The sequence below is a fragment of the Mirounga angustirostris genome, unplaced genomic scaffold, assembly GCF_029215605.1.
Source record: "Mirounga angustirostris isolate CCGP_5_RB_7025 unplaced genomic scaffold, mMirAng1.0.hap1 SCAF_12, whole genome shotgun sequence".
Classification (NCBI taxonomy): Eukaryota; Metazoa; Chordata; class Mammalia; order Carnivora; family Phocidae; genus Mirounga; species Mirounga angustirostris.
This window is the reverse complement of record NW_026991720.1, coordinates 14,547,958-14,673,914: the sequence shown is the minus strand read 5'-3', so window position 1 is coordinate 14,673,914 and position 125,957 is coordinate 14,547,958. Positions and strand designations below refer to the sequence as shown.

At 41.7% G+C, this 125,957-nt stretch overlaps 3 protein-coding genes, 1 long non-coding RNA gene and 1 other non-coding gene across 17 annotated transcripts; 3 read left to right on the top strand and 2 right to left on the bottom strand.

Annotated features, from left to right (window-relative positions):
* The first annotated feature begins 15,715 nt into the window (after positions 1-15,715).
* On the top strand, positions 15,716-20,950 carry FMC1 (formation of mitochondrial complex V assembly factor 1 homolog). Of its 3 annotated transcripts, none has more exons than XM_045864201.3 (3): positions 15,716-15,903; positions 16,418-16,911; positions 20,658-20,950. In XM_045864201.3, the coding sequence occupies exons 2-3, from the start codon at positions 16,657-16,659 to the stop codon at positions 20,859-20,861; spliced, it is 459 nt and encodes a 152-aa protein (XP_045720157.1). In that variant the 5' UTR covers positions 15,716-15,903; positions 16,418-16,656; the 3' UTR covers positions 20,862-20,950. The 3 variants fall into 3 exon arrangements, with proteins under 3 accessions (XP_045720157.1, XP_054361158.1, XP_064430975.1); XM_054505183.2 differs by having other exon boundaries at positions 15,716-15,979; XM_064574905.1 differs by lacking the exon at positions 15,716-15,903 and having other exon boundaries at positions 16,714-16,911.
* On the top strand, positions 16,088-16,160 carry TRNAR-CCU (transfer RNA arginine (anticodon CCU)). Its single transcript has one exon. It is a non-coding gene; the product is annotated as a tRNA-Arg (tRNA).
* LOC135362054 (uncharacterized) lies at positions 19,424-28,191 on the bottom strand. Its single transcript, XR_010406347.1, has 2 exons — positions 27,935-28,191; positions 19,424-24,420 (listed from the first exon to the last, which is right to left on the bottom strand). It is a non-coding gene; the product is annotated as an uncharacterized LOC135362054 (long non-coding RNA).
* Positions 28,192-28,286: 95 nt separating this feature from the next.
* On the top strand, positions 28,287-111,556 carry LUC7L2 (LUC7 like 2, pre-mRNA splicing factor). Of its 11 annotated transcripts, none has more exons than XR_010406346.1 (13): positions 28,291-28,701; positions 39,286-39,362; positions 42,116-42,186; positions 43,225-43,298; positions 43,800-43,894; positions 63,125-63,223; positions 66,734-66,844; positions 71,537-71,680; positions 76,435-76,611; positions 78,392-78,483; positions 80,848-80,877; positions 84,958-85,250; positions 88,617-88,752. XR_010406346.1 is itself a non-coding variant. In XM_054505180.2 (13 exons), the coding sequence occupies exons 1-13, from the start codon at positions 28,641-28,643 to the stop codon at positions 88,792-88,794; spliced, it is 1,401 nt and encodes a 466-aa protein (XP_054361155.1). In that variant the 5' UTR covers positions 28,291-28,640; the 3' UTR covers positions 88,795-92,237. The 11 variants fall into 11 exon arrangements, 10 of the variants coding, with proteins under 10 accessions (XP_045720151.1, XP_054361155.1, XP_064430970.1 ...); XM_054505180.2 differs by having other exon boundaries at positions 84,958-85,149; positions 88,617-92,237; XM_064574899.1 differs by lacking the exons at positions 39,286-39,362; positions 43,225-43,298; positions 88,617-88,752 and adding exons at positions 31,640-31,723; positions 111,297-111,556 and having other exon boundaries at positions 28,293-28,701; positions 84,958-85,149.
* KLRG2 (killer cell lectin like receptor G2) lies at positions 107,458-123,784 on the bottom strand. The gene is made up of 5 exons (XM_045864192.3): positions 122,163-123,784; positions 116,732-116,833; positions 115,927-116,072; positions 108,790-108,893; positions 107,458-108,283 (listed from the first exon to the last, which is right to left on the bottom strand). Exons 1-5 carry the CDS (start codon positions 122,920-122,922, stop codon positions 108,163-108,165), a joined length of 1,233 nt encoding a protein of 410 aa, XP_045720148.1. The 5' UTR covers positions 122,923-123,784; the 3' UTR covers positions 107,458-108,162.
* Positions 123,785-125,957: the final 2,173 nt, after the last annotated feature.

Sequence of the window (125,957 nt, the reverse complement as noted above, 5' to 3'; positions counted from 1 at the left end):
ACTAGGCTGGTGTGTGGTGTATACTGGGATTAGTAGAAGCCAGACTGGGAGTCCTGGAACACAGGCTCACTAGGTTCTTCCTTTGGGTTATAGGGCGTGTGTGTGTGTGTGTGCACGCGCGCTACCAGGCTCAAGGCTTGAACTGTAGATGGGGGAATTATTTGCAGAAGTGATCATCCTTGGGGCGCCTGGGTGGCTCAGTCGTTAAGCGTCTGCCTTCGGCTCAGGTCATGATCCCAGGGTCCTGGGATCGAGCCCCGCATCGGGCTCCCTGCTCAGCAGGAAGCCTGCTTCTCCCTCTCCCACTCCCCCTGCTTGTGTTCCTTCTCTCTCGCTGTGTCTCTGTCAAATAAATAAATAAAATCTTTAAAAAAATAAAAATAAATTTACATCTTAAAAAAAAAAATAAAAGACGTGATCATCCTTGGGGGAGGCTGGCTGGTTCAGTCAGTAGAACATGTGACTTGATCTCAGAGGAGTGGGTTCAAGTCCCACACTGGGTAGATTACTTCAAAATTTTTAAAAAATAAATGACAAAAAAAAAAAGAAGTGGTCATTTAAATCCTTCCTCGTAGAAGACTTCGGTAGAGAGGCACCTGGGTTAGTTAAGCAACTGCCTTCGGCTCGGGTCATGATCCTGGAGTTCCGGGATCGAGTCCCACATCGGGCTCCCTGCTCGGCAGGGAATCTGCTTCTCCCTCTGACACTCCTCACTCTCATGCTCGCTCTCTCAAATAAAATCTTAAAAAAAAAAAAGATAAAGGGTAGAAAAAGAAGTCAACCTTAGAACTCTGGGGAAGGAGTGGGGAAAGGATAAAGAGATAGAAAGCAACTTGTTGGAAAATTGTACAGTTTATCATTTGTAAGTGTGTTTGTATATATGCATAGAAAATACGAGAAAGGACTTACACTCCAAAATATAAAAAGTGGTTGTATGAGTGCTTTTTCTTTTTTCTTTTACTTACATGTATTTTTACTGCTTTATCATTAACAGGAAGAACCGTTAAAAGGGATGGTCCTCATGCATGGGGGAGGAGGATAGGCTGCAATTGTTTTTACTACAAAACAACCTTTAAGGACAGATTTGCCAAAGCCAGTTCTTGGGAAGTAATAACCCCTAAAGATAATTGTTTTTATTTGACTACACTCAACTATGTTGTCACCATCTTGTAAATGTGTATTAACATATTAAAGGTGTTATTGTAAGCAAGATTTTTTTTTTTTTTAATGTAGGCTCCATGCCCAGTGTAGAGCCCAATGTGGGGCTTGAACTCGTGACTCTGAGATCAAGACCTGAGCTGAGGTCAAACAACTGAGCCACCCAGGTGCCCCTGTAAGCAAGATACTTTTAAATCTATAATTTCCCCAAGCTTATTTGACCATGGAATTTTTTTCATGTGACTCCAATTAACAAATTATATAAGGCATGTAAAGCACTTAGCACGGTGACACGTAGGAATCTGCACTAGTAAGCCTTAGCTCTTATCATTCAAACTAGTTCTCTTTTATTATTTATTATATTCTGTAGTTTAGAAAAGTTTCTAAGAAGATACTTAGCTCGAGGAGTTAAGGATTTCAGAATAAACTTTAGAGAGCCAACAAGTAATCAGGTAGAAAAATGCAACCAATCTTCTAGGGTTGAATGAGGGTCAGGGGTCCAGAGGGTGGGGTTTTTCAAGAGTATAGAAAAATATATGGAGCAGGAAGTATGTTTTACACTGTCCGCGTAGGCAGGAAATTGTATCAGACCTGAGGTTTGGGACGGGAGAGTGGTTGGCTAGGACACGATTGCATGGAACAGCAACTACAGATGGAGCTCTAAGGCAAAGGTAACAAATTGGCGATGGAGTTACTTTGCTTTTATAAGTTGATTCTAAGGGGAAAATGGATTGTACAAAGATTTCTGTGCAATGATGTAAAAGTTTGAAACAGTCTAATGCCATGTTAGGATTGGTTAAGTAAATAAAAATAATGATATTAAATAAAAAATTTTAAAAATAAGAAATGGCCAAGATGTCCAGGCATTAAGAAAGAGCAGTTATAAGTGTAAATTCACATAGGCACAGAAAAATATATAGGAAGACTTAACTCTCCAAAATCTAAAGAGAGGTGGTATGAGCGCTTTTTCTCTATCCTTTTACCGAAAAGTATTTTCAACAAACGTGGATGACATGAGAAAGGGGGTTTTTTGTTTTTAAGAAACAAACAGGTGGGCTTGGTTGAAGAAAGGGAGAAAGAAATGGGAAAGATTCCTTGTCTCATCACTCGGAGAAGGGAAAAGAAAAGACCTTATTTCTTCTGCTCAGATCCTGCTAGATCCCAAAATTGGATCTGCTTTGGAGGGAAGACACAGTGAACTACCTTGATAAAAAATAAAAGAGTTCTGGGGGCAGTGGCTGGCTCAGTCGGTAGAGCATGCAACTCTTGATCTCAGGGTCATGAGTTCAAGCCCCACGATGGGCATGGAGCCTACTAAATTTAAAAAATAAAGATGCTTTGGTGGGGAGCAGATTATCCTTGCACTTGGGGGAAAAAGAAAGTACCAAGTACATGGGCATACATTGAGTGCAAAGCCTGTCTTTCCTAGCCGTGATTCCTCTTTCCTTTTCTCAGAGCAACCACTGCTACTGATTCCTTCAGTTCCCTGACTCTTAAACATAAATTTAGCAAACATACCCTGCTGTACGGTACTGGTATTTTTTTTTTCTTTTTCAGTTATCTTGGAGATTATTCCCCATAAGCACATGGGGGTCTGTTCTTTTTGACAGCTCACAGTTTTCCATACTTGTGGTGTCAGCACTATTTATTGTATCTGTTTTTAATTGAGCATTTAGATGACTATCACAAGGCCAACTGTAATATCCTGTGGATGCACATCACGCAGACAGAAGTTCATTCTGTCACAGGTAATAATGACCTGACATACTAGATGTGAAAGTCAGTGTCTGGAATCTTTGACATTGCTTCTTATCCAAGTCAAGCTTTGAGAAATCCTTGAGAAATCTTTTGCTTAAAAGGGTTTTGAAAAATTGGAAATCAAAGCAGAAGAGCTGATTCTGGGCACACTGCGGGTTGAATTACATGGCAAGTGAGATCATGAGCTTTTTTGAAGGATGGCCCTCTCTGATGCCAGTATCCTCTGGTATGTCATGAGGGTCCTTACCTCAAAAACGATGCTCTCCCCTATCAGTGTGTGCCTTGACATGGCTTAGTTTTTCTGTCTGTATATTTACCTCTTCTGTGTCCCTATGTCTGTCCCTCTCCCATTTCCCCACTCTCTTTTTTCCTAGTAGGTGGTATAGCATGAAAGAGAACAGGCTGACATCAGACAGATGGGTTCCCAAGTCCCTACTATGAAGCTGTGGCACTAATTTAGACAAGATGCTTAGCTCCTTTTAGCCTGTTTCCTTATTTCTACAGTGGTGATACCCAGTGGTGGGGGGTGCGGCTGAATTAGAGACTAGATACGGAAAGCACCTAGCACAGTGCCTAGCACATAAGAGCTCATTAGTGGTGGCTATGTTATTCTCTCTCTCTTCTGCCTTTTTTCTTAAATTCATTTCTTAAATTCATGCTTCCTCTTGCTCTCCTAACTTCCCAAACTACAGAGGTGAAGCCATAGTGTTTTTAAAAAAAACTTTCCTTTTTTTAATACTTGAAGTACAGAAGTGGATAAACATCAGAATTCTTTGATCGCAGATGTCAAACCCCTGGCTTAAAAAGTAAAGAGAAACTTCTCTAAAAACTAAAGTCTGTTAAACAAAACAGTAAAGGGAATCTTTTGGTTCATATAACTGAGTAGTCTAGAGGTAAGCCTGGTATACATGAAGCTTTATCCAGTAATTCAATGTCATCAGGATCTAGGCCTGTCTCTGCGCTGGCATTCAAAGTGTCAGATTTCACAGATAGCCCTCTGACAACCTCAGGCTCTCCCGTCATAGCCAGATGGACACTCCAGCTCCAAACTATATGTATGTGTTGTATGTAGTTTATTTTTGCTTTATCATACCTCAAATGCAAAGCAATGCATTAATCAGGGGCCTCAATTCATAGCACGTGGTCATCATCACTTAGTACAAGAACTCATTCCCTCACTTTATTATAAATTCAGTTTCTCCTTCCTTCCTTAGTCCCCAGTCTCCTGTGTTTAATAGGTGCCCACTTGATATGTGCCCTTTGCCATCCATGTATACTTCTAAAACAGTGTTATTTCGTGTGTGTACATATTTAATTCATACAAATGGTCTGGGGCTATAAACCGTGCTGTTTCCTACTTTTCTAACTTTTCTTAGATTTGTCTGTGTTGCTATGTGGACATCCTGTGTGTTGCTTATCGCTGCATAGTATTCCACACTATATATCGACCACAGTTTACATATCTCTTTCTCTGGAGGTAGACACCTAGATTGCCTCCAATTTCTTATTACCGCAAGAAAGGTTATGGGTAGTCTTCTGCGAGTTGCCTATTCATCTCTGCTCATTATTCAATTGCATTTAATCTTTTTGTTGTAGATAATAATCTCTTATCAGTTTTGGATGTTTTTGATATTTTTGTCTGTAACCTCTTTTAACTTTGTCGATGACATCCTATATTGAACAGAAAATCTTAATTTTTAATAGTCAAATTGATCCATTTGTCTATATGTATGTGTTGAGGGGTTTGTTAGGAGATATTTCCCTCCCCCTAGGTCACAAAGATATCCCCCTACACTTCTGTTACCTTTATAGTTTTACATTTTATCTATAAAGGATTTCTGGGTACTTTACAATTGTTGCTTTTATGAATGGTATGCTATTATCCATTATATACTCTAATGGTGTTTACTGGTATCAAGGAATGCTACTGATTTCTGAAAGTTGAGTTTGTGTTCAACAACTTTGCTAAACTCTCTTATTCAAATAACTCATTTGATTATTTTATTAGCTTTTCAATGGAGATGATCATATAATCTACAAAAAATGACAGGGGTGCCTGGCTGGCTCAGTCAGAAGAGTGTACGACTCTTGATCTCGGGGTTGTGAGTTCAAGCCCCATATTGGGTGTAGAGATTGCTCAAATAAGTAAATAAATAAACTAAAAAAAAAAAATGACAGTATAATCTCCCATCCCAATTCTTTTACTTTTGTCTTATCTTAGAGCATTAAAATGGTCCTTTAATACAGTATTAAACAGTAGTGGTGAAAGCAACATCTTTGTTCCTTTGCTCCTTATCTCAATTTTCTCCATTAAGTGTGGTGTTTATTCTAGATTTTTGGTATATAGTTTTTATGAAGTTAAAAAGTTCTATTCCTAATTTTCTGGGACTGTTGATCGTAAGTATGAGTTGGATTATATCAGGTGCTTTCCCTATAACACCAACAACATGATCCACACCTCCAGAAAATTTCTTAGAAATGTATTCATAATTCTTATAATCTTTGATGTATCTTTGTTTTCCTCTTTCATTCTTGGTTTTGTTTATATGCATCACTCCCTTTTTCTTCTTCAGTCTTGCCAGTCTTATTCAACCTTCAGTCTTACTAATTTTTCAAGGAGCCATGAATTTTATTGGGTACGTAAATGTTCATTATGGTTATATCTTTTTGATCTAGTTTTTTCCACCAATATTTAATGCCCCTCATTTTTCTTTATGATGTGTTTTGCCCTAATGTAGTTTGCTATCCCAGGTATCTATATTCTGAATAATATTCCACTGTATGAATATATCATTTTTTATTTATCCATTTATCAGGCCGTTTGCACATTTTGGATAGTATGAATAATGCTGCTATGAACACTTTTGTACCATAGTCCCCCCTTATCCAAGTGGTATATGTTCCAAGACCCCCAGGGGACGCCTGAAACCATGGAGAGTACTGAACCCTATATATGTTTTTTCCTACCCATACATACCGATGATAAAGGTTAATTTATAAATTAGGCACAATAAGAGATTATCAATAATAACTAATAATAAAATAGAACAATTATAACAATATACTGTAATAGAAGTTATGTGAATGTGGTCTCTTTCTCTCAAAAATAGTATATTGTACTGACCCTTCTTGTGATGATATGAAACAATAAAATGCCTACATGATGAGATGAAGTGAGGTGAATGACACAGGCGTTAGAATGTAGTGTTAGGCTACTACCCACCTTCTGACCACGCCAAAAGGGAGATCATCTGCTTCCAGACCATGGCTGACCATGGGTAACCGACATTGCAGCTCAGGGGGACTACTGTACAAGTTTTTGTGGGGATGTATGTTTTCACTTCTCTTAGGTATGTACCTAGGTGTGGAACTGCTGGGTCATATGGAAACTCTCTGTTCAACTTTTTGAGGAACCACAAAACTGTTTCCCACAGTAGCTGAAACATTTTGTCTTTCTGCTAACAATATGGAAGAGCTCAAATTTCTGCGTCCTTGCGAACACTTGTTATTTTCCATTTTTTGATGAGAGCTATTGCAGTAGGTTTATAAAGTGATACTCATTCTTTTAATTTGCATTTCCCTAATGACTCATGGTGTTGAGTATCTTTTCATGTGCTTACTAAGTACTTAGTAGATACTAAGTATACTAAGTGTAAAAGTACTTCTTCAAGGAGAGTTTCCAAAGAGACTTTGTGCTGTAACCTTTCGAAGGCCTTGCAAGTCTGAACTTATCATTTTTACATCCTCACATTTATAGAATAGTTTAGCTGGATATAATATTCTAAGTTATTTTCCTGCATCACTTAGAAGATATGGCTTGATTGCTTTTTTGTCTCCAGTGTTTGTTAGAAAAACTAATGTCAATCAAATTCTTACTCTTTTGTGGACTAACTGCTCCTTCTCTCTAGCTTTTAGAATTTTGTTTTTCCCTTTGATGTTCTTAAATTTCACTGTAATGTGTCAAAGTTTTGTTTTGCCATATTTATTCTGTTTGGTGCTCCATGAGACCTATGTATTGGAATCTTTTTTATCTTTAATTTTTTAAGTTCTTATGATTTCTGTAAATATTCTCTTTCCTAAATCCATTTTCTCTCTTTCTGGGACACATATTATACAGATATTTACATTATCATCATCATCATCATCATCATCATCATCATTATCATCTCTTAAATGTTCTTTCATATTCTCCATCTCTTTCCAGTACCTTCTGGGAAAATTCCTTGAGCTGATCTGGATCATTATTCATTTTTCAGCTATGTAGCCATTCTTGCTTTTATCTAATCTATTGGGTTTATTCACTATTACATATATAGTACCCAGTATTTCCATTTGGTTCTTTATAGCTGCTTATTTGTTAAAATTGTCCTCCTATCTTGGGAAAGATCTTTATTATGCTTATTTTAAGTTCCTGATTTGCCTTGTTCCATTCTGGTTTATCTAGTACAGTTTGTTCCAGTTACTGTCTCTTTTGGTGTGACTCCACTCCTCAAATATCTGATTATTTTCACTTGTGAGCTTGTTTTTTCCAGGGTTTATAAACAGCTTTCTTAGCTGGGGATGTCTACTAAGGGGAGAGGCCAAGGTGGGGCCCTAGAATGTGCGTTTAAGAACCAGGCTGGGAGCCTCAGAGGGCATTTCCCAGAGCCAAGTCCCAGGCACCAGAGTCAGATCTTGACCCAAACTGTGGGTCCAGTCTTGTGGTTATTGTTTTCTGCTAACTTGCTCAGAGTGGCTTATTTCTGTATGTTTGGTGATTTTTTTTATTATATATCTCTGCACTTTGTAACTTCAGTTATGGGCATTCTTTGAGGCCTAGATTTAAAGTATGTCCCTCTAAAGAGTATTTGAGTTCGCTTTTTCCAGGCTCCTTAGGAACATTATCAACCCACGACCACGTCAAACTAAATGTTAGCTTAAGGATTTCAGGGCCTCAGAGACAGAATGAATTTCAACCACAAATGCATGTGACCGGTTACTGCTGGTGGTTAGGAACTCTCACAGAAGGTTCTTCACCATGCTATCCCACCCTAAGCTGAGATTAAAACAGAAAGGTCTTGGGGCGCCTGGCTGGCTCAGTCGGTAGAGCATGTGACTCTCAATCTCAGGGTTGTGAGTTTGAGCCCCATGTTGGGTGGGTGGAGAGATTTTTTAAAAGATAAAATCTTAAAAAGAAAAAAAAAAAAAAAACGGAAAATTCTCTTCTTAGGTTCAGGGATATTTTTTTCATTCCCACCAATGAGGTCAATTTTGGGGGTTCCATCATTTTGTAAGAGTTTTTTAATAATTTTTTTAAAAGATTTTATTTATTTATTTGAGAGAGAGAGCAGGAGCAGGGGGAGGGGCTAGGGGAGGGGCAGGCTCCCCACTGAGCAGGGAGCCCAATGAGGGACTCCATCCCAGGACCCTGGGATCATGACCTGAGCCAAATGCTTAACCGACTGAGCCACCCAGGTGCCCCAATTTTGTAAGAGTTTTTGATCTGTCCTTCCCCCATGCAGGTCTGAGGCTTTCTTTCCTTCTGACGGCCTACGGCAAATTGAAATCCAGACTCTAGGCCACCAGGGATCGACATATCTCTTCAGGGCGAATGTTGCTGTCAGTGCTCACTTTCCTATTCCTCCTCCTTTGTCACCTCTGGCTATTCTGGCTCTTTTACTGTCAGCTCTGTCATGCTTTGAAAAAGTGGTTTTTTGTGTGTTTGTTAAAATCCCACCCAGCGCTTACGGTGTTTTATATTGAGAGACATCTCTGCACATCTCATCTTTCATAATGTCAAAAACAAAAGTCCTATATATATTTTGTATAAAATAGTTTATATGTAAATACATAATATGTACATATTAATATTTAATATAAAATTATAATACATATGCTATTTAGTATTCAATTCTATATTAACTGTACATCCACAGTCCGGGTCATAAGTCAGACGACTGATTGTCATCTGCAGTGCACCAGGGTGTCCTGATGAAAGGACAGGCGTTCCATGAGGAGGAGGGGTTGACAGTGGTAACTTCATTTACTAAAATAGGACTCTTTCTATGTCAGTTTCACCAGAAACCCCAAAGGCTGAGAACCAAACAATAGGCACCAAGTCTGTCCTCGTTCTAAAGGGAGGAGGAGCTGGTCGCCTCTGAGGTGCAGGCTGAGAGATTCTGAAATGGATCCTGGGGCGCACTAGCTCGATACTAGGAAGGATGAGCTTGGCATCCGGCCCCGGCGAGGTCACAGAATGTGAGAGGATTTCTGTGGACGTAGTTGGCAGGATGCTGGATGTTTCCCCGTCTCCCCAAGCAGGAGAGGGTGGGGGCGCTTCCTCTCTGCCTCATGCCAAAGGAGGGGGCACTTCAAGAGGACCATTGGAAGAGCCTGACACATCCTGTGGAGTTTGAGGGACACGGGGACCGGTGTCTGACTCCCTCCTAAAAACCTACAGACACACTGTCGGGCAGCTAGCTCCTTGAGAAGACAGAAGAGGAGAGAAGGCTGCGTTCGGAATGGCTTGCATGCCCAAAGCTCCTGAGTTCTGTGGGCCTCATGTGGTTCTCAAGAAAGGGAGCCAGGTTTGGTCATTTTAAGAAGGAATCCAGCTGAAGGAAATCTCTGGAGGGTTGAGATGACCTCAGGGGCAGGGAGGCTGGGGTAGGAATCCTAAGGAACTAGAGAAGGCACGACCTACAGGGGAACTTCGGGTGAGAGATCCCCAGGATGGACAGAGTCTTGAGAACCCATGAGAAAGCAACCCTGGAATCTGCCCCTCCCAGAGGACACCAGCACCAGATTACCCCTCTGCCCGAGTAAGGACAGCAGGCCCAGAACTGCAGCCGCTGGGGAGAGGTAGTGTGTGAGAATTCCGAATGACGCTGACCATGACCCCCATTCTCCCTCCGATCGCCAGGCTGGGGAAGGGGAGAAGTGTGAAATTAACTGGCATTTGAAGTTGTAATAGATGACTGGAGGGGACTTGTCAGCGCCCAGGAAAAGAGACTATTTCTGAAATGAGGAGGAGGAGGAGGAGGAGAACTCTTCAACCTGCTTGTTACTTCACAGAGACTGGAAAAGCCAGAGATTTCATCCGGGCAGAAGGAAAAACAAAGCATCCCCAGCGGGTTTGTAGGGGCACTCGCGAGAACATAAAGCCGCTTGCTAGTTACCCCTGCAAGTCTAGCTCGTTCCACAAACCGGTTGCATTTGAGGAGCGAAGAGCAGATCAGGGAGACGGAGAGGTTGCCCATGTCCTCCACCCCTCACTGCTCATTTTTCAGCCCACGGCTGTCTCAGCCGACAACGCGGCGAAGTTCTATTGGGTGAAGTTTGGAGTTTTAATGTTACACGGATTGGACTTTTTTAAAAACCAAAGATAAAAGGCTAATCCTCCTGCTCTCTCTTGGATTAGCTGTGTGAACCACCCACAATTTCATGCTGGTGAGGAAGAATTCAGCCAGGAGGTTCTCCAGCCAAGCCGAGAGGAATAAATTGTTGCTCTCTGCCTGCATCTAGCAAGTCAGCTTGCTTGTTACTAGTCACATTTCCTTCCGAGTATTATAATGTACTGTAGTTTATATGCTACAGGAGGTTGTCAGTTACATTAATTTGATTAAAAGTAATACCTTTATAGATGGAACTACTGTGTAATGCAAAGTAGCCATGAAAATCCTGTAAACAACCAAGAGAGGGAGCGATTATCTTGTTGCAAAGTATTTACAAGAGTTGTCAAACTTAAAAATTAATGGCTATTTTTCTTTTACAAAAGAGGCAAGTGTTTCTTAATTGCTCTCCTTTTCTGTGATGACGAGAGGCTATCAGGAGGTTAGGATGCTGCTGTGGGGTCCACAGTCTGGTCTTTGTCAGCCAGCGTTCATTCCCACAAGCGTCTGAGCTACTCTATCTCTCCGTGGTACAGGGACTGGAATTCTGGAAACGACATCTCCCAAACTCCTTTGCCTTCAAGGTTCTGGGTGCGCTTTCTTTCTGCCAGTGTATGCATGTGAGATTTTGTAGGTGGGAGGGAAAAGGGGTATTGTTTGTTTCTCTGGCAGCACCTACCAAAATGGGTAGGTCACAGTAGACTTCAAGTTCTGCCCTAGGCTCTAGGTGATCTGTGAGCCCCCACCTCGGTCCTCGGCGCAGCTCTGATCAGCAGTGGGGGTTCCCTGCATTTTTCTGACCTGGGTGACAGCCCCAACCTCCTAGTAACTGCTTAGAGCTGCTGAAACTTGGTGGCAACTTCCCCAAACTCCTCCAGTCCTTCTAAACGTGCCCTGAGCATCTCAATGCCCTGTTTGCTTGGAAGGCATGCAGTGGGTTCTCTTTTGCTGACTGACCCCTGAGGGTCACAGCACCTACCTAGCTGGTATTGTGAAAGAAATGAACATGCTTAATGGGTCCCTTTTAAGTTAAGAGTAATTTTTTAAAGCTACAAATGAAACATTAACTGCCCTTTTTAAAAGAAACTCGTGCTATGAAGAGAGAAATTTGAAAATCGGTCTTTAGAAATATTTATCACTATGTGATTCTGTTGCCCAAAATAATGTGTTAAACCAACATTTTCAAAATACTGAAACGTACTGAATTACATTGTTTTCAATAAAATAAACAACAACCTTTCTTTACTGAGAGAAATTAGGACTTTTTTTTTTACCGTTAGTGAATAAAATAAAGATATTTTCCAAATATTGTATGTTTTGTTTTTAAAAACAGCCTTTTAATTCTATTTTGTGCATATTTTTAACGTATGTACTACATTGATTCAGTAGTACATGAATATAGTTTAAAAATAAATGCAGGGACGCCTGGGTGCTCAGTCGTTGGGCGTCTGCCTTCGGCTCGGGTCATGATCCCAGGGTCCTGGGATCGAGTCCCACGTCGGGCTCCTTGCTTGGTGGGGAGCCTGCTTCTCCCTCTCCCTCTGCTGCTCCCCCTGCTGTGTGCTCTCTCTCTCTGACAAATAAAGTCTTAAAAAAAAATGCAAACACTTATGGGGGAGGCATAAGATTTTTACCGCTATGGACACACAATCAAAAAAGTTTAGAGGGGCACCTGGCTGGCTCAGTCAGTGAGCTCAAGCCCCATGTTGGGTGTAGAGTTTAAATAAGTAAATAATAAAATTACCCTCATTAAAAAATGAGAAATCACCGCTTTCGGACACACATCTATAGTATCACAACTGATGGAAACCAGTGCCCATGCATGTATATTCTCCCAGATACATCCTCTTTCATTAGTCCTGGCTCTTTCCCACCAAAAACTCCCCCAGATTTCCAGGGGACTGGCCAGGTAGCCAAGTCACTGCTGTAGTTGCAGAGTTAAGATTGAACCCTCTGGGTCTGTTCCTGCAGTTTCACTGGGCATAGAAAACTTGTCCCAGAACTCCTCCTCGTTCCTCACAGAGCCTGAAGGACAGAAAGGTGGCCTCATGATGGTTGGAGAATGGAGGTTGGGTCTCTCTACTTAAAAGTACGGGCACTGTCCCACCCGACACGTGCACACACACACACAAGCTCAAGATGCTGGATCCCTCACATCAGTTGGATCTCTGCTCAAAATGTCACCAAATCATTAAGGACATCGCTGAACATCTATTAAACAGCAGGTTGCAATCCGCTGCCCCCAGCTTTACTTTTCTCCATAGCACTCACCACTGGTTGATAAATTTGATGTTTGATTTGATTACTGTCTGTCTTTCTAGAAACTACGTATTCTGCTTGCTTTTGCTTCCCTAGCATCTAGAAGAGTGCTTGACTCATGGCAGATGCTCAATAAAAATTCACTGAGTGATCAAATAGTTGCTTTCCTACCCACCCCTGACCAAAAACATAGGAACACGGCCCAGCCTGTAAAGTGCTCTGGGACATCATCGTTCACACACTTGCAATCCTAGGTTAATATAAGGCCAACAGAAGGGGTTTGTTTGAGAAACTGCTTTTAACTTGATTGCTAACATTTTTTTTTTTTAAAGATTTTATTTATTTGACAGAGAGAGACACAGTGAGAGAGGGAACACAAGCAGGGCGAGTGGGAGAGGGAGAAGCAGGCTTCCCGCGGAGCAGGGAGCCCGATGCGATGCGGGGCTCGATTCCAGGACCCTGGGACCATGACCTGAGCCGAAGGCAGGCGCTTAACAACTGAGCTACCCAGGCGCCCCTTGATTGCTAACATTTAAAAGTTAGGGCATTTCTTAAAAATGCTGCATTTACAATTACTGAAAAGTCAGCGGCTCGGGCAACACTGGCAACACATTCTTACTTTGCAACATTGAGATTGAGCTGAAAAGCAGCTAGCTCCTTTGCAGCAGGTAGGAACCCACCTGGCCTGTTTACTCTTATATTACCTGCCTGGTCTCTGCTGTAGGGTTTTGAGTTTGTAGCCTTGCAACTAGGAACCTAAAGATTTCCTAAAGCTGCAAAATTGAGAAATTTGGCTAAATTGTCACCCACGAACTTCTTCAGACTGATTTGCTGTTTTGTTGTTGCAGAGTAATTCCAGAATTTAGTGGAATTATTCCCAAACAATAGCCATCTTATCATCTTTAATGATTCTTTGAGTGAACTGGGTTTAGCTGAGCAGTTCTCTGCTCCGTCTGACGTTGGCAGAGACTGTGGTCTTCTGGAAGTGCCGCTGGATTAGGACATTCAAGATGGTTTACTCACAAGGTTGGCAATTGGTGCTGTCGGCGGAGAGCTCACTTGGGGGCTATCTCAGTACTCCTCTCTAGGCCTCGGGGATTTCACAGCATGGTAGCTGGACAGGACGCAGGAAGTGAAAGTTGCCAGTTTTCAGGCCTGGTCTTCTACAGATGGCCTAGAATGTCACTTCTGCTATATTCTATTGGTCAAAGCTAGTCACAAGGCCAGCTCAGATTCAAGAGGGGGAGGGATGGGTGGGATGGGAAATGAGCCTCAGCTCTTGATGTAAGTAGCAACGCCCGTATAAAAAGAGAAGACTGTTGGAAGGCCATCTTTGGAGGCTAGTGGCTACATATAGCTAACATTTCATGATTATTTACTCTTTCTTAGTGTGAGAATGGCTTAGAGCAGAAGAAGAGAGTCTCTTGGCCATTCGGTAAAAAGGAATTCAGAATTACTTATTACTCCATACCACAACATACCAAGTTATCGAAGACCTATTTCCAATAAATTCTCCCACTTCCTCAGAGCTGGCTTAAATTTGCTACATCTTAGAAAGCTGGTTAAACAAATTTGTATTGTTAAACAACAAAAATTCAGCTAAATTTGAAAGATCTAATGGGCTTTATTAATCAAGGCATGAATCAGGTAGCATCCCATCCGGCAAGTATAGGGGAGCTCCAAAGGGCTACCGAAAAGGAAAGGCTTTTTAAAGGTAGAAATCGTTGAAAAAAGGAAATTATTAGCTAAGAATCCATTGTTTTAAGCAATGCCGCCTTCCTGAGGGGACCGGAAGGAAAAACGGAAGGAGTCTATCAATTTCCTAGTGCTGACCAGGAAATTTCCCTAGTGACTGGTTATAGGTTCCACTTCTAGGGGGTTCTAAGTGCAGTCAGGTTAGGTGTTAATTCTTGGTTTACTGACTTGGGGTCTTAACCTAAATGAGGCCATTTTCAGCCTGTGGTTTTCTCGTTAACAATATTAAGAAGAGAATAACTTATAACATTCTCCCCAACCACTACTGTAGATGTGTCTTTTAAAATCAGATACTTGTGAATTAGAGGTTGATCAGTATTTTATGAATGTCACAGGGAGAGATTAATTCATTCACATTAAGTCATTCTAGTCTGGTTTCCTCTAATGTCGATTCTGGAAGTGTCAGGATTCCAGCCAGACTATGAACCATTACCCTGAAGTTGGCCACAGCTAGAGCTGGGGGACCCTGACAGGGACCCAGGAGGAAGGAGCTGCTAAAAGTGGGAATTCAGGGGCGCCTGGCTGGCTCAGTCGGTTGAGTATCTGCCTTAGGCTCGGGTCACGACCTCAGGGTCCTGGGATTGAGTCCCCCATGGGGCTCCCCGCTGAGCGGGGAGCCTGCTTCTCCCTCTTCCTCTGCCCCTTCCCTCCACGATCTCTCTCAAATGAATGAATAAAATCTTTGAAAAGGAAAAAAAAGTGGGACTTCAGGAGTCTGAGCAGTTGCATCCTGGCTCATGGGGAAGATGGTGGAGTGGAGACACGGGTAACCTACTTGTAAAAGGTAAGATTAACATGTAATCTAGAGAACCTCGAGGAGCTCAGAGGTGAAAATGAATCATTTTAACTTTACCATATTGCCCACAAAGGCCTAGAGCAGTGTCTGACCTAGACTTCCCGAGGAAACTGGAAGCCCGAAGGGTAAATAGGAATATTAACACAAGGTTAAACCTCAGGCGGAGGGAATTAACAGAGTGGAGAAGACAGTGAGAGAAGCTGGGACACCTGGAGCAGAGGGTGTGCGGAAACGAGGAGATAAAGGCAAGGGTCCAGTAGTCTCAGGGGCAAGGGGGAGCCACTGCGAGATTTTAAACGAGGAGCTGAGGTCGCTGATACTCAGAAGGGACTTATCCAAGTTGCACAATTAGGAAGAGAACCAGAAAAAGAGCTTCTAATTATTTCTAATTAACTAATTTCTAGTGAATTTATAAATTCCCGCTGTCCCACGTTTATCTCCGACCCGGCAATTCAGAACATAACGTACACGCCCCTAACCCGCCAATGGCTCTGCGGAAATGGTCTCAGCGCTCCAACCGGAAACAGAAAATGACCGATGAGGACGCCACCTAACGGCGGGCAGGAGGCAAGCTAAATCCGGAAAGCCGCTACACCGGAAGGGACCGGCTGTTTCCGGTAAAAATCCGACACCTCAGAAGCTCAGAGGGCGAGTCTCCGAGATTCGGCCAGTGTACCCAACGCCCTCCGCTCGGCGACATCGCATGCCCACTTTTGCGCAGGCGCGGGGGCTACCCGGCAGGCAAACGCGTACGCAAAACCGTGCGCGCGCCCGTTCTCCGCCCGGCGCATCGGTGCTGTTTCGAGGGTAAAGGCTTTGGAGCAGGAACGCGGACTCTTGTTCTCTGAACTACAACTCCCAGCATGCCTCACCCCTCACATTGGTACTAGATGTGGTTTCTCAGGATAGGTTAAAAGGGGATCTAAATGACGATGACGTACCAAAGAGGAAAAAAAATTGAATACGTTGCTGGAGCGCCTCGTTCGCAGAAGCCCCAGTGGCCTAATGGATAAGGCATTGGCCTCCTAAGCCAGGGATTGTGGGTTCGAGTCCCATCTGGGGTGATTAGGTTTTTGCATTGAAAAGGACTTTGCCGTTCTTAAAGAACTACACCGAAATATGCTAACAATTTTACTTTTTCTTAAAAAGTGGGAAGGATATGTGTGGTTTTCCTAGGTGATGGGCTACAGTTTGAGAGAATAAGAATACACCATTTCCTTCTTCCGAGTCGTACACTGCCGTCAGATTTCTGGGAAGTCAGTACTTTGAATTCTGCTATCCCCTCTAGATACCAAAACATATCTTTAGTGTTCTGTTTCAGATCAACACCTACTCCCACCAGGCGCACTTATTCTCGAGACTCAGCGGCCAGCTAATGACGCAGTCAGCAAAGAACCTCTCCCTTAGCCCAGCCTTTCTCAGACTTTCTTAAGGACCTGGTGAGTCAGTTACACTCGGCTTTCGTTTGCTTCTCTCTTAACTCCTTAGGGTGCCTCTCGGTGTTTGATTAGTAAGGCTCCGCAGAGACGGGAAGTGAGATATTCCACTGTTCTGCGTTCGATGGGGGGACGTAGCAGTCTGGGTCCGGTCGTACCATTTAGCGGCTGGCTCGGGGGGAGGGGAGGGAGTTGGAGGGCTGTAGGGCGCCATTGGGCACCACGCTCCGAGGACGGGAAAATGGCGGCCCTAGGGTCCCCGGCGCGCACTTTACGAGGCCTTCTACGGGAATTGCGCTACATGAACGAGGCCATGGGCCGATCCTATCGTGACACCGCGGCCTATCGGTACCTCGTGAAGGCTTTCCGTGCACATCGGGTACGGAAGCCCGAGTCCGGTGCTGCAGCGTGCCTTCCACGGGGAGAGGCAGGGGGTGGGACCTGGGCAGGGGTAGGGAGCGTTGGGCCTCAGCGCCTGCATTTCTGTAACCGACCCTCCCCCCAGCCCTGGTTCTGGCCAAACAAATCCAGGCCCTAGGCCCTGGTCTGTGGCTCGAGCCCAGGAACTAAGGAGCAGGACAGCAAAGTTGCCCTGGGATGGAGTCGTCCCTTGGATTTCATTGGCTGGTCTTTTGCAGGTGCGGAGGAGAAAGATCAGAGTGCAATCGAGGAGATGGGGGAAAAGAAGAGATATACTTGATGGAGAGTGTAGAGTTGCTATCTACAGCATCTATCCACCATTCTCTTCGCCCTTCCTCTAGTAGTTACTCTGAAAACCAATATTTGAGGCAGAAAAGAGAACTGTAATGAGGAATATTAAGAACTTGGCAGGACTGTGTTTTACTTTTACTTGTGTTGTATCTCATACCCCACTTAAGGAAACGGTGCCTTGTAGAGCTGAACTAGAAACCTGTCACATTAACGTGATATCTGACCAGATACATTTTTTCCTTATGTAGCAGATAAATTTGAACATATGGGAGGCCATCCTTGGGAAATTCCTTTACGAAATCCACACTGCATATTCCCCTTAGGCAAGAGCAGGTGTAAGCGGTTTTATTTTTCAAGTGGGGCAACTGAGGCTCAGGGACACTGACCTGTGCAAGGACTTGTATAGGAACAACTGGAATCTCAGTTCCCAGATAGGGGTCTTCCATTTAATTGTTGCCTTTGGAGTTACGGGTCGGGCTTCGAAGGAATTCGAAAGCAATCTCTGAAATACACGTTGGAGAGTCACTTTGGGCTGTAGGGTAGGAAGCTCACCGTCTTTTGAGCAATGTAGGAAAAAGGAGAACCAGCATCTTGTTGAATCTTTGAGCCATGGAAGTTAGAGTACAATATTTTAGAACTAAAATTCAAAAATTTTAAATTTATGTATTTTGTTGAGTAAACTCTATGCCCAACATGGGGCTGAAATTCGAAAAATTTTTTTTCTTAAGATTTATTTATTAGAGAATGGGCAAGGGGCAGAGGAAGAGGGAGAGGGCAAGAATCTCATTGGACTCCATGCTAAATGTGGAGCCGCCACCAGGCTTGATCCTAGGACCCCGAGATCATGACCTGAGGTGAAAAACCAAGAGTCTAATGCCTAACGGACTGAGCCACCCAGTCACCTCCAAAATTCAAAAAATTTTAAAAGGCCAAAATGTTAGGGACTTTTAGGAACTTGGCTAAAATATGGATAAGATGCACCTGAGTCCTGTCTTTTAAGAAGCTTGCAGTCCAACTGAGGAGCCATACAGCAAAGCACTTAGAATAAGTGCTAAGAGAATAAACAATAGGTGATCCTCGTATAAAGTAGTGGGATTTCAGGAGGAAAGTCAAAGGTTGGGCGTGGGGCGGAGAGAGAGGGAGAGCAGGCAGCCCAATGCAGGACTTGATCCCAGGATCCTGGGATTATGACCTGAGCTGAAGCAGATGCTTAACTGACTGAGCCACCCAGGCACCTTCATTCTAAGATTTTTAAGGTGACAGGATTATAGTTGTACCTTATGGAGGCAACATTATTGCCCTTGAGAGAGGCTTGGTAATGGCTCTGAAATTCCTTGGAAATATATTTGAAATTCATGCTACAAATTCCAGAAACACCATTCTGTGGAATGCATATGAGGCTATGGGGAAGGCTTTCTGTTTCTGCTGGCTCAGAGCTAACTCCGTAACCATCTATGCCCATTTTATCTTTTCAAGATTTTATTTTTTGACAGAGACAGTGAGAGAGGGAACACAAGCAGGGGGAGTGGGAGAAGCAGGCTTCCCGCTGAGCGGGGAGCCCGATGCAGGGCTCGATCCCAGGACCCTGGAATCATGACCTGAGCCGAAGGCAGACGCTCAACGACTGAGCCACCCAGGTGCCCCTCTTTATCTTTTCTTAAACTGAAGGGGTTCATTTAGGGAGGAACCTCTGCTTTCTCCTTAGAGAAAATACAGTTTTCTTTTACCCTTTTTTTTAAAGATTTATTTATTTGAGAGAAAGAGACACGGCACAAGCAGGAGGGGCAGAGGGAGAGGAAGAGATCTCAAGCCGACTCCGCACAGAGCGGCACTCTATCCCAGGACCCTGAGATCATGACCTGAGCTGAAACCAAGAGTCGGATACTTAACCGACTGAGCCACCTAGGCGCCCTGAGTTTTCTTTTTCATTTGATCTCTTTTGGTCTCTAGTTATTCATTTACTGTGTATATTGTTGACCCTTCTCTCCTGACTCATGATTCAGGCTCAGCTGAATCAAGATCCATATTCTCCTGTCCTACACTAACGTAGAATTCCTGTTTCAAATCCTATCAATTGGGCTTATATAATAGACATGGATATTACCATTTGTTGTTTGACATTGGTGTTGGTTGCTCATAAATTTTTAATTATAAAAAGTTAAATGATTAAAGCAGATGAATTCTTTTTTTTTTTTTTTTAAGATTTTATTTATTTGACAGAGAGAGACACAGTGAAAGAGGGAACACAAGCAGGGGGAGTGGGAGAGGGAGAAGCAGGCTTCCCGCCGAGCAGGGAGCCCGATGCGGGGCTTGATCCCAGGACTCTGGGATCGTGACCTGAGCTGAAGGCAGACGCTTAACGACTGAGCCACCCAGGCGCCCCAAGCAGATGAATTCTTTTTTTGAGCAGTTTGAGTGCCATTTTTACTATGTGATCTGCACATCTTTGGGTGTGTGTGATCTTCAGATCTTAAACCACACTTTCTAGTTTTCAGATTCTAACCCTACATATTCAAATAAAGAAAGGTGAAAGAAAGGGGTTTGCATAGGCACTGGTGCCCAGAGATTAATCTGCAGTTAGATATACACAGGGCTCCTTAAGTCACTTGAAGCATGCACACATCTCTGTTTCACCTTTTCTGCCCTCTGCTCACAACCTCAGAACACAAAACTAGTCAAGTAAAGGACAGTGTACTAAATCTGGAAATTATGAAGAGAAAACAAGGTTTGGAGTCATTGGGGACTTCGGAATGGATATAGTTTCCAGCTACTTATAGTCATCAGACTCTGGATTTTTCAGATGGATAAGTACATTGAAAGCAAGTATAATTAAGTAATATTAATATATGCATATTACTTTTATATATAAAACCTTCATTTTGTTACTGTTGAGGACAAAGCTATTATTTTTCAGACAAAATGGTTTTACTTTTCATTGAAAGACATATACAACATTAACCAAAGTCAGAAATATAAAAAGCAGACTTTCATTTGTTTGAAGGGGAGAAGTTCTAGATATTATTCCTTAGGCGACATTAATGATTATAGTTCCTCATCTCTGTCAGTAACCAACCACTAAAGCCTCTCTGGGCTTTGGTTTCCTCATTTGTAGAACATCTGCAAGACAAGGGAGTTGAAATGACTTTTTTTTTTTTGGTATTAAAATCTGAGGACACTCATTGAAACTCTTCAGGGATACTCCTTGTGAAATTCCTCTTCAATTAATTGGAGGTCAGCTTTCCCAATCACCACCAACTTACAGGGTGCCTCTACGTATGTAATTAGCATATACATATACATATTTGTATTTCCTCTGTACAGTTTACTTTCATTCTAGAGAATGCTTATGAAATCTGTGTGGCCCTGTAGCTTAGCTGGGCTGCTAATAAAGTATGTGCCCTTGCTGTTTTCTAGGTTACCAGTGAGAAGCTGTGCAGAGCCCAACATGAGCTTCATTTCCAAGCTGCCACCTATCTCTGCCTCCTACGCAGCATTCGAGAACATGTGGCCCTTCATCAGGAATTTCATGGCAAGGGTGAGCGCTCAGTGGAGGAGTCTGCTGGCTTAGTGGGTCTCAAGTTACCCCAGCAGCCTGGAGGGAAGGGCTGGGAGCCATGAGAATGGAGAGAGTCCTTGGATGCTGCCGTCATACAAGAATTTCATCATCTTTCAATATGCATTGATCATTAAATTTTTATTTAAGTTGAGTGTTTTTCTCTGTAATTTTGTTGACTGAGTGTTTCTTAGGGAGGTTTCATCCTTTCAATGAGTTTACTGAACTTCTTGTATTAGGCTGATTGATGCTCTTGATCTACTTTTAAAACTCTATTACTTTAAAAGTATACAAACTTACTGTTTTAAGTAACTCAAATGATACAGAATATAAAATAAAGGTGTCTTTTTTCTTTTCCTTTGTCCCTCCCCTAGTGCATCCCCATTACCAGGTGGTAACTGTTGCTAACAGTTTGGTGTGTCTTTGCAGCTGTTTCCTATATACAGGCATATAATTATATATATATATATATATATATATATATATATATATATATACACATACACATACATACACACACTCAATATGCACACTTTACTTAAAAATACACATATACAACGTGTTTAAGGTCCTGACAGAAAGGAGTACCAAACAGGGTTACTGAGGAGAGTTAATGAAGGGTTATAGGAAGATGTGGACTGAATTACAGTCAACAAGTTGTAAAGCTCCTAGGGGCTAGCACCATTTGGATGCTATTAACCTCCATAGGCTGACAGAATTGACCCTTAGGCATAGGAATATGGCCACCACTCAACTACAGGCCACAGGGAGGAAGTCTAGGGAGAGGGCGATGGAATGAGCGTGCTGACTTCTGCCTTCTAATCTGTCAAATTGCTCTTCCTCTTGAATTGTCTTATCAGCGTGAAAGGCTCCACCATGCACTTGGCTGACCAAGTAAACTCTGACTTCGTTCTGTATTTGTCTCCTCACTCTCCGTATCTAATCAGCAATTTCTGCTTCTGCAATGGCTCTACTATCCTTTTCTCCCTCTCCGTCCTCCTTGCCTCTCTTCTAGTTCCAGCACTGATAATCTTTTGGCTGAACTATTAAACTAGTCTCCTCAATGGTCTGTCTACTTCTAACATCCTCAAATAGAAATTACTGTTTCTGAGAACCATCAGCAGTTCTTTGTGCCCACTTTATTATAGTCTATGTCAGTTTCTTGTAGGCATGTCTTATGACTTATTTTTCCCTGGACTGCAAGCTCCTGAAGAGTAAGGACCATGTCTCATTCATCTTTGTAGTCTTCAAAGCACCTTCCACAGTGACTTTACATGTAGCATTATTAAGTTTTTTTTTTTAAGATTTTATTTATTTAATTGACAGAGAGAGAGAGAGACAGTGAGAGAGGGAACACAAGTAGGGGGAGTGGGAGAGGGAGAAGCAGGCTTACTGCCGAGCAGGGAGCCCGATGCGGGGCTCAATCCCAGGACGCTGGGATCATGACCTGAGTCGAAGGCAGACGCCCCTCTGGAATAAATCTTTTAAATAAAAAAATAGGGGCGTCTGGGTGGCTCAGTCGGTTAAGCGTCTGACTCTTGGTTTCAGCTCAGGTCACAATCTCATGAATCATGAGATGGAGTCCCACACTGGGCTCTGTGCTCAGCAGGGAGTCTGCTTAAGGATTCTGTCCTTCTGCCCCCACCCAACTCTCCAAATAAATAAATCTTAAAAATAAATAAAAACACTCAACCTCTTACACAAATGCCTTTACAGCTTCTAGCTCTTCACAAATTGAGTTATTTAATGAATTGATGAATTATACTCATTCTCTACATTTTTAAATTTTTTAAAAGTTTTTTTACTTAAGTAATCTCTTCACTCAACATGGGGCTCAAACTCACAACCCCGAGACCAAGAGTCACATGCTTCTCTGACTGAGCCAGCCAGGTGCCCCTCATTTTCTACATTTTCTTTTTTTATTTTTGAAGATTTTATTTATTTATTAGACAGAGACAGCAAGAGAGGGAACACAAGCAGGGGGAGTGGGAGAGGTAGAAGCAGGCTTCCCGTGGAACAGGGAGCCCGACACGGGGCTCGATCCCAGGACCCTGGGATCATGACCTGAGCCGAAGGCAGTCGCTTAACCAACTGAGCCACCCAGGCGCCCCCATTTTCTACATTTTAAAACATGAAATAGGCTGTAGTGAGGTATAATTTATGTATAATAAATATACCCATTTTAAGTGTGCAGGTCAACGAATAACGACAAGTGCATACATCTGTGTAGTAACAAGCCCATTAAAGCTATAGATCATTGCCATCAGTCCCAAAAGTTGCCCTGTGCCCCCTGCAGTCAATCCCCTTCCCCACCCGTGGCCCTAGGCAACCACTGACCTGCTTGCTGTTACAATAAATTAGTTTGGCCTGCTCAGGGATTTCATCCAAATGGAGTCCTATAGTATGCATTCTTGAGTAGGCTTCTTTTGCTCAACATACTGATTTTGAGATTAATAATCCATGTTGTTGCATAATTTTCTGCATTTTTCACTGCCCAATCATCCTCAATCCACTGCAGTCTGGTTTCTGCCCCTCCACTCTACCAGAACTGCTTTGCAAGGTTACAAATGAGGTCACTAAACTCAGTGGATCATTCCTTACCTTGCTTGATCTCCAGGGAGCATTTTTTGTTTTGTTTTGTTTTTTAGTAAACCCTCCCCTCAATGTGGGTCTTGAACTCATGATCCCGACGAGCTCAAGCGTCCAATGCTCTACTTAGTGAGCCAGTCAGGTGCCCTCTAGGAAGCATTTGACACTGCTGACCATTCTTTTCTCTTGGCTTTGATGACATCACATTCTTGTTTTCTTCTCTTGCTCTAGCCATTCGTCTTCGTTTACTCTCCTGCATGTCCCTAATATGTTGACATTCTTCAGGTTCAAATCTAGGTCGTTACCTCACACTTGATACTCTTTCCCTGGGTGAGATCATCTCTACTTCCCAGGCTTCCATTATCATCAAGAGGCTAACTCCAGTCCAAGCCCTCCTGTAGCCCTCTATGTCCAGCTGCTTCAAAGACAACACCGCTTAGATGATTCAAAGGCATCTCAAGTTCAAAGCATCCAAAATGGAACCTCATCATCTTCCCCTGTAAATCTCCTCTGTTACTGACACTTGTACTCAGTAGCTCAAACTAGAAAACAGTCATTCTTGACTGCTTCCTCCTTCATACCCTGTTAAATAATCACTGAATTAATTAGATTCTACCTCCTAAGAATCCCCTGAATCTCTCTAATACTCTAGTCCAGACCTCTTATCTCTTGTATCTCTTCCCTGAACCACTTGCTTGTCCCTTGTAAATGTAGCACATAAAGGCACATATTTGGCTTCAGGGTACTTGCTAATTGTGTAGTTAATAGCTTTGTATTGAAACTGAGCTACACTTTTGGTAGGTTTGTAGGGTTAGGGATGCAAAACGCAAAGTCTAGGGCCCACCAAGGTAGGCACTCTAAGAAATCCACATCCACTTGAATCTAGAACCCTGAAGTTCACCCTCAAGGAAGAGCTGTAAGTAAAAAGTCCTTGCCAAGTTTTCAGCTCAGATTTTTGTCATTTTGGTGGTCAAGAGGAATTGAGGCCTTGAACCTGTATTACGGTGGTCCTTGACTAGTAAGGTCTTCAGTTACCTATCAGAGAAAAATAAAGATCTCTGAAGGAAGATAGCATTATATCCTACTTAGACTTATATTATGCCTATATGTCTCTTTTCAAATACATGGTTCAACATATAAAGATAACCAAACACACAAGAAAACAAGACTCCCTAAGTGAAAACCAGCAGAAACAACAACAGAAACAAACTACAAAAAACTTCAGATAATTGGATTTAGCAAACTCGGATTACAAAACAATTATGTTCACTAGGGTCAAAGAATAGACAGCCTTGGAAATTTTATCAGGGAACCAAAAACTATTAAAAAAATGACACAGTAGACATGAAAAAGAACCCAATAAAAATTCTACAACTGAGGGGCACCTGGGTGGCTCAGTTGGTTAAGCCACTGCCTTCAGCTCAGGTCATGATCCTGGAGTCCCAGGATCGAGTCCCGCATCAGGCTCCCTGCTCGGCGGGGAGTCTGCTTCTCCCTCTGACCCTCCTTCCTCTCATGCTCTCTGTCTCTCATTGTCTCTCTCGCAAATAAATAAAAATAAAATCTTTAAAAAAAAAAATTAAAAAAAAAAATTCTACAACTGAAAAAATAATTCAATTGATGGATTTAACAGCAGACTAAATACAGCTGAAAGGAGACAAATGAACTATAAAATTTGTCAAAAAAATATCAAGAAGGCAGCTTGGCAAGACAACGTAAAAAATGCAGAGAGTAAAGAGATATACAGGATATAGTGAAAACTGTCTAAATAAACATTTATTTGGAGTTTCAGAAGTGGATGAATGAGAAACAATATTTAAGAATAGCTAAACATGGGGCGTCTGGGTGGCTCAGTCAGTTGACTGGCCGACACTTGATTTCAGCTCAGATCATGATCTTGGGGTCCTGGGATCAAGCCCCACATCAGGCTCTTCACTCAGTGAGGAGTCTGCTTGGGATTCTCCTCCTCTCCCTCTGCTCCCCTCCCCACCATGTGCATACATGCTCTCTCTCTCTCAAAATAAATAAATAAATCTTTAAAAGCTGAATGAATCCTAAAAGCAGAAAAAAATAAATCCACACCCAGATACATCATAGTAAAATTGCAGGAAACCCAGAGCAAAAAGAACAAAATTTTAAAGCAGCCAACTATCTGCAAAGGAGTGACAGACTTGGCAGGAGCAATGGAAGGTAAAAGGCAGCAGAAAGATGGAATGAATATGCTGAAAGAAAGTAACTTCAAACCTAGAATTCTATGCCCAATAAAAATACCCACCTAGAATAAAGAAAGGCAAAAGAAAGACTGTCTCAGATCAACAGGAACGGGACAGTTGCCCACTAACAGGCCAACACAAAAGCAAACTCTGAAGCAGATTAGGCAAACTTCTGTAAAAAGCCAGATAGTAAATATTTCAGTCTTGCTGGCCATACAGTATTTGTCACAACCACTCAACAATGCTGTGCTAGTGCAAAAGCAACCAGAGACAATAGTAAATGAATGAGCCTGGCGGTATTCCAACAAAACTATTCAGAAAAACGGGCAGTGGGCTGGATTTGGCCTGTGGACTGTAGATTGCTGACTCCTGTCCTAAAGTTTAAACTTCAGACAAAAGGGAAATGATCCCAGATGGAAAGGCAGAGATTCCAGAAGGAATGAAGGAAAAAAAAAAAGTGGCAAATAAATGAACAGTATATGAAGTTTGATTTAAAAAAAACACAGAACTAAAACATGATAAAAACAGTATATAACTTCAGGAGAGGTTCTAGATTTTCTAGGTTCTTTGTTTTATCTGGGGGAAGTGAAAAGGTATTAAGAATGCCTGTTATAACTTTTAGGGTAACTACTATAAGAATAAAAATAAAACTTCCAAACTACTAGAAGGGGAAAACATGGAATGATTAGAAAGCAGGCAGGAAAGGAGAGAAAATTGAATAGATGACACAAATAGACAAAATAAGAACTTTAAGCCCAAACATGAGTAATTACATGAATATAAATGAATAAATGCTTCAATTAAAGGACAGTAAATATCAGATTATTAAATAAAAACAGCTATATGCTGTTTTTAAGAGACCCATTTAAAATGTAAGCAACCAGAAAAGTAGGAAGGAAAAAACTAAATTCTCTTCATTAACACATTAATTACTCAACATGTTGGTCTACTTCCCTCCTAAGGATATTGTTCTTCAGAAGATCATACTGTATATATGTATATATAATATGCCTCCCTCTAGGACAGAATAATTTGTACACTTTTATTGTAAATTGTTTTCAAGATTTTATGTATTTATTTGAGAGAGAAAGAGACAATGCGAGTAGAGGAGAGGGGCAGAGGGAGAGGGAGAGGGTGAAGCAGCCCCCTGAACAGGGAGCCTCACATAGGGCTCGATCCCAGGACCCTGGGATCATGAACTGAGCCCAAGGTAGACGCTTAACTGACTGAACCACCCATGTAAATTGTTTTCAATGATATTCATAGTATTGAAGTTGTTGGATTTTGAGTTCTTTGAATAATTGGAGGGAACCTATTTTGTCAGCTACAAAAGACAATGTAATTTAAAAAATTTTATTGGCTCAATATGCATTTTAGTTTTTTTTTTTTTTTTCCAGTAATCTCTACACCTAATGTGGGGCTTGAACTCACAACCCCTAGATCAAGAATCACATACTCTACTGACTGAGCTTGCCAGGTGCCCCTTGGCCCAATTTGCATTTAAAGGGATCTCAGGACTATTACTATTATGTTTTTTACTAATCTTGCTAATAGATTTTAAGTTCCAGGGTGATGCACATAAATTTTTAATGAAAACCTTTTACCATTACTTCTTTTCCAAGTATGTAGGAAGTACCTATATCTCATTTTAAGGAATTAATATTTTACAAAAGAAGTCAAAATATCAAGCTCGGCATTTTGTTATTTAGTCCTCACAACTATGCTATAAGGTATGTGTGTTTAGACCCATAAACATGAGATTAAGACATAAATTACTGAAGGTCCCAGTTAGCAATCAGTCGACTAAGATTTTGAACCCAAGGTGATGGCAAGCTATGAACACACAGGCTTTCTTTCCCACTGTCAATGCTGCTGATACACTGAAAAGGCCTTATTCTTCAAACTCATCTTTTAAACAGGAAAAAAGAAACTTTCTACAAGATCACCTTTCCTTTCTGAGAATACTACTTAATTTTTATAGTTCCAAATTTAGACTAACAGCTTCCCGTTAAAAATAATGATAATCATTCCGAATCGGTTAGGTCATCGTTTCTTAGTGTATTAATTTCGGGTGGTATTTCCTGAACTTGATTTATCCTAATTCGTGGGGGGGCGGGGGGGTTAGCCTCTATGCATAAAGGGAAATGACCCAGATGTCAGATCTCCAGGGCTCCTTTTGTAGAAGGTCAAGACAGCAGTGGGGAAAGGCTGAGCGTACAATATTCTGGGTGGGCCCCTGAAAACGAGTTAATCGGCCAATGAATAATCCAATACGCCTGTATTAGCTACTAAGACTGCTAATCTCAGTCGAACCGAGGGGTAAGGTCTCCACTTACTTTCAACTCGGGGTAACCCTCTGGCACATTTGCTAATTTGGGTCTGGTTCGCCAGCACAGCGTGCCGCCCAACCCCAGCCCCCTCGCAGCTGGTAGCATGAGGTTTGGCGCCTCGGGCAGATCCGGCTCGAGGGTCGTTTAATAACCCGAGTCTCGCGAGTCGTTTAATAACCCGAGTCTCGCGAGATCTGGGGGAAGGGGGCGGGAGAAGCTCGCGTGCACGCGCCCGAGAGCCGTTAGGGTGGAACCTCTCCCGGGCGGGGCGGGTGGAGCAAATACAGTTGGACGCCAGTTGGTGGAGCCCCCGCGGGAAACAACTAAGCGCGAGGAGCGTGCGCGCTCACGTCGCGGCGACGGTGGCGGCGAGCGGCGTCAGAGCTAGAAGGGGGGGCTGACGGCTTCTGGCGGGTGGCGGTGTTGGAGGCGAGAGCTTGCTTAGCCCGTAACGCTTCTGTCCCAAGACCCGACGGAGAGCGAGGGAACGAGGGTTGCTTTCGGGGGCTGCTGCCTTCTACTTACGCATCGTCGTGAGGAGCGCAGCCCGGACTCTCCTACAAGCCCTCCGGCTCCCTTTCCACACGCCTTGAGGCGGCGGCGGCGGCGGCAACTGAGACAGCGTCTCACCTTCCCCCACCCCTTCCCCGTCCCCCCCGCCCGAAAGGGCCCGGTCTGCGCCCCACCCCCGCCCGCTCGCTACGCCGCCGCCATGTCGGCGCAGGCCCAGATGCGCGCAATGCTGGACCAGTTGATGGGCACCTCCCGGGACGGTAAGTGTCTGCCAGTGCCCTGGGGGTGGGGGAGGGGAAGGGGAAAGCGAGGGGAAGGGGCTCCGCGGGCGTACCTGGGCTTGCGTGTGTGGCTGAGTAAGGGGCTCCCAGATTGGTAACACGAGGTCCCGGCTCCCGTCCCATCCAATCAGGGCTGGGCAGGCGGGCTTGGGGGGCGGTGACCGAGCGGATTGGCGGGAACTGCTGCCAATGGGGTCAGGCGGGGCCTGGAGGTAGAAAGGAGAGTTTGAGATTCAATGTTGACTTGTCTGGGACGGGAGAGCCCACGTCTCTCTTGGCGTAGTCGGTCATCCCGTTTTGTGGCTGATGAGGTACCGGTGGACCGCTAAAGCCTCCGTCCCCTGAACTAATTCCTTAACCCAGAGCTTTGGGATCATCCCTCGCCGCCGCCCTCCAGAGCATCCAGAGAGAACTGCCCCACCCCCGCCCCCCGCCCCTTACCTGGGTCTGGAGAAAACCTTCACTATGAACCCAGTCCCAGAAGTGCACACTCGATCCCACAGAAACAATCCTTCTTATGGAAAAATCTGACCCAAACCATGGTTTCTTGAAGTGGGTGTGTTTGGCCCCATTTTGTGAAAAGAAAAATGTTATGGCCTGTTTTTTCCGAGAGACCTCCATTTTGTTAGAGAATTTAATAGAAGCTTTGTTCAGTAAATATTGACAAGTCTTGCATGTGCCCCAAATAGAACCATTTTGAAAATGTGGTGCCCAGTGAAGTAGAATTGAGAGAAACAACGATCCTTTAGGCGCTGAGGATAGAGTTTGTGTAGAAAATTACTAATTGCGGATCTTTTTTGTCGTAAAGAGAATTCCTAAATGCAAAGATGAAATGCTGTTGGCTTTTTTGGTGATGATGATAATGTTATTATCAAATTGAGCTCAAATCCATGCTAATATGGAGGAAAGGTCTAGTTCAGTACTTTCTCTCTTAAAAGCAAAAACACTTGCTTATTTTTATATGTTGCTTGTTTAGGCAGATCGTTTCTTAGCCATTAAAGAAATGCTTTTTTCTTGAAAAGTTACTTAAATTGCTTGACGTAAGAGAAAAGGCACACTTATATTTTTAACAGTTGCTCTTGTAATTTTCTTGAATACTTTGCAGCAAAATATGTTAGTAGGTTAAAAAATGTATATTGAATTCAGATATTTTTCTCAGTGCATACAGAGAATGGCTTTTCAGGGCTCACAGTTTAGTTTTAATAAAAACCCGTATTGGGAACTTGTCTTCCTAGGACACATAGACAAATAGGTGGAGGTGGCAAACCTACTTGTGCTTGTGTAGAGAGGAGGGGAAGATTGGGAAGGAAATGAATTTTGTGTAGTAAACCCTTGCAAGTTAACATTAATTAAAAATGCCGCTGCAGAAACTTCTACCTGTTCATTTTTCACTGTTAGATAAGAATGGTTATTTTATAACTGCAGCATGTCTTAACATTGCTCCTTTTCCATGATGAAGACGGTATTGGGAAGGGACCTAATTCAGGATTTTAGCTGACAGAATAACTAATTTTTGTAGTAAAAGTATGGAAATCATTTAAGATTTTACATGAACTTTTTAATCCTAGATGGATACCATTTTTGGTACCTTCTACATGGATTGAATTTTCTGATTTTACTGGGAGGGTAGTTGGATCAAAGTAACTGCTATCTCCTGATATCACCTGATAAATTTCCAAACGAGGTAGCCAATCTAGTATTGTAAACCTACATTAAATATATATATATATATAAATATATATTCCTGTGTGTGTAGTCAGCAGAAACATGGATTTCTTAAAATCCATTCTGCTTTGTATACAAATAAATTTACATTTTTTATGTGTATGTTACCAGATTTTTTTTGCCTCCAGACTAAGAGGATTTACCAATGAACTCATGTTAACGAGTCCACGATATTATTTAGCTGAAATGACTGGATTTTCACTGCTGTGTTGGGCCAGAAGTAAGAAACATACTACTTTCAAGGAAAAGAAAAGATACCCATATTAGTTCTTTTATGTATGCAAGATAAGAATCAGAACATTATTTTCCTTACCAGATAATGAGTTTACATATTTCATCTTATGATTCAGGACCTTTAAATAATTAGGATTGTTCTTTTTTAGCATACAGTCAACTTCAAGTTATCCAGGGGTAGGGGAATATGGATACGTTCCTGAATAACACCATATACTTTAAAACCATATAATGGAAAGCTTTGTATTGGACAAAGGAACAGCTTACAGGGAATGCTGTTGGGTGTCTTTGGCACTAAGAGGTGGAAATGGGGATCCAAGAGGTGGGAGAGAGATGGAAAAGGTAGGTAGGGGAGGGTGTGTTTAAGGCAGCTCCCCCCCCCCTTTTTTTTTAATCATCCAAGACTGACTATAAAACAACTATTGTCCTCTGGGATAGTGGGATTCAAGGTTGCCATAACCCCTCCTCAACCCTTAGTGTCCTGTCTCTGAGGGAATCTGAAGTGGCATAAGAAGCCTAGGGCACTGGGAAAACTTTGTTTCCCTTTCACCTCCCCCTCTCCTCCACCAGTAAAAATATTTATTCCTTCTTCCTCTGTCCCAACTCAGTTTTTAATTAGTTCCTTTTTAAACTCCTTGGAGATGTAAGTCTATTAAAAGTACCTTATTTTGAGTTACTTAATTCAGTCTAATCATATAGATTACCTAAGCTTTATTGAAATTCTCAGAAATGGGAATTTTAGTGTCAAGGAAGTGGAGAGGTAATTTTGGGATCACTGGGCACTCCCAGAAAGGACAGTCTTGGGTGAGTGGTGGAAGTGGGGGGCTTTGGACAACCAGAGGGCAGCATGATGGTGCTGGGAGGCTGGGCAGGGGGATGACCAGGAGGTGGGAGAGGAATGCATCAGGGTGGTGGGAGGGCCAAAGACAAACTTTGCCTTCTTTGCAATTTTGCCTAGGGCCCTGGTGGTGGCAACCGCCTGTGTGCCACTGAAAATCGTGCCGATGCCTGGCATACTGCATAAATGGAAGCAGGGTACCGCGTGAGTTGAAACATTGGTCACACTATATAAAGTTTGTATATGTGAATCAGTGTAACTCATACCCATGTAACTGGGGGTCTGACTGTATTTGGATTTTTCTGATAAGGCATCATGGGCTAAGGAAAAGAGCTCTGGGCTGAGACTCAGGAGACCTGGTTTCTAGCCCCAGCTGTACCTCTAATTGTAACCTTGGGTAAGTCACTTAACCTTTTTTGCCTCAAGTTAAATCAATAATCTGTTAAGTGGGAAACCAAATAATTTCCTATGTTACACTCAAAAACTGTTAAAAAATAAGTATATTTTAAGTTTTTTTTAGGAGAGGAAACCATAAGTAGATATAAATTAGTATGTTATTTTATCTGAAGTTTGAGGTAAATTAAACTTTATAAATACCTTTCTCTTGTAGTTGTTAGCATTAATAGAAGGAAGAGGGATAAATTTTTCCCCGAACATAGTCCATTTGAAAGGGAGGAGCAGTAAAGTAAAATTGAGGCAGCAATTTGAGAATTGTCTATGTGACAGTTGGAGGAACTCAGTGTCCTTGCACAGACTGTAGTTATTTTTTCTGAGTTGGGTTAATTGCAAAGATGTCCCTTAGCTAAAGCTCTTTTGCCAGCAAATAGAATTTGGTTATAAGCCTCTGGTCCTGACCCCTAAAAGGCCTGGCAAGGTGCAAGGGATAGGAATTAAAATGGAGGGTATGAATTTAGATTATATCCTAAGTTTAGAAACCAGGGAATTGACAGAAGTAGTTTTAAGGACTCCATATTTTTTAATTACTTATAACCTTTAAATGGCAGACATCATCTCTGGAAGGTTAAAACAGGCCAGGAATGGCAGTCACCTCCTACACACCCCCTCCCCCTACTTCGTGCCCCAAATGACCAGTGGACTAATAGAATGTAGACTATAGAATAGAATTTTATTGCATCATTAGTTGCCCGTTATGATTAGGGAATGTCTAGGGCAAGTTAAAGCTTTCAGATAATTGTGCCTCTTTTTGAGGGTAATCTTTCTGAACATACAGTGATGTACTTTCTTAGATAATAGAGTACATTTAGTCCTAATTTACTATTTTTGGTGATCAGTTACACTGTGGGGTAGTTTTATAGAATGTAAAATTAAAAAGGGTACTACTCATGCTAGGAGGTAACCAGGAAAATAGAGTTCAGAAAATCATTTACTTGTTCCTGATATAAGGTTAGTAATACATAATTGTTGAACCTGTAGGATAGTGTGACATTGCTGCCTTTCTGCAAAATAAACCATTGAATCAAAGATAGAAGTAGTTTTTTCTTCAGTGGATTTTCTTCATAAAGTCATCTTTAATCTGTGTTCCTTGACTTGTCATCAACATTGAGAGCATTTTTTTAAAAATTTTTCTCATTAGCATAATGAGCCATATTTATTTCTTGGTCAGTTGTAAGCCATTCTATTCCACTTGGATTGTTCATTTTAAGTGAAGGAGGCATAGCCTTTAATGTACAAGCACACATTTTTAAAAATGGTAACGGGTATATCTTACCCCAGAGCTTGTAAATTCTTTTAACATAAGAAATTTTGGTGAAAATAAGGTTAAACGGTAGTTAAACATCAGGCTAAATAAGAGTTGTAGTGAATATTTGACTTCATCAGAGGTTCAGGCATATCAAAACACTGAAAGCTCTGTTAACTTCCATATGGTGAATCTGTTTTAAACAAACTTTAACTCATTTTGCATTTTGAACTCTGAATATTTCAGTCTGCAAAACAGCCCAGAAAACAGTAATAGTATCATTTCATATAATCTTGTTTTGTCCTTGGATTCTCTGCAGTTGTTTAGCTTTCCTCAGGGAAGCCTATGCTTGTGAGATATTCTTTTACTTTCGGTAAAGAAATAAATTGAAACCAAAGAAAAATCATTTTGTCTGTCACTGCATAGGCTCTGTAAGCAGCAAAAAAGTGCTTTGATTTGGATAAGATGTCACATAAGGAAAAATGGTGGTGAGCTGCATGTTCAAGATAGGTAGCCGGAAAGGTGTCCTGGATCATGGTCTTTTAATGAGTCAGATAGTGGTGTTCAGTATCAGGTGGTTCGTACAGACATTAAAGCTTGAAGTTTAGGCAAGTGGTGGGATTCAGGCAAGTGGTGGGGTTGCAAAGATAGGTAGATGGCTTAAAACTGAAGGTCACTTAAGTGTGGGCAAAACTAGATAAATGAGGCATATTCTCCTCAAGGATGAAATTCTAGAAAGGTACATGAAATGGGTTGAATCCTAAAAGCTCAGGGCTATTAGTATAATCTGTGAGGAAATATAAATGATTGTTCTAACCAGCTGAGTCTACTAAGAAGTTGTAGACGAAGAAGATGAAGAAAGTTGGAACATTTTGCTGGAGAAAGAATGAGGGAGCGAGAGAGAGGGTATATTTCTAACAGGAATCTTGTGAATTCAGCACCTGCAGAGAAGTCATTCTGTTCCTTTTTGGTTTAAATTCTCATGCACTTATAGCTGCTAGGGTAGAAATTGAAAGGCAAGGCCAAAATACATCAGTTAATCAATTTTTATAAGGTGATTGAGGTTATAGAAAAGCGTAGTTTTGTAAAAACTGAATAAATGTCATTTTGCTGTTTAACATGGGCTAGAGAAAGGAGTCTTTTTAAATTTTTTTCTAACAAAAAAAGCTCACTAGGTATTGATCCATATGTTCTAATTTAGTTGTGAACCATGTGCAGTGATGTTTCACCTGTGTGATTCAACATGAAAAGAATTTAACCAGCTGCCCTTGCTGAGTCTTTTGTCATGTCTCCTGAATGCATGGTAAATTGTTTTGTTTTTATCTTCTTGAGACTTCAGTTTTCTCTTTCAGAGTTAGAACTTTCCAAAGTTTTACTTTTCAATAAAATAAGTTGGATATTTTTTGGATAGGATCTATAGTATACTTAGCTGTTCACTGCCTCTTCATTTTGTCCTACTATTAGATTACACAGTATACCCTTTTTTAGTTATTTGAAGGTATATTTTAGATCAGGATTGGCATTATGGCTGCCCTGCATTTTGTAAATAAAGTTTTATATGAATACAGCCATGCCCATTTGTGTACCTACTGTTTATTGCTGCTTTGCCTTAAAACAGCAGAGTTGAGTAGTTGCAAGAGACATATATGGCTGGCGAGTTTGAAATATTTGCTGTTTGGCCCTTTAGGGAAAAGCTTGTTGACCAGTGTTTTGATGAGTGATTCTCAAAGTGTGGTCCCCAGACTTTAGCAATACCTGGGAACTTGTTAGAAATGCAAATTCTTGGGCTGACTCCAGAAATTCTGGGGATTGGAACCAATAATCTGTGATTTAAGAAGGCTTCTACATGACTCTGATGCACATTAAAAGTTTGAGAAACTCTGTTCTAGATAAATGTTTCCCAAATGTTAGTCACACATACCACCTTGACTGTTTTTTACTGTTTTCTGTTTAATATTTTCTTCATGTCAACTCACTTTCTAAAAATTAAAGTTAATTTTAAAATGAAAATTTATGTCACCAGAAAAATACAGTGAGAACAGCATGGTATTTTAAGAGAGAACTTAAAAAAAAGATAGCTTAGACTCTATTGTCACACGTGCTAAACATTAGAACTTGTTAGATGTTAAGCACCAGGTGGACTTCATCATGTACTTTAAAGTTAATCATGATAAATAATCACTAAAAGATTCAGTGGTGTTTAAAATGTTGGTGAAATCCTGTTGGTGCAATTGGATAACACCTAAAATCATCTTTTGTATAAATCTCATACTTCGGAAAATACTGTTCTGGTTATTCATGTGAAAGAAAAAGCTGTTTGAACTGTACATACCCAAGCCCTGAAGTAGAAATGAATGACCAGAAGAGATACATACCTATGAGATAGAGCCATCTAGGAGTCCCTAGAGAGGTTCATCTAGCCCACAGGGTGAAATTACCTCACTTAGCTTGAATTCTCACCTCTCCAATAGTGTTTTGGCCCATGGTAGCCAGCAGTTCTGTGGGATTTCACCAACCTGTTTCACAATGGGAATGTGGAAAGGTGCCTGGCCCTGGGAAAGGCTACTTAAAAAAGATAGACTAGAAACTGGGGGGGAAGTGGCTGTGGTTTTATGTTGTGGATAGGGGAACAACAGGATATGCTTGCTAGGAAAATAGTTGATCCATCTCAGATTCTAGAAACCATGCTTTTGTATTTTGAGAAATTCCCATGTTACTTAACTTCCCTAGACATGTTGTTCTGTGTATTTACTGGCTGATGTGCTTTAGGGTATAGTAATTGTTGATAGGAATCAAATCTTTCCTTTCCTTTCCCGAATATCCCCAGGTTGCTGAGTTGCTTTAGTTACTTCTTCCTTTCCTTAGAGATTATGGATACATTTGTTTCTATTGTCTTTTGTCTCTGCAATAAAGTAGTGATACAGGACTCTAATCTTAGAGGGACTGAAAGTCTAGTGGGGAATGAAGGTTTACACATGAACAGTTATGTTTATTTATTTATTTATTTTTAATTTTTTTATTTTTTATTAGAGAGGGAGCACAAGCAGGGGGAACGGGAGGGAGAGGGAGAAGCAGGCTCCCAGCTGAGCAGGGAGCCTGATGTGGGGCTCGATCCCAGGACCCTGGGATCATGACCTGAGCCGAAGGCAGACGCTTAACGACTGAGCCACCCAGGCGCCCCCAGTTATGTTTATTTTTAAGTGATGAATTCTGTGATGCTGGTTATAGGGGTCTAATTTAGCAAAAACTGTTAAAAAATACAAAAGACTATCAAACACCTATAGGAGTGAACAAATGTTATTTTGTGTATTTTCTTCAAATTAAAAACAAAACAAAACATTACAAATGAAGTCCCTCTGTCCCCTTCACAGTCACAGTCCTTTCTCCAGAGGCAATCCTTGTGAATTTGGTGTGTATTCAACGTGACACAGTATTTCTGCTGTGTCATTTCAGTAGTTGTAAGGCTCCGTCTCCTTCATGGTAATCTCTGTTTTTCATTTTAACTTCCTTTATCATTGAGTTGTTTGTCACTTTTGTCCTTTGATATTCTCATTTCTTTTCCTTTCTTGTTTCTTTCCTTCACTGTTTTTTGATTTGGGGAGACTCTGCTTAGCTTTTATAGCTATAGCCAACCGATGAAAATTTGTCTTTTTGGTAAATCAGCCAATCACTTTCTCTCTGGTTCTTTTCAGCTATATCTTCATAGCCAGAGATAGCTTTCATTACTTCTGATTTTGTGTATAGAACGTTCTGGTGATAGAAGGCACCAGATAGCCCCAGTACAAGTGTTACTGTATCAGCATTGCAGCTCTGCAAGTAAGTATCAAAATAGAAAATTTAGCAGGCTGCAACTTTTTAATGACTGACTTTCCTTTAGGACATATATCATAAAACACATTCTATATAATCTGCTTCTAGGATTTAATTTTTAGGTAACAGTTTTTTCAGGCTTTTCTAATGTATTTCTTTCTTTTTTTTTTTTTTTTTTAAAGATTTTATTTGAGAGAAAGAGAGAATGAGAGACAGAGAGCATTAGAGGGAGGAGGGTCAGAGGGAGAAGCAGACTCCCTGCCGAGCAGGGAGCCTGATGTGGGACTCGATCCCAGGACTCCAGGATCATGACCTGAGCCGAAGGCAGTCACTTAACCAACTGAGCCACCCAGGCGCCCCTCTAATGTATTTCTTAAATCTAAAAGGAGAAACATGTTGATAGATTTCCTAAAGCATAGATTCTACCACCACCCCTGCCAGTGGCCAAGATTCTATGCTTGTGTAATGAGAGAAGATACAGTTGTGGCGAGGGGTGGAATAGAGCCCTTGGAATGTAGCTACTTTAGTATTCCTGTTCTCACATTTCCATCACCATTCTGTTAGCTCTTAAATATCCTGTAAGCTTTTTCACCTAATAGCAAGGCTGTTCCCCTGTCTCGTTCCTTATAATTTTGTTACATGGATGTTCATAGACAAGTAGGCTGGTAGATTTAAAACGTTATTTTAGCATTATTAATCTTTGATCATATTCAGTAAGAATGAACTTGTTCTAGCAATTTCTACAATGGGCATTGCAGTTTTTAAGTATTTTAAGTTCTTAAGTATTGGGCTTGTCTTGGGGGTTCTGATGGAATAATAGTAGTACCTATTTGTAATTATAAACCCTATGGAATGATTAGGAGGGATAGCCTTTCTGGACCATGTAGTACCCTTACTTTTGCATTTTTTCTGGAGGAAAAGAAATTTGCTACTACTTACTTGGTATGACTTTATAAGTTCTGTTAGATAGAAGTGACTATATTTGGAAGGGACAATGCCATAATTGGTTTTTCCCACTGCCACCTTTGTCTGAGTACTCTTTCTTTCCTTATGTAATAAATACATTCCTGAAAAGTTTGACATGTATCATGTCGTGTTAACTGTTTCAAAGCACCTATAGTCATAATATGTTAAGACGTGGTAGTGAGTCCTTTTACAAAACAAATTCTATACTTTGAACTGTATAGTGAATTAAACTAAGTGTATTAACATTTACATGGAGTAAAAGATTTCTTTTTAAAAGGATAATTACAAATGAGTTCTATAGATGAGCTTTAGGCTGAGTTCTAAAGGAACAGCAAAGGTAGGTGGGACAAGTTAGTGGAGTTGATATGAAAGTTTGCGAAGAATGTAAAAGTAATCACACTGTGCTGCAGGAATCACCTGCTTTTACCTCTGAAGACAAGGGTTTCCTGGGACAGGGCAAGTGTCTTCCTGCCCTGTACTAGACTAGAGATTGGCCTTTATGTAGTTTTTTTAATATAGTTTCTGTGTTACTACGTGGACCCAGTAGCTGATATATTATTATTATTATTTTTAAAGGTTTTATTTATTTATTAGAGAGAATGAGACAGAGAAAGAGAGCATGAGGGGGGAGGGTCAGAGGGAGAAGTAGACTCCCTGCCGAGCAGGGAGCCCGATGCGGATTCGATCCCAGGACTCCAGGATCATGACCTGAGCCGAAGGCAGTCGCTTAACCAACTGAGCCACCCAGGCGCCCCCCAGTAGCTGATATATTATAAGAAGTGGTAATAAGAGTGAAACATTTCTCTGCATTTGATGATTCCGAGGCACAGGGAAATGAGAAACTTTAAGCTATCAGTTATACACCTCTTTTTCTTGCTCTGCTTTCCTTTCACTGAAGGGATATGGATTTTATTTCAGAGGGAATGTGCCTATCCTGTCCTAAGGCAGTGGTGACACTTGTTCCCTAACAAGTGTACCTGTGGGGAGGGCTTTGGTTGTCACATTGGAGAATATGGGAGGGCTTTCCCTCTTCTGGCCCCATTTATAAGCTAGGGGTTGCTTCCATTTGTTTTGTGTGCTGTTGAGTTTTCTTCTCTGTTTTCCCTAAGCTAAGCTCTAAACTAATTCTATACAAAAGAAATACTAATTAGTTGTTTTTATAAATTGTTTGCCATTAATGCCTGATAATATGCAGTAAAATAAGGATTCTGCATACCATTATATATGTCAAATATTACAAACTTTAAGGTTCTTTTAATTACAATACTAAACTCAGTTCACTTTTGCTTAGCCTTCACAGTTGTTGATCACATAGCATGGTCATCCACTCACAGCTTAAAAAAATACAGGGAGCATCGGAGAGAATGGGTAAAGTAAAATTTTGATGTTTTTAAAATAGCACCTAAATCTGTGAAAATTTATTTGATTTATTGTTTGTATGGGAGGGAGAGGGTGGGTGGCACTGGAGGGGGGAGGGGGTGGGCATTGGGAAAATAGCATGCACCATGTAAATTGTCAGATACCATCTAGGCTGAAGTTTTAAGTGTTACTACTACAGTTTAAGTTAGTTTCAGAAGAGGCAGGACCATAAAATAGCGGTGTTGGGATTTACAGTGGGCTTATTTTTCCCTCCCAACAGATTGAAGGGGATTTTGAGCATAGCAGTATTTGAGTACAGTCTGGGCAGGAGCTGCCTTTTTAGAGTGGCCTGTGTTCCCCAAGGGAAACTGCCTCAGTACCACATTAGGCCCTGTTAACTTCCTCAGAAGCCTTAAGAGGAATAATAGGCATTCCAGTTTTTATTGTACACTTGTAACTCAGGTGTTCCCAAGTACAAATTACAATTCATGAAACTCATGGAGGGGTTGAACCAAAGAGAGAATTAAAGTTTTTACTCTGAAGTTAGTTGCTTGGTAATAAATATTAACAGAAATTTTGATGCTTCCATTCAAATGAAGAACACTTTGCCTACCAAAGTTATAAATCAAGTTGCTAATGCTAAAAACTTAGATTGTAGTTACGTACAAAGCCTAATTAATTATTGTAGAGGTTACAGGGCAGAGAAACCTCCATGTTTTTATGGGTAGGACACTGTATTGCTGTTAATTCAGATAACTTGGTTTAATCTCTGTTCGTTAATTTTAAACTTTTTAAACTTTGTTTACACTAAAAATCTGGATTGAAGAAGAAAATGAAAAAATTAAGAAATCAAATTTTACCCAAGAAATACTGTTCTGGCCTCAGCTTTGCTATTCCCCTACATGTAGCCATTTTCCAAAGCCGAATTTGACTTGGAGTATTTACAATTCCCTAAACCTTTCTGCCTTTATAAGCTTTGTCAAAGATAATACTCCAGTTTGAAATGTTCTTCTTCTTTCCTGTGGTCTGAGTCCTATCTTTTCTTTAAATTTTGGCTTCTACTTTTTGTATGAAGCCTTTTCTAACCTCTCCATCCTTGGTGGCCATTCTAGTCTTAGAATTCCCGAAGTACTACTGCTAGAGACATCCATTTGGCATTCGGGTCATGCTCCTTTATTACTTGTTATTTCAATTAGGTGTCCTATTTCTCTGTCACTATCATGGACTCCTTGAAGGTAGAGAGCTTGTAATTATATGCCTATTTGTAACCCCATTGACTAGCACAAAGGATATGTGCACTAATAGGTTTGATTCTATGATTTGGATCCAATGTTAGTGTAAGAGGGTAATTGTTTTTTTTTAACTCAGGTTATTTTTATATGACTATATGCCCAGAAAACCCAAAGATACAGTATTTGAATTCATGAAGTAATTCTTTTTATTAAAAGATCTGGTTCATAATTGTTTTCTATTAATTGTAGTCTGCCCCCCCCCCTTTTTTTTTTCAAATGGGCGCTGTTTTACCTTGTTTCTTTTGAAAAACATGGTTTGGGCCAGATACCTTGATAGAAACCAAAATTACCAGTATTTTTATTTTAAAATTCTTTGTTGGTTTAGCTAAATTATACGTTTCATGGCATAAGCCCAAATAAATTTATTAAACACTGCATGGTAATATAGCCAAATTATTTTAAGATATTAACCTTAAAGTCTCTTAAGTAAAACTTTAAAAATACCAATGAACAGATACTTAGTTGCTAGTCCATCTCGGGATATTTCTGTATCTGAAATTATTAGGGGTTTTATTATTTCATGGTCTTAAAGGTTTTTCTAATGTGTAAGCTGATATTTGATAGCTGTATTTATTGTGTTTGCAGTTATCAAATGTCTATAGAGCAACCATTCTTATGCAGTGAGAAGTTACTTTAAAATGCTTTTTTGCATTTATAGAAATATGCTTTTTGTAAGAGTTCATTGGGGATAATGTTTGCTAAATTCGTATTTGGCATTCTTATATTTTGCCTGACAGCTGTGTCTTCAGGGCACATGTATCTTAATATTTGACTTAATGTTGTGATTTCTGAAGCAAAAACAGTCGCCCTACTTTACAAAATGTTTGATTAGTAAAACTTCTAAGAATCTTGATTTTATTTTAAGGCCTGGTTTATAATATTATTGAGCCATTAGTTTGACATAGCATTGAAACAATACTGTTGTTGCATGCTAAAAAGCTTAGATACTGTAGTAGGGAGAGTCCTAGATATGTAAGGATTTTTTGTGGGTTTTTTTTTGTATTTAAAACTACATCATCTTTAAATTTCTTAGCATAATTTGGGTACAGATTGAAAATAAGACATTTTTTCTTACATGCCAGTAAGCAAAAAACTTGAATATATAGCATTGCCCTTCTGGTGCTAGCTTATCATAGTACCATTCTAATGTGAACTTAGGCCCTCACCAAAGTCTTAATGAGATAAAGTCTTTAAAAAAGCATTTTTTTTAAAACCCCAGTTGGCCCAGAGACCATTTCCCAGAGTTCTAGCGTTGGACTTTTTCCTATCTATGGTCAGTCTTATTCTTCTTAGGGTTACACTTGTTAAGTCAATATTTTGCAAAATAAAACACCCTGATTTTGTTCACTTTTGTTTTCATATACAAGAATCTTTACAGTCAACATGTACTTCTAGATGCTGTATTGAAATTGCTGGCAGAGTCTATTCTATACAAACTGAACAATCTGGCCCCTTGTTTTATTTGTAAAGGTTCAATGTATCTATGCCTGCCTACTTCAATCTGCAAGGGAGTGTCAGAAAGGCCCCGCATTCGCCGAGCCGTGAGTTATCACTAACTTTTCAGATGTGTTAATGAATGTGGAACAAAAGCAGTTGTGTTTAAAAGGAAAAAAGGACCATCAAAATAACCTTTATTATAGTAGCAGGCGTGAACACTAAATGATTTATTCCAAATTGTGGTGTCAAAGTAACCTACTTGAACTAGAGACTAGCCTCTAGAAAACCTATTGTTGAACTGCTCTGAAGCTATCATTTTAGCTATAAATTACTTTTCTTAAATTTTATATACCCTGATTGCAAATGAGAATGTTCTTTAAGTCTTTTTAATGGAGTTAAAACAATTTGAACAAAATCTTACCCCACCTAAAAATGACATATTTAGTTGACTTTGCATTAAGCTCTTCAAAATAAGACCATGTGAAAGGGGTAAAGGCTTAACCTTTTTGTTATTCACATGAGAATAATAGAAATTAATTTAAATAATTGAATCACTTCCTAGATGAGTTTTTGGAGTGCCCCAGACATCATGTGAAGTACAGAGGTATTTACAATCTCTTTTGGTACCAACAGTTCTCGCTTCAGTAATTCATCAGTAGGTTTTCGTTCATCAATGATGATATCAATTTAAGGCTAGAATAAAACACCTACATTTCTTAGGGCTTATCATTCTACGTAGAAAAAATGTCCTTAAGAGTTTTTTTTTCTTTTTTTTCCCCAAAGAGATTCTAAGCAAAAAAAATTGTAACTAACATCTGTATTTTGTTACTAGAGTTAGTTACCTTTCTTTTTCTTAGACTCTTTAAAGTTTGAGTTGGATAGGCATATTTGATTAGGAGGTTGGATGCTTCTGTTGCTTAGGAGGGTGTACTGTGTTATATGAAGACAGAATAAATTTAAATATACCCGGTTTGGCCATATGTAGCACAGATCACCTAAAATTTGAAGGTATGGTACCTTTGGAGGCATTAAAGTTAACGTTTCATTTAGGCAATGTGCCTTTGTCTGACTGGTGTGTAAGTCCTTCTTCCAGGTTTGTACACTCTTAAACACGCTATTCTACCCTCTCTAACTCATCCCAGCAGCAAAAGGGAGACACTTCAGCTGGAACAAAATAGTGGAAGAAATGGCGTCTGGGGTTCAGTGGGGATTCGCAGTGTGTATGCAATGTTTGCAAGATTACTTTTTATGTTTTTCAATTAATGTAAATAATTACAAAATAAATCTATGCTTAGCATCAAGTAGGGAACATTGTATACCAGTAGAAACTCTCCTAGTGGGTCTGCTGCAAGTCACTTAACCTCTTGGGGCATCAGTTTCATCATCTGCAGTGCGAAGGAGTTGGACTCGATAATCTTTAAAGTCCATTCCTGCTCTATATCCTATGCTTTTCTGAAGTACTCTGTTTAACGGAATGCATTGCTTTCCCACTTTGACTATTTGAATTACATTTGCAGTACACATACTGCAACTGCATGTCTAAAATAGTTTTTCTATAGGATGTTATATAAAAAACTAATCCCTCTTGAGCTGATTTATAAATAAATGTGTGTGTGTTTGTAGCCACACAGCAAAAGCTAGAGATGATAGGGCTCTCAGAAAATAAGTATTTTCCAGTTGTCTAACCTTGAATGTTATTAACTTTTCTATATTGCAGGAGATACTACTCGTCAACGAATCAAATTCAGTGATGACAGAGTATGCAAGAGTCACCTTCTCAACTGTTGCCCCCATGATGTCCTCTCTGGAACTGTACGTATTTATTAAATTTATTATTTGATTATTGGTATCCTACAGAAAGGAACTACTTGATAAAGACTTAATTCTTTGTCAAATTATTATGCAATTTTTTTTTCTATTAACATATAATGTATTATTTGTTTCAGGGGTATTATGCAATGATTTCTTTTAAAACAGTGTTAGAGGAGGGATTTGCATCCCTTATATTGTTTATTCAGGTAGATGATTTAAAGCTGCAAAATGGAATTCCTCTGAAAAGTCATTGCTGTCCTTTGCTTTATAATTTTTTCCATTCTTCAGAGAAATTTCTGAAAAAGCATTTCTTATTTGGAATATAAAGGCAGTTATACTGTAGTTGCACTTTTAGTTCTGAAATTATAGAAATGATTTTTAAAATAGTTTTCTTTACTGTTGAGCAGAGTAGACTTTTATCCAAAGCATTATATGTTTACATTTGTACACATTATATTATGGAAATCATAGTGAGGAAAACCTAATAGTAAATACTTAAATTCACACAACTTAATTTGCTAGTAGTGTTGTCACTTAAAATGCATTTATATTTCTGACTCCTAATGATGTAAAGCTCACTTAATTTAGATTTTATATCTAGTGATATTGGTTGACCTTGGAGTATCATCATTTTAATTTGAAAAGATAAACCACATGATGATGGACCTATTTAAATGGAACAAAGGATCTGATTTTCTGACTTTGGGGTTTGGTTGGAATGATTACTCACTGCAAGAGCTTCCCTTGGCATGTGATGGCAGAGGAGGACTAGTAGGAGCTAAACATTTAGCTGGCTTTATTTCTCATTTGCCAGAAATGACTGAAATGAAGAAAAGATTTCTGACTTCCATTTTCAGACATGATGAGTTCCTGTAGTTAAAGTAGTCTAAATTGAGTGTTTTTTTCTGGGTAGGAAAAGTTAAATAACTCTAACAGAAATCAAGGCACATACAAGAGGAAACACTGCTGTCTTTTTCCAGTAGGAAAGACTGTTGAAACTGTATTATGTTAAAAGAGGGGGGAAAAAAGCCTACATTTAAAAATTTATGTGATACCTAAATTTTTTTTTAAGTGTAATAACGTAATCCAGATTCTGAGCACTTGAATTAGAACTATGACAGATAATTAATCCTCATTCCTACTCTTTAGAATGTCCATAAAATTTTTTTTTTTTTTTTTTAAGATTTTATTTATTTGACAGAGACACAGTGAGAGAGGGAACACAAGCAGGGGGAGTGGGAGAGGGAGAAGCAGGCTTCCCACCGAGCAGGGAGCCCGATGTGGGGCTCGATCCCAGGACTCTGGGATCGTGACCTGAGCCGAAGGCAGATGCTCAACGACTGAGCCACCCAGGCGCCCCCATGAAATATTTTTAATGTGCTTATAAAACATTTGAAATCTGTAAAATAGGTAATTATCTGTAGTATACTTTGATTCTCCGCATTTACTATTAAATTTAATGGTCATTTTATTTAATGTCTAAATTATAACTTCAAATAATTTTTGAGGACAGGCTTAATTAGCAAAGTGACAAAGTTAGTTTTTTTATTTTTTAAAACTATAAAACCAGCCATAGTAAGACATGGACATAGTGTTATATTAGTCAGGTATGCCATTAATAAAAATCTGACATCACAGTTGTGCTTTATGTTTTATAATGTACATAAGCAGTTATGCTCATTTATTTCTTTTTTAAAGATTTTTATTTATTACAAAGAGAGTGCGAGCCAGGGGAGGAGCAGAGAGGGAGAGAGAAGGACAAGCAGACTCTGTACTGAGCGCTGAGCCCAGTGTGGTGCTCCATCCCAGGACCCTGAAATCATGACCTGAGCCAAAACCAAGAGTCAGATGTTTAGGGGCAAACTGAGTGACTCAGTTGGTTAAGTATCCGACATTCTCTTTCTCTAAATAAAACAAAATCTTAAAGCTGTTTTGTGATCCACAGTTAGCCGTAATGATAGTAGATGAGTATTCAAAATCACATAGTTCTATTGATTTAAAGTATAACTGGGGCCAAACCCAAGTTTTACTCAGCATGTTTTCTACTCTGTAGGGAATACTTAATTTTTTATTCTGTTAAATAAAAAAGGATGAGTGGTTGGTCTTGGACTTTCCTTCTTGTAAAGTTCTTGCCTGGTGGATTTATAAGATGCACATTTTCTCAAATTCTAACATCTCTGAAACACATATTTTGAAATGATGATAGAAAAATATTATCTTAATTGGTAACATTTTCTTATCGTACAGAATTGAATGGTGTGGCTTAAAATTGACAGTGCTTGGGTGGATTAAAAACAGTTAATGAAAACCCTTCTACAGGCACTCGCCAGGGAAACTCTGGATGAAAATACCTCCTTTTTGTCAATGTAATAGACCTGAGATTGCCTTTTGTAAGGATGATACTAAGTAGTTGTGAACCTCTGTGAGAATTTAAGCAGAGCTTGTACAGATGGCTATGGGACTTTGTGAGACTCCAGGGTTGTCATATAGAATGGTCTCCTTGATAACTCAAAACCATCCATGGTGTGACTTTCTCATGACCCTTATTAGCAAAAAGAGCTATTTATAATAGTTCATCCTGTGTACAAATGGTTTATAATTACAGAGTTATGACTTATTTAGCAACCAGTCTCTCTAGAACAACTTTTTTGGCACAGTCTAATAGTTCATACCTCTTTATGTTGAAATGCCTGTTTCTCTTTTTCTTTTTTAACACGTTAGATGAAAATAACTGAATTGTAACTTGATTTTATAATGCTTTTTCTTTGTTGTATAACTAAAGTTTACCCTTTTCCTCAGATCTGTCACTTCCAGCAGAATATGACTCACTAGTACTCTAGATTATTTAGCGGAAGAATATACAGAAATGTATTTTCTGGCATTTTTGGAGATGGAGAGTCTGATTTCTAAAAATGCACTCACGACTGACTATTAGTATGAAATATTTGAATAGAGAGTCAAAATAATTGTGTGTGTATATATATATATTTGGGTTACGATTTTTATAAGAAGCATGACTTTCTTGTAACTGAGGAAGCTGCTTTATTTGAAAGGCTTGTGTTACTCTTCTAGTCATCAAGAATATTGTCTTGTTTTAGTCTCATTCTTTTCCTCCTTTGGCACACTTTCTTCCTGTTCTAGTCACTGTGCAAATAGTAGGCATCATCCCCTTTCAGATTTAGGCAAAACAAATCTAAGCAAAGTTGTCCTTTTTCCCCCTGAACACATTATTTCTGGTACATATCTTCCCTGAAGATAAGTACATTGAAGTGCTTAAAAAATCTTTCCATCTAGCTTCTTATGATCTTGGAAAAAGATGTGTAGTAGTAATAATTTAGAGACATTAAATCTAAAGCAGAGATGGTAACAGAAGCTTGAAATTAAGATCTGCAAAGATGAAAATGTATACTCTCATGATGTGCCTGTCCTAAAATCAGAAATGGCCACTACTAATTTTATCACAGCCTTCATCGTAGTACGATTTTAGGGTTGACAGACCATCATGTATTGTAGTGTAAGGTCATCATTTCATAGGTGGGAAAAATTAAGGCTCAGAGAAATTGTGCTTGTCAGATGTCTCACAGAGAATTACAGTATATTATACAACACAAGAATCTTGGAGTTATTTAAATCTAAATACTTTAAAAAATATTTTTATGGTTTTTGTTAGTTTTTTAGATAGCACATTTACTTAGGACAGTGACTTTCAAATGTTTCTGAAGTATCTTTGGAGGCATTTCATGCACTAAGGTCATGGGGACTGGCGGACTGGCCAGTCTTTCCTATTTCAATGGGAATTTTACACATTTCAAGTTTAGGTATTTTCCATGAAATTTTGTTTAAAAAAGAGATTCTGCTCAGAAATAGAATTTAAAGTTTAAAATTGAGAAATACAAGGATAAAGTAAAAATTTTTTCTGCCTTTTTGAAGAGTAGGAATATTAGTTGTCAAAAATTCTGACTGAGTTGATTTTACATTGCCCAATAAGTTCTGGTTTTTATCTGAAGTGAAGTTTTTACTAATTGAAAGTCCTTTATTGCTTTTTTAAACTATTCTGTTTAAGGGCTGGTCTCAAATCAGTTACTTGGGTACATATAAGCCTGAACTTTAAAACTGTTGAAGTCTATTTGATAGTACATATGTAAAAGAGCCATGAAAGTATGGTGAAGCAGAATAAGTGATAAGAAAGAAAGAAACCACAGAATTTTCTCAACCAGCCACTAGAATGTAAGTTTCATAATAAGGGCAGGGATGTTTTGTTCTGTGCTATGTCCTCAGCATCTAGAACAGTGTCCCTCCATTGTGTTGAATGAGTAATCAGTCCACCCATAAGTCTGTTAAAAAACTAACTTGAGTTTGAAAAATTAACGATTGTTAGTGGGAAATGTGTTATCTTTTAACACGTAAGGAGCTGGAGAGTATCTTGGGTTTGTTGAGTTGCTTATCTAAATAATGACAGCAGTAGTTCCACATGCAGATGGGAAAAAATTAGTCCTTAGGTACTCTAAACTCAGTTTCTCAAATTTGTTTGTTTAGGGCTATTTTGATATTTTTTAACAGTTGTTCTTAGCATTAGTCCAGATAACTGGCTTCATTTTTTTTCCTTTTTAATTTACATAACAAGAGCTGCCCAATTTGTAAAAATGCCAGATTTTGCAAACTAAGTTTTACCAGTTTTGGCCTTTTTTTTTTTTTTAAGATTTTATTTGTCAGAGAGCGCAGGGGAATGGCAGGCAGAGGGAGAAGCAGGGTCTCTGCTAAGCAGGGAGCCCAATGTGGGACTCAATCCCAGGACCCTGAGATCGTGACTCGAGCCAAAGGCAGACGCCCAACCCTCTGAGCCACCCAGGCGCCCCCAGTTTTGGCTTTCGAAGTATATTTTATGTCCTTGTATTAAGCAGATTTTGGTATTTGCATTTTATTCAATTAAAAAATGTGCATTCCTTTAACAAGCATTTATAGAGATTGCCTAAACCAAAACACCTTTGGTGCCTAGGAAGTCAGAGGCACATTAAAAGCTTCCCAGTGAGGGGCGCCTGGGTGGCTCAGTCGGTTGAGCGTCTGCCTTCGGCTCAGGTCGTGGTCTCAGGGTCCTGGGATCGAGCCCCGCATGGGGCTCCCTGCTTGGCAGGAAGCCTGCTTCTCCCTCTCCCACTCCCCCTGCTTGTGTTCCCTCTCTTGCTGTGTCTCTCTCTGTCAAATAAATTTAAAAATCTTTAAAAAAATAAAAAAAAATAAAAGCTTCCCAGTGGGGGCGCCTGGGTGGCTCAGTTGGTTAAGTGACTGCTTTCAGCTCAGGTCATGATCCTGGAGTCCTGGGATCAAGTCCCACATCAGGCTCCCTGCTCATCAGGGAGTCTGCTTCTCCCTCTGACCCTCCTCCCTCTCATGCTCTCTGTCTCATTCTCTCTCTCGCAAATAAATAGAATCTTAAAAAAAAAAAAAAAAAATTAAAAAAAAAAGCTTCCCAGTGAATAATTAAAACTTTACTATTAAACTTTAAAAACTAAGTCTTCAATATTGTTTATAGCATTGTTGATTGGCACACGAATACCCTGAACTATTCAACTTGGGGTACATATGCCCTTGGGAAATAACTTTTTTCTGTCGTACTAAGTAATCTTGTAGTCATTAATTTTATATACTTAATATACTTTAGGCTTATGGAAGTAATTAAAAAAAAATTTTTTTTTTTTAAGATTTTATTTATTTGTCGGCATGCGCACGCTCAGGCGCACACAAGCAGGGAGAGTGGCAGAGGGAGAAGCAGGCTCCATGCTGAGCAAGGGAGCCCAACACAGGGCTCCATCCCAGGACCCTGAGATCATGACCTGAGTGGAAGGCAGACGGCAGATGCTTAACCCCCTGAGCCACCTAGGTGCCCCTGAAGTGATTTTTTTTTTTTTTTAAGGTGACCCAGAGACCATGTATTCTAGCATCTTGTTCTAGTTTAGTGTGTCTTTAGTTGAGGTTGCTCAGCAAATTTATTCATTAATTGGATTAATGATTAAATAAAAATACACAGTTGGTCCCTGAACAATACAGGGCTAGGGGCACCAAGCCCTGTGCAGGTATAAATCCCTGTTACAACTTTTGACTCATCAAAAGCTTAACTACTGATAGCCTATTGTTGACTGGAAACCTTACTGATAACATAAACAGGCGATTGACAATGTTTTGTTTATATTATGTGTGTATATGTATATTTATAAACTGTATTCTTACAATAAAGGAAGCTGGAGAAAATATTAATAAAATCATAATGAAAGTACATTTATAGTACTGTACTATGAAAAATGCGCATATAAGTGGACCTGCGTGGTTGTTTAAGGGTCGACTGTACATGCATGTAGTTGAGATGAACTATAGTGTTGATGGTCAATTTTTATAAGTTAAATTACAACTTAATTGTACTTTTAACTTTTATTCTATAATGAATCATTCTGAGGGAAGAATCTTTAACTTCTGTAATAGAAAATTTTAACTATAAATAGAAGTAGAATTGTATAATGAACTTCATGTACCCATATATCAGCTTCAATAAATCTTTACCACATAGCTACCTTATTTATAATCACTTAATGTCCTTTTGTTTGTTATTTTGAAGCAGATTTTAAATCTTGGACCTATCTGATAGGATGAATCTTGAAAAAATATAAAAGAGTAAAGACCAGTTACTCCCAGGCAAAGTAGAATGAGATTTGGAGGTCATTGTTAAAGCATATTGTTTTTCATAGTTCGATACTTTTTTTTTTTTTTTAAGATTTTATTTATTTATTTATTTGACAGAGAAAGACACAATGAGAGAGGGAACACAAACGGGGAGTGGGAGAGGGAGAAGCAGACTCCCTGCTGAGCAGGGAGCCCGATGCGGGACTCGATCCCGGGACTCCAGGATCATGACCTGAGCCGAAGGCAGTTGCTTAACCCACTGAGCCACTCAGGCGCCCCTCGATACTTTAATATATTTCGGTGTCATATTTCTGTATAGTGATTCTCAATAAATGCTTATTACCTGAGAACCTCAAATCATCCTCTCAGTATTCCCTGAACTCTTCAGATCTGTTTTAGAGATGTGTACAGTTTTATAAACTGTTTTAACAAGTCTGAAGAAACTAGTGTGTCTCTGAGGCTATTCAGTGAAAAAGAGAAGATGGAGTCATAAACACATCATTTGGATGTAGACCATAAACACAGAATAGAGCAAGCACATGATAATATATGAAACTTGAAACAAATACTTTTGTTGTACTAGGAGCTTAACAACAAACATCAAGCAAAGTCACAGATTCTCTGTCACTAGAAATATTTTTTAAACTGATGAATTTTACCTTGATATACAGGTGGCAAGTCAGATGACTTACTGAAATCCTTTTTAGTTTGATGATTCTCACTCATTAAGGGAACTTGTAAAAGCATTTGGTATTTTATTTTGACCCACATACAGTAAAACATTGTGAATGTATTTTGTCCCATAGGCATTACAGGTCTATAGGATAAAAAAATACAGGCATATATATTAATGTATTTGGATAATATAATTTACAAAATTTCCACGTTTCAGTTCTTATGTTTTTTCCCTTTTATGGTATTTATTATAGTGTTTGGAGTAATGAAATTTAATGTTGAAATTAAGAAGAGTAAGAAATAGAAAAAGGTGAGGAAGGGAAGGTGGGCTGAATGGAGAAACTAAAGAGAATTCTCGGTAAAAGTTAACAAAAAATTTCTCTTAAAAAAATGATTTATTGGGACACCTGGGTGGCTCAGTCAGGCGGATGCCTAAAGCTCAGGTCATGATCCTAGGACCCTGGGATCAAGTCCGGCATCAGTCTCCTTACTCAGTGGGGGGCCTGCTTCCCTCTGCCTGCCACTCCCCCTGCTTGTGCGCTCCCTCTGTCTCTTTCTCTCTCTCTCTGGGAAATAAATAAAATCTTTTTATTTTTTTTTTTAACTTTTTTTTTTTTTTAAGATTTATTTATTTATTTGAGAGAGCGAGAATGAGAGAGAGTACATGAGAGGGGGGAGGGTCAGAGGGAGAAGCAGGCTCCTCGCTGAGCAGGGAGCCCGATGCGGGACTTGATCCCGGGACTCCAGGATCATGACCCGAGCCGAAGGCAGTCGCTTAACCAACTGAGCCACCCAGGCGCCCAATAAATAAAATCTTTTTAAAAAAGTGACTTACTTTTTCATCTCTTTGGGAGTGGTACTGATTGCTGAGATCAGCATTCATTCACTCATTCACTTAAGTACTTACTGAGGACCTACTATGTGCTATGTTGGGGATACAGAAGTGAACACCACAGGTTTCACCTTTAAGTGGTGGGAGCTAGCATTCTGATGTGGGAGACACAACTAAGTGAAAAGAAATAATGTGATTTCAGGTAGTGATTTAAGTTGCTAGGACAAAAAAAGCATGGTTAAGTAACTTAGACTGTCTGAGATAGTGGTCCAGGGACTACTCAGGGTGGATAGAGAAAACTGTTCTGTTGATAAAGTGACATTTGAAGAGATCTAAATGTTAAGAAATTTAAGCCAACCATTTCTGAGCAGGAATGAACTTAGCACATGTTGCTTCCTCAGAAAACTTTTGGTGTTTTCCTATTGTACCTATGGCCAAAAATCTAAAATCCTTAGACCACTCTACCTCTTCCTTGAATGAATAAATTGGTTTGGTCCTTTTTACCAGACTGATTTATTCATTGTTGTCTCACTATTTTCTTTCCCTAACATGATTCTCATTTTAGCTTACCTCGTTTTCTCTTGCTGGAATAACGTTTCTTTACACATTTATTTTTATTTTTTTAAAAGATTTTATTTATTTGACAGAGAGAGAGACAGAGAGAGCAGGAACACAAGCAGGGGGAGTGGGAGAGGGAGAAGCAGGCTTCCCGCCGAGCAGGGAGGCCGATGTGGGACTCGATCCCAGGACCCTGGGATCATGACCTGAGCCGAAGGCAGACGCTTAACAACTGAGCCACCCAGGCGCCCCTCTTTACACATTTAAATCCTGCCTGGCTTGCTGTATGTGATTGCCTGAGCCTATGGCCTTTTAGCCTCTGAACCCCAGTGTAACGCCTGCTCTCTATGCTACTGAATAGGCATTTGTTAGTTTTTCTTGTTTATATATATGTTCTCTCTCTTGTCTCAATTAGTATCATCTTTCTAGGGCAAGGACTTTTTTTTTTCTCCAAGATTTTTTATTTTTTATTCGAGAGTACAAGCAGGGGGAGCGGCAGGGAGAGGGAGAAGCAGGCTCCCCGCCGAGCAAGGAGCCCGATGTGGGACTCGATACCGGGACACCGGATCATGACCTGAGCCGAAGGCAGATGCCCAACCGTCTGAGCCACCCAGGCACCCCAAGGACTTTTTATTTTTTTTTTTTTAAGATTTTACTTATTTGAGAGCATGCAATGGAGAGCACGAGCTGGGAGGGAGCCCAATGCAGGACTTGATCCCAGGACCCTGGGATCATGACCTGGGCTGAAGGCAGACGCTTAACCAACTGAGCCACCCAGGCACCCCAGGGACTTTTGTTTCAGTGTTATCTAGATATCTTTGCATATCTTGGTTTGGGATGGATAAGAAAATATTTCATGCTATGTTCTTCATAAATATTAAAAGGTAGAAGAAGAGCTCTGTTTTTCTTTATCCACTCAGGGATAAATGGACTTGGAAATGGAATGTACAAGTGGGAATGAGCAGTTAGTAAATGGGAAGTGGTAAAAAGCAGGACCTAATCTCTGCATGCACAGTGTGCCCCTTTCCTCTTCTCCCATCATTCATGTTGGACTGATTGATTTGAATACCAGGATTGGAATTAGGAAAGAAATATCATAATTTTTATTTTAAGACAATATGGCATAACTTGAATGCATACTCAGGTTTTATTATTTCAAGGCTTTTTCCATATTATACTGGGCTTTCTCTTGTTATTGAGATGGGGCTTGAATCAAACATGGATGGAAGAGAGATTTTACAAATATGAGGAAGGAAGAAAGTTAAAGGTGTAAGAAGTGAGAATCAAAGTGTAGGTGACTTGTGTTTTAGAAAATAGCACTGACATTGGAGGGCATATATAAGGGTTCACGTAGTCAGCCAGGACTTTGTATTTCCCATGCTCTGTCCTGCTCTCATGTCATCATTTCACTTTTTCTCCAGCTGGTGTGTGTGCTTTTTAGTACTTAACCAATATCACTATATTCTTTGATTCCTTGCTATTTTTGTACTATATCTAAATTATTGTTATATTTTGATGTCTTCTACCCTCGTCTTGAGACTCTTAAAACAGTGTAAGAAAACATAATAAAAAGACACATGGGAAGAATTATTATTTTAAACAAACTAAGCAGTGTAAATAAATAAAAGAATTAAAGCCAGGTTGGAAAACAATAAAACTATTGCTCTCATGAAGGTGGTTTTTACAAAGTTAAAATTACCAAGCAGTGGGGTTTGTTTTTAAATCGTAAGTATGATAATAGGAATTTATACTGTTATTCTCAAGCATTCGTCCTCATCTTCTCCCTCATTAAATTTTCTTGTGGCAATATACTTTGGTCTTTAGAAATATACACTGTTCTTTAGAAATACTTTTCAAGGGGCTCCTGGGTGGCTCAGTTGGTTAAGCATCTGCCTTTGGTTTGGGTTACGATCTCAGGGTCCTGGGATGGAGCCCCGCATCGGGCTCCCTGCTCAGCAGGGAGTCTGCTTCTCCCTCTCCCTCTGCCTGCTGCTCTGCCTACTTGTGCTCTCTCTCTGTCAAATAAATAAAATCTTAAAAAAAAATACTTTTCAATATTTCTGTTGTTAATAAATTGACTTAGGGAAGTCGGATTTGGGGTTCCTTTATAATTCGTTAATGAGGGTCTCCTAGTAGAATACTTCTAACTTTAGAGGAAGAATATGTAAAACTGTCTGCTTGGTAAACTTAATTGGGTAAAGCAGGCATTTAGTGAATGTAGTATTATATATGTACCATACTGGATACTGCTACTTAGAGTTCCTGTTGTTCCATCACCTTCAATGTGTCCAGAACAAAATGTTTCCTTCACAGACCAACTCTTCCATTTGATTTAGTCATTTCTCTTGGTGGCATCATCATTTACTCATGCTTGAAATACTCCTGACCTTTTCTTCTCAACACTTCATTTCCAGTTGGTTATTGGTTAGTTGATAGTTCCATTTAATTAGTTGATTGAGAGTCATTGTGTTATCAAAAGAATATTGAACTATATTAAGGACTGGATTTAAATTTTTACTCTGCTCCTGCCAGCTTATAGTCTTAGGCTTATGATCTTATGACTTCTCTGAGCCTTGATTTCATTGTTGTAGGAAGGTGGTGATGGAATTGATGATTTCAGAGATCCTCCCCTTTCTAAAATGCTTTTATTCTTCTCTAGCACCCTATTTTACCTCCATCACCTGCTTTCCCTTTTCTTTTCTAATTTGACCCTATGGCTTTATTTCTGGCTTACCCTAATAGCCTATCCCGCCTTGACCTCTTTCTTCTTGTCAGTCCATCCAGTAGTATGGTGTTAATGCTTCTAAAATACAGATTTTATCATGTCCTGTTTCTGTCCAAGTAGTCAAGCATTCTTCTTTGCCTATAGAGAAAATTCTGCATGTTGATTCATATTCAAAATCTTCAATCTAGTCAGAATCTGTAACTTGATTGATGCGGCAGTCTTGAAGTATTTGAGAAGAGAGAAGTTCAGAGAAATTAAGTGAATTTCTCAGAGTTAAATGGATAATATGATGTTAAGGGAGGTCTTCTGAGTTGCTGAGTACCCAGTCTGTCTTATTTTATTACTTAGACAATAAAGTTTTCAAGTAAACGTAGAAAAAGCATAAAGCGTGAATATTTTCCATTATATATCGTCCCCCATCCCAGACATAAAGCCTGTCAATAACTTAATGTACCTTTTTCACACTCCTTTCTGTGTGTGTGTGCATGCATGTGTGTGTTTTAACGAAAGGCATTATATTTTTTGATTTTTTTTTTCCACCTGTCTTGGAGAAGTTTCCAAATTAGTGGTCTATATTTTAAAAACATGCCTACATAATATTTCATAATATGGCTGTTTCCTAAATTAATTATTCAGTGACTATTATGTTCATAGTTTTTGGTTTTGGTGCACAGTGTGGCAGGGAAATCTTTGCATGTGCATCTGTGTGTGTATATGCACCTGTTGCTTTAGTTTAATGTCTTTATTTTTTTCACTGAGAATATAAATTCCTTGATAGCAGGAATTATCTTCTTATACTGTTTTATAGTTCCCTTAAGGATTTAGCTCATTGATCTGAGTAAATACAACAAAGCAAGAATATTTGCAATTCTTGAAGTGGTTACTATGCCTAGTTTCTATCACTGATTTATTCGTTAACGTATTACTGCCATTAGTTTATAACTGGCAGTACACTCAAATGTGTAGGTCAGCCCTTTGATTTGCTCTACTATAATATGTTTATTTGTTGATTTTGATGTATAATTCCTGCATGCCTCTGTTCTGTTACTTAGATTTTTTTCTCCAAAATTAAAGTGGCTTTTTTTTTCTGATTGTAAGAATAATATGGGTTCATTGCATTTAATTCAACCAATATCAAAGCAGTCTCACATCAGTGTCTGTACATGAATTTACAAAAATGGCATTTTGCTTTTCTTTGCCATCTCTTTTCTCCACTTAGTATCTGGATCATAATTTCTAATGGCTATATAATGTGTTGTATGACTATGCCGTAATTCAATTAATCAAAACCCTATTGCTAGGCTCTTAAAATGTTTCTAACTTTTTACATCAAAAACATCATTGTTAAAGTTTTGCTCATTACCTTTGTGTACTTAATTCATTGTTGCTTCAAGTTCTTAGAAGTAGAATTCCTTAGTTAAATCATCACATTTATTTAGTAGTCATGAGTTGTGTAAAACCTGGTCTTTTATATAGGAGGGGAAAAATAAGAGAAACTTCCTCATGAAGCTTAAAGTCCATTTGAGGAGATAATGTTCATTTTTGAAATTTCAAAAGAACACTTAGAAAAGCACTTAACAGAATCAACTTTGCTAAACAGTAAAGTGTACAAAATGCTGAGAGGTTGTAAGAGAAGTTATCAGAATTAGATACAGTTATTTGGTCAAGACTTCACAAAGGAAATGAATTTAGGATGGAGAAGACAAAAATGCAGAACTGAATTTTTCCAGTTAAAATATGCATTTTTCTCATTTACAATCTAAGAATTTAGAAGTCTTAAAAATTCCAAGAATAAACTTGTGGGAAGAATGTAATTATGAAGTAAATTACTTATTAAATTTAAAAATTCAAAAACTCTCCCTGTGGCTTTCATTACAAATAGAGCCTTTGTAAGTTAAAATAAATAACCGAACATTGTATTATGTTCAGTTTGAAACTCATTTATTTTACAAGAGAAGCAGCAGCAAATATCTGTGCCCTGAGTGTTCAAAGCACTATTGAACCATCAGTGATGAAGTCAGGATTGATTCAGGTTTTGAGGATTGGTCCATACTTGGTCATGGTGTGATTCTATCCTGGTTCCCTTTGTGGTGGCTTTTTAAATAGATGACCGTGGTCTCAAAGAGCATTAACATGGGCAGACTTCATTCACTTTTACATTGCCAGGTAGTTGTGTTTGTTTTGGATTGCTTATTTATTTTAAATACTCCCTGTGTGTATGACAGTGCCAGAGTACGTTTTTAGTCACGATGGTATGGATAGAGGAAAATAGATGACTAGTATCTAGAATTCTGAAAATCTGTATACACCTACTGTGCTGCTAGATCCCCGAAGAATAAGCACTGAGGCTATTCTAGGCCAAAAAAAAAAATATATATATATAGCTAGGCCCTTCCTCCTAGGACTTTGGCGCCCCACAAATCTATTGTAAGCTAGACTAGACTGGAAAGCTGCAGAGCTCATGGCCCAGGATAGTGTCAAGTCCAGGCGGTCTGCCTCCTGGAGGACAGTAGCACACAGGGAATAAGAGAGAAGAGTAGCATAAAATACTGAGGAAGGAAAGAAGTCCCAGCAAAATTGATAATCCGTGGAGAGGTGAAGAAGACCTTCCCCTCCAGAACTTAGAGCAGTTTTATACTGGGTTGCATCTTGACCACCCTTGCTTGTTAAGCTCAGGGCCCTGTATGCCAAATGTTCTTCTTTGTCCTCTTTTACCAGTTTGATTCATTCAACAAATATTTATTTATTTATTAGTATTCTTCTTAATTTTTTTTATTTGATAGAGAAAGACACAGCGAGAGAGGGAACACAAGCAGGGGGAGTGGGAGAGGGAGAAGCAGGCTTCCCGCTGAGCAGGGAGCCCAATGTGGGGCTCGATCCCAGGACCCTGAGATCATGACCTGAGCCAAAGGCAGTCTCTTAACCAACTGAGCCACCCTGACTCCCCACAACAAATATTTATTAAACATTCCTATATACCAGGCAAATTACATAGTAGATAAAACAGAAAAAAATTCCTTGTCCTTGTGGAGCACACATTCTAGTGAAGTAGTAAAAATTTCCCCCTTGCACAAATTCCCCTCCAAGGCATATATCCACCCCACCCCCCACGCCCAAACTTCTTCCTCTTACCAAAACTCAACCTTACAGCAGTGGTATAATTGTGAATTGTGTCCTTTTTGGTGTTCATTTTGTTCTTGACCCACATAGTTGGCTTTTTTCCTTTGGTTGGTTGGATGATGTAAGTTTAAAGATAGAGCAGAGGAAAGCCTAGAATTCCTGCCAGTGTGGGTAGGCAACAGAGATATTTAGGTTAAACAGTGAGACAAGATTTTATAGACTCCTTTTAGGTTTTTATTGAGAACAGATTGGAAATCTAGTTAAGCAGAGGATAAAGATAAGGGAGATAAGTGGAGGAAAGGCAGCTGGACGACTGCTTTGGGTATCTGCTATGTGCAGAACACTAGCATGGTAAAACAGAAGGGGTGTTAGACTAGAAATCAGTCTAACCAGATTTTCTCTTAAGTATCTGGAATAAGTGTCTTTCTGGGCTTCGTTTCCTTTGTAGATTGGGAATAAAACTAGATCAGTGAGTGGTTCCCAACACTGTACTTTTTTTTAAATTTATTTGACGGAGAGAGAGACAGTGAGAGAGGGAACGCAAGCAGGGGGAGTAGGAGAGGGAGAAGCAGGCTTCTCGCGGAGCAGGGAGCCTGGCGCAGGTGCTTGATCCCAGGACCCTGGGATCATGACCTGAGCTGAAGGCAGACGCTTAACGACCGAGCTACCCAGGCGCCCCACCAACACCGTACATTAAAAAACACCTGGGAGGCTTTTACAATTCTGTCTTTGGAGGGTAGGGCTTGGACCTGTTTTCAAAAGCTTGCGTCAATATTATTACCCCGGGTCTAGGTTAAAAACAACTGCATTGGATCAGTGGCATTCCCAACTGGCATCATAACATTTTAGGAAATAAGTATAGCATACCATTAACAACTGTAGCTGTAGAAAAACACATACAAAGGGAGTTGTTGGAGAGATTAATGTTAAGATACCGATTAAGAAACACTTGCTGGGGTGGCTGGTTGACTTTTGTTGGTAGAGCATACAGCTCTTGATCATGAAGTCATGAGTTCATTCATACCCCACGTTGGGCATGGAGCCTACGTATAAACACACACACACACACACACACGGGTGTAGCAAAGATGGTAACAATGTTCTTTTGTAACTTTTTCATTACTGTCTTATTTTCCTGCATATTTTAGGAGCATTACATTTTTTCCTATAGCTTCTTAAAAATGTTGCTCAATAAGCAGTTTTGATTTCCACACATCAACAGCAAGTTTCAGTTGCTGTTTAATGTCATTGGAAGACTTAGTTAATCCATAGACTTATGAATGAGAGCAGTGGGGCCTGGAAAAATCTCAGCATGCCCAGCAACAGTGATACATGAGAGCCATTAGTGGGATGAGAACTTATAATACTGGTGAATATTCCTTATTATTTCCCAAAGGATAACTTGGAAGACATAGTCTTTATTTTCCCATACATTCTTTTATGTAATTAGTAACTGAGGTAGTGGTTTTGCAGAGAAACTTATTTTTTAGATAATCGTAAAATGTCAGAGTTGGAAGGAGGAAGCTACTTAACAATTGAATTCTTTCCTCAGTATCTTAGAAAAATGGTTGTCTAAACCATATTGGGATCTTTCAGTTATCTGGGAGCTCACTCTTGAGGAACTGTATTCTATCTTTGGAAAGCTTTGATCGTTAGAAAGTTGGTGGGTTTTTTTTGCTTGTTTGTTTTTTTTAATTTGAGGGAAAGTTAAAATCTGACTCTTGAGTCCTTTGGGGCCATAATAAGATCTATTTCTGCTTCATGCTGAAAAGTTCTTCAGTTGATTGAGGACTAGGTTCACATTTTTATTTTTCTTGGCCAATCACATCTGTCTTCCAGCTTTTTTTGTATAGCTTGGATTGGAAACACTTGGTCTAACTTGTATCTTTTGGAAGAGAGGTGTTTGCCAGCCTTCAGCAAGAGATTTCTTACTTTGTTCATACTATGTCCTGTAAGTTAATTTATCTTAGTCATGCCACACTGTAACTCTTAGTCTTGACTGGTATGTTTTTAAATTTGTCTTAATTTTCTGCTCATAGCTATTTGTAAATTTGCCTTCTTAGATATGGCTATAAGACTTCATATTTATTTTAAATTTTATCTATCAATTCTTTGGAATCTTACATTTTTTTTTAAGATTTTATTTATTTGACAGAGACACAGCGAGAGAGGGAACACAAGCAGGGGAAGTGGGAGAGGGAGAAGCAGGCTTCCCGCAGAGCAGGGAGCCCGATGTGGGGCTCAATCCCAGGACCCTGGGATCATGACCTGAGCCGAAGGCAGACGCTTAACGACTGAGCCACCCAGGCACCCCTTAAGATTTTTTTTTAAAGTTTGTTTATTTTTAAGTAATCTCTACACATAACTTGGGTCTCGAACTCAAGGCCCCGAAATCAAGAGTCACATGCTCTTCTAACTAAGCCAACCAGGTGCCGCAGTTCTTTTGAGTTTTTTTTTTTTTTTTTTTTTAAGATTTTATTTATTTGACAGACAGCGAGAGCAGGAACACACGCAGGGGGAGTGGGAGAGGGAGAAGCAGGCCTCCTGCCGAACAGGGAGCCCGATGTGGGACTCGATCCCAGGAGTCTGGGATCATGACCTGAGCCGAAGGCAGACACTTAACGACTGAGCCACCCAGGTGCCCAAGTTCTTTTGAGTCTTAATCCAGTGAATTCACTATTTTTTTAGCTTGGGATATTGTGCTATAAAATAGACGTTCATATCCTTTGTTATATCCAGGTTGTTGGCGAAAAAGTTAAGACAGAGTCATTTCTAGGTACTTATATATAAAATATGCTTAAGGCCCAGACTTCTGTGCCAGTGATTGTTCTAGTCTGTTTCTTGCTGCTAGAAACATCCCTCTGCTTGACCCTGGCAATTTTTTTTTTTTTTTTTTTTTTAAGATCTACCTCCTAAATCTTCTGTAAAACCTCAAGCATTCGGGGGGCGCCTGGATGGCTCAGTCATTAAGAGCCTTCGGCTCAGGCAGGTCATGATCCCAGGGTCCTGGGATCGAGCCCCGCATCGGGCTCCCTGCTCAGAGGGAAGCCTGCTTCTCCCTCTCCCACTCCCCCTGCTTGTGTTCCCTCTCTCGCCGTGTGTCTCTCTCTGTCAAATAAATAAAATCTTTAAAAAAAAAAAAAACCTCAAGCATTCTTTTCTTAACTTTTCCTAAGGTTAGTTTGCTTCCTCATACATTTTAAATCCAGTTTAAATATATCCTCTTCAGAAAGACCTTCTCTGATCACCAAGCAGCCTCTCATTGTAATGGGAGCATTACTATTTTATTAAACCTCTTAACTGTATTCAGAGACACAATTATGGTTAATTATTTGTTTCCCCTCTTCTGAATGTCAGCTCCATGAGGTCAGAGACTGTATGTATCTGTGACAGTTAGCTCTGTGTCCCTAGCACCTAGCATAGTGCTTGGCACAAGTGGGTACACAGTTAATTGAAGGAATGACTTTACTACTATAATGTTTGTCGTACTTTAACTTTATGCATAGTTTGTGTAACAAAACCAATGGCAGTATTTACTATACCTTTTCAAATTATTGTATTCTCTTTTTACCAACCATTAAGCAATTCTGAGACATTCTATTGATAGGATAGCATATTTCCAATTGGAAAACCTGTTTTACTTGGATCATCCATTAATCACATCTGTAAATATCTTTGCATCCAGCCCAATTTTTTCCCTTCAATTTTCCCACTAAAGGATTTCTTGAAAGATTTTATCAGTTGCCCAGATAACATGTAAAAATGGGCAGATTTTTAGGAATTTTTGTCTCAAGGGAAAACCTCTGGTTGGGTAAATAATGTCTAATTAGAATTCTAAGTAGGAGGATCCTAGGTTCAATGGGAGTATGTTTTATTTCCCTGATACATGCTTGTAAATAGGATTTGATACTTGTTTTTTGTGAAGTTATATCGAGTCTTAATAAATTTCTTTTTATTAGTTCACCTAGAGTCTTGTCTGGAATCCTTATCAAGGTTACTGGTCTAATGTTTGAGGACTCCATCTTTATTTGAAAATCAGAATGTTCTGGGAGCCCGGGTGGCTCAGTCATTAAGCGTCTGCCTTCAGCTCAGGTCAGGATCCTAGGGTCCTGGGATCAAGTCCCGCATCGGGCTCCCTGCTCTGCGGGGAGCCTGCTTCTCCCTCTCCCACTCCCCCTGCTTGTGTTCCTGCGCTCGCTATTTCTGTCTGTCAAATAAATAAATAAAATCTTAAAAAAATCAGAATGTTCTTCCAAGAGTATTGACTATAATCTGCAATTTTATTTACATACTCTTTTAGCTTAATTTTAAACTAACGTTGTCTTTTCTGTGTTAATGGGCCAAGTGAAATTTGTTTTGATACAGAAGCTAGAAGTTTTTTCAGATTTTTATAGTTTTCCTTGTCTGTTTGTTCTTAAGTACAAAAGTAATCACTGTTCCCATCTGTTGGTAGAATTGATGTGGATTTTTTTCTGGTACCAAGTTTTATACTTGTCTATGAAATTTTGTAATTTGAAAGTCCATAAATAAAGAAGCATCTGTAAGACTTAATATGTATTTTGAAGAGAACTGTGTTTGTTAATGAATTTTTGAAAAATGTGTTTACTGTTTCAGTAATACGTTTTTTTTTTCTCCCCCCCCCCCCCAGAGAATGGATCTTGGAGAATGTCTGAAAGTTCATGACCTGGCTTTAAGAGCAGATTATGAAATTGCATCCAAAGAACAAGATTTTTTCTTTGAACTTGATGTATGTGATTTTGCTTTAATGGGTTTTTTTGTAGTAAAACATTTTGAATATGGGTTAATATCTTTATAGGAAAAGGCTCTTAGCAAATTATCTTCTTTGTGTTTATATGAAAAATAGTACTAAAGTAAAATCATGTATTTTCTTGACTAACAACATTTTTTTAAAAAATATAAGGTGAAACTAGGTATTTTAAGAAAATGTGTAAAAATCTGTGCAATGCATATATTCTTTTGAAAAACTGTTCCAGTAAAGTTGTGATGATTAAGGAAACCTCAATTTAAGCACATGTAAACAACAAATTTCTGATGTATTTAAGGCCCTTTAATAATCTACTGAATTTTTAAATTATTTTTATTTTTGTATCTGTGAATATATATAGAGAGAGAGGGAGAGAGAGGATATTAAGTAACTTTTTTATGTAAAACTAATGGAAGAAATATTAGAGTAGAAGGTACCATTTACGTACCTTAAAGGCTCAAGATCTGATTTGTTGTTTATACAAACAGAATTGTTTGTTATAAAAATAGGGAAGCTTTTTTTATATTTATATAAAACATACCAGTTAGCTTTACATAAAAGATACTGATGAGCACACATCTTATGATACTTTTTACAGTAAGGTATAATAGGTATTTTACTTGGTTTGGAAGATAAAGCACTCAATAGGCACCTCCATTTACTTCTAAGAATTTCTGCTAATAGAAATGAAAATCAGGAGTGCCTGGGTGGCTCAGTCAGTTAAGCATCCGACTTGGTTTCAGCTCAGGTCATGATCTCAGGGTTGTGAGATCAGGTCCTGCATTGGGCTCTGTGCTGGGCGTGTAGCCTGCTTAAGATTCTCTCTCCCTCTCATTCTCTCCCTGCCCCTGCACATTCTCTCTCTCTCTGTCAAAAAACAAAACAAAACAAAAAAGTGAAAATCATCTATGTAAACATAATTTAATATGGGGCTGGAACAGTTGGAGAAAAATTAATTAGATTTTGATTTGATATATTCTGGGCAGAAACCATCATCTGAATGTAGGGATATGGATATTTGGGTGATTTTCCATATTTTACCATTTTTCTTTTAGTGGTTTGGGCCTTGCAGAATATTTGTATAGTTGTCTCACTTATCAATGCTTTAAAAATTTCTAATGGGTTAATTCAAAAGGGTCTTCCCTATTCTGAGGTGATAAGAGTTCTCTCATGGTTTCTTCTGGTATTTTTTATGGCTTTATTTTATACACTTAGATCTTTGAACCAAGTTAAATTTATGCTGGTCTAAGAAATTGAGGTATAGATTTAGCTTTATTTTTCACCAGATAGCTACTTAGTTGACCCAGCACTACTGATTAGTACATCTTTTTCTTCTCACTGCTTTGAGATGCCACTTTTATGTTCCCATAAGGAAGTTTTAATAGAGAAATCTTGTGAATTTAAAGATGAATTTTAAATTAAAAGAGCTAAAAAGCTATCTTTTTTTTTTTTTTTTAAGATTTTTATTTATTTGAGAGAGCGCGTGCACATACCTGCATGCACACACAAGTGGAGGGGAGGCGGGGGAATGCAGAGGGGGAAGGAGAAGCAGACTTTCCTGCTGAGCAGGGAGCCCGATACAGGGCTCAATCCTAGGACCCTCCGGTATCATGACCTGAGTGGAAGGCAGATGCCTGAGCCAGTGGCCAGAGCCACCCAGGTGCCCCTAAATAGCTATTTATTTGTCATCACAGCTAAGAGCTTTTAAATGAGCCTGTTTCTTTTCACTTTCAAGAAATTCTCAGAATTTGCTATGTGCTGAATAAATTTATATTTTTAATTAAACATTTGTATTTTAAATTCACTCTATTTCTGTATAGTAAGATATGAAAGTCCAAATTGCTTAACTTGGGAATAAATCTTAAAAGTTTAGTTTTAAATGAATTACTACTTAATTACAGACATACTAATATATGCCTGACAAATGTCATTAATATAATTATGAACTGAATTTTTACAATGTAGACATTGCTAAAATTCTGACTGGTTTATTCTTTGAAAAGAGATCAAGTTTTCCTGATTGTAACATTTTCATTGTGGAAAATTTGAGAAGCATGGAAAAACAAATTATTAAAAAATATCCATATATTCAAAAAGAATTACTGCTAAAATTTCATGTATGCTCTTCCTTTTTTTCCTCTGCTTTATTTTAGAAAATTGGGATTTTTATGGCCTATGATACTATGTAACATGCTTTTTATTTACAAATAACATTTTCTTGTATCATTAAGTATTCTATTAAAACCTTTTTTAATGGCTGAAGATCAAAATTTGTACATTACTTAGGGTATTTACAACTTTACACCATAAAAATAACACTGTGAGGAACATCCTTGAATATTCAACCTTCTGTATATGTGATTGCTTTCTTTCTTTTTTTTTTTTTTTAATATTTTATTTATTTATTTAAGACAGAGAATGAGAGAGAGCACATGAGAGGGGTTAGGGTCAGAGGGAGAAGCAGACTCCCTGCCGAGCAGGGAGCCCGATACGGAACTCGATCCTGGGACTCTAGGATCATGACCTGAGCCGAAGGCAGTCGCTTAACCAACTGAGCCACCCAGGCGCCCCTGATTGCTTTCTTAAAAGGCATTTCTGGAAGTAAAATTATGAAGTCGGGACATTTTTAAGTCTTTTTGATACCAGTTACCACATTGCCTTTTTTATTTTTTAAAGATTTTTTATCTATCTGAGAGAGAGAATGGGAGACAGAGAGCATGAGAGGGGGAGTATCAGAGGGAGAAGCAGACTCCCTGCCGAGCAGGGAGCCCGATGCGGGACTCGATCCCGGGACTCCAGGATCATGACCTGAGCCGAAGGCAGTTGCTCAACCAACTGAGCCACCCAGGCGCCCCACATAGCCTTTTTTAAACACTGCACTGATTTGTGGTTTCTTCAGCAGAGTATGAGAATGGTAATTTCCTTATAGTTTTACCTTTCCTGTGGATTATTTATGTTTACTCTTTACCAATTTGATGAGTAGAATTTTTGATTCATAATTGAACCTGCTTTTGTTACTTTTTTTACTACCCTATTAGCATTTTTATTTATTTTTTAAAGATTTTATTTATTTAATTAACAGAGAGAGAGAGAAACAGTGCGAGAGGGAACACAAACAGTAGGAGTGGGAGAGGGAGAAGCAGGCTTCCCGCTGAGCAGGGAACCTGATGCAGGGCTCGATCCCAGGACCCTGGGATCATGACCTGAGCCGAAGGCAGATGCTTAACAACTGAGCCACCCAGGTGCCCCCCTATTAGCATTTTTAAAAATAAGGTATAGGGGCACCTGGGTGGCTTTGTTGGTTAAGTGTCTGGCCCTTGATCTCAGCTCAGGTCTTGATCTGAGGGTTGTGAGTTCAGGCCTTGCATTGGGCTCCACACTGGGTGTGGAGCCTACTTTAAAAAATAAGAAAATTATGTATATTTTGAGTTAAGATATTCCTGAATATAGTTGATTTTTCTGGTGTAATTGTCTTTCAATTAAACTTTGCAGGCTATGGATCATCTTCAGTCATTCATTGCAGATTGTGATCGAAGAACAGAAGTGGCTAAGAAAAGATTAGCAGAAACTCAAGAAGAGATTAGTGCTGAAGTGGCAGCAAAGGTAAGAATTTCAGTTATTTCATTAGTACTACAAAATACCATTTCAGTTCACTAATTTTAACTTTTTATTTTGAAATAATATCATCCACAGGGGCGCCTGGGTGGCTCAGATGGTTAAGCGTCTGCCTTCGGCTCAGGTCGTGATCCCAGGGTCCTGGGATCGAGCCCCGCATTGGGCTCCCTGCTCAGCAGGAAGCCTGCTTCTCCCTCTCCCACTCTCCCTGCTTGTGTTCCCTCTCTTGCTGTGTCTCTCTCTGTCAAATAAATAAAATCTTTAAAAAAAAAAAAAAAATTACATCCACAGATTGCAAAGACATAAATAGGGAATTCTCTGAACTCCCTTTAGCCTCCCCTATTGTTCACATTTTATACAACTGTAGTACACTGTCAAAGCCAAGAAATTGATACTGGTCCAATCTTGAAATTTTACTCAGATTTTACCAGTTATGTGTGCACTTTGTGTGTGTGTGTGTGTGTGTGTATGTATGTAGTTTTGTGCAGTTTTATCACATGTGTAAGGAACTTGGGTAACTACCACCATAATTAAATTAGTTCACTGTAGCATCACCATGAGACTCCCTCATCTTACCTCTCTATAGCCACATCTATTCCCCCTTTCCGCTATCTTCTGGCAACTACTGTATTTTCCAGCTCGATAATTATGTTACTTTACTGAATATGACATAAACGGAATCATGTAACCTTTTGAGACTGGTTCTTTTCACTCAGCACAGGTTCCTTGATTCATACAAGTTGCTGCGTATATCAGTAGTTCATTTCTTTTTGAGCAGTATTCCATGGTACGGATATACCACAATTTAGCCACACATTGAAAGATGTTTGGATTGTTTGCAGTTACTGGTTAACACCAGTAAAACTGCAATAAACATTTCATTTCTCTGGGATAAATGCCCAAGAATGCAATTTCTGGGTCATGTGGTCATATGGTAAGTCCATTTTTAGTTTTGAAAGCAGGTGTCAAAACTTTTTTCTACAGCAGCTGTACCAGTTTGCACTCTACCAGCAATGTGTTAGTGATTTGGTTTCTTCACATCTGTGCCAACATTTGGTGGTGTCACTAATTTTCATTTTAGCCATTCTTAGATGTGCGTAGTGATATTTCTTGTTTTCAGTTTGCATTTCCCTAATGCCTAATGATGCTGAACATTTTTTTCATGTGTTTGCCATTTATGTACCTCTTTAGTGAATTGTCTGTAAACCCATTTTCCAAATGGACTGCTCATTTTTTTTAATGTTGAGTTTTGAGTGTTCTTTAGATATTCTGTTTTACCCCCCACTTTTAAAAAATACTTTGTTGTAGGAGCACCTGGGTGGCCCAGGTTAGTTAAGCATCCAACTCTTGATCTCTCAGGGTCCTGAGTTCAAGCCCCGCGTTGGGCTCCATGCTGGGTGTGGAGCCTACATAAAAAAAAAAAAAAAAATTTTTTTTTAATGTGAATTTACATGCAAAGGATGGAAAAAGGGGTGCCTGGCTGGCAAAGTCAGTAGAGCATGCAACTCTTGATCTCTGGGTTGTGAGTTCGAGCCCCACATTGGGTATAGAGATTACTTATTAAATAAATAAATAAACTTTAAAAATACAAATAAAAACTAGAACGAAAAGTACAATAAATCCCAATGGATTCATAGTCAGTTTTTTGCTCTTGTTTCATTGTTTTATTTATTTAAAGATTTCATTTATTAGAGAGAGAGAAATGGAGCAGGGGATGGGGCAGAGGGAGAGGGAGAAGCAGACTCCCCACTGAGCAAGGAGCCCAATATGGGGCTGGATCCCAGGACCCTGAGATCATGACCTGAGCTGAAGGCAGACGCTTAACCAGCTGAGCCACCCAGGCACCCCTGTTTTATTATTTTAAAAGCAAATTCCAGATGTCACATCATTTCATCTCTAAAATATAACCATAAAAATCCACATCCATAAAGTTAACAATTTTTTAATATTATCTAATATCCTGAATGTGTTCATTTTTCCTATATAGAGTTGGTTTGTTCTAATCAGAATCTTTTTTTTTTTTTTTTTAAAGATTTTATTTATTTATTTGACAGAGAGAGACACAGCGAGAGAGGGAACACAAGCAGGGGGAGTGGGAGAGGGAGAAGCAGGCTCCCCGCAGAGCAGGGAGCCCGATGTGGGACTCAATCCCAGGACCCTGGGATCATGACCTGAGCTGAAGGCAGTCGCTTAACCAACTGAGCCACCCAGGCGCCCTCTAATCAGAATCTTAAAATTAAAGTCCATATAGTGCATTTTGTTGATTTGATGACTTAATACTTTGAAACATTTGTGCTGTTCAGTATAGTTTGTACATTTTATGAAAATGCAGAATGGAGACAGAGTTTACCCAGATAGAGTTTGATTGACAGCATTAAATACAGTTCTCAGAGATGGATGTACAGAGGGAAATGGATTCCTTTGTTTGAGGAAAGGTTTTTTTGTTTTTTTGTTTGTTTTAAGTAATCTCTACACGCAATGTGGGGCTCGAACTCACAACCCGGAGATCAAGAGTTGCATGCTCTACTGACTTAGCCAGCCAGGTGCCCTGAGAAAACGGTTATTTTTAGTATATGTGCTGCTGAAGCGAGCACAGAAAAGGTTATTTTTAATTAACTTTTTCTGAAATGTTCTCTAAAGATGGGATCCTAAAGTGCAGGGACCTAATGTTATGGTTGAAAAAGATCCACAAGTGCTATCTTGGTTTATATGGCATTTTATTGGTTATCTATCACTGTAAAAATGCTGTTTAACAAATTACCTCAAAACTCAGTGACTTAAAACAGTATTTTAGCCCATGAGTCTTCAGGTAATGATAAGGCTGAACTTGACTGGGAAGTTATTCCTGTCTCAGCTGGGCTCGCTCACATGTCTTCTGGTCAGTCAGAGGCTGTTGAACGCAGAATGCTAGTCTGGCTGTGTTCTTAGGGTAGTGGAAGAGGTACAAAAAATGTCATACAAGTGCTTTTTAAGCCTTCCTTTCTGTCATGTTTGCTACTGTCCTATTAATTAAAGCCAGTTACGTGGCCAAATTCAGAATCAAAATATGATGTTACTAATTATATAGCAAAGAGATGGATACAGTGAAAGGTGAAGAGTTTAAAGCATAATCCAATCATTCTGTGACAGATACTGAAAAAAAAATACCACTTTGTTTAAGAGGTAAGAAAATGATAATAGAATTGAAAATTTCTTTGAGGGATAAATATTTTGGATTGAAGGACATTTGAGAAGTAAAAGTTATTGGCACACCAGTTTGTTGGGACTGGATGTCCATAACAAATTAAAATCTTCTTTGCTAATATAATTGGCCACACAGCCTGAATACTTACTTTGTGGCCAATATAAAGACTGTATAGGTATCATATGCCATTAAAACAATAGGCATGAGCTATATTCTCAGGATGACTGACGAAGAGGAGGACGACACAGATTCCCAAGGCAAGAATTTATCCCAGGGGAAAGACATGAACTAAGGCTAAGGGACACAGAGTGTTATGGTTGTATACTGAAAATCAGTAATGTGCTGTGCAGTGTATGTGCAAGGCACAGTTTCTCATTTCTCACTTTATGAGATAGGTATTATTCCCACTTCTTTGGTGAGGTAATGGATTCAGGTTAAGTAATGTGGTCAAAATTACATAGCTGGTAATTGGTTTGGCAATAAGCCAGACCTTTTGGACTCTAAAGTCATATATTTATCTTAAAGAGTATCTGCCAGTTCATTTCTTTTTTTTTTTTTTTTTAGATTTATTTTATTTATTTGAGAGAGAGCACACAGAGGGGATAGGGTTCATAGGGAAAAGCAGACTCCCTGCCCAGCAGGGAGCCCAATGCAGGACTTGATCCCAGGACTCTGGGATCATGACCTGGGCCGAAGGCAGTCGCTTAACCAACCGAGCCACCCAGGCACCATACCAGTTCATTTCTTTATCTCCTGTTTGAGCCTATGCTATTTGTTGGGCATTGGAAATACATAGATGGGAAATATAAATAGCTTTCTTTAAGGTGGTGTGATATGTATCTAAAAGTATATACATAAGTATATATATGTACAAAAGTATATGTGTAAAAGTATGATATGTACTTAAGAGCGTCATGAAACATAAAAAGATGGCATAAAGGAAGGTTTGGCTCTCTGCTTATGTTTGAGTGGGGGTGAGATGTGATTGATCAAGAATATTTCACAGGATAGTTGAATCTTGTTGAATGAATCGACATATATGAGTTCAGACAAGGGGAGGTAAGGGAAGGTGTCTGAGAAAGAGGGATGACATCCTTCTGCAAAGTCACAGAGGCAGAAAACAAGAGTAAATTTGGGAAACTAGATATAACTATAGATTGTGTTGTGACGTGGGGGAACAGCAAGAGATGGTTTGGAAAGGTACGTAGGGGCAGATCGTGGTAAACGGTATTTTATACTTGGAATACACTGCCAAAGCAGAGGTTGTAAAGTAATAGTTAAATTGAGATCAGTTGTATTCCTGACCTCACTGCAGTGAGGGCAGATAGGCTCAAAACATCCTCATATCCCACCAGTTCATTTATGATATGCTCAGAAAGCATTATTTATACTCATATTGCCTTAGATAAGTCTTCCCTGAGCATTTATGAAATATTTTGAACTCTGATAATTTATTCTGCTTTTTATTCATGATCTTCTTTTCTGTTTATTTCTAGGCAGAACGTGTTCACGAGTTAAATGAAGAAATTGGTAAGTTGTTGGCCAAGGTGGAACAACTAGGAGCTGAAGGAAATGTGGAAGAATCCCAGAAAGTAATGGATGAAGTAGAGAAAGCACGGGCAAAGAAAAGAGAAGCAGAGGTAATACAATTTTTAATGGTAATATGTACAGCCTTACTGTCAAAACCTATTTGATTGGAAATTATTGAAAGTTATTGCTAGTACAGGCAATTTAAACCATTTAAAAAATTTAGTTAGTCCATATCATAGTAATGGATTATGTATCAAAGTTGTGGGGTTTTTTGTTATTACTTTAGAGGCTATGATCTGTTGAAGTTTATAACTAGGAAATGAAATTAAACTAGCTAGTCATACACAACAGTCGTCACATACAGAATGCATAAATGCAGTTCCTATGATACCCTCCCTCCCTTGACTTTACCACCCTGTGACCATAGCATTCTCCCTTCTCTTCTCATCTCAGTACAGTCTGCTAGTACTTTGGGAGCCTCCTCCTCTCATTCTTTCTCCATAGCACAGGTCAAAATCTCATATCCTGCAAAGTTCTATTTTGTTTGCCACTTCATGTTTTTTTAGAAAATTGGGGTTTATCCACAGGGGGTTGAATTCTTTCATTTTGCCATAGTCTCCATTGCTCTTTAACACACCTCAGTTTAATTTGTTCTTATTCTGCCGTCTTAAAATAGAAGCCTAGATAATTGATTTTAGCCCATTTGATGCTACAGATTTTCTTCTAGGCACAACTGTAGCTGCATCCCCCAGAATTTCATATATTGTTTTTATTTTCATTCATTTCAAATATTTGCCAATATTGCTTGTGCTTTCTTCTTTGATCTATGGGTTATTTAGGAATATGTTTTTGTATATGTGTTGTTTTTCTAAATATTTTTGTTTTTTAGTTCTGTTGTAGTGAGAGAACATTTGTGTGATTTCAGGTCTCTTAGATATATCAGTACTTATTTTGTACCCTGAATGTGGTCTTGGTGAATGTTCCATGTATATTTGAAAAGAATGATACTCTGCCTTATTAAATGGAGTGTTCGTACATGTTAATTGAGTCAAGATAGTTGATTGATTATTAAAGTTTTCCATATCCTATTGATTTTCTGTTCTATTTACTGAGAGGAGTATTAAAGTCTCCATCTCTAATTGTGGTAGACTTAAACCCAGTGTACTAGTAATTACATTAAATGTAAATGGTCTAAACATTCCAATTAAAAGGCAGAGGTTGTGAGACTAGTTTTTTTTTTGTGTGTTTTTTTTAAGCAAGACTTAGTTGCACCTGGGTGACTCAGTCTGTTAAGCGCTTTCTGCTCAGGTCTTAAAAAAATAAAATAAGGGGCGCCTGGGTGGCTCAGTCGGTTAAGCGACTGCCTTCGGCTCGGGTCATGATCCTGGAGTCCCGGGATCGAGTCCCGCATCGGGCTCCCTGCTCAGCAGGGGGTCTGCTTCTCACTCTGACCCTCTTCCCTCTCGTGCTCTCTGTCTCTCATTCTCTCTCTCTCAAATAAATAAATAAAATCTTAAAAAAATAATAATAATAAAATAAAATAAAAGCAAGACTTAACTATATGCTAGCTACAAGAAATCTACTTTAAATATAAAGAGAGATAAAAAGTAATAGGATGGGAAAAGATAAACCATGTAGCCATTCTTGTTAATTTTAAAGTCTTAAAATACTTAGGATTTCTTTAAATGTCATTAAAATCATTCCAGAAAATAAAACACTATGAATTTTTAAAAAATTTTTTTTAAGATTTTACTTAGAGAAAACACTGGAGAGAGAGAGCATGAGTAGGGAGCAAAGGGAGAGAGAGAAGCAGGCTCCTTGCCGAGTAGGGAGCCCAATGTGGGCTCGATCCTGGGATCATGACCTGAGCCGGAGGCAGATACTTAACCAACTAAGCCATCCAGGTGCCCCTAAACACTATGAATTTTAAAATGCAGAATATTTTATAGCTCATTTCCCCAAAAGACTCAAGTAATGAACCTTAGTAAGCATTATTACTTGCATATTTTGAAGTTTTCATGACATTTTATATATATGTATTTGAAGATTTTCTCCTAGCACACAGTGGCTTAACATCTTTAGCATGTTATGTTTTATTATCAGTTGATTTTTACTAGGAACAGTGCATTAAAAAATTTACTTGCTCGGGCGCCTAGGTGGCTCAGTTGGTTAAGCAACTGCCTTCAGCTCAGGTCATGATCCTGGAGTCCCGGGATCGAGTCCCGCATCGGGCTCCCTGCTCAGCAGGGAGTCTGCTTCTCCCTCTCCCGCTCACCCCTCTTGTGCTCTCTCTCTCACTCTCTTTCAAATAAATAAAATCTTTAAAAAAAAAAATTTACTTGCTCATTATAGATTGTGTTCAGCTGCACATAGTAGAAAACTTATAATGGCTTAACCAAGAAAGGGTTTTGTTTTTCTCATTTATTAAATAATTGTGATTAGGGAGTCTGGGGCTGGTACAGCAGCCTCCTTGATTCCATCAAGCACACAGGCTATTTCTGGCTTTATGTTCAGCCATCCTTACTACATGGATTCATCTTTATGCTTATCAGTTTATGTTGGCAGTACAGCTACCATGCCTGAAGCCTTTTCTCTCTACATAACTAGAAAGAGGAAGAAGAGTAACAAGGCACAAAAATTGAGTTGACTTGCCTCCTAGTGTCATATATTTTTCTTTTTTCTTTTTCTTTTTTTTAAGATTTTATTTATTTGAGAGAGAGCTCACGAGAGAGCATGAGCTGGGGTCGGGGGTGGGCAGAGGGAGTGGGAGAAGCAGAAGCAGATTCCTCGTTGAGTAGGGAGCCAGTGAGGCTGATCCCACGACACCGTGTTCATGACCTAAGCCAAAGGCAGGTGCTTAACCTACTGAACCACCCAGACACCCCTGTTTCTCTTTTTTAAAAACTTTTATTTTGAGATATCTTCAGAAAAGTTTAAGAAATAGTATAAGGAATTCCCCTATATCCTTCACCCAGATGTTAACATTTTATCATATTTGCTTTGTCTTTCTCCTCGTGTGTGTGTGTGTGTGTGTGTGTATTTGAACTGTTTGGCATTAAGTTATAGATATGATGTCTCTTTATCCCCCAATACTACAGTGTGTATTTTCTAAAGACAAGGATATTCTATTACATAACTGTAGTAGAGTGATCTGAATCAGAAATTAACACTGATACAGTACTATTAATGAATCTGAAGACTTTATGCAGATTTTTCCAATTGTCACAATAATGTTTATTTTTACTAGAAAATTTTTCTTTGTTTAAAGACCCAGTTCAGGATCATGTGCTGCATTTAGCTGTTAATGTCCCACTAGGCTCCTTTAATCTGGAACTTCAGTCTTTGTCTGACATGATCTTGACAGTTTTGAAAAGTATAGGCTAGTTATTTTGTAAAATGTCCTTCAGTTTGGGTTTGTCTGGTTTTTCTTCCTGGTTAGATTTTTGACAGTACCATTGAAGTAATGTTATATTTCCTCCGAAGTCACATGTTAGTGATTTGTCCCATTTCTGGTGATTGGCCTCTTTTTCCACTGTGAAGTTACAGTACTTTCTTTTTGTAATAAGTATCTTGGTATTGACATTTTTGAAACTGTAAATATTGTTTCCCATCACTTTCTAGTCCACAGGTGATGGCAGCCTTTTTTTTTGGGGGGGGGGGGGTCTCAGTCTATTGACTCCCTTTGAAAGGACTTTTCTATGGATTCCATCCAACAATATCCACTTGAGTATCTCCTTAGCCAAAGCTCTGTGGAGGCTTGGGAATGTAATGTCTTCTAGCTGGGCATGCTGCTGGCCTTGAGAGGAAAAAAAAAAAAGGGTACAGTGGATACACAAATCCACTAATACTTATTATTTCATTAATGAACTTAAAATGGTTGCATGTAAGATTTCTTTATCTCATTAAGGCACCTTTCATTGCTTGTGTTATAGAACTATTCCACTTCTATATAAAGTTTTTTGTTTTTTTTTGTTTTTTTTTTGACAGAGAGAGAGAGAGATAGCAAGAGAGGGAACACAAGCAGGGAGAGTGGGAGAGGGAGAAGAAGGCTTCCAGCTGAGCAGGGAGCCCGATGTGGGGGCTGGGATCATGACTTGAGCTGAAGGCAGATACTTAACAACTGAGCCACCCAGGTGCCCCCCTCTTAGTGGAAAGTCTTATCATTTATATGCCCTGTCCACATTTTTCCAAAGGGGGAGAAAATGATCTGTGGGAAAGAAGGCACTGGAAGGAAACTAACAGTGTTGAAGACATGTATTCTTTCTCTGCTAGGGTGGATGACTTCTTCCTTGGTCCTTCACTGATACATAGTTTTGGGTTGCTACATCTCATTTTTAACAAAAATTGTAGAAAACAAAGCATTGTAGAATACTGAGAAAACTTTTTCCAAAAGTCATATTCTCTATTATGGTAGAATTCTTTTTTTTTTTTAAAGATTTTATTTATTTATTTGACAGAGACATAACGAGAGAGGGAACACAAGCAGGGGGACTGGTAGAGGGAGAAGCAGGCTTCCTGCTGAGCAGGGAGCCCGATGCGGGGCTCAATCCCAGGACGCTGGGATCATGACCTGAGTCGAAGGCAGACGCTTAACGACTGAGCCACTCAGGTGCCCCTATCATGGTAGAATTCTTATAATAGTTCTTGGCAAAGTGCAGTTGAGTCTCTGATCTTTTACCTCCAGTGGAAGAGATCCCAAGGACAGAGAGGATGGGAATATGAGGAGAACCCATCGTTTTTGTGACAAAAATAGCCATACTTTTGTTATTCATTAGAAAAGATTTTTTTGTGTAAACATAATGTATTTTGTGTAATGGTATGGACTCAGGTTTATATGAACATTGTTTTTCTCACTTTTGTTCAGGAAGTTTATCGGAATTCTATGCCAGCTTCCAGTTTCCAACAACAGAAACTTCGAGTCTGTGAAGTCTGCTCTGCCTATTTAGGTCTTCATGATAATGATAGACGACTGGCTGATCATTTTGGGGGTAAACTGCACCTGGGATTTATTGAAATAAGAGAGAAGCTTGAAGAATTAAAGGTACATTGGTAAATTAATGTCATATGCTTTATCTAATTTAGCCATCCATTGTTTTGATGTGTATTAGTTATCTTTTTATATAAGGTTCTTGACTATGAGTCTGCTAAGAACTCATACCGAAAAGTGTAAGATTATAAATGGATATAACAACTGGTTTAATGGATGATGTCTGAGAAACAGACTTTTAAATAATGTCCTCTTATTCTGGGAGGTAATATTTTGTGTTAAATAATGACATTGAATTAGGAGTCTGGCAAACTGGGTTCTAAACTAATTCTTTCATATAAATTCCCCCCATATTTTTATTTTCTTTGAAATAAAATTAACAATATAATATTTAATATTTATTTTATTTTTTAAAGATTTTATTTATTTATTTGACACAGAGAGAGAGAGCGAAAGCAGGAACACAAGCAGGGGGAGTGGGAGAAGGAGAAGCAGGCTTTCCACGGAGGAGGGAGCCTGATGCGGGGCTCAATCCCAGGACCCTGGGATCATGACCTGAGCCGAAGGCAGACGCTTAACGACTGAGCCACCCAGGCGCCCCTATAATATTTACTTTAAAGGAAGATTGAGAAAATGAGACTAGTATTTATTTGAAATATTTTGCAATTCTTCACTAAATAGCAAGCTTGTAGGACCTCTAGTTTTACTTTATGTTCCTGCTCCCATTTCAGCAAGGAATTAGAATGAAACCTATCTTTAAAAAAAGGACAGTTACTGTCACGTATATGGCTATTGTGAGGAAGGCAATACAGTTCTTACTCGTGCAGAATTCTTTTGAGAAGATACGGAAACAACATAGGGTATTTCTAAAGATGTAAGCAAAATCAGAGTAAATGGATATAATCAGTTTACTTTCCAACAATCTGATGTGGCTAGTTTTTTTAAAAATTGTGGCACTGTAGCATTTTGTCATGAATGGAAGAATGGCTCAAAGATGGCAAACACTGGATAGTGAAATTAACCCAGGTTTTGTAGTTTGACCTTTAAAATAATGAGTCAGATACACTTAGGGACATACCCATATTTGTAATTAACAGTGAGCTCTTCTAAGCATTCTGAGTAGCTGGCATGATTTTTGGTAAGTTTTTATTTAAAATGACAAAAGTAAGTTTCACCTTATCAAATGGTTACTAGGCTCTGAATTAAAACTCAAAAATAGTACCTATTTGGGAATCTTCGCAGTTAATAGACCTAGCAACAGGACTGTTTAGTGTCTTACTGGTATTTTTTGAAGCAACAGAATTGGGATGGGAATTGGAAATGACAGAAGACATTTTTATTTTGGAAGTTAGGGAATAGGAACTTGTAGCGATTTATAATGCTTAATGTCATTTAAAAAAATACAAAATATGTGCACCTTCTTGGCTCAGTTGGTAGAGCGTGTGCCTCTTGATCTCAGGGTCGTGAGTTGGAGCCCCATGTTGGGTGTAGAGATTAGATTACTAAAAAAAAAAACTTGAAAAAATACAAAATAATGTTAGAAAACATTCATAGGAGAAAAATCTTGTAGAAATGATTTTGAAGTATTAAGTCATGAAGAAATACAAAATGCTACAAATGTTCCCCAGAAGGGGGAAAGATTTTTGGAGACTAGACTTGTAAGCTTAATGATTTTACCCAGCAAAACTTTTAATTGTTATTAAACAGATTTTGATGTTACTTATACTGTATTGGGAACCAGATACAGTAGAGTTTAGGGTAATTCTTGTTAAGAATGAACCCAATAAATAATGCTCCTCATTTTTTATTGTTTGACTTGTCATTGTCTTTTAAGAGAGTTGTAGCTGAGAAACAGGAGAAAAGAAATCAGGAACGCCTGAAACGAAGAGAAGAAAGGGAGAGAGAAGAAAGAGAGAAGCTGAGGAGGTATGGAGTGATTAATTGAATAGTCCCAAGTATGTGAAGTTGAAGGTCCCTGGCTCTAAAAAGAGATGTGATTGATACAGGATTTTAGGTGTTAATCTAGACATGGGAGATTTCTGTTTACTTTTGAAAATATTACCATGTGAAAGTGTTTATACAAATATGTTAAGTTACGGCCATTTAAGTCAAGGTGATTTCCTTCAAAATGTGTGGAAGGGTAAATAGTCACATCCTTATTTTTTGTAAGATTGACTACAAAGCTTTTCTAGCCCTCTGATTTTCATAATGGCTAGATTTGTACCAGATTGGTATCAAACTATTTTCACTTTTGTGATATACTTTATTCTTGACAAAGGTTTGAGTTTTGCGGTACCTGGCTGTTTTAGTTGGTAGATATATGGCTCTTAATCTCAAGGCTGTGAGTTGGATCCCCACATTGGGTGTAAAGATGATTTAAAAAAATAAAATCTTAAAAAAAATTATTTTACATCATACTTTGATTCTGTAATTCCTCAATTCTAGGAGGTATAAACTATTAAAATTGTATAAATAATAGCCAAATGTATGCAGTTCTTTTTATATTGGTATTAATTCGTTCATAAAACCATATTCTTCATATTTAGGATGCTTAAATGTACTGAGTGACTTTTACCCATTTGCAACAAATTGTGTCGCATCATGGTGGCAATATTTGAATTCATGTAAATAACTTTTTTAAGAACGTTACAATGGACAGTATGCCACAAAAGAATTACCTGCAGTTCTAATTTATGGTGTTCCCTTAATTGTATTGCATATCTCTGAAATTTAAATATTCTATCTCCAGCAGATTTTGTGCCTAATTAAAACCCTTTATAATATATGACTTGATCACGCCAGCTTTCCCCAAGCTTTGAGCATGTTATATTTATTTCAAGATGTTTAACTTTGTGTTACATGGCTTGTAGCAGGTAATGTTTTTGCACTGTAATGAAAAAATGAAACATAAGTACATGTGGATATTTTACCTTTTTAGGGGAAATGCTGTCATCATCCATTGATAAATATGTTCTTCATTTACCATAATTTTTTATCTCATAGCTTTATCACTATTCTCTTTTGTGTACACTGAGTTTCTATGGGAATCGTGCTCAGCATTTTGATACAAGACCATATAAGGGGCATTAGAAATCTCAGTTTGTTAAAATTCTGTATGTAGTGCCACTGATACATATGATTCAACTGAAATGATAGTTGAATGAGAAAGAAAAATTCTTTGCCATGACTACATTTTCACGTCTATAGATGACAAAGTATATCACATCTTACTCCTTTGTTGCCAGCTGACCGATTTCTTTTAACATTGATTATAAAATGTAATGCTATTTCAGAAATGTGTTTAAATTTTTTTTAAATCTGTCTGTGAACTTGAGGAAATACTATAACCAAGAAAGAAAGATGAAGAAATCATAAGGAAGTACAGAGTTAAGCAAGGTGGGATTCCAGCTATGGTATTGAAAAGGATAATGATAAAAATCACTGCCACTTACTAAGTTCCTATTATCTGTCAGGCACGGTGCTAAGAATTTACCTACAGTAGTTCATCTAATCCTTATAATCCTCCTGTGAAATTTCTATTACTGTCCTTGTTTTGCAAATGACAGGCAAAGCTTAGAGAAGGTTTATAATCTGTCCAGGTCACAGATAATGGTGCAGCCAGAGTTTTAAAACCTGAATCAGGCTGAGTCAAAAGCCATCCTTCAGTTGTGCTATGTATTCCCCACAAAAGACACCTGTGGTTTTCTAGTACCCATAATATTAGCCATTACTATTGAGTGTTAATTGTGTGCTAGGGAATCATGTGTCTTTTTTTAAGAAACAGATGTTGTAAGATTGAATTGGGTGTTCTAGGGATTATAGTGTGAGGTTGCAGTTTGAAAGTGAATACATCTCAAAAAAAAAAGAAAAAGTGAATACATCTCAGATTATAGAAAATTTTCTCTGTTCCCAGAGGGAAAGAAGAAATAACCGAGATAGAAAAAACAAAGACTTAAAAAAAAAAAAAAAAGAAAGAAAGAAATAACAAAGACTTTTCCCCAGGTTGGGAATTGATTTCTGGAGAATTAGTGAGTGGTGATGTACCATGTTATAGTCTCCTAGGAGCATATTCTTTTTAAAAGCCAGGTATCCTAGTTAGGGGATTTCATATGCCAAGGTGGGAAAGTCTGTGTAGTTATGGTGTATTTTGGAAAAATTTGTGTGCATTCATACGTGCCTTATATTTATAGAATTAATAAAAAGATTAGGAATCAGGAAGAGTGTAATTTTAACAGTACATTGTACTTTGTCTCAGTTCTTTTTTTCTAAAAATAGATATTCTTTTTTTAGGTCTCGATCACATAGCAAGAATCCCAAAAGGTAAGCATACACAAAATATATATAACTAATGAAGTTTTTTTTTCAGAGGTAGTTTTTATAGATTAAATATCTTTTAAAAATGAATGAGAGGGAGTGCCTGGGTGGCTCAGTCGTTAAGCGTCTGCCTTCAGCTCAGGTCAGGATCCCAGGGTCCTGGGATCGAGCCCCACATCGGGCTCCCTGCTCGGCGGGAAGCCTGCTTCTCCCTCTCCCGCTCTCCCTGCTTGTGTTCCCTCTCTCTCTGTCAAATAAATGTGTCTCTCTCTGTCAACTAAATAAATTAAAAAAAATAAAATAAATAAAAAATAAAAATGAATGAGAATTACTAGGTTAGTACTCTTAATTCTTTTGTAGTTCAAGTTTGGGCATTGTGTTTTAAGATGAAACTGGTTAGAAGGTACTCGTGAACTGTAACTTTATCGGAGTAAAGTTATATATAGTGTCATGGTGTTAAAAGTAAAGCTAAAAATACTGGGGTGCCTGGTTGGCTCAGTTTGTGGAGCATGTGACGTCTTGATATTGGGGTTGTGAGTTCAAGCCCCATGTTGGGAATAGAGCCTACTAAAAAAAAATAAGGAAAGCTTAAGAATATTTTAGAATATTTCATTAAAATCTTTAGAAGCGCAGGTTAAATGCACGACAGAATTTATTTTAAAATCATTTTGGGTGGTACATGTCAGAAACGCAGGTCTAAGAGGTTATACCTGTTGAAAATATAAGTAGGTTAAGTAGTTGAATACATTTTTTAAAAGATTTTATTTATTTGAGAGAGATAGCGGGCATTGGGTCGTGGGGTGCAGGGCAGAGGGAGAGGGAGAAGCAGACTTGCCACTGTGCAGGGAGCCCGATGAGGGGCTTGATCCCAGGACTCTGGGATCACGATCTGAGCTGAAGGAAGACACTTAACCAACTGAGCCACCCAGGCAGCCCTACCTGAATACATTTTTGAAAGAAGGATCCATAGTGGCTTATTGAAGAGAAACTAAAATGCTTATTAGTTTACATTTTGATCTTCACTTTATATGAGTTTATTATCCCTTTGTACATTGATGACAAAAAAAAACTTTAAAATTTTGACTTTTGGCATTAAAATTTGAGGGCATTTTGACGACTTTATAGTTTTTACTAGTTGCTGGTAATTTTTTTCTAACTGAGAAAGGTGGGGAAACGTGTGTCATCATTTTTAATACTTCATGTGCAGTTTCCATGAGTCCATTCCCACCTAGAATGCCCTTTCTTATTGTCAAGTCCTACCATTTTTCTTGTTCAGATCACATCTTTTTGAAACCTTCCAGGTACTCTTATCTCTAAAGAGTAATTATTTCTCGAGAACTTTTCCCTATAAACTAGAGCATTTGTTGTTATAAAAGAAAACCTGCCCATTTGTGTCAGCCAACTTATATTGTTGTTTCTGAAATCTAGGATGAGAAATAAAAACATTGGGGCACCTGGGTGGCTCAGTCCTTAAGTGTCTGCCTTCAGCTCAGGTCATGATCCCAGGGTCCTGGAATCGAGCCCCGCATCAGGCTCCCTGCTCAGCGGGGAGCCTGTTTCTCCCTCTCCCACTCCCCTTGCTTGTGTTCCCTCTCTTGCTGTCTCTCTCTCTGTCAAATACATAAATGAAATCTTTAAAAAAAAAAAAAAAGAAACATTAGTTGGTGATACTATTCTTACTTACCGGTTGATTAATGCAAATTAGTCCCTTTGTTGAATAGATACTTACTTAAACTGTGTACATAGAACATCTTCAGATATTGAGGCCAGATATTTAATTTCTACTGTTCTACTCCCAGCTACTTGCCTCGTGATTACAATAGCCTCTTGACTGGTCTCTTAATTTCTGTACTTGCCCAGTTCTCTTCTCCACCTGTCTGTTTTTCACACATCAGCCAGAATGAGCCCTTTAAAAAGTGAAACAAATTACATCAGCCCTCTTTTCAAACTCTCCAAAGGTGTTCCATTTCACTTAGGAGAAGTGAAAATCCTCGCCATAGCTTTTAAGTGGAGTGATCGATCTGAGAGTGGGGTAGGAACTAGTTTATGTCTTTTGTCAGCATATTTATTAATAACTTCCCCTTGCTCCTTATATAATTTATCATTGAGAGCATCCTGGTTTGAATTATGAGGTACTGGGTCATCCTGCCTGTAGGTAAGACCCCTGAATTACTCCCCTTGCTCACTTCATTCCAGCCAAACAGGTATCTTTTAGTACTTCAACATTCTGAACTTTCTTCTACCACAAGGCCTTTACACCTGTGTTCCCCCTACCTGAAGCACCCTATTTTGAAATGGCTGATTAGCTGATTACCTTATTTTATCTTTGCTTAGATGCCGTTTTACCAGAAAAGCCTTTTCTATCTATCCTTTATAAAAGATTACCACCTCATTTCTGTCCATCTTTACCTCCTTAATATATCATTTCTTTACTAGCTGACGTATCTTTGTTGACTGCTAACATACTGTGTGGACTTCTTTCTGGAGCATAACCTCCATGAGGTTAAGGACTTTGCTTTATTTGCTGCTCAGTCTTTTTCTAGTACCTAGAACAGTGCAGTGTACACCCAGTAAATACTTAAAAAAATTTTTTTTTGGATTTTGAGAGGAGAGCGAGCGGGAGAACACGAGTGGGAAGAGGGGCAGAGGGAGGGAGAGGGAGAAGCAGATTCCCCGCGGAGCAGGGAGCCCAATGTGGGGCTGGATGCCAGGACCCTGGGATCATGACCTGAGCCGAAGGCAGATGCCCAACGACTGAGCCATCTAGGTGCCCCTAAATACTTTTTAAATGAATAATTGTCTAGAATTTTTTAAAAGATGAATGAAATTATACATTGAAAGACATAGATTCATTGTAATAGCTCAGAATGAGTGATTAAACAAAATACCACTTAATAAAACTTGGATTGAATGAATTTTCTTTTCCCTATGCTCCTTTTCAGAGATACTTTATTGTTGAAGTACTCAACTGTGGTTGATGCTGGGTCCACTATATATGTCGTTCTTTGAATATGTTGACATAAGCTGAATGCTTTTAAACTTCATTTAACAAAATCTTCACTTGAAAGTGAGCTGTTTGTAAATTGTATCACCTGAATATGCTTTTGAATTTATCAAATTATGAGAAAATATCACATTCTTAAAGTGACTCAATTTTTAACAGCTTTATTGGGGTATAATTTACATACCATAAGTTCACCCATTTAAACTGTACAGGTCAATCATTTTTTAGTGAATTCAGAGTTGTGGAACTGTCAAAGTCAAGTGTAGATCGTTGCCATTACTCTTAAAATGACCTTTAGAAGAAAGTTGCATAGCTTTCTTCCTGCTTGTTTTCTCTGCAGTGTTTTATGTCCTCTGCATGTGCCATTTCAACCCTCAGCCCACACGTATGTTGTTAGTTGTGTGACACAGCGGAGGCTACACAAGTGTTTGTCTTCTGGCTTCTTCAAAACATTTTTCCTTTTCTCTACTGTTCTCATACTTTTTTCAATTCCGATAAAGTTCTCTAAACTGATTTATGTATGTTAGTTTTTTCTACCAATTTAAGTACTGCTTTAATAGAGAACTGTGTTGATTATCCTGTGACTAAGTATATTGTGGGCATTTAGACTTATTTTGATGGTCCTGTCACCTTTTTAATTCAGTTAGTGACTTATCATAAACGATAGTCTTTCTCCTGCCTCTTCTCACTTTTATCCATATCCATCAGGTACATACTTTGTTTCTAAAGTATACCAGAAATCTTAGAAGTTTAAATGAAATACAAATCCATAAATCACCTAGAGAATACAGTCCAGTCCTTGGCATGTAGTAGTGTTATGGATTGTCTTAATTTTTATATTTTTTGATGTAAATCTGTACAATATTGGTTGAGCTCTGAGACTAGTGTTTCATTTGTATTTTGAAATTCTAGTATGTAGTTAATATGCCACCATTTTTTTTTGGTGTAGATGTAGCTGACTTGAAATAGAACTGGCATTAAGTCAGGTTACTGAGATAGCCTCTGTCTTAAAAGAAGAGGCTTTAGCAAAGGAGAAATGCATTGCTGAGAAAGCTAAAAACTAAAGCCCATGTTTTTTGTAGGTCCAGGTCCAGAGAGCATCGCAGACATCGCTCTCGCTCTATGTCACGGGAACGGAAGAGGAGAACTCGATCCAAATCACGGGAGAAACGCCATCGCCACCGATCCCGCTCGAGTAGCCGCAGCCGCAGCCGCAGCCATCAGCGCAGCGGGCACAGCTCGAGAGACAGGAGCAGAGAGCGATCCCGGAGGAGGTACTGAGGCGTCCGTGAGAGGAATGGAACTACCTTTATGGTTTAGAGGTGGAATACTAGTGGTTTGCAACTTGCATCTGGTCACATGTACACATTTGTGTGTGAGTGTATAACATTTTTTTCCCCCTGATTATATGGGTAGTTACAGAATACGCTTAGGAGCCAGAGTAAGAAATTGGAACCAATATGTGCTACAGAGGTTATTGCTTTTTCTCTTAGTGTATTTTGGAAAAAAAGTACTTTGTGGGCAATTTAGGTACCAATACTCAGTTTTTGCAGTATGTACTGGTGGATTATGGGTTCTGAGAAGCCCTTTCATTTAAAGAGTTTAGCTTTGTTTGACTTACTGTTTTCCAAACTTCTTTGAGCTGGTGCACTTTTTCAGAGCAGACACATTCTGGTATGTTATTTCATCTGCACTCTAGGTATACATTGCTATAGACCGTTAGCTTGGTGGGGCCAATTCAGAATCTTGAGGCTAGACTTTCTTGGCATGAACATTTGAAAGGTGCAAGGAGGGCAGATCTAGGGTGTGGTGCAGGACTTGAATATCTGTTCAGGACAAAGGATTAGAATGTGATAGAGCCTTAGCACTCAAAAACTACATCATCACCAAGCTCCCAAAACTTCTCAGGTCACAAGATGGTCTTTAAGCCAGGTCATTTCTATGGAACATAGAAACCATGCTTACAGTTGCTTTTTTTCATGACAACTCTTCTTAAGCATATATGTAATAAACCTTTTTTGAGTGCCTAGCACCTACTAGTCTTAAATTTTCTATCGATGACTCTCCATAAAGCCCATGATAGAATTCCCAGAAAGCGGATAAAAACCTTTTGGTGGGGATGGGGGAGAGGACAGAAGCCTTTCCTTGGAACCATTCACTCAAAGAGTTGGTGAATAGGCTTTCACTGAATATTTTCTTCTAAGTAGGTCCTTTTCCCTCCCCCAGCTTTACTGAGGTATAATTAAGATATTTGAGGTGTACTTTGTGGTGATTTGATATATACACACACACACGTTATGAAAGAGTTCCCACCAGTGGTTAATTAACATATCCTTCACCTCAGGTGTTTATCCTTTTTTTTTTTTTGAGAACATTCACGTTCTACTCTTATTAGCAAACTGGTTCAAGTAACTTTAATCAAAAAGAATTGTACACTTGCTTCTATACTAGGCCTAGTAAAAAATAACCAGGAAGTATACTGTGATTGAGCAACTTTATTCAAGTTAGAACACAAGACTAACATCTTTGATAATAAACAGACCATTAAAGTGCTAAAGTGTACATTCAGAGTAATATAGGAGTTTAGATGAGGGAAATACCATAGAAATTAAAAAAGGCTTCAGCTAGATAGTAGGTAAAACCAGGTAGTAAAGAGATATTCGAGATGGAGTAAATACCACAGACCAAGGCAGAGAATGAACAAATTCCCCCCGAGATTTACCTGCGCTGTATGTTTTGAGAGTCACCCTACTGCTTGATGGAAGGTCTAGAGAGTTTGTTTTGTGAACTTGCCCCAGGTCATTGTTGCTGGTATCTGTGAACTCTCTGTCTTTATTAAATGGTGGTCGGGATGGAGGGGAGGGGCATGTCCCCTCACCAGGGTTGTGTTATCATAGTCCCCAATGGTTCCTGCATTTATGAAGTTGTATAGGACGTATTTCTATCCTACATGACACCCTTAATATTTTCAGCATGTTTATAAACAGGTTTATTTTTGTAAAACTATTAAAAGTTTTTGCTTTTCTCAAGAGCACTTCTAATCTCGACAACTTAGTCTCTTTCAAAGTAGCCTTCTGTGTTTTTACCAAAAATAAGCAGCCAATTGCTATATCTTTGAGTTTAAATTTCAAGGTAAAGGTCCTAGTTACAAGTTTACAAGTCTTACGATTTGCTTTTTCCCTAACTGTGAAATAGTGGTATGATATGATTCTGTTGGTGACATTTCCCTGGCAACAGTGATCTTAATAAATGAGGACTTACCTGCACTTTTCTACTTCCTGGTCTGTTCAAACACCTAGTGCAGTCTTGAGAGTCAGACTACTTGGGTTCAGTGGCCTTGGCCAAGTAATCTCATTATCCTGTCTTCCCCTCCCCACATCTTTGAAGTACCTGTGTTATTAGGATTAGTGGTAGTTTGAATGACATAGTGTAAGTAAACTGCTTATGGATGGGACGTTGTAATCCCTCACAGAATCGTAGTTGATGCTCATCTCATGGTTCTTTTCCAGTTAGTACTGACCTCTGAGACTTACCTGCAACTGTGTCCTTAATTCTTAGGCATCATTTCTCTCCATATTCTATTCTTAAAAAGATTGTGGAGAGGATTAGTGTAACCAGACATGCACTGTGATTTTTTTTTTCACATCTTTTTAAAATCATGCTTATTAAAACCTTAAGGTAGAACATGCTCAAAATTGACATTAATTTTTGAACCTTTTTGGTTGAATCCTCCTCATTTCTAAAACTGAGTATAGTATTTTTTTCCTGCCTTAGAAGTTCAAAGTATTACTTGACCCATGCTCAGAATTAGGATCTGAGGTCTGGTTAAGTGAGATTATATATAAAGTACCAGGTCACTTGTAAAGAACCAAGTAAATGTAATACATATTACTGATTCATTCTAGATGTTGAAAGTAATAGATTTTATATTCTGATCCCATAATATCCTTTGATTTTTCCTTCTGATTGAATCTCTGCTAGGAGCTTGTTATCACTTACCTTTCTTAATGAAATTGGGTATGGGAATGGAGAGTTGGTAGGGTGATCATCTTTCTGTGTCTTCCATTCTTATTTTTTTCTCTTGGTTGAATGAGCTCACTCAAGAAGAGTAAAGAAGATTTCAAAAATAATAAATGGTTATTTAAAGCCATTTCATTGACTAATTCTCTTATCTAAGTCAAGTTTTGGCAAACTGTTGCCTGCAGGCCAAATCTGGCCCCATAGCCTGTTCTTTGAATAGCTAGTGAGCAATGGGTGGTTTTTACATTGTTAAAGGGTTGATAAAAAGAAAAGGAAGAAGAATACCCCCATAAGTATTTACACTCTGGCCAGACAGCAAAGAAAAAAAAAGTTTGCTGACCCCCATTCTAAGTCCTTAATTTCCACCCAGTTTGGCACCTACACTGTTAACACTTCCACTTTTTTAAGGTATTGTCTATATACTATTTTTATATTAAACACATTTGCCATGAATTAGAAAACCTTTATGATTACCTCTGAGATGATAACATCCTCCATTAAGTCATTATTGTAGCTTATGGTTTCTGACCCTTAATTTGTTTTCACTCATCTCCCTTGTCAGATTGGGTAGTGCTCTTTTCGGTCAGAAAACTGGCTCCTCTGTCTTTCTTGGATGTATTCTGTATAACTTCAGCTTTCAGTACCTTAATATTTATCCGATTCTTTCATTTGGATATTGGGTTTCCCAACACATTTTGCTCCTCAAATTAATATTTTTCAGATCCTCAAAAGAAAGATTCAGAGACCAAGACTTAGCATCACGTGACAGAGACAGGAATTCAAGAGACAGATCACCTCGTGACAGAGATCGAAAAGATAAGAAGCGGTCCTATGAGAGCGCTAATGGCAGATCAGAAGACAGGAGGAGCTCTGAAGAGCGCGAAGCAGGGGAGATATAATTAGCTGTGTACATATCCTCAATCCTTAAGCTTCCTATGGAGTTACATACTATTGTTTAGTTTACAGCTGTTGGGGGTAACAGTGAGCAGTTCCATACTCCGATCCAGATAGGCTAGATGCACAGTATCTAACTTGATCTGAACTGAACTTGTTTCCCTGATGAAGCCTAAAATTACATCCATAGTTTCTGGTGAACCTGTAATGCGATTCTGAAAGTACAGTTTTATATAATAAGATGCCGATATCTTTATTCTTTCTAGTAGGAGTGATAGTGAACGAATTGTGTTGCTTGCCTTGGGATTTTTTGAACATTTGTAAAATGCTGTCTTCCTTTCTAGTCCACAAACAGCTTCAGAATTTTTCTTTTTAATTCTTCTTCCTCTGACTTTTGTATCCCCTAATACCTCCACCCTCTAATTATAAGAGAAAGGGGGAGCAGGGAAGCAATATAACTTCTGTTCTAAGGTTCTGTTCCCATTTATTACTAGCTGATTACAGAGCATTTATACTGGAAAGTGTATTAAATACTGAGAGTTTTTGTTTTGTTTTATGGTGCCTATTTAGAGTTGGAAGTTGAACAGCTGTTGCATTACATACTTTGCTTTTTTTATTGAAATTTTGAAATCAAACAGGTCTTGATTTTTCTGTTCTATTGAATTGCTATGTTCAGGATGTTTTGGAAAGGGGGGTGGGGGCAGGGACTCTTTCATAAGCACTTGTTTTATTTTGTGTGTGTGTGTGGAGTATAAAGGCTACAACCTTATTGTAAAAATTAATAAAATGAAACAATCACCACCACCATCCTTAAACTGTAACTTGTCTAGTAAATTGTCACTAGAACTATTTGGTGTGGGCCATTTCTTCTGTTACATCTTTATTAGTGCCTTACTGTGCAAGGCACCAAAGGAAATAAATATATACTTGCCAAGATGAACTGTTGCTCCACCTGGGCCCCTTGCTGACTGTATTCCAGCTCCTTCAGGGCTGTTTGTAACAATTGCTATGGAGAATGACCAGACCTGGAAAAGATACTGGATTTTTCTGTTTTTTTCATTCAGCAAACTAAAATAAAAACATCGTATACTCAACATAACGAGAATAACAGTTTCTCCACTGAAGAGCTATGTACCTATTAGTGATTTTAAACAGTAGTTGGGGGGTAGCCCTTGTGATTCTAGAAAATCTGGAAACAAAAATACTTGAGCCAAGTTAGGGTCTGTGTGATCACCTTCTAACAGTTGTCTTTGGTCCCCCAGTTGTCTTTGGTCAATATTAAATTGGCAAATTTAATATGACTGAGATACATGGGCCACAGAAAGAGAAATTCTAAGTCACAAATTTACATCTAAAAGGGACACTCACCCAGTTTACTAAGCTGTGTGTCATTAACTGAAGGTTTCCTTCCATATTTGGTTGCACACACTCCAGTGGATGCATAATTCAGTCTGAGACCCATCTCCCCAGTAGCCCATTTTCTTTTACTCTTGGTTTCTGAGAAATTTTTTTTTTTTTAAATCTCCTTTGGATTTAGTACCTTGGGGTGTGGAGTAAGATCAAACAGGTTAAGCTGGTAGATACAAAACGACTGTGACCAAACTCCAAAACATTGGAAAATGTTTTAGCATCGTTTAAGTGAAGTTTACTATCTCTCTGCCTAATTGTATAAATGCTTATTAGCTGTTAAGGCAGTTCTAATTTGTAGGGCACTACAGGCTCCACGACTTAACAGGTCAGCAGGAGCCAGTGAAGGACGTCATCATCTCGGGCTGGGCTCCCACGTTAGAGCACTTGAGCTGCCTGGCTCTCTAACCATCTCATTTAAAAAATCCTTTCAGAATAATTCTGTTGCTTAGGTACTTCTAATATTTGGACTTCGGGATAAACGGTCTACATTTTAAATCATCACCCTTAAGCCAGGCAGCTAGTCTGAATTAGAATAACCCTAAAATCTCATCTGTAAGAAGGTGGAAGAGGGGCCAGTACCATATCCTCCATACTGAGAGGGATCTTAACACCAAAGATGATCCAGGGCATTGTACAGCTGTCTTCTACCCCTATTTTCTAAGCCGTATTTTCTGCAGCTATCTGGACCTTAATCCCCGTATCTTTTGGAGCAAGGAGCATGATGGTGAGGTTACAGTTATCTATAAAGTGCCACCACCTGGTATGGAGGGAAAGGTGGCAGCAGAGGACCCTAGGCTTGCCTCATCCCACAAACACAACTATCCATTCATCCTAAATACGCCAGAAATCAACCTCAAGACTGGCAGACCAAACTCCACAAGTAAAACCGAAGGTAGGAAGTATAGAGATGGAGTTTGGGGAGAAATGGGTCCTGGCTGCTGCAGAGAGGAGGGAGCCCTGGTTATGGAGAAGGTAGAGAGAGGAACACATGGGGGAACACAAAAGGAGAACGTTTCCTCATAACCATTGGTTTGGAAAGTGAGAGGAGCTGAAAGTGGGACTTAAAGCCAGATGTTTGTTAGCAGGCTGGGCTCCTGGAGAGTCCAGTCCGGAGGCTTCACAACTGCTCTTGGAAAGAAGGCAGGCAAACAACCTAGGGACAGACAGTGTGGAAATAGTGATCTGAAGAGTGCCGGCAGAACCCACGGGTGGGGGTGGGGGCGGTGTGGAGATTATTTTATCTTCTCGGAGTGTGACCAAAGGCAGCATTCACAGAGATACAGCTCCAAGAACAAAGAAGCTGGGCTGCCCTTGCCTGCCCTTGCCCTCCCACACGCCTCAGTATAAACACAGAGCCACCTGCAGGAACCGGCTGCCTAACTGGCTTACAGTAAGCCTCACACCCCTGTGCTTCCGCAGAACTGCCCTTCTCAGTCAAGCCTGCTTTAGTCCCAAGTGTGGCGAGCCCCCTCATCCAGAAGACTGGCACAAACCCCTGCCCATACCATGTTTCCCGACCAGAGCCTCATTTCCAGTGAAGGTGATGACAAGTTTCATCTCACAAGCAGATCAAAGCCCACCTAACTAAAACTCACCAGCTAAAACATTCAGGCCAGGGACCACACACTGACCATGGCAGGCAAGGGGAGCTTCTGGACATAAACGGCCTGAAGGATAGAGGAGCCAGAATACAACAGCAGAAAACACGCACCACACACGGAGACACTCCCTGAAGCACCAGGCCCTGGGCACTACATGACCTCTTCAGAAGGCCATTACTTTAAGGAGCAGGAGACTTAACTGGCTAACCCACAGAAGCAGGCAGAGATTTAGACAAAGTGAGAAGGCAGATGAATTTATCCCAAATTAACAAGATAAGGCCATGACCAGAGACCTAAGTGAAACAGAAGTAACATGTCTGAGGAGAATTTAAAGCAATGATCCTAAGGATACTTGTGGAGCCTGAGGAAAGAATGGAAGACATCAGTGAGACCATTACTACAGAGATAGGAGTTAAAAAAAAAAAAAAAAAGTGCAATGAATGATACTAGAAGCATGCATGGTGCAATGAACAGCAGGCTGGGAGAAGCAGAGCAACGAATTAATGACTTCAAGTAATAGAAAGTAATCAAGCTGAACAAAAGAAAAAAAATTACACAAAATGAGAATAGACTTAGGGAACTCACTGACTCCATCAATGTGTAGTAACATCATAGGAGTCCTGGAAGAAGAGAGACAGAGGGGACACAATTTTTTTGAAGCAGTAGCTGAAAACTTCCCTACACTGGGGAAGGAAACAGACATCCAGATGCAGGAGACACAGAACACCCATCAACATCAACATAAGCAGGCCAACACCGAGACATAATTAAATTTACAAAATATAGTCATAACAAAACCTTAAAAGCACTAACACAAAATAAGACCGTTACTTATAAGGGAAAACCCACAAAGCTATTGGCGGATTTTTCATCAGAAACTCTCCAAGCCAGAAGGGACTGGCATGATCTATTCAAAGTGCTGAAAGAGAAAAATCTGCAGCCATCAGTACTCTACCCAGCAAAGCTAACATTCAAAATAAGAAAAATAGTTTCCCAAACAAAAATTAAAGTTCATGACCACTAAACCTGCCCTGCAAAAAATATTAAAGGAGAAATAGAAGAGACAAAAAGTGACAGTATGGAGGTAGGAAGCAAATGCAGTAAAAATGACTTTCTATTTTAAAAAAATCCTTTAAGGGGGGCGCCTGGGTGGCTCAGTCGTTAAGCATCTGTCTTCGGCTCAGGTCATGATCCCAGGGTCCTGGGATCGAGCCCCGCATCGGGCTCTCTGCTCAGCGGGAAGCCTGCTTCACCCTCTTCCATTCCCCCCTGCTTGTGTTCCCTCTCTCGCTGTCTCTCTCTCTGTCAAAAAATAAAATCTTAAAAAAAAAAAAAAATCCTTTAAGGGACCCTCTAAAGATGCAAAATAGGACGACATATACCTAAAATGTGGGGAAGATAGGAGTCAAGAATGAGTTCGAATTTAAGCAACCATCAACTTAATACAGACTGCTATATGCAGAAGTTATATGCAAACCTAATGGTAACCACAAATCAAAATATAAATATTCAAAGAATAAAGAAAAATTCAAATCGCTCAAGAAAGCGAGCAAACCAAATGACAGATAAAGGGCTAGTATCCAAAATCTATAAAGAACTTACCAAACTCAACACCCAAGGAACTAATAATCCAATCAAGAAATGGGCAGAAGACGTGAACAGACATTTCTGCAAAGACATACAAATGGCCAACAGACACATGAAAAAGTGTTCAATATCACTTGGCATCAGGGAAGTAATCAAAACCACAATGAGATACCACCTCACACCAAAGGGGCTAAAATTAACAAGTCAGGAAATGACAGATGTTGGCAAGGATGCAGAGAAAGGGGAACCCTCCTACACTGTTGGTGGGAATGCAAGCTGGTACAGCCACTCTGGAAAACAGTATAGAGGTTCCTCAAAAAGTTGAAAATAGAGCTACACTACTGGGTATTTACCCCAAAGATACAAATGTAGTGATCCAAAAGGGCACCTGCACCCCAGTGTTTATAGCAGCAATGTCCACAATAGTCAAAGTATGGAAAGAGCCCAGATGTCCATCGACAGGTGAATGGATAAAGAAGATGTGTATATATATAGTGGAATATTATGCAGCCATCAAAAAATGAAATCTTAACATTTGCAACAATGTGGATGGAACTAGAGGGTATTATGCTAAGTGAAAGAAGTCAATCAGAGAAAGACAAGTATCGTATGATCTCACTGATAATGTGGAATTTGAGAAGGCAGAGGACCATGAGAGAAGAGGAAAAAATGAAACAAGAAGAAACCAGAGAGGGAGACAAACCATAAGAGACTCTTAATCTCAGGAAACAAACAGGGTTGCTGGAGTGGTGGGGTTGGGAGGGATGGGGTGGCTGGGTGATGGACATTGGAGAGGGTATGTCTTGTGAGCGCTGTGTATTGTGTAAGACTGATGAATCACAGACCTGTACCCATGAAACAAATAATACATTATATGTTAATAAAACAAAAATTTAAAAATTAAAAAAACCAAACCATGCAAAAAAAAGGATCAGAGAAAATCCCCACAAACCACCACAAAACAGTAAAATGACAATAAATGCTTGTCAATAATTACTTTGAATGTAAATGGACTAAATGCTCTCATCAAAAGACATAGGGTGACAGAGTGGATAAAAAAACAACAAAACAAGACCCATCTATATGTTGCTTACGAGAGACTCATTTAAAAAAAATTTAAGATTTTGGGGCGCCTGGGTGGCTCAGTCAGTTAAGCATCTGCCTTCGGCTCAGGTCATGATCCCAGGGTCCTGGGATTGAGCACCGCATCAGGCTCCCTGCTAGGCAGGAAGCCTGCTTCTCCTCCTACTCCCCCTGCTTGTGCTCCTCCTCTCTCTCTCTCTGTCAAATAAAATATTAAAAAAAAAAAAAATTTTACTTTGAAGTAATCTCTACATCCAACATTGGGCTTGAACTCACAACCCTTAGATCAAGAGTTTCATGTTCCTCCAACTGAGCCAGCCATGTGCCCCAAGAGACTCTTTTAGACCTAAGGACACTTGCAGATTCAAAGTGAGGGGATGGAGAAACATCAAGAGGATGTCAAAAGAAAGCTGGAGTAACAGTATATCAGACAAACTGGACTTTAAAGCAAAGACTGTAACAAGAGACAGAGAAGGCCACTATATAATAGAGGGGACAGCCCAACAAGAACATATAACAATTGGAGATATTTATGCACCCAACATGAGAGCACCCAAATACATAAAGGAACTAATGAATAACAGTATCAGGCTAGTAGGGGACTTTAACAGCCCAGATATCAATAGACAGATCATCTGAACAGAAAATCAAAAAACATTGGCTTTGAATGACACACTGCACCAGATAGACTTAAAAGATATATGCAGAACGTTCCATCCTAAAACAGAATACACATTACGTTCAAGTGTACATGCCACATTCTTTAGATCACCCATTAGGCCACAAAACAAGCCTCAACAAATTCAAGAAGAGCAAAGTCCTCCCATGCACGTTTTATGACCACAACATTATGAAACTGGAAGTCAACCACAAGAAAAATTCTGGGAAGACCACAAACACATGAAGGTAACCTAGCATGCTACTAAACAATGGGGGGTGGGAGGGACGACAATGGGTCAACCAGGAAATAAAAAAGTACATGGAAACCAATGAAAATGAAAACAACCGCAGTCCAAAACCTTTGGGATGCAGCAAAGTGGTCCTAAGAGGGAAGTATACAGCAATACAGGCCTACCTCAAGAAGCAAGGAAAATCTCAACCTAACCTTACACCTAAAAGGAACTAGGAAAAGAACAAACAAAACCAAAACAGCAGAAGGGAGGAAATAATAAAGATGAGAGCAGAAATAAATGATATGGAAACTAAAAAAAAACCCCAGCAGAACAGATTAGTGAAACCAGGACTTGGTTCTTTGAGAAGACCAAGACAAGTGATAAACCTTGAGCCATACTTAAAAAGAAAAAGGACCCAAATAAAATCATGAAAGGAGAAATAACCAACACCACAGAAGTACAATCATAAGAGAATATGGTGAAAAACTATATGCCAACAAATTGGAAAACCTAGAAGAAATGGATAAATTTCTAGAAACATCAACTACCTATAAATGGAAACAGGAAAAAATAGAAAACTTGAACAGATTAATTACCCGCAAAGAAACTGAATCAGTTATCAACTCCCAACAGACAAAAGTCCAGGACCAGATGGCTTCACAGGCAAATTCTACCAAACATTTTAAAGAAGAGTTAATACCTATTCTTCTCAAACTATTTCTAAAAATAGAAAAGGAATAACTTCTACATTCATTCTAGGAGGCCAGCATTACCCTGATAGCAAAACCAGATAAAGAGACCACTAAAAAAAAAAAAAAAGAGAACTACTATAGGCTAATATCCTTAATGAACATACATATAAAAGTCCTCAATAATAGCAAACCAAATCCAGCAGTGTATTTTTAAAAGTGACCACCATCAAGTGGGATTTATCCCTGGTTTGTAAGGGTGGTTCAATATTCACAAATCAATCAACATAATATACCACATTAATAAAAGGTTACACATATCATTTCGATTGATGCAGAAAAAGCATTTGACAAAGTACCAACATCCATTCATGCTAACAACCCTAAACAGAGTAGGTTTATGAAGTCCATATATGAAAAACCCACAGCTAATACCATTCTAAATAGGGAAAAACTGACAGCTTTTTCTCTTTGGTCAGGAACAAGACAGGGATGTCCGCTCCTACCACTTTTATTCAACATAGTACTGGAAGTCCTAGTCACAGCAGTCAGATAACAAAAAGAAAAGTCCTCTGCATCGGTAAGGAAGAAGTCAAACTTTCACTATTTGCAGATGACATGATCCTCTCTGCAGAAAACCTAAAAGACTCCACTTGAGGACAGACGCGTAACTGACTGAGCCACCCAGGCACCCCTAGACTTTCTTTTGTATTAGAAAGCTGTAGTAATCAAAACAGTATAGTGCTGGCATAAAAACAGACACATAGGGGCGCCTGGGTGGCTCAGTCGTTAAGCATCTGCCTTTGGCTCAGGTCAGGATCTCAAGAGTCCTGGGATCGAGCCCAGCGTCAGGCTCCCCTCTCAGTAGGGAGCCTGCTTCTCCCTCTCCCACTCCCTCTGCTGGTGTTCCCTCTCTCCCTGTGTCTCTCTCTGTCAAATAAAAAAAAAAAAAAAATCTTTAAAAAAAACCAGACACATAGATCAATGGAACAAAATTGAAAGCCCAGAAATAATCATATGGTCAGTTAATCTTCGACAAAGGAGGCAAGAATATCCAATGGGGAAAAAGACTGTCTCTTCAACAAATGAAGCTGGGAAAACTGGACAGCAACATGCAAAAGAATGAAACTGGACCACTTAACATCTTACATAAAAACTCAAAATGGGTTAAAGACCTAAATGTGAGACCTGAAACCATAAAAAGCCTAGAAGAGAACACAGGCAGTAATCGCTCTGACATTGGCTATAGCAGTGTTTTTCTAGGTATGTCTCCTGAGGCAAAGAAAAACAAAAGCAAAAATAAACTATTGAGACTACATTAAGATTGAAAGCTTCTGCAGAGCCAAGGAAACAGAACAAAAAAACCAACCTGAATGGGAGAAGATATTTGCAAATGACCTATCTGATAAGGGGTTAGTATCCAAATATAATAAATAACTTATTTAACACCCCAAAAATAAATAATCCAGTTTAAAAATGGGCAGAAGACATGAACGGGCATTTCTCCAAAGATGGCCAACAGACACATGAAAAGACGCTGAACATCACTCATTGTCAAGGAAATGCAAGTCACAACTACAAGGAGATATCCCCTCACACCTGTCAGAATGGCTAAAGTTAACAACCCAGGAAACAAGTATTGACAAGGGTGTGTGAAAAAGGAACCCTCTTTCACTGTTGGTAGGAATGCAAACTGATGCACTGTGGAAAACCATACTGATGTTCCTCAAGAAGTTAAAAATAGAACTATCCTAGGATCCAGCAATCACACTACTGGGTATTTTTCCAAAGAATACAAGAATAGTAATTCAGATGGATGCACGCACCCAATGCTTATAGGAGCATTATCTACACAATGGCCAAATTATTGAAACAGCTCAGGTGTCTATCGATTGATGAATGGATAAACAAGATATGGTACAATGGAATATTACTCAGCCATAAGAAATAATGAAATCTCACCACGTGCAACAACATGGACGGATCCATGGAAGGCCTGATGTAAGAAGAAGGAACATCAGTGCAGGCCTAGGGATGATAAGACAAATGTCTTACAGACAATAGACCTGGCAAATCTTTCTTGAGCAACAACACACAGTAGGTGTTTGGTCCTCATTAGCTAATACCAGCCCTGGGTTTTCAATATTCTTCATTTTTGAGGGATAAGGGGTACGACCACTCTAGCTACTTCCTGCTGAAAAGGGGCATACATAGGATTTGACAAATGAAACTGCCTTGCATCTAACTGCAAACATTCCCTAGTACTAACTTGAATCCCCAGCCTTCATGGAGCCATTATTTCGGAACTCTGGTGTACAGACTTAGCATCTTATTCTGCATTTCACAATGAGGTTAAGTCAGTTAATAGTCGTCTCATTTCAGAAGGCTGTCTTGCCAGTGAGCTTTCAAAGTCCAGCCTATCATGTGCAGTTTTGTAGAAATTAGCCAGATTTGCAAGGAAACCAGAGGAATTCAGGATCCAGCCTCATTTTATAGGTAAACAATCATTCAAGGATGATCAGAACTAGAATATTTCTCCCATAAAGGTGTGTTATTTTATTTCCTCTCTAAAATCACTGTCAAAGGTAGCCAAATTAAGAGTTATATGTTAGTAAAGCAAATCCAGTTTTAACATACTTGGCCCAATTATTTACATAAGTGCAGCAAGAATAGTGATTGGCCATATAGGTTCTTTGAAATCCACTTTGCTAGACTGTCTCGTAAGGAATTTCAGATTGAGCCTGTGACAGCTTTTCAAGGCTAAGAGCCAAGCCAAATATTTGCCATTAGACTTGTCTATGAATACCCATAGAATTGGGTTACTTCCTTCTCAAGGTCCCCAAAATATCCTGAAATTCTTGAGCCTGCCAGGAAGTGACCCTCCTTACTCACCTGGTAGGACTCCTGGGAGCCTTTGTAAGCAAGGTACCAGACCGATTATTTCCCCGGGGCTTCATGGGCTCCATAAAGTCAATCTTAGTTCCTTAAATGCTATCTGGTCATATTTGAGCCTATGCAGCTCTCTCTCAAATAGGACATTCCAGTCAAAACCTTGGTAATATAACCAATGTTTCCAATGGTGTCCTTTTACAGGGAGAATAGATTCTTACTGGATTTATTCAAGTAACTTTAGTTGGTTTCCCATTTTGTCATTGCTGCAGGCCCAGTCGAACCCTTCTGGATATGAAATTCCATGTAATTCACAACTCAGACCTGGCATTAAAGACCCCCAGGGCCTGTAGTTGTTTTACTACCATGTTTTCTTTAAGAAAGCCTCTTGTTGGGGGTGCCTGGCTGGCAGTCAGTAAAGCATGTGACTCTTGATTTCGGGGTTGTAAATTCAAGCCCCATGTTGGGTGTCAAGATTGCTTAAAAATAAAATCTTAAAAAGAAAAAAAAAAAAAAGCCTCTTGTTGGTTAGCAACCCAATCCAGCTGGCTTCCCTTCTTAACCAAGGCATATAAAGATTTTTAAAAATATTTTTTATTTTTAAGAATAACAATCTTTTATTTTTTTTTTTTTAAAGATTTTTATTTATTTATCTGAGAGAGAAAGAATGAGACAGAGCATGAGAGGGGGGAGGGTCAGAGTGGAGAAGCAGACTCCCCGCCAAGCAGGGAGCCCGATGTGGGACTCGATCCCAGGACTCCAGGATCATGACCTGAGCCGAAGGCAGTCGCTCAACCAACTGTGCCACCCAGGCGCCCTTATTTTTTATTTTATGAGTTCATGAGTCGCATGCTCTACCTGACTGAGCCAGCCAGATGCCCCTTAATGGTCTTAATAACTGCATTAGATGGGAAATAAAAGGTGTCCAGTAACCCAGTAAACCAACAAGCCTGTCATCCCTTTGTTGTTTGAGAGACTGGAAAGGTTTGTCTTTTATCAATGACCACCTCAGCATCACTTTTGTCTTACCCAACCAGATGATGCCCAGGAACTTGACTGACCTGGCCCTTGAATCCTGTTGGTATTTACTTCCCATCCTACGACTAAGTAGGCAGCTGCTTGAGAGGGAGGCTAAGTCCGCGCAGGTTAACATCATGTACGTAATGATAAGGCACTGTCTCCTCTGGCTCTAGGGAACCAGCAGCTGTATACTATAGGTCCCATTGCGCATGACCCGCGAGGCTAGATTTCACTCTCAGCTACACAACCAGAATTCACCTGGTGTCATCAGAGCCCAGTCCAGAATGGCAGAGTATGCACGAGAAAACAGTGGGGAGGAATCCTGCTGATCTTGTAGATCGAGACTAATTGGACCGTAATAATTAGTCCCTCATAACCCTCAGTCGCCTTTATTTCTCCCCACAATTTCGAGGGGTTTCCATAGATCAGTGGGTATTCAGCCACATTGTCTATTATTGTCTGTTAGTGTGAGACCAATAAATGGTTCATTCAACCTGGGGCCTCTGGCCGACACCTCCTGCAGGAACTGGAGGACAACGCCGGCCTAACCCTAGTCTCTAGGGATAGAGGGTTAGGAGAGGAGCCGTTTGTAACACACCTGGCTTCTCTGAGCCTTCCTTCTAGGGAGTAAACTACTTTCCCTTAGGCAACGCCTTCCGTAGGCTTAGCAAAACTGAATTGGGTTGTATTTTCTCTTGGGATATTAGATCCTGCCACACGTGTTCACAAGTAACCTTGGTGGCACCCCTCTCCGCCATTTCGTCGTGGGCAGGGTCCTTCTGTTTTCACTCTATTTCCTTTATGAGGGATTCTTTCAGTTTCACTTAAGTCAGTCACCATGAAACTACTGGAGAAATGCTCTGATTAACCCTAGCGGCCAGGACACGCACTGAAGTCGGGTACCATGCCCCTGGGGCTGACCGGAAGACACAGTTCTCCCCACCAGAGGAGAATTCTTCCCTGGGCCTCTGAACGCTGGGTGTAAATGGCATGTTGCATTCCCAGTTCACGTGTAATTTCTCGTAGTTCTTCTATAGAGGCTGGGTTATCTTAATGCTAGCATTTATCCAATCAATCAAATTAGCTAAGTGCCTGCAATCCTCAGCCATGCCTGAGGCATGTAATCCGTGTCGCCAGGCTGGCTGAGCGGTGACTCGGGCCTTTTTTTACATGGCAAACCCATTTAACAGACTGCCGTCTCCCCCAGTATCCCGCAGTCTAACACCGGGCCTGCCACCCCTTCCCAGCCCTTCTGCTTCCCCACCATCTCACGTAGCACACCTAACAACTCCTCGGGCGTTTTTAAGGCGTCCCCGTACTCACGCACTGGTCTGAAATGCTCCAAAGACCTGGCCAAGTCTCCCCACATGGTCATGGGGGGCCAGCTTGGCATTTTGAACCAGCAGCGGCCCCTCCTCCAACCCCCTGCCTGTCCCCCTCCCACTGCTCCCCAAAGACCCCCGGCTCTCCCCCCAGCACGGACCCTTTACCCAAGCTTGTTTTGTCTTCAGTATCCTGCTGACTACACCAATTGTTTAAACGTGGAGGAGGGTCACTAACATATCCTCCAGCCTCAGCAGGCACTTTTAGACCGAAAAACGAAGCCAGCCACCGAGTTTTACGCAGGGTAACTTACTGACACGGACAGGAGGGAGTGCAGCGGACCGTGCACCATACTCCCCACCGCTATCCAGACCTTCATCCCCAGCTTTTATGGAGCGAGGAGCATGCTGGCGAGGTCCCCGGGTAGTTACCTGAGTGGTGCCACCTGTGCGCCAGAGGGGGGCGCAAGATGGAGGGCCAAAGATGGCGTCAGTGTTCTCAGCACTCCTCCGGAGCTTTCTCCTACAGTTCTCGGCGCTGTCGTGTTATCTGGTGACTGGAGTAGAGAGTATCCGTTTAGTCACATTTGCAAAAGCCGTTGGTCCTCTAAGGACATCCTGCTGAGTGTTTCCTTTGTTGAGGCCTGTGTTCTACTGTCATCAACCATTTCCCCCAAAGCTGAAACTTGAGGGAAAAACTCTCCATTTCTAAGTAGACTTGTTTTTTTTTCAAGAAAGACTTTCTTACTCCTCTGATAACTCTAAAACTAAGGTTTACTTTTCTTTATCAAAATATAAATATTTTGAAAAACATTCTTGTCTGTTTTTCCCATCGGAAAAAAACCAAAGCTGTTTACATTATGATTTTATTATACTTTGACTACTGATGATATTTAGAATGTCCCAGAGTATGAGTAAGGCAATACAAAGTTGCCCTCTGTTTTCCTTTCCATTGCTTGTTCTAATTTGAAAACAAAACCCAGCTTCAGGGGAGTTAGGAAAGGCAGGAGAGGGCCGAGTGAACAGGGTTTTCATGACAGGGGCCAGGCAGGGGGAGCCAACCAGGCAGGGCCCACCAGCAGTGGGGTGCAGGGGCCTCAGGTGAGGAGGGCCTTGTGGGGTACTGGCACCAGCCAAAACGGATGTCAGATGTTCTGGGTCTACAAGTACATATGGAGATCAGGCCAAACTCATGGCTACCGTAGCAGGACTTAGGCTGAGAGCAAGGCACTCAGCCTCACAGAACTGGGCTCTCCGTCAAGGACCCAGCAAGGCAAGGCCACACAGGAGAAGCCAAAAGCTTCTCCAGAATCTGCTCCAGTACTGCTTTGGAAGAGCGGCTCTCAAGGTCCCCAATCAGTGCGCTTCTGTAGCTGGATACTATTGACTGCCTGTAACTCAAATGGGCTTAAACGGTGGTCTCTACTGGTCCCTGTGATTGAGTTCCATGTGACAGCTCCATACGTAGGTTAGCGCCTAAGCCTTATATCCAGATAAAGAGAAACCATTCCATTTTGGGTCTCAAAGAGCAAGGCATCTTTTCCCAGAAGCCTTGGGCAGACTTTTTCCTCCCATCTCTGTGACCCAGACTGGGTTGTGTTCTCATCTGGGAACTAAAGTGAGCAGAGAAGGACATCCCTGACTGGCTTAGGCCTGGGCTCTGGAACCCAACACTGGCCAGGAGTCTGGAACTGCAAGGTTGGCAGGATTGGTTAGGTGTGTCAGGTGCCTCCCAAACTCCCCCCCGCCCCATGCACCCCCACTGCCAAACTGGGGTCACTGCCAGACCACATGGGTGCTCCACAGTGGAGGGGGCAGGAGTGTGCAGCAGATGAAGGAGAGACAACCCCAGTGTCCCCACTGATTCCTTTGCTTGAACACACTCCGTGGTGTTGGCAGCCAGACCAAATGCTGGGGCAGAGAATAGACCTTGCTTTCTGCATCCTCCCGGGAGCCTGGTAGAGACACAGCCGATGTGCAATAGACGTGGAATGAATGAAGTGCCTCATTAACCAATATGATTTCAGTGGATTCACACATCATTTTATCCTATCACCATACCCATTTTACAGGGTGGGAAACTCAGCCATGCCAAGTGACTAATCAAAGTCACAAGGGAGGCACCTGGATGGCTCAGTAGGTTAGGCGTCCGACCCCTGATCTTAGTTCGGGTCTTGATCTCAGGGTTGTGAGGTCAAGCCCCGTGTCAGGCTCGATGCTGGGTGTGGAGCCTATTTAAAGTCACAACAAAGTGTATACCTTTGTGTTGGTGAGCCTGAGGCTCTTCCTGGCCTAACATAACAGGTATGTCCTGGTCTGGGAGAGGCAAGAGGGGATGAACAGACATCCCAGGAAGGAGCAGAAAAGGCCCAAATGAACGAAGGTGGAATCATATACAGCACTAGGCATAGGACTGTACCCTTTCTAAAACCCTTCTCATAGTCTCGTTTTACTTTGATACTGCTTCTAAAGCTGAGAATAACCGATGACAAGCCCGTATGTATCCAAGTTGGGATACATGAATTTAGTACCCTGAATTTTTTGAGAAAATTTTGGTACAAATTGCTTGAAATCAGTGTTAAAAAATCTATCGAGTGATAAATTAAGAAGTACCCAGTGTCACAACATATTCCTGTGTCGAAAATGTTTATAGTGAATCTAAGCCTAACTCCTGCAGCTTACTGGAAACGAGAGAAATCCAGAATATTTGTCCCTCTACAAGACAACTGGCCTTGTCTGTCCAAAAACTCAGTGTTTCAGAAAACAAGTTCTAGGTTTAAAGAGATTAAAGGGACCAATAACAGTGCTGAGACCCTGACTGGATCTTTGTTTAAAATACATCAGTGGAACAACCAGGAATATTGGAACATGGATTGAATGCGAACTTAACGTTAATTTGATTAAGTGTAATAATGGTGGAATTACAATTACGTAGAAAAAGACCACTCTTTTTAGGAGATGCATGCTGAAGCATATAGGGGTGAAGTCTTGAAGTCTACAACTTATTTTCAAATGGTTCAGCAAATTTATACACACACACACACACATAAAGCGTAAATGTGGCAAAATGTTACTTTGTTAGATCTAGGTAGAGGGCATATAGGAGTTCATCCTATCTTTTTTCAATGCTCCATTTTGAAAGTTTTCACAAACTTGAGGGAGATCTTTAGATTTTCCATGTAAATCATCACTTTAAAAATGCTCTCTTGGGGGAATGCGCCTGGGTGGCTCGGTCGGGTGTCTGCCTTTGGCTCAGGTCATGATCCCGGGGTCCTGGGATTGAGCTCCACATCGGGCTCCCTGCTCAGCGGGAAGCCTGCTTCTCCTCCTGCCCCTCCCTCCCCCTGCTCATGCGCACTCTCTCAAATAAATAAAATCTTTAAAAAATAAATAAAAAATAAACCTTGCTCTGTCCTTCAGGCAAGGTTTTTCCAAACATGGTCTCTCACCATCAGTATGAGAATCACGAAAGAAAACAGAGGAATGGCCAATGAGCACATGAAAAGAACCTCAACATCAGGCATCCAGAAAAGGCCAATGTAATTACAGACTTGTGGTATCACTGTAGGGCTCTGAAACTGATGTAACGTGTGTGTCGATGACACTGGATGAAAACAAATGCAAACAGAAACCACACCGAGCTAGCACTTCACACCCATGAGAATGGCCACAGCGAAGAAGACTGGCAACATCGGGGCTGATGAAGATGGGGAATGGCGAGAACTCAGATTGTGTTGGTGCAGGGATTATAAAATGGTCCAGCTACTTTGGGAAACAATCTGGCAGTTTCTTACGCACACATCCTTACCGTACAACCCAGTAATCCTCCTCTTGGGTACCAAGAGAAAGGAAAACCTACCTCCAAAGACTTGTATGCGAATGTTCAGAGCAGCTGTATTCATAACAGCCAAAACCTGGAGACGACTGTGAGATCACCAACCCGAGCAGAGAGAAAGTGGGGTCCACCCCTGCAGAGCAAACAGCTATGGACCCGTGCAGCAACGCGAGCGAGCCTGAGAAAGCAAGAGTACATACTATATGCCTTTTTTCTATGAAATCCTAGAACAAGTTCAACTCACCTGTAGAGACAGAACATAGATTCACCTGGGACTGGAGGTCAGGGAGGATTGGCTGCAAAGGGACATGAGGGAACTTTCTGGGGCCTGTGGGACATATTCTCTATCTCGCTTGGCAGTGGTGACAAAGGCAGCTATGTTTGTTGCAAAGTACTCCCGAGATAGGTACATTTTCTTTTGATCAAACTGTACCTCAATAAAGTTGATTAAAATCTATTTACATCTCTTCCCCCCCACCCCCATGGGCTCTTTTAGACAGGGTTTCTCAAAATGTGGTTTCTGGATTATCTGCTTCAGCATCACCAGGAAAGCTGGTAGAAATCTGCCCTACTGAATCAGAATCTCAGGACGGGGTGGAGGAGGAGTCAAATATGCCAGACACTGGCGGCTCTTCCACCACTGGCCAGCCATCTGAATGGACCCCAGAGGCTGCTGGACCCACCCGTGCCAGTGGCTGGTCCCCACAGCTCCGTGACCCCAGCCAGTGCTGGGGGCAGCGCCATGATGACATATGGCTCTCGCACACCAGCAGCTGGTGGTGCCTGGTGGGAAAAGAGACTAGAGCAGTATCTCAGGAGGAATTCCATGCAGACCAACCTGCTGCGTAAGCTCCCCAGCCTGTTTTGCAGAAAGGGAAAGATGCACTCTGACGGCCAGGCTGGAACCTGTGAGAAGGCCTCTCAGCGAAGGAAGTAATGACGGGCTGTAAGCAGGGGCCGCCACAGGACCCACTTCAGAAGCCAGCAATTCTCAAGCTGGGCTGTGCGTCAGAATCTTGTGGACCTTTTTAAAAAGTCTAATTCCTCTTTTAATCATAGTAGTACATAAATACGGGCTCTTAAAACAAACAAAAAACCCCATAAATATGGCTTTAGTAATACTAAAGTATGCATATTTAAAAAACAACATTGGTCCCTCTCTAATCTTATTCCTTCTGGGGACGCTGAAATTTTTTAAGTGTACAGCTTGATGAATGTTTATGTATGTGTCCACCTGACCCTGTTCAAATCAAGACCCAGACCACTTCCAGCACCGTAGAATATCCACTGGGGACCCTTCTCAGTTCATCTTTCCCCACATAACCACATTCTCACTTCTGTCACATCAATTAGTTTGAAGGCAACCACTTTAAATTATTTTTGCCATTTCTTCTAGTATTTTTTCCATATATTTTTTTTAAGATTTAATTTATTTATTTGAGCGGGGGAGGGGAAGGGCAGAGGAAGAGGGAGAGAGAATCTCCACAATGAGCGCGGAGCCCGAGGCAGGGCTCGATCTCACGACCCGGAGATCATGACCTGAGCCAAAACCAAGAGTCGGATGCTCAGCTACTGAGCCACCCAGGCACCCCTCCAAATTTCTAAATAATACGCTTACACTGCTATTTCTTGGTCTGCCTATTTTGGACAGGAACTAGTAGCTTCTTAGGACAAGTAGATCCAAAGTTCACTCTCCTTCCCCTTCCTCACCAGGTGAAACTTTAAAAACTTTAGGACTTCCAGGCTGTGGCACCAACTGCCCCACCCTGGCCACTTGTGCCCCGGGTGCCCCCCACCTGTGGTCCCTGGCCTTGAGCTGGGAGCAGCCAGAGAGCCAGGCTCAGGACCTTGCTGAGTAGCGCTCTGAGGTGTGAATGGAACCTGTTACCAAGCTCCGGAGTTAAATTGTGGTTGAAGAAAGCCATGAGAAACACCAGAGTGCCTCTAAGATTTTTATTGCTTGTCAAGTGCACTCTTAGGACCCCACCCCTTTCTGCCAGCCAGCCTGTGCATTCTGTACCAACTGTTGGTGTGAATGGACCAGTAAAGGTTTCTGCTTGAGAGGAAGCTGAATGCATGGCCTGCCCCCCAAAGAGGAAGGTCGGTTGGCCCAGGACAGTTGGGTCGAGGATTTGGCACCAAGATAAGATGCAGGTACTGTCTCCGGTCACTGGGAGAGAGGTCTGGACAGGCTGCAGGGACTAAACCAGTCCTCCGGCCGCCCCCCTGTGGCCACTCCCTCTCACCTGAAGGCCCCTCCCTGCCCCCCCAACACAGACATCTTCAGGCTGGTGTCCCCACACTTGCCGGTGGAAGAGCTGCCTCGAATCTCCCCACAATTCTTATTTCCTTCCTCACTTGGACCCCCACGCCTTGCAGCTCCCTGGTTCTCCTGCCCGGGCCGGGGGGCAAGGGGTCCCATCCTCTGCATCTTCCCACCTCGGGCATCAGCTGCTCAGAAGTCCCGCCAGCACCGCACACCGCAAACCTTACCCTCTGCCAGCTCGGGGCCGGGAAGGAAACCCTCCTCTTCCCTCCTCCAGGGGCGACCACTCCTCACTTGCTGTCTGTCCTCCAGACGCTGTTGGTCAACGGTGTCGGCCACGCGCCCAGCCGCCTGGAGGCGGCATCCCAGCAGAGGCTCAGGCCCTGCGCTCAGGTGAGACCCGCCGGGCAGCACTGGGATCGCTAAGGCCTCGGGTCCTCCAAGACTGAGGGGGTGTGCAGGTGTGATTAAGCAGGTGACGGAGAGGATGGGAAATGGCCATTTTAATGAGGGAGAAACCTAGGCTCAAAAATGCTAGAGAAACCATTCCAAGGGAACCGCTTCAGAAGCTGGAAGGGCCACAGAAAGCCTCCTCGCCCTTGGACGTGACCTGCCTGAGCCGGAAGTCCAGTCCCTGGTTGGCTCAGAAAGGGTCCCCTGAGCACAGAGCAGGGAGACCCCGAAGTCTGGGTCCAGGGAAGAGGCTGCGACAGCTAGCAACCTGGCTTCCCCTGGGGGCACTGCATGCCCCCAAGTCTCAGGACGGGCGGAACCCAAGTCACTTGGTCCCCTTGGCGCAGACCCATGGTCTTGGAGAGGCACAGTCCAAAGCTACCAGCTTGCCTCCCTCCAGGCCCCCACACTTGAGCTCCGTCTGGTCCTCCGCTTCCTCCGGGAGCCTGGGGAGGGTGAGAAGAGGGGACAGAGCTCAGGATGATGGCCCCTGCTGGCCTGTGTGCCTGCTGCTGATGGGCATGGCTTGATCACTGCACAGGGCAGGAGTCTGGAAAGGGCCCTGGGGTGGGAGTCACGAGGATGCCCCATAGCTCCAGAGAACCACCCAAACCCCTCTGTGCAGCACCCCTTATCTACAGAACAGGGTGACGATCCTGCTTGGGTGAATGCTCTGGAGACCCAAACAAGGGATGGGGTGACCAGGACTAAAGGACACTAAGGCTCCAAGCCAGGTGGGGCAAGGAGGGTAGGGTGTCTCCCAAGAGGTACCCGAGGCTGGTGGTGGAACAAGGGGCTGAATCTGGGAACAGACAGATGGTGGATCCAGATCAGCAGTGGGGGAGGTGCCAGCAGAGGGGAAGGCCCCAACCCCTCTTTGGCGTCTACTGTGATGTCATTCTGGTCATACTGGGGACAGAGAAGCCACCCACCCAGGCCCATGGTCACTCACAGCGGGGGCGATAGTGGGGCCCCGTCGATCCAGTGCCAGCCCTGGGGGCCTCGCCGGGCCGCCACCCAGGAGTACTTGGTGACTGGGTATCTGCTCAAGAAGTCCTGAAGGAGAAAAGCAGCTGGTCACCCTTCTTCCGACACTAGTAAGGCTCCCCTGGGGCTTCTGTGCCCCCCCTCCCCGTAGTACCCCCAGCAAGTTCCCAGCTCACCAAGAGAACGGACCCAGCTCCACCCAGCTCTCCCCAAACACCAGGAATTGGAAAGCTGTATTGGATGCTTGCTGGTCGGCAGACAATGGGGACCGGAAATGGGGGGTGCCCACCTCAGCCTCAAGGGGAGAGAGCATGTTAACGCCGGTCCCCACCGGGCAGCACAAGATGGGTACTGAGGGGAGAAAGCACATCCAGGTAGCAAAGAGGCGAGGGCCAGGGCTGATGCGGCTGGGAGCAGGGGGCCAGCGGGGCGCTTCTCAGTTACGTCGCATCCGCTCAGCACATTATTAAGAACATTTTTAGGGGCGCCTGGGTGGCTCAGTCGGTTAAGCGACTGCCTTCAGCTCAGGTCATGATCCTGGAGTCCCAGGATCGAGTCCCGCATCGGGCTCCCTGCTCGGCGGGGAGCCTGCTTCTCCCTCTGATCCTCCCCCTCTAATGCTCTCTGTCTCCCATTCTCTCTCTCAGATAAATAAATAAAAAATCTTAAAAAAAAAAAAAAGAACATTTTTAGGGGCGCCTGGTGGCTCAGTCGTTAATCGTCTGCCTTCGGCTCAGGTCATGATCCCAGGGTCCTGGGATCGAGCCCAGCATCGGGCTCCCTGCTCAGCGGGAAGCCTGCTTCTCCCTCTCCCACTCCCCCTACTTGTGTTCCCTCTCTCGCTGTGTCTCTGTCAAATAAATAAAATCTTTCAAAAAAAAAAAAGAACGTTTTTAAGAAAGACAAGTACAAAGACCGTGGAGCCATGAGAGGCAAGTTATAGGACATCAGGGGTTACCGTGAGTATAAACGCTGACTCCAAGTCGTGGCATGATTATGGTAATGACAAAATGTGTTGGCACGAGAATGCAGACATACAAGGAACAACAAGAACCACAAGTACGTTGGAGAACTGTTAGAGATGACCTTTCTCTTACATATTTGTCCTTGGCGTCATCTTGTTTTTAGCAACTAATTAAAGGAAAAAATGGTATTTAAAAATGGTGTTAGCTTGGAAGAAGATGCTTGAATGTTGTAAGTCCGGGCAGGAGGCCGCAAAGCAAGCGCAGTTCCAGAACCTAACTTGCTGCCACGTCACATGAACAGTCCCATCCTTCCCACCACTCCGATGAGTGATTCCACTTTGGAGAATAAATCCAAGAACATGAAGGGGAGAAAATGAACGACCCAAAGGTAACACAGTGTTACTTAGAGAAAGAAAATGGAAACTACCCAAAGGCTCAGCAATCAGGAAACAACTGGGCACATTATGGGATATCAACATGATGGAAAATTACAACGTTGCTCAAGATGCCAAGTACGTGGAAAATGTCATTATGAAATCACGCTGAGTGAAGAAAGGCAGACCGCACCAGGAAGTACACGTTGCTCACAACATCCAGAAGCCTCTATTCATGAGGGGAAATTAGGAGGAGACTGTCCTATGGGAGTTTAATGTATGCCCAGCTCTTCCCTAGAAAACTTGTCTAAGTTGAGGAAGCCAAAAGCTCCGTCTTTAACCCTGGTTATTAGAAAGTAAGCACGAGAGTGATGACCGTCCCCTTGGTGCCCCTCCGAGTGGTCCTCCGGGTCTCAGCGTAGAGGTCACTTCCCGTAGGGACACCGCGTGCCCACCCCCTCCAAGGTGAGCTCCCGCCCCCGGGCCGCCGGAGCAGGACTGCAGAGCTTGGTGCACGGCTGGTCGCTTTCCGACCTGGGACGGTGACCGCGGCGAGGACGGGGAAGGCACACACACAGCCGCACGTCGGCCGGAGCCCGGGCTGGGGCCCGCCAGCAGGGCTGGGCAGGGAGCTGTGGCGAGGCGGCGGCTGGCAGGAGAGTCGGAGGCCAGAGCCGCGCTGGGCACTGGCTGCCGCGGGGGGGCTCCTGCGGCCGGCACCCCCCTTCCCGGGAGCGGGCGGCGGCCGGTTCGGGGGGGCACACCGAGGCATGGGGCTTCTCCCGGGGCCGGGACACCCCCTATTCAAATTCCGTGTATGGCACCTTAGGCAAGTACCCAAACTTACAGAGCTTCAGTATGGGCCTCTGAAACGGGGGGCCGTCCGTACGGAGGCCCGAGGGGAGCTGTACAAAGCCAAGGGCACAGAGTCCACGCTCGGCCGGGTGGTGTGCAAACGCGGCCCCCGACACAGGGGACCTCGTCTGATGTTCCCAGCACTGCCGAGGGGCCCCTGCCCTCAGTCCTGGCCCCAGGCCACCCGGCTGTCCCTCGCTTCCACCTCCGGGCCTCCCACGACAGCGGCGTGGCCTGTCCCTGCCCACTCACTCCTTTCCACCCTTCCTTCCTCGCAGCTCCGACTCCGTTCACTTGCTCTCACCGCTAGCAGAAATGATGGTGTGGGCAAAGCATCATCCAGAGACGCAAATTCCAGAAACTCGCGAACCAGCTATGGTTCACAGAACTGCGCCGTTGTGCCGCCGCCGCGGTCCCGGGGCCTCCATGGCCTCCCGCGGGTGCTCCTCCAACTTCGCCACCAAATGTCGGGCCGCGTGGGGACGGGAGCCCGAGCGGAATGTACTTGAAATCCCACATTTGGCATCTTAAAACGGAGGTAAATTACCTGCTCTGCCCTCAGGCATTTCTTTTTTAAAAGTTGTGGTAAAATCGCATCAGGTATCACGGAATTTAGCGTTTTCACCATTTTCAAGTGTCCAGGTTGGTGGCACTGGGGTCATCCACACTGCTGTGTGACCATCAAGGCCGTCCGCACCCAGAACCTTCCCATCTCCCTCGGGGGAGAACTGGTGTGCTCTCACCGCCCCCCCCCGCCCGCCCCCACGCCACCAGCCTCACTCTGTACATTTCAAATGCTCCGATTAGTTAATTTCTTCGTGTTTTTTCCACCTTTCTGCAGTCAGCCTGTGTGGCTGACAGTCCGTGCGCGTCCTGGGCGCTCCCTGCACCCTAGGAAACACAGCTGTGCTGAAACCAAGGGCGCAGACGGCGCTTAAACTTTCTTCCTCTTCTCTCACTGTGAGCAAACCGAGCTCTTGGGGAGGATGAGACCTGCTTCTCCGAGCTCTGCATACAGCTGGCGCCACAGTATGTCCCTGGGTGTGTGCGTCCCAGCTCCGGGGGCCTGGCCTTTGCCCACTGCCTCTGCCAGCCTGTCTCCAGCTAGCCTCTCCCCCCCCGTCCCAGTGCCTCCTGGAGCTTCTGGCCCTCGTCCAGAGCTCAGAAGGATCCCAGAGCTCCCCAGCCATCATAGTCCAGAATTTAACTGCCTGGGACCCAAATTCTCAGTCCTTTTGCAAGGAGCTTACCCAGACTTTTCTATACTTACTTATGTTTCAAATAATTGACCCTGTATGCTTAGTTCTACAAGAATTCTTTATCCCAAGCTTGTAGTTTGGATGGTGTAAGCTCATCTCCCCCTTGGAGGACACACCAGCCACAGGGAGGTTTTTGCTCAGAGGGCTGAGGTCATGCTGAACTGAACCTGTGTACTCAGAGGCGGCAGGGGCAGAGGCAGGCTTTCTGAGGACACGTGCTGGGCTCGGTGGGTCCCTGGCAGGCTCAGCCCCCTCCCCCAGCTCCACCACTGTCCAGGGACCCACCTCTGTTCCCATTCCCGCTGGCCTTCATTTTGCAGATGCCACAAGGGAAGGTTCCTCAGCACAGCCTATTCTTATCTGACAAATATTAAGAACTCTGGGCCTGGCCCAGGCCCCTGGCAAAACCTTTATATACTGATCTTCTTCATAGACTACTGTCCCCCTGGCATTTCCTCCCTATTATACATAGCCCACATTATTAGCAGAACATTTAGAAAATTTAAAAAAAAATAAAACTTTAAGGAAGAAGAAGAAGAAAAAAATCACTCGTAATCTTGCCCCCAGTGGTAACCACGATTAGAATAAGGAGTATACATATTTCCTTTCTGTGTTTTTTCTTTGCATCTATCTTTTTACCATACTGAGATCCCAGATTTGGTGTTTTCCCATCTACATTGTATCTTTTTCATTTCTCCATGTTTTTTGAAACTTTAAGTGTTATTCCTGGTGGATAAAATAACCCACTGTAAAGTATTTTCTCCAGCAGTTTTATGTCCACCTCCAGGAAACTCTCCCAGAGAGAAAGAGAAAGGCAGGGACCCCCTTCCCTCTTGTATGGTGCAGAATAGCTTTGGGGTCAGGACTGGGCAGGAACAGTTCAAGAAAACAAAAGGTCACATATGAGAAATCTTAAGTAAAATATTAACAAGTCAAATCCAGAAGTCCTGGGGAAGAAAAAATCATGGCTAAGTAAACTATCTCAAGAGGCCTAGAATATTAAAAACAAAACAAAACAAAAAACAAACAACAATGTAATTCATATAAAAAGAGATTCAGGGAATAAACAAAAAGATATCATCTCAATAGACACACAAAAAAGCATCCAATGAAGTGAAACTCATTCAGGTTTAAAACTCTTAATAAAATAGGAATAGAGGGCGCCTGGGTGGCTCAGTCGTTAAGCGTCTGCCTTCGGCTCAGGTCATGATCCCAGGGTCCTGGGATTGAGCCCCGCATCGGGCTCCCTGCTCAGCGGGAGGCCTGCTTCTCCCTCTGCCTGCTCCCCCTGCTTGTGTTCCTTCTCTCTCACTGTGTCTCTCTCTGTCAAATAAATAAAATCTTAAAAAAAAAAAAAAAAGGAATAGAAAGGAATTTTCTGAAATGATAACAGAAGGGGAAAATAAGAGATAAGAGCGGGAGATGACAGCACATGAGAAATGTCAACAAAACTTGGGTAGCTGGACAGCTGTAATCGGCTGAGCAGACCCAAGAAAGCTCTGTGGTTTTTCAAGGAAAAGGTTGAGTGAGAGGAAGGTGAGAAAGACGCCAGTTGGAATTGAGAAGCCCCCAAATGCTCAAAGATTAGAGGCAACAGGTCCTTCTGGAGGCCAAGGTACGGGAAGAGGGGCCTGGAGCAAAAGTTCTGGTTAAAAGTCCTAAAAAGAGGGCGCCTGGGTGGCTCAGTCGTTAAGCATCTGCCTTTGGCTCAGGTCATGATCTCAGGGTCCTGGGATCAAGCCCTGCATCGGGCTCCCTGCTCTGCAGGAAGCCTGCTTCTCCCTCTCCCACTTCCCCTGCTTGTATTTCCTCTCTCGCTGTGTTTCCCTCTGTCAAATAAATAAATAAAATCTTTAAAAAAAAAAAAAAGTCCTAAAAAGAAGCAGTGAATGCCTCTCTCCTACCCCTTCCCACAAAATCCACTCACCCCTCCCAATACAGCAGATCACCAGTAGAACTTTGAGAAATAAACTATAGGGGACCGGGGGATCCAGAGCACCAGGTCTGGCTGAGGGTTGGAGGTACTTACGCTAGAAAAGGGGAGGGATTAAGTGCTACGTTCTTACAAGTGAAACCTTGGTTCCCTTTCCCCACTGCTCCTGGAATGCTGACATCCCAGCATTCACTTAAAAAAAAAAAAAAAAAAGAAAAAAGAAAAGTTGAGCCCCAGCCTGATGTCCCCATTGCAAAGCCTGCCTCTAAAAAAGTCCACTGCATCCCCTCACCTCCACCCTGACACAGAGCTTCCAATCTGTTCTTTAGTGCCTTACTCTTAATTATGACAGCTGAGGATCATCAGACATTTTAGGAAATTTTCTAACATGAAAAGACAAAAAAAAACCCCCCACAACTCAGTACATAGAATAAAAGGTACTTGCAGAAAAAACAGACATGATACAGGGAGCAGAACAAATTTCAAAAACAAAGTTAGATATAACTACTATCTATAATGAGATAAGAGAGGGGCGCCTGGGTGGTTCCATGGGTTAAGTGCGTGCCTTCAGCTCAGGTCATGATCCCAGGACCGGTCCTGGGATCAAGTCCCACGTCGGGCTCCCTGCTCAGCAGGAAGTCTGCTTCTCCTTCTCGCTCTGTGTGCATATGCTCTTGCTCTTTCTCTCTCTCAAATAAATAAATATTTATAATGAGATAAGAGAAGATACTGCATCCTTGAAACAAATAGGACACCATAAAAAAAGGACATTTGAAGAACCAAAAAAGAGTTCTCAAAATTACAAATAAGGCAATAGAAATAAAAATGAAGAAAAACACCAACAAAGGGATAGGACTGTTCAGTTTCAGGACAGAGGGAGAACAAAAATAAAGGCCCTGAAATTTGGGGGGTGGGGGAGTCACATAAAAGGATCAGAAATCAGACTTATTAAATGGTAAGACTGAACACTGGAAGGTAACAGAGCAAAAGCAGCACAATTCTGGGGGACAACTATTTCCACCCTAGAATTCTGTACCGAGCCAAGCTGTCAGTCAAATAAAGTGAGAATAAAAGTATCTTCAGACATGACAGGTCTCAAGAAATTTACCAGGCATGCACTTTTTTCCCAGGAAATTTACAGCGTATGTACTCCACCAAGAAAAGGCTATAAACCAAGAAAAAGTCTTGAGATCAAGGAAACAGGGACCCCACATAGGAAAGAGGCAAAAGCAATGGAGGCAAGATTCCAAGACAACATATACCTTGAGCACTGTGCACCTTCCCTCCACAGGACAGATCAATATAGTGATTAAACACCTATATCTGTGGTTACTTGATTAACATCTGCCACACTCACTGCTCTGTTAGCCGTGTAAAGGTGGGGGCTGGTTGTTCTGGGTCATCCTAGAATCCCCAGTGCCAAACACAGTGTAGGTGCTCGACAAATACTTATGGAATCACTGAGGGAAGGAACGCTCACGGTTAACTGCTTGGCCAGAGCATCCCTGCTCCCCTCTTCCCAGCTCCGCCTCCACTTAGAATGAAGGGTAAGTTGAAGACCTTGGAACCCTGATGTCTGGTCCTCCTGCATGTCACGTTATTTCCCCAGGCTTTGGTGATTTTCTCTGTAATGTAGAGATGGACTAGATCTTTGCTAGGAATCTGTGATCTGTAATGATACCTACATCCTTCCACAGCCCACCGCCTCCTTCTCACCTGGGTGTGGCTCAGCAGCGGGAGGGTAGCCTGGTGAGCTGAGCAGAACGCCTGGCTGGCCTCCCAGGCCTGAGCTTCAGTAGAGACGTAGTAGCAGTGCTCCTCGGACCACATCCAGCCCTGGGGGCATGGCCGGCACCTGATCCCTGCAAGCACAGAGACCACTATAAAGAACTGAATGAAAAAAAAAAAAAAGGAACTGAATGTATGCATGTTAAAAAAAAAAATCAAAATCTAGGGCGCCTGGGTGGCTCAGTCGTTAGGCATCTGCCTTCAGCTCAGGTCATGATCCCAGGATCCTGGGATCAAGCCCCGCATTGGGCTCCCTGCTCAGTGGGGAGCCCGCTTCTCCCTCTCCCTCTGCTGCTCCCCCTGCTTGTGTTCTCTCTCTGGTTCTCTCTCTCTCAAATAAATAAAAATCTCTAAAAAAAGAATAATGAATAAATAAACAAAAAAAATCAAAACCTAGCCGCCGTTTTGAGTGAGGGGGCAAATCTGGAGCGTGGAACTGGCAAGCCTTGGGACGGCAAGCAGGGTGGGCAGGGCCCGGGCAGGCTGTAGAGTTTGCGTGGTGCACAGAGCGCCCCCAGGTGGGAGCTGTCAACCCCCTGCTTGTTAGAGCACAGGCTGTGTCCAGTGGGAGGCAGGAGCTCTTTGTCCCTCTCTCTGCTCAACAAGCCCAGTGTCTTCACGCGGCATCTGCCCAGTGGGGATGTCTTCTTCTAATTCTCACAAAGCTGCTGTGAGGACTAGATGCCCTGGTGGTGGACAGAGCAGGAGAGGGGACCGGGAGGAGGCACCATACCTGCTCTAGAAGCCAGAGCCACGATGGCGACTGCGGACACAGCCAGAAACACAGCCATGACCGCCAGGGCCCAGCGCAGGGACTTCATGTACATAGGCAGCCCTGGGGAAGGGGACAACCAGGAGAGATGGGTTAGAAGGAGCCAATCCAAACCACACCCAACTCGGAACCACACTGACTCACACACCAGCACCCCACCCCCTTGGCCCAGGACACCACAAAAAAACACTCAATTTAGGTTAGAACTTCCTATTTGGGAGAAAAATGCTAGAAGATATTCTGCTTCTTAAATTACTAGAAGACCTAAGAGTTCATTCAAGAAAGAGAACAGATGACTGGCTGACAACCATTTGCTGAGCACTGAATGTGCATGAGACACGGCACAAATACCACCAAGAATAGGGCCAGACCTCTGCGCTCACAGAGCTAAGGGTACCAGGAGCTACCCCTCCAAATAAGAGAGGGATGCGGATTCCATTTCAACTTCAACAGATCTGGGTTCAAGTCTGGCCTCCACAAGCCCCCCACGTGTTTTTGGTGTTTTACCATTTTTTTTTTTTTTTAAGATTTTATTTATTTGACAGAGAGAGACACAGCGAGAGAGGGAACACAAGCAGGGAGAGTGGGAGAGGGAGAAGCAGGCTTCCCGCGGAGCAGGGAGCCCGATGCGGGGCTCGATCCCAGCACCCTGGGATCATGACCTGAGCCGAAGGCAGACGCTTAACGACTGAGCCACCCAGGCGCCTCAAGGTGTTTTCCCATTCTGACAGTGCAATCACCTGCCTCTTCTATCTCTCCAGGTCACCGGAGGCCGATAGTGAAGCACCGTGCAGGGTGTGCTTTGCAGGCGGGAGAGCAGGACACAGACGTGAGCCACCAGCAGCTCAAGGCCCCGGGGGACCCAATAGCTGGAGGGAGGCTTCAGGGGGGAAAGGAACTCGCAAGACTGAGCCGGGCAGGAGGAAAGGCGGCGGCAGAGGCTCAGAGAGAGAGAACGGGTTCGAATGTCAGATGCTGCCCTGGTGACGGAGTGACCGGGGAGGCCAGAGGGGAAAACGGGGAGAAGAAAACACAGTAAATGGTTAATCACGGCCATCGGCAGTTGTAAGCAGCTTTCCACCCGGAAACATCTAAAATAACTGAGCACTCCTGAATTTGATCTCTGCCCGGACACAGAAGCATGAAATCAATTAACGCAAAAGAGGCCTCTCTTTAGATGTGGGTTCAATTTAAACTTCCCGGGGGCACCTGGGTGGCTCAGTCAGTTAAGTGTCTGCTTTCGACTCAGGTCATGATCCCGGGGTCCTGGGATCGAGTCCCACATCAGGCTCCCTGCTCAGCGGAGAGCCTGCTTCTCTCTCTCCCTCTCCCTCTGCCACTCCTCCTGGCTGTGCTCTCTCTCAAGTAAATAAATGAAATCTTTTTTAAAAAATTTAAAAAATAAACTTCCCAGACACTTGGCTGCCAGGGGCTGGAGGACCTGCCAATATCTTGGGGCCGAGGGCTGGGAATGCCACATATCCAGCATAAGGGTCCCAAGAATTCAATTATCATATTTTTGCCAAAACCTGAAACAGCAGAGGTTAATTCTCCAGCAAATATTTTAGTATTTTGAAAAGACTAATTCCGTTTTTAAAACCACATGCATATTCGTATATACCTCCATATGAATGCACACAACACATACACACAGAAAGTTGGGAAACATTTCCAAGGCTTTTCATAAAACACGTTTTCAATCATAACTCAACTTTAAAAGCACTTTTGAAGTCCTTGATTTCCCATTTCCATTAGAAAAAAAACACTTGCTTCAAAGACCGAAAAGGGCAGTGTGTTACACCAATATACGAAGAGTCACATTCCATCTGTGACCTTTTTGGAGTTTGCTTTTTTTTTAATTACATAATCTGCTTCTTAAAGGGATTTGACCCAAATTTTCATCAACTGATAAATGGATAAACAAAATGTAGTATATCCACACAGCAGAATATTCAGCCAGTAAAGGTAGGAAGTGCTGGTGTGTGTTTTGGACAGTGGCTGAACACGGAGAGCTTTATGCTGCTAAGGGAAAGAAGCTTGTCCCAGAAGGACTCATATTATATGAGTCCATTTATGAAATGTCTGGAATAGGCAAACCCACAGGGACAGAAAGTGGATCAGTGGTGGCCTGGGGGAGCCTGGGGGTTGACAGCTAAAAGACACAGCATTTCTTTTTAGGGTGTTGAAAATATGCTAAAACCAACTGTGGTGATGGTTGTGCACCTCTGGGAATGTACTAAAGACCACTGGATTGTATGCTTGAAGTGGCTGGAGTGTGCGGTTATATGAATTAGAACTTGATGAAGCTGTTATAACTCGATGAAGCTGTTACCAAAAAAAAGTGATTTGAATAAGCTTGGAATAAAAGATACATATAAATGGAGAGTCTTAAAAGCAGAACTAAAAAGCCTGGAGAAGAAAAGGAAAAATCTACCAATCACCTCCGTCAATGTAACTACCGCGACTGCACGCTCTGGCCTTTCAGAAAAGAACGCATAAAAGAAATAGAGCAGGTTACACAGGCCCACATACCTTCTACTCAGGGCTGCACGGCTGACCTTGGGAATGGCCTCCTGCAGAGCCAGCGTCCTCCCAAACTTCCAGACAAAGGAAGTCCTGCCTACCTACCCCCTTTCCAAAGCAATTCCCCCCCCCCTTTTTTTTTAAGATTTTATCTATTTATTTGAGAGAGAGAGGGAGACTGAGGTGGCATGGGGGAGGGAAGAGACAGAGGGAGAGGGAAAAGCAGACTCCCTGCTAAGCAGGGAGCCCGATGATTGCGGGGCTAGATCCCAGGACCGTGAGGTCATGACCTGAGCGAAAGGCACACCCATAACCAGCTGAGCCACCCAGGTGCCCCTCCAAAGCAATTCCTAATTACACAGGTAACCCAAAACATTCTCCTTACAAAAAAATGAAAACACACATAAAGCTAAAGTCCCCTCTAAACCCATCTTTACCTCACTTCCAATTCTGGACGCCCTTACATTGAATTCTCTCCTGTCTGCAAACACACCCAGTCCCACATGGCAATAATAACATACATTCCCTTTCTTTCCAGCACCTTCCCTTCAGCCCCACTCTCTAGCTTCCACCCGATTTCCCTTCCCAATCTCGGAATGACATCTCTGACGTTACAGTCTGTTTACTCTTGAACTGTGAGTCCATCTTAATTTGCCACATTTCCTACCCGCAGCTGAAACACTGTTTGCTTCCTCCTAGTCAGATCTGGTGGCCTGGGGTGGAACCAGGTTTTGTGGGACTTAAAGGTTATTCAATTTGGGGGGGCGGCGGGGGGGAATCTTAAAAAAAAAAAAAGAAAACTTCCAAATACAAAGCCCAGCATAGGACTGACTCAGAGGGCTCACGCCAATGAGGGTCCGCGTTTGTGTCATTTTTTTTCAGGTAAAGTTATTACAAATGCCCCTGCTCCTCCAGCTGGGCCTGACCGTACTGGGCATCACCCTTCAGGGCCCCATTTCCTCCAGGCACCCAGCACTGAGTACATTCTTCCTACCCATCCCATCAAAATTCTAACTACTCTGGAGTTCCTAGGCCACCCCACCTCCTCCAAAAGACACCTCCTCCCCCAGCCTCTGTTCTCACTCTCAGCTTGAGTCCTCCCTGCCCAGACCCTTCCTGGCTCCATCCCGGGGTGACCTGTATTTATACTTTTTTTAGTCTTAGACCCTTTAATTAATCTGACAAAAAGCTGTAGACCCATTGTGGTAGAAAGAATAATGCCCCCCACCCCCACCCCAAAGACGCCCATGTCTTAATCCCTGGAACCTGTGAATAAGTTAGGTTACATGGCAAAGAGCACTTAAGGTTTTGGTTGGAATTAAGGTTGCTTATCAGTTGACCTTAAGATGAGGAGATTTTCCTAGATTTTCTGGTTAGGCCCAATGTAAACACAAGGGTCCTTAGAAACAAGAGGGAGGCAGAACAAGAGTCAGAGAGGGCAGCAGAAGGAATCAGCCAAACATTGCTTGCTGGCTTGGAATATTCCGAGGGGCATGAACTAAGGAATGCAGCATCCTCTAGCTACAAAAGGCAAGGAAACAGAATCTCCCCTAGAGGCCCCAGGAAGGAACACAGTGCTATTGACAGCTTGGCTTTAGACCAGTGAGCCCACATCAGACTTCTGACCCACAGAACAGTAAGGTAATAATAAATTTGGGTTGTTTTAAACCACTAAGTTTGTGGCAATTTGTTACAGCAGGGATAGGATAGGAAATACATCTTTGGGGCGCCTGGGTGGCTCAGTGGGTAAAGCAGCCGACTCTTGATTTTGGCTCAGGTCATGATCTCAAGGTTGTGAGATGGAGCCCCGTGTGGGGCTCCACACTGTGCCTGGAGCCTGCTTAAGATTCTCTCTCCCTCTCCCTCTGCCCCTCCCCAGTCTAAAAAAAAAAAGACAATATACCATCATTCAGAAAATGTGCTCACACCAAACTCTGCAAAAGCCCGAGTGATTTGTGTCCCTGAACTCTACCCAAGACCAAGATGTGGCAGAGACCCTGGGGCTTTGAGGCCTGTCTAGCTGGCCTGGTCTTCCTCTCCCCTGGCCAAGCTGTTGGCACTCTGCCTCCCCAACTTTCCAGTTAGAAGGGGCCTTTGCCACCCCAAATCCTACTCACTTTTCAACGCTTACTCCAGGAAGCTTTCCCAGGCCCCCAAGCTCACCAACCACTCCCTCCTGGCTCCTTGTCCAGGATTGTTTATATCTTTTTTTTTTTTTTTAAGGTGGGGGGGCAGAGGGAGAGGGAGAAAGAATCCTAAGCAGTCTCCACGCCCCTCACAGAGCTCGGGAGGGGCTCAATCTCACCACCCTGAGATCAAGACCTGAGCTGAAATCAAGAGTCAGAGCCATAACCGAATGAGCCACCCAGGCGCCCCTCCAGCCTCCTTCTTGTCCCCTGACAAGCACCCCATCCCTCAAACGGACCCCCTCCCCCCCACACCGCCCCCAGCAGTCTGGTGCCTAGTCCCCACGCAGTAGCTGCGGAATGGGGGAGTGTTTGGGGCCAAATGCTCCTCAACATACGTGGAGGGAAAGAGGGAGGGAGCCTGGGTCGGGGGACCCGGTTCTCGCCGGCACCGTCACGTGATCCTGGCAGGCTTCCCCTCTCCTGGAAGTCGTCCCACCTCTACTTCCCAACCACGCCGCGCACACGACGAGGTAATGTGCAAGTTCTAGCGGTGGGGAGGCGGAGCGGTGGTGGAAAGGTTTTACTCTTTCACGGCAAACAAATGCAGTCCAGTTACCTAGCCCCGACTGTGACCGATCCGAGGCGGGGCAGGACAGGTGGGACCGGGGCAGCGGGGCGGCTGGGGGGAGGGGGTGTTGCGCTCAGGCGGCGGCGTCCCCTCCCCGGCCGCGCGGGCTTACCTATGAGCTTTATGGCCCGGGGCAGCTTGTCGTCGTCGCCGCCCGTCTCGGCGCGGTGCAGCAGCGCGGCGTCCTCCTCCTTCTCCAGCCCCAGCTCCCCGCAGCGGCCGCGGCACGTGGGGGAGCCCGGGGGCTCCGAGCGCCCGTCGGCGGGGCTCGCCCGGCCCTCGGCGTCAAGGCCGCGCTCCGGCCGGGCGGGGGGCCGCTGCAGGAGCGGGAGGGCGGGAAAGGCGTGGCGGGAGAAGGCCGGGGACTCGGGCACCGGCACGGTGAGGAAGCGCGGGGACGGCGCCGGCGAGGGCGCGCGACTGCCACCCGCCACGCCCACGGACTTGACGCGCACGTCCACCTGCAGTTCCACCGGGGCCCAGGTGCCCTGCGGCGGCTCCCCGGGCGCCAGCTCGGCCCCCGGCGCCTCGCCGGCCCGGGGCTGCTCGGCCGCGGTGGGGCCGGGCGACGGCGGCTCGGAGCCGGCGGAGGCCTGGCGGCGGAAGGCGCCGTAGCCCAGGCTGGGGGCCGGGAGCCGCAGGAGCGCCGGGCGAGGCGGCGGCAGCTTCTTCCCGCCCGAGAGGTCCTGGCCTGCGCCCGCCGCTTCCTTTACGGCGCGGGCCAGACTCGGGCTGCTCTCGGGACTCTCGAGCCGTCGCTCCTCTACGGGCACCTGCGGCTGCTCTGGCCCCGCGCCCTGGCTCCCCAAGGGCTCCATTGGGAACTCGGCCCCGGGTGGGTCTCCTCCGGACGCCGCCTGGGCCCGCTGCATCCGGGGAGCGGAGCGACCGAGAGATGCCAAGCGAGCGCACCTGGGCCCAGGTATGGAGTCGGCTTCACCTCCCGGGTCGGGATTGGTCCAGCCCGGTCGCGGAAGTTTTCAGGCTACGCCCCTCTGCCCCCGCCCACCCGAAGGACCCCGCTGGGATTGGCTGCGGCCGGGATTCTGTTGGCCACGCCCCCTTAGGCTTCCCCAGGGCTGCGGGGAAAGGAGCGGAGGAGGGCCTGCCCGCGGGGTTACCGAGAAAGAACTGCAAGTAGAGGCAGAAGGGAGAACCCAGAGCCCCGCCTGACTCCTTCCTCTTCTTTGTCCCAGTCCCACGGCCCTCTGCCATTGCGCTGATTTTGAGAGTTACAGTCTGGGCTGAGAGCGGTTGGCCAAGTGTGTAAGAGATCCTGGGACCTCAAAAAACAGCGGGTCCAAAGGAAATTGGGCGGCCTGAGGAAAAGTAGCAGAGCTGGTTGCCCGACAGTGTAGTGGGGGAAGGGGCACCACACCTGAGTGGACGTCCCTACAGCAGAAGTCCCAGGGACAGCCACTCTGGAGGCATGACTCCTACTACCCTAACTCATTAAAAACTGGGGGATGAATAAGCATGAACGTGTATTTTCACGGGGAGAGGAGCCTGGCCCCCAGTCAGCCTGGTGTGGTGCAGTACAGGGTTCCCAAACCTGGCCAGTGATCTGAATACCGTTTAAAAGTATACATAATCGGGGCGCCTGGGTGGCTCAGTTGGTTAAGCGACTGCCTTCGGCTTGGGTCATGATCCTGGAGTCCCGGGATCGAGTCCCGCATCGGGCTCCCTGCTCGGCGGGGAGTCTGCTTCTCCCTCTGACCCTCCCCCCTCTCATGTACTCTCTCTCATTCTCGCTCTCTCAAATAAATAAATAAATCTCTAAAAAAAAAGTATACATAATCCTGGCTGGGCTTCAGCCGGACTTTCTGCATCTCATAAAGGGAGGAGGCCAATGGTTTTTAACAAGTGCCCCAAAGTAGGATTGACAGATAACACAGAAGCCACTCTGTTATATCTGAATTTCAGAAAAACAAGAGTTTTTTAGAGTAAGTATACCCCAAGCACTGTGTACTTGTATTTAAAAATCATTCATTATCTGAAATTAAAATTTAATCTCTCACCTATATTTTTTAAAATATTTATTTGAGCGGGGAGGGACAGAGGGAGAGAGAGAGAGAAGCAGACTCCCCGCTGAGTACAGAGCCCAAGGACTGGACCCTGAGATCAAGACCTGAGCTGAAATCAAGAGTAGGAGGCTTAACCAACTGAGCCACCCAGGCGCCCCTGCCACCTATATGGTCTTTTAAAAGATTTTATCTGAGAGAGAGAGCGCAAGTACATGAAGGGGGGAGGGGCAGAGGGAGAGAGAGAAGCAGACTCCCCACTGAGCAGGGAGGTTGAGGACCCTGGGATCATGACCTGAGCTGAAGGCAGCTGCTTAGCTGACTGAGCCACCTATATTTTTATTGACTAAATCTGGCAAACCGTACCCCAGGGACTTCTATCGGATTGGTCTTAGGAGCGGCATCTGTTAACACCAGGGACAGGTTACTCCTAGGGGAGAGGGAAGGAAGGAGGATGTGGAGGAGAAATGCCAGGGAGGGATGGCCCCTGAAGACAAGTAATTGAGAGAAAAAGTCCAGTGGAAAGAAAGTGCTATATGAAAATATGTTGTTTAATCCCTTCAAAAATCCAGACTACATATTTAATGTGGGGACATATCCATACATGAAAATCCATTTAAAAAAGGTGTGAAATGATAAGCACCAAAGTGATAATAATAGTGGATTCTGCTGTAGATTGTTTGGGGGGTGGGCAGGGGAGATAGTCTTGGAGACTTTAATCTTATCCATAATGTTTCCACTCTCTAGAAAGAGAATGTATTTATATATATTCTTAAATAAAAATCCATTTTTATTTTATTTATTTTTTTAAAGATTTTATTTATTTATTTGAGAGGGAGAGACTGAGAGAGAGAGCACATGAGAGGGGGGAGGGTCGGGAGGGTCTGAACGGGAGAAGCAGACTCCCTGCCGAGCAGGGAGCCCGATGCAGGACTCGATCCTGGGACTCCAGGATCATGACCTGAGCCGAAGGCAGTCGCTTAACCAACTGAGCCACCCAGGCGCCCAATAAAAATCCATTTTTAAAAAGATGGCATGTTGTAAGATTTTTTTTTAGAGCTGATAAAGATTACTATAAAAATTAAAATAATTCGGGGCTCCTGGGTGGCTCAGTTGGTTAAAGCGACTGCCTTCGGCTCAGGTCATGATCCTGGAGTCCCTGGATGGAGTCCCACATCGGGCTCCCTGCTCGGCGGGGAGTCTGCCTCTCCCTCTGACCCTCCCCACTCTCATGTGCTCTCTCTCGTTCTCTCTCTCTCAAATAAATAAATAAAATCTTTTAAAAAAATTAAAATAATTCACAGGTATATAAAGTATAAAATATAAAGGCAAGGTCTCTACCCTCCTTTTGACTTCTCAGAGGTGGCTGCTGTCCTGAGAGTGGTGTAGTACAGGGTTCTTGTCCATTTCCTGTGACTTGGAGCTAAGAGAGGAGCACCCTGACTTGCTTTCCTGCTTACATATCTTCTCCTGGGATGATGATTATCAAACAGTTTATAACATCAAGGATCTCTAACCTTCCAGATGTTTGGGCCCAGAGAGGGTCAGTGAGGAAAACACAATGGGCTTAACATTTAGACTCGCTCCCATGACCTTGTGGGGGATACCCCGAGGCCTGGCTCCCCAGGCCACAGCCCACCGAACTGGGCTGTGCTCCTGACTCAGGGGCACCCAAGGGCATCTAAATTCCATCTTGAATATTGCCAACCGCGGTTGGCACTGGTATCAACCAGGGCCAGAAATGGAGCCAACACGGACAGCAAGAAGCGGGAGCAGAAGCTACAGTGGACTCAAAATGTGGCCCTGGCCAGTCCTTCCAACCTGCTTTCTGGATTCTGTCCACAGTTGTGTGCAGTCCCACTTTGATTTCACACACACTTCCTGAG

Bases quoted from the DNA above. Each gene is read 5' to 3' on its own strand.
- FMC1 (XM_045864201.3), top strand. From the start codon at position 16,657: ATGGGGGGACGTAGCAGTCTGGGTCCGGTCGTACCATTTAGCGGCTGG. The intron at 16,912-20,657 runs GTACGGAAGCCC...GCTGTTTTCTAG, and splicing joins AGGCTTTCCGTGCACATCGG to GTTACCAGTGAGAAGCTGTG.
- LUC7L2 (XM_054505180.2), top strand. From the start codon at position 28,641: ATGTCGGCGCAGGCCCAGATGCGCGCAATGCTGGACCAGTTGATGGGC. The intron at 43,299-43,799 runs GTGTGTATGCAA...TCTATATTGCAG, and splicing joins GGGTTCAGTGGGGATTCGCA to GAGATACTACTCGTCAACGA. The intron at 66,845-71,536 runs GTAAGAATTTCA...GTTTATTTCTAG, and splicing joins GTGCTGAAGTGGCAGCAAAG to GCAGAACGTGTTCACGAGTT.
- KLRG2 (XM_045864192.3), bottom strand. From the start codon at position 122,922: ATGCAGCGGGCCCAGGCGGCGTCCGGAGGAGACCCACCCGGGGCCGAG. The intron at 108,894-115,926 runs GTGAGAAGGAGG...TTTCTCCTTCAG, and splicing joins CGCTGCTGAGCCACACCCAG to GACTTCTTGAGCAGATACCC. The intron at 108,284-108,789 runs GTGAGTGACCAT...CACCCTCCCCAG, and splicing joins GCCCCACTATCGCCCCCGCT to GCTCCCGGAGGAAGCGGAGG.